We start from the raw sequence: 116,408 nt of genomic DNA, 5'->3' as shown, positions 1-116,408 counted from the left end.
AACCCTTATGACCTCCCTCTACTTGAAATATTTGTTCACCACAGCCTGTGCATCCTTTTCAAAAATCCAGTAATCATCTGTAGTGTGGGCATGTACATGTACCGTCTTATTAACACACTCTCTTCATTTGTTCACATTACCATCTCTATCCTGCACATCCTTTTCAGCTCTGCCTAGCTAACTTATAAGTCCTTTTAAGCTTGTCTCATATACAATTCACTATAATTTTTTTTTTTTTTTTGCTTTTGCCACCTCGCTTTGTTGTATGCCTACCCTCATAATACTCCCGTCTACTTTGTTCATCTCCTACTTTTTCTTTGCTAGCCTCTTGCTTTGAATACTTTCCTGTACCTCTTGATTCCATAATCAAATCTCATTATCTTCTTTCCTCTGTTCAGGGGATACACCACGCACTGAAACATGCTGAAGATATTTTTTTCAAAAGTTTTCAAAATCAAAAGCAATCAAATCAAAAGTTTTTGGATTTTTCATTTCCCCAAAAAATACATTCAAAAATAACACAATTCATTGTGCTACAAACTGAACTAAGAGGACAGAAACAAAGTATTAATTCTGTTGTGCTAGTATTGATGTAATATGAATATCAGGGTTGTTATCAATACTATTTATTTTGGATAGCTCTGCCCACCTCTAACTGCCATGTTAAAATGTTCAGTTCTACAGCATTAATGGTCTAGTACAGAAAATGGTTGTGGGATCTGTGGTTAGTTTTTGCCTTAGTAAAGGCTATATGTGGTATGAATTTTTTTTTAAACTCAGATTGGGTACTGTTAGTAAAGGGCTGTGGTGGTGGCGTGGTCCCTGGCTCAGGTGAAGTGGAGGGGTGGTGCAGTGAGCCCAAGGGGCAGTGCCAGGGAGGTTGGTGAACAGGGGCACAGAATCAACTTTTTGTCATGGTCCTGAGCCTGCCGACTCAGTGTTTTATGTTTCCTTATGCTTTTGTTCATTCCGAGTATGTATTCTGTTGTGATTTGCCATTTGTTAGGTTTCTGTTCTTTGCCTGCCTGCTCCCACTTTTCTGTGTTCCCTCCTTCTGTCCATGGTGTCACACTGTCTGCTTGTGAATCTGTCTGTTTAGTTCTGTCTTGTCTGGTTCTGTGTCTGTGAGTTTCCTGTTTTATTGTGAAGGTCTCCGTCTGATGTGAGTGTGAGTGTCAGTTTACTTTTCCCCTGTCCCGTCAGCTCTGATTTCTCCCAGCTGTGTTGCCCTCCTGTCTCTCATCCCGTGATTACTGGTGTGTGTATTTAAGCCCTGTGTGTTCTCCTGCCTGTTGCCGGTTTGCCTGTGTTATTCCGTGTCCCACGCATGGTGTCCTGTTCCTCATCTGCGTCTCTCTGCCTCTCATCCCTTTTGGTATCTTCTCAGGTTAGTTATTTCGTTTTCCCAGTTTAGGTTTCTTTAGTTTATTGTCCTCCCTCATTGCCTGTTTTGCCACCACTCCACTTTGTAAATAAACATCACTAGCATTATCATCCACTGCTTGCATTTTGGGTCCTTTCTCCCTCCAACACCACACGGCTCGCCTCGGCAGCCGTGACACTTTTGAGGTTTCTTGCTGATATATAGTGGAGCCGGCACCCAGAGAGGAGGAGGGTGTGCTGGAGACCAGCTGGAAAACTGGTGGATCGGGTGCCAATTATATAAACGTCACATGTGTGCTATTGTAATAAACACGCCTCAAAATGTGAACAACATACGTGTGTCAGGTCAATCTTTACAAGGGCATAACAGCCCTGAGACACATATGTGCAAACGTAGGCAGTTGTAGCAGATAGATTATGCTTCACTAAGTCAACTCACTGAACTGTTTATAGTGTTGGTGCTTTTTGAACTGTTTCTATACTGATTATCTGACCAATAATATAGCCTGCTGACTAAATGGGTCTGTGCATTACATCGATAAAGCTTATGAATGCAGTCTGGTAAGCTAATAACTTAACATATGGACAAATATACAACCTAGTTTCAACCTAAACAAAAACATTCTTTGCTACATCCATTATATTCATCCATTATAAGGGAAGAAGTCTGTAATACTCAATGAAGCTGGTTATAAACTAATTAAGTTAACCCAGGGTTTCCCCTGGGGGGCAACTGAACTAAAAATTGGGGGCAACTGCCCCTCCAGCTGCCCCCAATTATTATGTTCTTAAAATACTTGTAAAATCTAATTGTTTGTTTGTCCAAAAGCCTCTTATAACCTTCAAATTAAAATTTAATTCACCAAAATTATAATTATAATCTTAGGTCTCTGAAAAAATTTGTTACATGCCCATCCAGTCTGACTGAGTTGTGACATTCCTGTAATCTTTTAAGGAGCTTTCTGTTTAATATAAAATAAAAAATAAAAAAATCTCCCGCTCGCCCCTGTGGGCAGTCTATCCTTCAAGCTTGGGTCCTCTACCAGAGGTCTGGGAGCTTGAGGGCCCTGTGCAGTATCTTAACTGTTCCTAGGACTACGCTCTTCTGGACAGAGATCTCCGATGTTGTTCCCGGAATCTGCTGGAGCCACTTGCCTAGTTTGGGAGTCACCGCACCTAGTGCTCCGATTACCACTGGGACCACTGTTACCTTCACCCTCCACATCCTCTCGAGCTCTTCTCTGAGCCCTTGGTATTTCTCGAGCTTCTCGTGTTCCTTCTTTCTGATGTTGCTGTCATTGGGAACCGTGACATCTATCACTATGGCCGTCTTCTACTGTTTGTCTACCACCACTATGACGCACGCACACATCCTCCAACCACACACACCCATATTTTGCTCCATTGCGGTTTATGTCACACCTCAAACATTTAGTAAAACATTACGCAAATACAAGTTATCTGCAATAAATTACAGGTAGTAAGAAAATTAACTAATTTACGCTACGTCCACACCTACACGGGTATTTTTGAAAACGCAGCTGTTTCGTCCACACGTAAACGGCATTTCGAATCACCGAAAACTGAGATTTTTTTTAAAACTCCTTTTTTGCGTTTAGGTGTGGACGAGGAATACAGAGTTTGTCGCAATGTCAAAGGTATGTGCCTTATTTCACGTCACGCTGTTATTGTTTACATGAGATGAATTGCAGAATGGCAGATAGATACTGTTTATCTGACTATCTTCAGGTTTTACACGCTTACATAGACACACGCAGTTAATGTCCCTCCATTTACAAAGGCAGAGGCTTTGTAAATGGAGGTGATTATTTTACGTGTAGTTGTTTTTTTTCCTGTGTAATAATATTCAACATTGCTCATTCAAAAAATGCCTCTCTGTGCAAAATAGGTTTAAAAACATAAACATCTGTGGGATACTGTTTGTCCATGATTTGAACCAGGGGAACAAATCGTGGCAGGATCAGCCTGATATTATTTGTATCCTACTGTAACTTTACTGTATAAAGTATAGTATAGTATGTATATCTCCAAAATGTCAGGAATAGTTAGTCATTACAAGAAGTGTTTGTGAACTAAATCACGAATGTGGGATACTGTTTGTCCGTGATTTAAACAGCCCAGCGCTGCTCCCGACGAAGGGAAAAGCAATTCTGCAGGGGAGATCTACCTTGGCACTTGTGCAGGTGAAGCCAAAGGGAAGATGTGCTTCACCATATTTTCTAGTCTTTGGCTTAGAACAGGGGTGTCAAACTCAAATACACAGTGGGCCAAAATTCAAAACTGGAACAAAGTCGCGGGCTAATGTTAATATTTATTGAAATATATTTATTCCTCCAGATATAAGAATGAATCTTTTCTTATGGACTCAAACACGTTTTGCTGAAAAACTGAATATGGAACAAGCAAAGCTTAATACTAAACAATATAGGGGGCCCCACACTTTGGGAAGGTCTGCTGTATACTATGCCGGCCACTTGGTTATGGCGTTCTATGTATGCCTTGCCTGCTAGCATCTTACACCCTGCTGTTATGTGTTGGATTGTCTCAGGGGCATCTTTACACAGCCTGCACCTGGGTTCTTGCCTGGTGTGATAGACCCCACCCTCTATGGATCTTGTGCTCAGAGCTTGTTCCTGTGCTGCTATGATTAGTGCCTCTGTGCTGTCTTTCAGTCCAGCTTTGTCTAGCCACTGGTAGGATTTCTGGATATCAGCCACCTCCGCTATCTGCCGGTGGTACATACCGTGCAGGGGCCTGTCCTTCCATGGTGGTTCCTCGTCTCCCTCCTCTTTCTTGGGTTTCTGCTGCCTGAGGTATTCACTGAGCACGCTGTCAGTTGGGGCCATCTTTGTGATGTATTCGTGGATGTTCATTGTCTCATCCTGGACTGTGGTGCTGACACTCACCAGTCCCCGGCCTCCTTCCTTCCGCTTAGCGTACAGCCTCAGGGTGCCGGCCTTGGGGTGAAACCCTCCATGCATGGCCAGGAGATTTCTTGTCTTGATGTCAGAGGCTTCTATCTCCTCCTTTGGCCAGCTTATTATCCCAGCCGGGTACCTGATCACGGGCAGGGTGTAGGTGTTGATAGCCCGGATCTTGTTCTTACCGTTCAGCGAACTCCTCAGGACTTGCCTGACTCTCTGTAGGTACTTGGTGGTTGCAGCTTTTCTAGCGACCTCTTGATGATTCCCATTTGCCCCAGGTACTTGTAACTGTGCTCTATGTCTGCAATGTTGCCTTCTGGTAGTTCAATCCCCTCAGTTCTGACTACCTTCCCTCTCTTTGTTACCATCCGACTACACTTCTCCAGTCCGAATGACATTCCGATATCATTGCTGTATATACTGGTGGTGTGGATCAGTGAATTGATGTCTTGTTCACTCTTGGCATACAGCTTGATGTCCATGTACAGGAGGTGGCTGACAACTGCTCCATTCCGTAGTCGGTATCCATAGCCAGTCTTGTCAATTATCTCACTGAGGGGGTTAAGGCCTATGCAGAACAGCAGTAGGGACAGAGCATCTCCTTGGTAGATCCCACACTCGATGGCAACTTGTGCTATGGGCTTGAAGTTGGCCTCTAGTGTTGTACGCCACATCCCCATTAAGTTCCTGATGAAGGCTCTTAGGGTCCTGTTGATCTTGTATAGTTCTAGGCATTCCAGGATCTATGTGTGGGGCATTGAGTCATAGGCCTTTTGTAATTAATCCAGGCAGTGCACAGGTTGGTCAGTCTGGTCTTGCAGTCTCGGCTGATTGTTCGGTCTACCGGTAGCTGGTATTTTGCCCCTCTGGTATTCTTGCCCATCCCTTTCTGTGCCCCACTCATATATTGAGCCATGTGCCTGTACATCTTAGCCACTATGATGCCTGACAGGAGCTTCCATGTGGTGCTGAGGCAGGTTATTGGTCGGTAGTTGGAGGGGACTGGTCTCTTCTGGGGGTCCTTGAGGATCAGGATTGTCCGGCCTTCGGTTAGCCATTCTGGGTGTCTCTTGTCAACTAGCAGCTGGTTCATTTGTGCTGCCAGACACTCGTGGAGTGCAGTCAGCTTCTTTAGCCAGTAGGCATGAACCATGTCATGGCCTGGTGCTGTCCAACTCTTTCTTGGATGTCTGCCACTGTGATGGTTACTGGACCCTGTTCAGGGAGGTTGCTGTGGTCTGCCCCCAGATCCACTAGCCACTGAGCATTGTCGTTATGGGTTGCATCCTTCTCCCATATGCTCTTCCAGTATTGATCCATCTCCAGCCTTGGTGGTGCTGTTCTCATATTGTTCCCCTGCCACTGAGAGTACACCTTGGCGGGTTCTGTGGAGAACAGCTGGTTTATTCTTCTGCCTTCGATTTCTCTGGTGTACCTCTTCAAATGGCTGGCCAAGGCTGTGAGTCATTGCTTGGCAGTTTCCAAGGCCTCAGGCATGGACAGCTTGCTGTACTTCTTAGGCACCCTCTTCATCGCACCTTTCTGCAGCTCCGATAGTTGGCTAACCTCCCTCTGTGCCAACTTGATCGTACAGTGGGGCAAAAAAGTATTTAGTCAGCCACCGATTGTGCAAGTTCCCCCACCTAAAATGATGACAGAGGTCAGTAATTTGCACCAGAGGTACACTTCAACTGTGAGAGACAGAATGTGAAAAAAAAATCCATGAATCCACATGGTAGGATTTGTAAAGAATTTATTCGTAAATCAGGGTGGAAAATAAGTATTTGGTCAATAACAAAAATACAACTCAATACTTTGTAACATAACCTTTGTTGGCAATAACAGAGGTCAAACGTTTACTATAGGTCTTTACCAGGTTTGCACACACAGTAGCTGGTATTTTGGCCCATTCCTCCATGCAGATCTTCTCCAGAGCAGTGATGTTTTGGGGCTGTCGCCGAGCAACACGGACTTTCAACTCCCGCCACAGATTTTCTATGGGGTTGAGGTCTGGAGACTGGCTAGGCCACTCCAGGACTTTCAAATGCTTCTTATAGAGCCACTCCTTTGTTGCCCGGGCGGTGTGTTTTGGATCATTGTCATGTTGGAAGACCCAGCCTCGTTTCATCTTCAAAGTTCTCACTGATGGAAGGAGGTTTTGGCTCAAAATCTCACGATACATGGCCCCATTCATTCTGTCCTTAACACGGATCAGTCGTCCTGTCCCCTTGGCAGAAAAACAGCCCCATAGCATGATGTTTCCACCCCCATGCTTCACAGTAGGTATGGTGTTCTTGGGATGCAACTCAGTATTCTTCTTCCTCCAAACACGACGAGTTGAGTTTATACCAAAAAGTTCTACTTTGGTTTCATCTGACCACATGACATTCTCCCAATCCTCTGCTGTATCATCCATGTGCTCTCTGGCAAACTTCAGACGGGCCTGGACATGCACTGGCTTCAGCAGCGGAACACGTCTGGCACTGCGGGATTTGATTCCCTGCCGTTGTAGTGTGTTACTGATGGTGACCTTTGTTACTTTGGTCCCAGCTCTCTGCAGGTCATTCACCAGGTCCCCCCGTGTGGTTCTGGGATCTTTGCTCACCGTTCTCATGATCATTTTGACCCCACGGGATGAGATCTTGCGTGGAGCCCCAGATCGAGGGAGATTATCAGTGGTCTTGTATGTCTTCCATTTTCTGATGATTGCTCCCACAGTTGATTTTTTCACACCAAGCTGCTTGCCTATTGTAGATTCACTCTTCCCAGTCTGGTGCAGGTCTACAATACTTTTCCTGGTGTCCTTCGAAAGCTCTTTGGTCTTGGCCATGGCGGAGTTTGGAGTCTGACTGTTTGAGGCTGTGGACAGATGTCTTTTATACAGATGATGAGTTCAAACAGGTGCCATTCATACAGGTAACGAGTGGGGGACAGAAAAGCTTCTTACAGAAGACGTTACAGGTCTGTGAGAGCCAGAGATTTTCCTTGTTTGAGGTGACCAAATACTTATTTTCCACCCTAATTTATGAATAAATTCTTTACAAATCCTACCATGTGAATTCATGGATTTTTTTTTCACATTCTGTCTCTCACAGTTGAAGTGTACCTCTGGTGCAAATTACTGACCTCTGTCATCATTTTAAGTGGGGGAACTTGCACAATCGGTGGCTGACTAAATACTTTTTTGCCCCACTGTAGCCTCTAGCCTCCTTCTCCATGGCGGGTACTGTCCTTTGTGGCTGTTCAACTTGTGGCCAAGCATCTCACTGATCACTGCTGCCATATTGTAGATCATCTTGTTAGTCTCGGTAATGGTGGCTGTAGGTATCGTCCGTAGTGCTGCATTAGTGTAAAACAGAATAATCAGCAGATTAGAATAAAGTATAACATTTAGATATTTTCTAAATCACTAAATTAATACACTGACAGTGTGGCACAGTGTTTGTTTCCTTCAGTGGTTCAATAAGGTAAAATTTAACAAGCTGCACATAAAAAATAAATAAATAAATACAAATAAAATGTATTCCCCAGCAGATAATCTATAACTATATAAGTTAAATGTAAAAACAAAATTCAAACTTATACAAATTTGATATGAGGTCAGTAAGTGCAGTGTTGGTGTCCTGATTTAGGATACCTGATATTCATGCTTATAGAAGAATAAAACAGTTGTAAAATTGTTTGATGCTATGAAGAAATAATGTTGCATCGAACAGCGTTTTCACACCTATTGTTCGTTTGGTCCGAATCAGCTGATGAGTTTGTAAACTTGAAGCTTCTTCCTGTGGTTTGATTTGTTTTCACACTGAGAAAAATTCAAGTCAACTTTAAGTGAACCAAAATATGTCACTATAAATCACGTGACAATGTCCAATCCGCTCATTGGCCGGATATATCTGGGGCGGGAGCAAAAAAAGTAAATACAGGAAGAAGATGCTGTGTGAAACCTGTGAGGTTATTACAGGAAACACGGTCCGTTCTCTCTGTTTTACTTCATAAATTGATTTATTGTGAACGACACGAATGTTAACAGAGGGAGAATGTATGGTGTTATTTTTGTGCCACTATTCTGAGCGCACGTAAAAAAAATTGCAGGTGCAAGTGTTGCATTTTGAGGAGAAATTTATTTTGAGCGAAGAAAAGCTAAATTTGAGTGAACAAAATTCATTGCTGCGTGCAAAAAATGTATTTCAGTGTTTGCTATTATCCATACACACACACACAATAGACCCTGTGCACGAGAAAATGCTAACTTCCTAGTTTGAGACCAGATGTGGGGTTGTACATTTCCGGTAGCTTTACTTTGCGGTCAATCGCTACTGTGAAGATATACTCCAAAATCATGTCCAAAACTCGAAAACGGAAAGATCGAGTTAAGTTACGAAGAGGAGAAGGTGGGAACACTCACCACTGTTGTGTCATAAAAAATCGAATGATCAATTTTGACATTTAAAGAGTTTAAAGAGATCGATCAGTTGTTTACATCACTCAACACAAGCAGAACTGCATTACTGCATGCAGAAGACACATCGTCCACATTCAGAAGCACATCTCTGTATAGTGACAGTTATTATGATTTAAACAGGCAAATGTTCAGCATTCAAACTACAGGTGAAGAATAGTCAAACCAGATGTTTCCCCCGTTATGTCGATATCAGCTAGTCAAGTACACACCCACACAGCATGGTAAATGGACTGATTCTTATATAGCGATTTTCTACTCTCCCGGAGTACTCAAAGCGCTCTATACAACACGCCACATTCACCCAGTCACACCCATTCTCACAAGCACTACCTCTATACTGAGTGCTTTCTAACTACACTCACACACATTCATACTCCGATGAATGCATCGGAGAGCAACTTGGGGTTAATATCTTGCCCAAGGATATTTGGCATGCAGACTGGAGGAGCCTGGGATCGAACCTCCAACCTGTAGGTGACCTGCTCTACCTCCTGAGCTACAGCCACCCCTATGTTAACAAACCGTGAAAAAAAGCCACACAAAAAATGAACGATTGTTGGTAACGGTTTCTATACATTAGTATTTACGAAGGGTATGTTGTGACTTACCTTCAAAATTACAGTGGTCCCTCGCTATAACGCGGTTCACCTTTCACCTCGCTGTATCGCGGATTTTTGGCACCGTCAAAAAATAAAACTGGCTACTTGATTTCACCTATCGCTGGTTATTTTTAGAACATAACACCCGCGATAAACAAGGGACCGCTGTTTACAGATACTGAGAAATATAACATTTGAATCCCTTTTCTCTTTTGCTCTGAGGCACGGGGGAAAAAATATCGACAAGTCGATGAACATCATTTACAGATATATTGGGTAAATACCCAAGACATCTATAGAAATGTAAATCGCCGCTTGATTCATTCATTTCCTTAACTTGTTTTGCACCGTAAACAGGGCGCGAATAGAACACCGGAAACAAAGCTCCCCACAGGAGTTTCCGCACCGGAAGTAGCATATGCTAACGTGCACATAGTCTTTAGCAGCCCCTGTCGCTCAGTTTTTGCACTTGTGCTTGCTCGCAATGTGTTGCTTGTGCTCTCAACATTTCTGTCTGTGCCGCTCAACTCTTTCTGTACACCGTTATATTTGTGCGCTACAAAACCAGCCAATCACAGACTTGGATGCAAAAAAAATCTGATTGGCTGTTTTGGTCTCTATGCAGCTCGAAATGACGAAATGCAATATCTCAGAATCCATTTCGTCCAAAACTCAAACGAGGCAGTGGCGGAGGAACACAGAGTGGCAGCGTTTGAAATATCACTCTTTCTGGGTCACAAAATAAACTTTTAAGATATTTTCATGTGAGAATGGTGCTGTGTAAACTTCATATATTTGCTTGATTTATCAAGACATCACATATTTGCATAAGTGCTCTAACGTTTTCGGAGATGCCTGTTACCCACCAGCTGACCGCATAGCTGGACTGGCCGTTGGGCATTTGCCCGGTGGGCTGATGGTAATTTTTAATTTTTGTTTGTTTGTTTGTCTTTGTAACGGTATAAACAATGAAAGGTGGTGGATTAGCCAGTTGGTCATGATCAACTCTGGGCTGGACCAATTACAATACATCCGTATTGAGGGGAAAAGGAACGCGATTCGTCCCGGACTTCAGCTACAATGAGAAAGGCACAAAGCTGGAGTTATTCTGTCTTTGGTGCACAGCTGCTGCTTCTTCTCTCATTCTCTCCCCACTCTCTCCTGTTGCTACTTCAATCATGAAACTGATCAATGATCAGCTGATCGTCTCTTGTTTGTTTATCGCCCACTTTGCGCCAGAAAGAGGAAATCAGCGGATGTCACGCTAAACAACAGCAGCACGTTCAAGCTTGATAAGCTGTTGTTAGAATTTATTTAATATTACTTTCTAGTATCAGCTGATGTTTGCTGGAGCCACAGCTGTAAAAGCTGCTGGCCATGATATCGGTTTGGATATGTGGTGAGAGGGAAACATGAAGGTGATACAAATCATACATATATACCAACAAGACAGTGTACATCACTGTCACAACAGCGTTTGTTTTAGTTCAAAGGCTTTATGGTTTTTCCTATAATACCTGGTGGTGTAGTCAGTGATTTTTTTTTGTCAGTTCAGCCTTATATATTATGTTTAACCCGAGTGACCACCAGGTCAGCTGGTGGGTAACAGGCATCTCCGAAAACGTTAGAGCACTTATGCAAATATGTGATGTCTTGATAAATCAAGCAAATATATGAAGTTTACACAGCACAATTCTCACATGAAAATATCTTAAAAGTTTATTTTGTGACCCAGAAAGAGTGATATTTCAAACGCTGCCACTCTGTGTTCCTCCGCCACTGCCTCGTTTGAGTTTTGGACGAAATGGATTCTGAGATATTGCATTTCGTCATTTCGAGCTGCATAGAGACCAAAACAGCCAATCAGATTTTTTTTGCATCCAAGTCTGTGATTGGCTGGTTTTGTAGCGCACAAATATAACGGTGTACAGAAAGAGTTTTTTTTTTTTTTTTTTTCAAAATCTTTATTTAAACATCAGTACAATACAAAATGTAATTAAGCAGTATTACAATAATGGTGATGTACTTACAGAAGAATTGTATGCATAGATAAACAAATACAAGAACAGCATTCAAAAACAACAATAGAAACATGCTAGGGGGAAAGTAACTAATCAAGCCAAAGAATAAAGTGATTGAAAGATCTTGATTTTTTCACAAACACCAATAGTTTTTATAGCTTTTGGGTTAGTGGAGTTCTTAATAGAGTTAAGATACTGTACAAGTTCAAAGGAGAATACATAGAAAGAGGGATGTCTTCCTAAATATTTGGACTTGTGAATATGAAATTTAGCCATTAAAAGTAACAAGTTAATCATATATCTGTTATCAAAATTGAATTGTTTTTGATTTTTGTGCAGACCAAACAAAACATATTTCCAAAACAGTACAAATCCTTTAAATATATTTTCTGAAATAAAAACACATAAGCTCTGCCAAAAATCTTGTACAAGGTTACAAAACCAAAAAAGATGTGTAGTAGATTCCTTGGAAGTTTTACAAAAGCTACAGCTTGTATCAATGTCTAATTTGAATTTGCTTTGAAGATAATCTTTAGAAGGATAAATTCTGTGTATTAATTTATAAGAAATATCTTTAATTTTGTTGGTAATTAAAAACTGATTAGGGAGTTTCCAAACTTCGTTCCACATAATACCATCTGACAGCCGGTTCCAGAAAAAAATAACATATGGTAGCGTGGTTATGGTACTCTGAAATAAAGCTCTAATCGATTTATTGTTGTTTTTAGATTGCTTAGAAAAGCAAATCTTGCCAACAAAAGTTTGTATGGGAGATGTCAACGGCCTGTGGAATGAAGTGATATTAGGTTGATTCTTAAACAGCATACAAACCCCTGATGGTATTGAGCCAAATACTTTGGTATAATCATGACGATTTATAGCTAAATTGAAGTGTAAACAAAATTCTTCATAGGAGAAAAGCATACCATTTGAGTCAAATAATTGGTTGACTAAAACAATGTCATTCCTAAACCAACTATCTAAGAAGAGAGATTTTCTTTTAAATAAAACATCCTTATTATTCCAGATATAATAACTGTGTGGACTAAAGTTATGCTTGTAAATAAGGGTCCAAGCTAAAAAAGCTTGACGATGAAAAGCAGAGATCTTTAACGGGATTTTATCAATATCAAAATTACAAGTAAGGAAAAATTCAGTGCCACCTAACTTAGAAAACATGAACACAGGTATAGCATTCCAAATGGAAGTAGGATTAGTAATTAGATTCTTCAACCAATTTATTTTGAATGTGTTATTTAAAGTGTTAAAATCTAACACATTAAGTCCTCCGTTGACATAGGAGTTCATAAGAACTGTTTTTTTAATGTAGTGTGTCCTATTTTTCCAGATAAAGTTGAAAATTAACTTATCAACCTCTTTTATAAGCTTTTTATCAAGGTGCAATGCCAATGCAGCGTATGTAAGACGAGAGATGCCTTCTGCTTTAGTTATTAATACTCTGCCTTTTAACGACAAATCTCTTAAGAGCCACTGATTAAATCTGTGTTTGAGTTTCTCTAGAATAGGATAAAAATTTTGAGTTATTCTACTTTCCTGGTTCTTGGTTATTATGACACCTAAATAACGAACTTCTTGTTTAAGTGGAATGTTACACAAAGCTGTTTTCGAGCAGTCTTTTATCGCCATAAGTTCACATTTAGGAATATTCAAGTATAATCCAGAAGCTTTGGAAAATATAGAGATTGAGTCAATAGCAATAGAGATTTGATGTTCATCTTTTAGGAATAATGTAGTGTCATCCGCTAACTGTGTTATGAGTAAATCTTTGCCAATTAGCGATATACCTTTTACATTGCTTGATTTCATATGGTTAGACAATAGTTGGGCAATTAACAAAAACAGGTATGGAGAAATGGGACAGCCTTGTCTTATCCCTCTTTGTATGTTAAATCTGGGTGAAGTACCGTTTGTTAATTTAATACTGCTGTTACTGTTATGGTATAATGTTTTAATCGCTGTAGAGAAGTAAGAGCCAAAACCATACTTATCCAGAGCTTGAAATATAAATTCATGCTCCACCGTATCGAAGGCCTTGTAGAAGTCTAAAAATAATATGAAACCATTGCAATCTATGAGGTCAGAATAATCCAGAACATCTAAAACCAATCTGATATTGTTAGTTATGTGTCTTTTGGGCATAAAGCCAGATTGTGTTTCATCAATAACAGAGTCAAGAACCATCTTAAGTCTGTTAGCTATAATTAGAGCAAATACTTTATAGTCATTATTTAGCAAGCTAATCGGTCTCCAATTATCAATCATTAATAGGTCCTTATTAGGCTTCGGGATCAATGTAGTCAAACCTTGATTCATCGTAGTGGGAAGCTGTTGGTTTCCTATGCTTTCTGCAAATACCTCAAGAAGAAAGGGAGACAACTCTTCAGAGAAAGTTTTATATAATTCAGCAGTAAGACCATCCGTACCTGGAGATTTATTATTTTTCAATAGCCCAATTGCAACTTTGACTTCTTCTAATGAGATGGGTTGATCACATAATATAGATTCTTCTTGGCTGATAGATTTAACATTCAGCGATCCTAAGAGATGATTTGCATCTTCCTGAGAAAATGTAGAACTATAAAGTTCCTTATAGAAATGACTACAATATTTAGAGATTAATCTGTAATCCTCTGTTATAACTCCATTTATCATTAATTTGCTAATATTATTTATACTTGAGTGTTTCTTTTCTAAACTGAAGAAGTAATGGGAGTTACGCTCACCTTCTTCAAGCCATTTAGATCTTGATCTGATAAAAGCGCCTTTTGCTTTGTCTGTGTATAAACGATCTAATTTATCTTGTAATTTAGCAAGGTTCATTTTATCCTCTTCAGTTAAAGTGTCAATTCGTTTATTAGATAACTGTGTGATTTGAGAAATTATATTTTCTTCCTCCAATCTTTTGGATTTTGCATTAAGGCTGCCAATCTTTCTTAAATATTTGCCAATTTCAAATTTTAATAATTCCCAGTTATTACCATATTTTAAATCTTCTTGAGCTATAGACCAAAAGTTTGAGATCAGTTCTTTAAGATCCTTTTTCACATCGTCTTTTTGTAATAATGAGCTGTTGAGTTTCCGGTATGTAAATTTAACAACAGAAGAATTAGGTAGAGAAGTTAGATTTATTTTAATATATATGGCTTTATGATCTGTTGCTGGAGAAGGCCAAGCACCTACATCTATGCTATTGCTGTCAAAGCTCTCTGAGACTAACCAAAAGTCTATCCTTGAATGTCTCGAGTTAGAATTGTTGCACCAAGTAAACATTTTGGACTGAGGAAATTTGAATCTCCAAATGTCTGTAAGTTTCAGGCGTACCATAACAGCCTTCAATGTGGTATTAATTCTTTTCGAATGTCCTGGAGGAAATTTATCTAATTCAGCATCCATAATACAGTTAAAGTCTCCACCTAGTAATAATTTTGCATTTGGAAATTTATTTAACCAGCTAGATATTTTTTTTTCAATCGTCAAAAATAAATGATCATTTTCTAGCTTCGTGTTAAACCCATATATGTTAGTAACAATTAAGACTAAATCATTATATCTTATGACTTGACATATGTAATGACCTGCAGAATCACATTCTGTATGTAAAACATCCCCATTATATCTGTTTTTTAGGATTGATACCCCAGCTGATCGTTCAGTTCCATGAGATAACCAAATAGAATTTCCCCATTGAGATCGCCAAAAACTAACATCGTCGATAGTAGAGTGAGATTCTTGCAAAAACACAAAGTCAGATTTAAGTTGCTTTGCATAAAGAAAAGTGGCTTTACGTTTTAAGTTGTTACGAAGACCCCTAGCATTAATAGAAACAAAAAACAAAGAACACAAGTTGACAAAGAAAAGATATGTATTAAAAAGTAAATCGAAGATAAACTTTTTAACCTAACACTGAGATCAGCACTAGAATATGAGAATGTTCACAGTATAGAGTAAATATATATAAAAAAAAACTTTAGACGCCTAATAAAAGCATAACAAAAAAGGTTTTACCTATTTAACAGTAATTTGGCTTTTTGCTAACACCAAAGAGCAATTTAGACAGCCAACTATTAATATCTACAAATATCAGGCACATCAATATAAAGAACACCTTGTAAACAAACCTGAGAAGAACTAAGGGTCAGGGAATATTGACGAGTTTATGTGTGAACTTCAGCACCATTTACAAAGCCTCGACCTCCAATAAAGTAAGCAGACTTCCCTTCTTCACGTGCTTTCTTTATAATGGGCCACAGCTTCAGTCTGTTTTCTTTGTCCTCTCTCGTCAGGTCTTCAGTAAACCTCAGATGATTATTTTGAAGGAAAGTATTATTCTTGGCAGCTTTCCACACCGCATCACGAATTCTTCTTGAGATGAACCGGATGATGATCCCTCTGGGTCTCGGGTCATTTTGTTTTGGTTTCCCCACTCGATGAGCGATGTCTAAGACCTCTGAAAACTTTTCCTTCTCCGCAGGTAGAACCGTTTGGCATATCCCAATCGCCTTTGCGCGCACATCTTCCTTCTCCAACTCCGGTACCCCATACAGTCTCAGATTCCAACGGCGGTTGTAGCGTTCAACTTCAGAGATGCGTTCGTCACATTTCTGTGTAAGCGTTTCGTTTTTCTCAACCCTTTTCTCAATGACCATAATCTTATCACTTATGTCCTTTAAGTCCGTACGAACTGTTCCTACCATTTCTTCAATTGCGTCACTTCTGGTGTTGATCAGATTAATCAAAGTGTTGACCGCATCAGCTTTCAGGGAATCGTCATCAGAGTGACTGGTAGACAGTGTTGGTTTTTTAGCCACTGGAGGCTTGGAAGGCGTAACTGGTAGGGGTGGAAATTCTTCTTCAACCATCTGCTGACACTCCATTTCTCTTATGTAGCTATGGTCGCTAGCTAGCATGCTAGTTGCATGTGGTTTGCCCGAGTTACTCAGCCTTTTCTGAGCAGATTTCGACATGTTGTTGTTTCAGGTTTAGCAGGTTTAGTGTGTTGATCATCAAAAAAGTCTTGAAAGTTACAAAGACGTCAAATAAGCGTTGTAAAAATGCTTTATATCTTTCTAGTGCTGAGAGCTCGAAAAGACACTCCTCATCACGCCGCCATCTTGCTCGGCCCCTTGTACAGAAAGAGTTGAGGGGCACGGGCAAGCAACACATTGCTAGCAAGTGCAAAAGCTGAGCGACAGGGGCTGCTATTGTGTGTGTGTGTGTATGGATAATAGCAAACACTGAAATACATTTTTTGCACGCAGCAATGAATTTTGTTCACTCAAATTTAGCTTTTCTTCGCTCAAAATAAATTTCTCCTCAAAATGCAACACTTGCACCTGCAATTTATTTTTACATGCGCTCTGAATAGTGGCACAAAAATAACGCCATAAGAATGTTGCTGAGGCACACTGTTTATTACGATCACAGCCTGCTGTCTATAACAGCCTCACTATCTTTCTTGACTTGTTTGTGCGGGGATTCCTCCCACACGTGTGGGCACCACCATCAATACCAAGCTGGTATAAGACGTAGTTTTGTTTTGAATTGTGTCTTCTCTTTGTCATTGTTTCACAGAACATCATGCTGTGGCGATAGTCAAATTGGCCAGCAGATGTCACTGTGGAGATGGCTTTCACATTCTTTCAAAGCCCGACACGGATGTTCCGAGCGTTTCAGTGTTTCAGGAAGCGTCGCAAATGCAGATTGTGAGAGTTGAACAAAAAAACACAAGACAATCATTTTGGCTGAGATGAAAACTATAAACTTACTGAAACCGAAAACTTAGACAGCACACTAAGGCTCGGAAACACTGGCCCAGGGAGCCACTGGGGGGAAGGCAAGAGGAGACAGGGACTATGTAGACACAAAAGAGGGATAATCAGGGGAAGTGGAGACCGCTGGGAGAACAAGACAGGTGAGCAAAATCACAGGGGAAGTATTGGAGACAAGAGAGCATCTAAATAAAACAGACGCACACTCAAACAAATAGACTTAATACAAAAACAAAAGAAAAACAGAAACAAACTTGTTTTATTTATTGATTTGTTTGGCACTTAAAGCTACAACACTGTTTCTTTAGCATTAGATACACTGACCATTAGAGGTGGGAATCACCATACAGCCCACGATACGATATTATCACAATACTTAACGCACGATACGATATTATTGCAATTTTTTTTAAATATTTTGCAATATTCAGATTCTGTACATAAAGGTAAACTTTATCAATATTCATTTTTATCTAATAACAAAGTCTCACACTCAGTCTTTCTCTCATTTCAGTCAGTTTTATTGTTGACAAACTGAACGGTTTGTATTACAGTCTAGTCCAACTTAACTGAATGCAACCATCTGGTACAATTATAGCTATTCTGAACTATGCAATTTGTGAAAACTATGCAGCCCCTTCAGCAACAGAAGAATTTGAAAGTAAATTAAAACAAAATATAATTTTACATTAAATAAAAAAGTTTTAAACTTAATTAAAATAAAACGTCTTAAATTAAAATAAGTAAACTGTAATGTTTATTGCTGCCATAAAAAAAGTTAAACACATTTGGACAGTGTCAGGATTCTTGCTCAGAAAAAGGAGCTGATCAACATGCTCTGAAGTCAGAGCATGTTCCAGTCCACAAAAACTTTTTTTGTAACAAAATATCGATTTCTGCTGTCCCTGTATCAATACATTATTAGCAAACAAAATATCACGATACTACACAGTATCGAGTTTCCCCCCCACCCCTACTGACCATGAGATAATTTCCAAGAAAAAAAAGCAAATGTTAATTTTATTTACTCGTTACCTTGGGGTTTTTCTCTGTTAAATTTAAAGTTTACTCCTTTTGGATCACTTTTTTCTCACTAAAAAAACATGTCCTCCCAAGGAGTAGTCTGCGATTTAACACGCTTTGTATTTTTGTTTACTTATTTATTTGTAATTTTACTGTTTTATTTCTGTGTTCGTTAAAATAGAAATTTTAAAAAATGCCACCTGGACAGTCCTGTGACAAAACCATGACGTCAGCGTTGCCAGCGTGGAACGAAGGCACGTCGCACGTCAGGTCCAGGAAGTAAACTCTCCGGTTCAGTCTGCAGGAAACTAAAAGAAGTCGGAGCAGTAAATACGTGTCCAATTCAACATTTCAGCACGCAGCTCTCCAGACCGGACACTGCGGCGTGACATAGCTACAGATTTTCTGCATCCGTTTGTCCGGGGTGCACAGCCGGCCAGCCTGTCAGCTGAGTAGTGAAGGTAAGTGAAAGAGAGGAGAGAGAGCTCGGTCCGTGCTGTGTGTGACGGACCGAGCGGGGTGGGCGCGCTTGCTCGTGTGTGTCTGTGTCCTGCAAGCTCCGCGTGCCCGCGCGGACGCACTGCTCCTATGCGCTGTCCTCTCGCCGTCTTCTGGGTGGAACCTCTACCAAACCTGTATTTCTAAGGGGACCTATGGAGCAGCCCTCGCCATAATGTACACTAAGGTGGTATGGCAGCTGGTGACACTGCTTTGCTGTCAGGCCAGGAAGGGACAGCAGCCTGATGTGACATCTACGAAACTCCTCCCCCAACAGGACAGCAGCAGTGCGCCTGTCAGAGCATAGATTTGGAGCAGATGGTAAACTTTTTTCTATTTGAAGCTACACTATCTTCTAATACAGTAATAACACTGTAGCAGGCTAAAAGAGGCCATTGTATTATTATAAAATAAAACTGTTATACAAGTCAAAACTTAATTCAAACACAATGCAAAAGTGTGTACAGCAAATATGGATTTGATTTAGGGCTTTCTATGCTTCTATGTTTATTGATAATTAATCGTTTTTGTGATTATTTTTTCTTTTTAATTGAACACAATAATGTAATAATGCACAATATTCAAACATTATCTTGTTTTCGTATACTGTATGAAATCCCCTTTGTGGAGCATTTCCTCATAAACGCATGTGATTTCAGTAGCTGTGTTTACGTGGTACAATGCATCTGGCAGGGTCTCTCGTGAAAAATTGATTCGGGGTGAGTGGATGACGTGTGATTGTGCCTCTTTACCTTACTATCTTCACCTGTGGCCACTAGCCATGACCAAAAGAATGACATCATGGATAAAAGTGGTATAAATGAGCTTTCTCCAAAAGGGACTGTCTGGCTCTCTTCAGATAAGTGAAGAGAGATCAGAAAACCACCTGCTGCATCTTAACCACGGCTGAGGTAGTTTGGCCATCTGAATGTGATGCATCCTGGCTGACTGCTAAGTGAGGTGTTTCAGACGTGTCTGACTGGGAGGAGATGACTTAATAGATGGTATATTTCTCTTTGGTATTTAGGTCACAATTAGCAGTTTTATATATATACTGGTAATATATTTGAAAAATATGACATTAGTAACATATTAATGTTGGTGTTTGATGTGGGCACACCTCCATCTGTATCTCTGCAGTAATGTTTCAAACATTAGGCTCATAAAAGTGTGTTTTGTGCAGCAGCTGTGCAGAGTAAACACAGTGAAGTTCAGATAGTCCACACACATTTGAATGCTCTACTGTATTTTACCAATGAAATGTAAGCCTGTCAAGTACATAACCTCAGAGTTACAGTGAACAGCTGCCAAATATTCAGTAGCTGGATTAAACTCTCTGGTTAATCTGTCATGGAATAAAAGGGAATGGGCCTCACCTCGTCATTGATCTGTTTGTCAGTCAGTTGTGCAATGACTGACAATGTCCAATGAGAAACGGTGTATAAACGTGGCTGTAATTGCTAAACATTTAATGCAGTACTCTTTAAGAAAAACCTATTAAATGAAAGCTGAAAGTCTGTGCTTCAAACATATTTTCACTTTGCGAAAGTCTTTTTCTCAAATCTTAGTCCTCACTATACCCCTGTGGTTTTTATTGTGTTACAGAGACAAGATCAATTTGCATGTAATGATGTGTATACAGTACATTGGATTGTAACCCCCATATTATTCATTTATTATGTATGTACTCTATAACAATAGATATCTCTTATTTACAAGTGTTAGTGAAGTGGCTGCTGGTTTAATTAGAGAAGCTATCACAATGTGTTACTGTGAGCTATCGGGCAGCATTTTTCAGTGTTTCTTAATATTTAATAGAATTAAATAGTTCATCAAGAAGGTAATGACAAGATTAATTAAGAATCACAGTAGCTATTTGTTGCATTTGTAATCACTGTAATGCTGCACTTGTGGAATCTAAAGTATTTTATGTCTTCTGTCAGAGACATGAAAATGAGAATGAATCCCAGGAATACATGTGTAATTTCTGTCATTACAATCAGCTGTGAGATAGTATGTAAATAATATAAATGTGTTAGGATATTTTTGAACTTTATAAAAGCTTCCACTGTGGTTTACATTACACTACACTACTGGTAGTGCTATGACATGGCTGGAACAATCCCCATCCCAGTCTTTGCATGTTTCTTTTCAAACTTTTTAATTTGAACCCAATTTCTTTTAGTAGAATAGATCATTTATCCATTTCCCTATGGCATAAAGTAGTTCTTTATATTTTGCTTAGACGCAGCGATTTATTGAAGCGTGTAAACACAAAAGGACAGCATTTATTTGTTAACACACTGAGCAGGCAAACGCTCTTGTCCTTTGGTAATTTTCAGGAATCGTTTTCTTGGTTTCTTGATTCCAAAACTATACAAGTAATAGCTATAGAAGTGCCAGTCCATCTGTTTGACAACATTCATAACACCACTGGAACCTCCACCATGTTGTACAGTTTGCAGAAAATCAGTGTGCTTGAATGTACATGTGCACGTTCAGTGAATGAAATTTGTCACACAAGTGAAATTGAAACAGTAATGATGATTATAAAATGTCAGTGTTTTTAAATCTCTTCCAGCGAGCACTCGCATATTAAAGAATATGGTGGACTCCACGTTGGATCAAGTGGGAAAAAATCTGAGTGAAGCCATGAGGTTCCTGGGAGAGGAACAGAGGTAAGAGTTCATCACACTGCAGGTACAAAATAATATCAGCAAACTACCAAGCAATTATCTTGAGTTAGGGATTGTGACCTCACCAATGCAATGCATTATGGGACCGCAACATACAAGTCTGAGTTATTGGAATATAGAGAGGTAGATTCTTGTTTTGGGTTTGAAAGTTTAATTGTGGACATTGGAAACTCATCATAATGTTGAGCTGCTGGGCTGTAAAATGATAACTGCACTTACACAAACCTACTGCTGCACTAAAACGTGTTTGTATTGACATTTAATGCCATAATAAAAAGATATAAAACTACTTCATATCTGAATTACCTTTATTTTTAAGATACAGAGTACAGTCAACTGCAGGGCAGAATATTACAACACGGAAAGCGAAGTAACACTTTGCAAAATCTGTTTGTTTATTTAGAGAGCCGGAGGCAGCAACAGAGAGACAGCATTTCAGCAGAAGCTGCATCCCTGGACCCCTTCAGGGAGAGTAAGGCACACACACACACACGACAAAAACACATACACTCATATTCACACACAGGCAGTTCAGGTTGAAGATTGTTTTCTTGGCAGTTGTGATATACAGAAGTAAATTCTAATTGTCTTGTTAATGTGGGAGAAAGAACATGGAATCCTCTTTTTTCACAATACTGCGTTTGTTAAGAATTCACAGTGCTTCACTTGTTCCACATTTTATCGTGTTACCCTTATGAGATGTATGTATTAAAATGTAGTAATGTAAACCTCTATACATAATGACAATGTGAAAAAAAATTGCTTGAAATTGTTGCAAATTTCTTAAAAATAAAAAAACAACATAAATATTCACTGCCTTTGTCATTCGAGTCCACCTGTTATAAATTCAGTTAACTGGACATGATTTGGAAACGCTCACCCCTGTCAGTATAAGGTCCCATATCAGAGCACAAACTGAGCCATAAAGTCCAGTGTGTTGTGTGAGGACCTCTAAGACAGGATTGTATCAAAGCACAGATCTGGGAAAGGCTACAGAAAAGTTCTGCAGTATTAAAGGCCCTAATGAGCACAGTGGCCTCCATGATGAAGGAGTTTGGAGCCAGCAGGACTCTTCCTACAGCTGGACCTCTGACAGAGCTCCAGCATTGCTATGTAGAGAAATGAGAACCTTCCAGGAGGATAGCCATTTCTGTTGCCAGTCAGGTCTGTATGGTAGAGGGGGCAGATGGAACCCAAGCCTCAGTAAAATACACATGACAGCCTGACTGGAGGAAACCAGGCACTGCTCGACACTTTGCCAAAACCATCCCTGCAGTGAAGTATGGTGGTGGCAGCATCATGCTGTGGGGCAGCAGGAACGATGCAGGAATGTACAGAGACATCTTTTGTGTGCGGAAAACATGTAATCCATTTTAGAGAAAGGCTGTAGCATGGTTAAATGTGAAACAAATCAAGCACTGGGAATACTTTCCAGATGCACTCCATTTATCAGTGTTGAGTCTGTGTGGATCAGAGAAAAAAATACATTTAAACTTGTGCATCCTGATTTAAATTTTATTTTTTTTGAAGTCACTGAACTGATACCAGCAATACCAGTGAATCAGCACTGGAAACGAGAGACGGCAGAATATTTTCTGAATAGGCAAAGATAAGTCCTACTTCTCAACAAGTTTCAAAGTGAATATAAAGGGAGGGATAGAGAGAAGCTGACAGGGAACGCTTTGTTGTTGGACTTTTAGATTTTGCTCCACTCACTTCAGTACATTATAGTACATTTGATATGAACTGTGAGAACTGTTCCTCATGTCTCCTGTGCAGTGGTCAGGATGTTGCCACTGTACTGCGCCTGGTTCATAACCTTATTCATGAAGAGGAGGATGAAGAGGATAAACCCAGTCAGAAGTAAGTCAGTTTTATTTACATACCGCCATTTCACAATAATAGTCCGCACAAGGCTAATCAGAAAAGGCTCATCAGAAAGTGCTGTGTTCAACAGGATGCAGAATGTGGGTGAACACGGTCAGATGGCATTGCTGGGTCACAGCCTGGCAGCCTACATCTCAATGATGGACAAAGAACAACTGCGAAAGCTGACCACTCGGATCCAGTCTGACACCACCCTGTGGCTCTGCAGGCTCTTCAGGTATGACCCTGCAGCTGTGTGTCTGTGGAAATCACCATCATGCACATGCCATATGACATCTTGTCTTAATTATTAAAAGATTTCTGAAAATGAGGTCTACAAACATGCTGACTTGGTGACTTCTTCAGACTGATAATAACAGGACCAATTCCTTTTCGCTACAGACTTCATGAAATATTTACAGAAGAATAAGAAGTATTGTTTGAATTGATATTGTTTCTACAAAGCAAGTTTTGATTTTGCAAGGCCTGACGAGGAAGGCACCAGGGGCACCTCTACATTATGTTTTGGAGGCCACCTTTCCAGCTCCCCTCTTCATGCAAATGAGCTTGCTATTTTTTAAAATAAAATCTTAAAAATATGCCAATATAGAACAGAGTCCTAATATACTGCCGTTATATTTAGCATCTAATTTTTAACAGTTCTTCACTCGTCTCCATCGAGTCAACCCTCCCTGCACTCCCTGCTTCACCTCTCTTGTGCACTGTCTATTGCTTCGGTTGGTTATCCACGGGTATTTAAACTCATCCAGCTTCACTCTTATACCTGTCTCCCTCTCATTCACACGCATATATTTGTCTTGTTTCTATTGACTTTATCTCTACCATTCCACGCTCTCTTATACATCTGCGAACACCGCAGAGACTCCGGCCTGACCTCAAGTGTTAACCTATCCATCACCAGTGAAAGCAAGAAGGGGCTCAGAACTGATTGTTGATGTAATCCCACTCGCATCTTGAACCCATCTGTAACACTAGACATCTCAGCACTGTGTTGCTGTCCTCATTTCATGTCTCTGCCACTACTGACTTCCTCATGTACTGCCACAGTTGCTCTCTTGGCACCCTATCGTATGCTTTCTCTAGATCTACAACAGCACAGTGCAGCTCTTTATCGCCTTTTCTATATTTCTCAATGAACACTCTCAAAGTGTTCTCATCCTAACCTGGCTTTATCAAGTCTTTCTCATAGCGTCATAAATGGCCTGTATTTGTATAGCGCTTTACTTAGTCCCTAAGGAGCCCAAAGCACTTTACACTACATTCAGTCATCCACACATTCACACACTGGTGATGGCAAGCTACATTGTTGCCACAGCTGCCCTGGGGCGCATTGCTGAATCAAAACAACAGAAATATTTCTCATAATGAAATTTGCTTATTTGGACTATTACTTTAATCCTTTTGCACTGTCCAACCGTCCATGCTGCTCATCTGTTCCTCAGGTATGAGAATGGGTCTACCTGCTTTCATGAGGATGACAGGGATGGCCTTGTAAAAGTGTGCCGGCTCGTTATCAACGCTCGCTATGAAGAATATGCCACTGAGGGTTATGTGGTCCTAAACACCAGGCAGCCAGTCATCTATCAGAGTGCCTCCTGCAGGCCTGGTCTCGGACAGCATCTGTGCAGCCAGGTAGGATGGCTGGGACACACGAGCTTTAAAAAAGGCGTGTGTAAATACTTTATAGGAATACACCTAAAGTCACGGTAATGGCAGATCCAATCCTACACTACCAACTAATTTTAGAAGTAGAGCACTATTCCTTTAGTTTTGGGGTGATTAATCATACATTTTTTGTCAATGTATGTAACAATGTGTTTACCTAGCATGATTGCTTCGAGGGGAAAGGCACCAGAGATGACACTGCTTTTATCCTTTGATTCCACTTTTTTTTTTAATCAAACCTGAAATAATAATATTGTAACTTATACACTTCAGACTTTTTCCTTCATTTTTCCTTTGTTTTTTTTTTTGTTTTTTTTTTTGGGGGGGGGGGGGGGGGGGGGGTGGAAGGACAGTATTACCATTATATAGGATCTCTTGTACTTCATCCAGTTGAATACACAATAGATAGTGATTTTCATGCCAGTGTTTGTATCATTAGCTTGGCCTGCCTCTCTCCAGTTTGTGCACAGTGCCATGCAACACCCTCTTTGGATCCCAACACCAAATGGTAGGAGAACACAGATTAGAAAAACACATACACCTATCTGTCAGGTAGTTTAGATAAAAACTATTTTGGCTTGGATCCTTTTTGTCATCGTCAGGATGTTGCCCTGTTGGAAAAACTCATCAAAGAGGACATAAATGCAGGGAAGCTTCCTTTGTTGCTGATTGCCAATGCAGGTAAATGACAGTCACAGTTTATACATTGCACTTTATATATGTCTGTGCTTAAAGAGTTAAAGATGATACATTTGATGGTAAAACAGCAATTCAGAATGCAGAGAATACTCTGCATTTTGAATATGAACTTCAGTGACTTAATTATATGTTTTTGGTATATTTCCATTCATCCAACCATCCATTCTCTTCCACTTATCCATTATTTTAATTTTTCAGGTACCCCTGGAGCAGGGCACACAGACAAGTTAGGTCGACTGAAGGAACTGTGTGATCAGTACAACATGTGGCTTCATGTAGAGGGGTGGGTAGCTCCTGTCAACCTCTAAAATAGATGGATTGCAAAAACAAAACAATTTCAAATGGATGTTTAGACTGATTTTATATTCATGCAAAGTACATTTTCGATGACCCAGCTTCTGTGATATTATGGTGGCTCGAAAATGATACTTGGTTGCTGCCAAGCAGCTGAAAAAAAGAAGCCAATTTGTTTGGATCAATCCGAACACTATCTGTCAGGTTATGTGGGTTATTGTTGAGGCAGCAGTCTAAGCAGATATGCTCAGACCTGACTCTAGGCATAGACTACCATGACCTGGATGACTGTGAACCTTCACGGACATGTGTGAAACATTTGACATCAGTGAGCCGTCCCAGTCATACGTTCAAATCACCCCAACTGCTCCTTGCTCTCCACACTCTAAGCCCCTTCTCAATGGACGAGCTCTTTATCACTAGCCCTTTCTCCAAGGAAGAGCTCAACTACATTTCTGAGAAAACTAATTTCCACTTCTTGTATTTGCAATATCATCATTTCAGTCAATACCCAGAGCTCAAGGACATATCAAAGGGAAGAGAGTCGCTCAATCAGTGAATTGTCATCTTTACTTTCACATTCAGCTCACTCTTCACCATAGTCAATCAGTACAATTCTGCTATCTGTCTCTCACTCAACTCCCTCCTTACTCTTGAATAAAGCCCCAGAAACCTAGACAGGGTACTCCATCCTTTTCCAGCTGAGAACCATGGCCTAAGACTTGGAGGTTCTCCAGTCTTTGCCTAGTGAGGCTAACATAACCACGTCATCTGCAAAAAATAGACAGGTAAGTAGAGCAACACTTCCCCCTGATGGTTTGCCAGAATTGCTTTGAGGCAGACTGAAAGCCTATATTCGTGGCCTAACCAAACCAAACCACCCCTGCCTGCTGCCTCTCACCAAAGACAACTTCAAAAGAACAAAATTGAGCTCTTCTTCAGGAGACCGGTTCCAGAAATCTAGCTGTGTATTGACGTGATCCCAATTATGTCTAACTCTCTTGTCTTCATCCATTTTCTTACCTGTACAATTATAGCAAAAGCTTGGTTTGCACTGCTCTTTGCCACTAATTCTTGAAGAAAAAGTGGAGTTGTTTTTTTTTTAAATTTACATCGCTGCTGTAATGTTAGCTGATTATGTGTTTTCTTTTTCAGGGTTAATCTGGCAACCCTAGCACTGGGTCAGGTCACCTCTTCTATCATGGTAAACTTATATTAAAATCTATCCAATATGGGGTTATACTACAACTGTAAAAAAAGAAAGCACACTCCATTGAAATTCAAAGGTTTTACATATCAGGACTTAATAAAAAATTTTTTTTTACCGGATTCCCGTTCTTGTGTCCTATGGTAAATGCCAGTTAGGATCCATGTTGCCAGGCAGTGAGCACAGGGCAAACTAGAGGATATTGGGCACTTTACTGTTACCAGTACTACCTTCTATGACAATCTTTTGGCAATTGGAGGTGTTGGACTACCTGTGGGACCTCCATAGGATCCAGATACCATCTCATGCTGCCAGTAGTGACACTGACCCCAGTCAAATGTAAAACAGTCAGCTTTGGCGGTTGTCTCATTGTCGCCCCTCTAGTGCACTTGTGTTCATTAACACTAGAGCAGTTGAAACTGATGACCAACCCCTTTTACTACTTACCAGATATATCCCAAAAGTTTGAATGTCTTGATTCTTCACTGATTAAAAGTGTTCCTTTAATTTGTTTTGAAGATACAAGTGAAAGTTTAGAAACTCAACAGAAATAAGAGCACTTGATTCTCTCCTTCCCACAGCCTCCAATGTATGCGCCATTCTTGTAAGTGTTAATGTAAGTTCTGTGTATCGGTATTGGTCTTTCATGTCTCTGCAGGCAGCCACCAGAAGTGACAGTATGACACTGACACCAGGTCCGTGGCTAGGACTGCCGGCTGTGACTGCTGTCACCCTCTACAGACATGAAGACCCTGCACTGGTGGGCTGACATCATTTTCAGAGAAACTGAAAGAGTGCATATTGTGATCACTTTTGTGACATCTTTTGGTGATCCAGTGGGGTCTTGGGAATTATGTTTGTGCAACTCCCTCATTGCTCTGCGTCTCTGTACTGTGTCTCCCAGTCTCTGGCAGCAGGTTTAACTTCCAGCCACCCTGTGGAGAAGCTACGGGCACTGCCTCTCTGGCTGTCCCTACAGTACCTTGGTCACAATGGAATTGTTCAGAAGATAAAACACGCTACTACTCTGGTGAGGATTACTAATATAGGAAATATGTCTAGGATATGTACATAGCTACATTTCCTATATAAAATGTCAACGCGTCATCTTAAAGACTGCCTTATTGGTTTGTCAAAGCAGAAAACACAGTTACAACCAATGCCCTTTATTTTGCATAGCCATTGTACAGTTTCAGGACCATGGAGGAGCCTGTGATTCAGTATTGAGTCTTCTGTCAGTACAGAATGTTATATGTCACAAGATCGGTTCATTGGTTCAATAGACTAACATTAGTTTATGTTAGCTAACTAGTAAAAGAACCAATAATTCGTTTTCATTCCTCCCCATATCAACAACCTCCATGTGTAGAACACAAAGAAGCCATCATTTTGTGTGCATGATTACACACATGATTGCTTTGCAATGGCTTTGCAATGATGGCTTTGCAATCACAGTGATTTACTGTCTGCTCTTGAAACAACTGCTCGCTTGAATCAACTGTCTGTTTACAGGAAGAGGGTCCTAAGGCGATTGGTTAAAAGTTTACATTTATTTCAGGAATGAATGCATGACATGTTTGCACATTTGACTTCTTTTTGTCTCCCTCCTAGAGCCAGCTGTTCCTTCAGAAAGTACAATCTCTAACCTGTATCAAAACATTGGTAGGTGAATTTTTCATGTTCTGAAATTAATCATGATGTGTACCATACTAAAATGTGCAGACTTAGCTCAAAATGAAGGATGGCTTCTACGAGTAATGTTAATGAATATGAAGGAATTCGTTTTTAGCAACTGATTACAAAATATCCAGATGCACCTCAGTAAAAAACCCAACGCAACAAGCAAACAAAAAAAAAAAAAAAACGCCACAATTTTGCAGTGTGCAATGATGAAACTGAATATCATTTGCTGAAGTAATAGTTTGTTAAAGTATTTAAATTAGTGTGTGACAAAAATTGTCCAAGATGAGCCGTAAATATCAACAGGATTACAAAATACCTTTTAAGATGAAAGATGTGAAGATGGGTGTGTATTATGGTGTAGAGATGGCACGATACCACTTTTTTATGTCCGACACAATACCGATATCATAAATTTAGATATCTGCCGATACCGATATGAATCCGATAAAGTGTATTTTTTAATCAATAAAACTGTTTTTTTTTAATATCTTGCTGCATTTTGTATAAGTTCATACTCAAGTTTAATAAAAAAAACACTAAAGCTATTTAGTTATACCTGTATGCAAATAATACACTGCACCCAAAATATTTCATAGTTCAGCAATACTGATCAATCTAATAAACTTAAACCTGCACCATCCTCCCTATTCTGGTATTTTAAAGAGTACTTAGCAGAAAAATTTAGCAGCCTAACTAATAGGGCTGCCAACTCCCAGCAAAAGAAAAAAACATAGGGAGCCACACCCCACCCTCCACCTCATGATGCTTAATCAACGTAATCAACTTTATTTTGATGCAGTGTGAAAGAAATTGCACAGAAATCAATTATTTTCAAGAGTAATTAAATAGATTCAACATCTCTCTTCAACAGAATTGCAGACTGCACAGATGGTACCTTCTCAAAGGAAAAAGTACTATAGCTTACTAGGATATATTAGACTTTATAGTTACTATATACAGTAATGGACTTCTATATTCTTTTACATCAGATAAAAAACTTTGGGTGTAAGATTCAGATAATTATTTATTAAAAGCCAGACATTTTAAATGAGAATAAGAAAGAAAAGTATGTCTTTGTGCCCCCCTTTCCCTGTTAATGGCCTAACTGCCCCCCTGGCTAAACTTTGCTAGACCCGCCCCTGCACAGTTACCAGCCGTCAGCTACGTAGAAAAGGATCCTGGTGTGGAAAGTAATATTAAATAAAATCTAACAGCAGTTTATCAAGCTTAAACATGCTGCTGTTGTTTAGCCGCTGGTTTCCTCTTTCTGGTGCAAAGTGGGCCAAAAACAAACAAGAGAGAAAAGCCGATCAGCTGATCATTGATCAGTTTCATGATTGCAGTAGCAACAGGAGAGGGAGGGAGAGAGAAGAGGCAGTCGCTCCATATATCAGTTGTTAAGCTTAACGTGGGAATGCTTTACTAACATTCAGAGATGAACTTACACACTTTCTTTACTTCTCGCTGGGATAACTTTCTCGGAGATGAAATGCCGGTTTGGTAGCGAGGCTCCAAATGCTCAACCAGACTGCCGACAGGTCTCGCAGACCACAGCCGCTGAGTTACGCCGTGTCGCAAGCTTTGTGAGATGCTTTCCTGATATTTAATGGATCGGATTACATTTTTTTATTTCTCTCCGATATCCGATCCAGTAATTTAGGTCAGTATCAGACCGATACGTAATATCGGATCGGTCCATCCCTATTATGGTGTATTAGGGCCAGGTTTTTATGTATAATAATTATTTGTAAAATGTGTGATTTAAACAAAATATATATATCTTGGGATCTGCTGAAATCCTGAATGCTGAAATGCTGAAAATTGGAAGCAACCTTTGAATCTTATTAGCTCAGAACTGAATAAAATATATATATTTTTAAATGTGACATAAATTGCCAGTAACATTTGAATAAGACAAAAGTAAGGGATAAATTAAATATTAGGATGCACAGTAGGATTGTACACGACTAGTTGACTAGATATCTGATCGTTGCTATGGTCACACATACTAGTTGTTTAATCTCATTGTTAATTTTAACTGATGGTCAGTTTGGGTAAATAGCTGTGTCATAAATGTTATGCAGCTCTCTGCATTGTTGTTGAAAAGTCTGATCTTTTTGTTAACACTATTGTTGTTAGTTCTTTTAAAGACAACACAATGAGAATGTGGATAGAAGCCGATATGAGCTTTTTTAAAGGTGGATGGGCTCTCCCTTGGCAATAGTGTGAGGAGTTGAGTGATTCAGGAGGGGCCCCAAGTAGAGCTGCTACTCCACCACATCAAAAAAGCCAGCTGAGGCAGTCACATCCTAGGTAAGGTGTTCAGGCTGGCCATGTCCCACCGAGGGGATAGATACAGGACATGCTGGAGAGAAATTATGTCTCTCGGTTGGCCTGGGAACACCACATAAGGTGGAGAAGGTTGCTAGAGAGACGGAAGTCTTGTCGTGACACTTTCCATTCGCAAGTTATTAGTTGTTTGGATATGAATTTGTCATATTTCAACTTTTTTGTAACATATTAAACACTGATTTGTTTTAATGTTCTTCTTCTTTGTTTGTTTGGAATATAATGTGGAATATTCATAATGCACAATGCGAGGTGCCACACAGGTAAGTGGCATGAGTCATTATTGAAGGATGTGATTAGTGACCCCCAACATGAAGATGGTTTTGTGTATTCCACGGGCTAGTTGTCAGGCGGCTTTTGCCTCCTGGTAGGGTCTTCCTTGGCAAATTGGTCCTGGGTGAGGGGCCAGACAAAGAGCATTACAGAAGACCCGTATGAGTGTAAGATCAAGGGAACCGTTCACCCTTCCCAGGATGGAGTTACTGGACCCCCAACCTGAAGCCAAGCCCGTGCAGGGGAGCTGAGGGAGAGCGCCTGGGGGCCAGGCCTCAACCCATGGGGCCTGGCTGGGTGCAGCCTGAAGAAGGGACATGGGTCCACACTCCTGTATGCTTACCACCTGCAGGATGCTCTTTCCCCACCTCTCTGGTGGGGAAAGAGCCTGAGCTAGTGTGTGAGGTTGAGAGATAATGACTAGATATAGTTGGACTCACCTCAACACAGGATTTAGGCTCTGGAACCAGTCTCCTGAAGAGGGCTGGACTATGTCCCAGTCTGGAGTTGCCCTTTGTGAGAGGCAGTGGGCTCGGGTGGGTATCTTGGTATCCCCTCACCTTGCTGCCTGTATATTGGAGGTTTTTCCAGTGGACGAGGGGGGTTAGCTCATTTATGCACCAAATGATAGTTCACAGTACCCGGCCTTGAAAACCCTTGGTGGGGTGCTTGAGAGTGCTTCACCTGGGGACTCAGTGAGACCTGAGGAAGGGGCGTGACTAAGAGGAATGGCCTGCCTAATCTGAACCTGAGTGATGTTCTGTTACTGGACTCTTGTGCAAACCACACTTTGTCCATAACAAATACCGTGTTAGAACCTAAAGGTGTCCATGAGTACATGTGGCACCAGGACACTCTTGGACACTTGGGTGTCCAAGAGAGGGGCTGAGCTGAGCTGTCAACTGATCAGCATTCTCCCCCACCACCTAATCCAACTCAACATCAGTGGTGGGGGAGGATGCTGGACAGACCTGGCACACCTAAACATATAGTGAGGGTGGTCTGGGAATGCCGAGCAGAGGCCCTGGTCCCGAGATCTTCAATTTGCACCTTAGGCAGAGCTTCTAAAGGGAGAGGTGGCATTCCAAGGGAGACTAGGGACATTGAGTTCAAATGAATCATGTGCAGCACCTCTGTTGCTGAGGCTGCTGCACTGGGCTGCAGCCACAAACCACCTGTCATGGTGGTAACCGGATGGTGGACACCGGACCACACTGTGTATAGTGCAGAAGTTCACATAGCTCCCATGACAGGGTGGAGTGCTCCTGACTTCAAATAAGTATATTGTTAGACAGTAAACGGAATACTTTTTACGGACCTTCTTAATCCCAGTGATATATAATAGAGGAAGTAGAGGAGGAGGATGAGGAAGGTGACTCATCCATCACTGAGGCAGCTCCTTGGTGGCAGAACACCTATCACATTAAAAAATTCTACTTCACCAGCAAACAAAAATCCAGATGAATTCATGGTGTCTCACTTTTTACTTGTATAACCACAACAGAGGCAGTGCAGACTGTCAAATAAAGGCAAATACAGCAAGACAGCTCCTTACACAACACACCAGCTTTATCCCTGATCAGATTTGCACACTGTTAGCCCTCTGCCTTACTGCCACATATTTTAAGTACGAGGATTTCTATAGACAAAAGCATGAATGTGCCATGGGCTCCCCAGTATGACCCACTATATCGAACCTTTACATTAGAGGAAGCTCTTGGCTCTTTCAAAGTGATAACATCTAGCGACTGATACAGATAGTTGGATGATATTTGGGTCAAAACCTGTGCTGTTCACATCAACTCAGTGGAAATAAAAAGTTCATCTTGAAAGATACAAAAGATAATCGTTTTCTGTTTCTGGCCTGTGCTGTTGGATTTGAGGAGGATGGAAGGCTCAACACAAGTACTCGACGAAACTCCCTAAAAAAAAAAAAAAGCTAAGGGAAATAGTTATATACTGTGCAATGCAGCAAGGAGTGCACAGACCTCAACACTGGAGAAACAACAGCAGCCAGATAGCAAAACATAGAAGAGCTACCTTGACAGGACAAGGCTCAGCTCTACACCTAGACTCAAAGGATAAAGGTCACTCACTTGAGGACACCACTGTTCATGTTTTGTAAGACAGATGGTTTGAACGAGAAGTTCACATAGTTCGCATGACAGGGTGTTCTCACCTGAAACTTTTGGTGGCAATAAACCACACCTTTTTTCACACTTTGGCTCATGTGATGACACACTTGATTAATAGTGGGTCCATGACTTCATTCTAGTCTTTTTCGTAAATTGTGGTTATTTGTGGCAACTTGATCAAATGGTCAATAAGATTTAAAACACGTGGAACAGAGGCTGATTACTTTCATAAGGCTGGAAAGAAAATGACTCTGAGAGAGTGATGTTGACAGAATTGAGTTTGACAGCGTGGGAAAGTAAAAGCAATATGAAGCATAAAATCACAGTCTATACAGATGCAGTGAACATTTAGTGTTCTGCTAATGAGCTCTATGGGCATATGTGTGTGTGTGAGAGAGAGAGAGAGAGAGAGAGAGAGAGACTTCCTTTTTGTATGTTTGTATAACTGTAGTTATAGTCAGTGTGGGTTACTTTGGTTCCAGGGTGTGGTGTCGCCGATTCCACCCATCTCCAGGGCTTCTCTGCAGGATGTTCTGGGTTCTCTCATGCTGTCTATTGTACGTGGGGCCAAGCCTCTGCCCATCTTCCTCTCTACTCTTTCCCCAGTCCCCTCTGTCCTCCCTTTTCTTGTTTTGATTTTCTTCTTACTATTAATCACCATTTCCCTTCACCTACATCAGCTCAACAGTCTTCATTGGCTAATGGATGGACCACTTCTTCTTAATTGTTTATGTTATTCATAACTCAGGCATGTTCTTTGAGGTACTTCAGAGAATGCCTCTCTACACTCAAGTTGTTGCATTTGAAAAAAATAATTGAGTCATGCACCCGTGCCTTTACTTGGCACTTAAATACATGTCGATGTAAGAGTATTGATGTTACTAGAACTAAAACTTTTTTCAGTCCACTAAGCTTGCAGAAATAAGTAGTAAATAAGGTATTTCTTCAGCTGTTAAACATGATGCATAATCCTCAGTTATGGGGTTGTTGTCAGGAGTTTACATATAAATTTGGGCTTTTAATTATTTCTTTGAACTGTTCTTTTTTCATGATGGGAGATTATGCAGCATACAACTTTAATAACTTGGGTTTTAATTGGATATTTCCTCTAATCAAACGTGCACATAAGGGCTCAGATATATGCATACACATAAATATGTCATTTTAATGGCTTGGTTTTCTGGCAAAGACACAGCTTTTAAGTATAATGGACAAATCTGAGGTCAGGGCATTAGAAAGGCCAGAAGCTTAATATTAGCCTGCTTTGGTTATTCCAAAAACAGTTTTGATATGAGTTTGGGATCACTATCCTGTTGGAACACCCTAGTGTGTAAGTTTCAATTGTCTAGCTGTTGATTGGAGTCAAGTTGAAGATTTTCAAGGTAGGCCCCCTTTCTTCATTATTCAGCTGACTTTGTACAATGTATCAGTACCACTAGCAGCAGAATAGCCCCAGACCGTCATACTGCTTGAGAGTTGGTTCAATGTTTTTAGTTTTGAAAGCCTTACCTTTGTCCTTCTAAACCTTGGGGTTGCTGTAGAGCAAGTAAGGTGTGTGAATATTAGGTAAAAGGCACTTAGGTGTAGAAAAAAGTTCCTTTATGAATAGGTCTGAATGAGGCATGTTGTATAAAGGACTGAGATGAATTCTACTACTTACTAACATTCTCAGAGCTTTCCTTGAGGCATCCTTGGTTTTGCAATATGATAGCTATTATTGTTTAAAAGAAGATACAAGCTGAGAACAAAACCCTATCTACTTACTGCCCCTAGTTTGGAGGTGTGAAAAACTTGGATAATATAAAAATGAATGGCCAGTTCTGCCAGATTGAAGGGGTTCACCCATGCCTTGAAATTTCACTTGGATAAAAGAACAATGTGTCTTTAACAACCCAAGCATATTTGAACTAATTATGACCCTTACATCAAAAGCAGAAACAGTAACCTTCATTTCAGTTCAGTTCCCAGGCATGATGCTTGCCTTAACCTATCAACTGAATGTCACTGTCTTTGTGTTTTAGCAAAAGATGACTTGTACCACGTGCTGATTCGCTGAGATCAACTGTCTGTTTAATTGAACTCTGGCTAGTCCACTAAGCTTGTCTCTAACATTAAACACGCATGTAGTGTTATATTCTCAGAACTGCTTTGTCCAGCTGTGCAGTTCAGACTTTTAAAAAACGGTTTTACAGTGATATTGGAGCAATGCTGCTCGGAGTTCTATAATGATCATTTGATGGCAACCATGGACCACTGGTTCTACTTGACCTGCAGGGAACTGATTAAGTTCTCATTAGAACTAGTTGCCCTGAAGCAGTGGTTCCCAACCCCCAGGCCACGGACCGGTACCGGTCCATGAGTTGTTTGATACCGGGCCGCAAGAATTGAGGCTTGGGTGTTCATTAACTCGGTTTCCCTGGGTCTTTTCCCGTGTTGTCGTTGTGTGTCTTATTTTGAAAGAAATATTTGTGCGTTACCATAGCAACCAGAGAGCATTAAGGGGCAGAGAGGAGGATGTTACTCTCAATGTTGTTGGTGCATTTTTAGGAGGACGCTGCTAATAAAGTTACACAATTACACAGTGAATTGACGTTTATTATTATATTTACAAAATACCACAGTTTTCGTCTTGGTCCTATCATTTTATTTTGTTGTACTTATCCATGGCACCGTAAAGGCTGGTCCGTGAAAATATTGTCTGACATTAAATCGGTCCGTGGTGCAAAAAAGGTTGGGGACCACTGATCTAAAGGGAGCCAATGCATTTATATGCAAAATATCTCCTCAGGATGTTTTGCATATAAACTGCTTTTTTGGACCAAGCCGTCAGCAAACACTAAAAGCTGAGTGTTTCAGTCCATCTTATATTTTTTTTATTCATTTGTTTAGTATACATCCATTCATGATGGCATCATGTTTCCAGTTAAAACTAGCTGGCATCAAGTTAAACCAACATTTAACCAGTTCTTTATTGGTCAAAGTGTTCGTTTAGTGGCCAGTTTATTTGACCAGCTAAATCCTCTAAGCTGGAGCTTTGATTTGGCTGCTTCATACTGTGAGACAAGGACTCACTTTACCACCACCATACAGATATTACTTGATAAGTAATACAGAACCTCTATGTCCATCCATTACCACAGACATAATACATTCAGAAACCATGGACACCAAGCGTTGATGCTTAAATATGTGTTTACACTGCACCCTTTCATTTTATGTTAACTGTTTCTCCATGTTAAAAAGTTACGATGTGAGTAAGGATGCCTGACCTGTATCTTTGTTTGTCCTACAGGTTGAGGATGAATCAGACTCTCCTGTGGTGCTATTCAAATTTAACCAAGAAGAAAGTACTGGTAAGACTTTCATGCTCTCAAAATGCAAAAATAAATCAGAAGTTCTATTAAAGACTAAGGATAAGATAAGACAGTATTTAAGACAGATGAATAATTATGAAACTTGAGCACAGCAAGGCAAATATTGCCAGCTAATGACTTGAGCAGCCAGTGTTTGAAAGCTACAGTCTATCAATCAACAGGTCATCTATGGAGGATGTGAATGTGCGATGTGGTATGGAAATTGTGATTTAAAAAAAATTTGAGTTCACCTCCCATTAGCAATGATATTAAGGTGTTGAAAAGTTTGAGGATGATGAATGGACTGTCATTTCTTGGGAATGGGACATTTCGTCATCATTTCTTCTACTTGCTGGTGTAGACCTGCTGCATCAATCTTCCTCTGTCCTCCAAAATGTTGCCCTCTGTTTTAATAAACTACAACGCTATGTAACTCTTGAATCAGAATCAGAATACTTTATTGATCCCTGGGGGAAATTTTTTTTTTGTTACAGTGCTCCATTATAAACCAACATAAACCAACATTAACAAGACAGACAATACGCTAACTAAGAATAGTACAATATATACATATATATACATAAGTCACTCATTAATAAATAGCTGGAAAAGAAACATGTGTAGTTGTAGCAACTGAACTGAATTGAACTTGCGATACTGTAAAATGTCTTGACCCACCTCTTCTTATTTCTTTATATTTTGATAGCCAATTAGGAAGTAGTTGGAGCAATTTATTATAACAGTTCAAAATATAGAAAAACATTGAAATACACTAAATAAGGCAAAACAGAACTCTCTATAACTCTCTTGCTATTTTATAATGTCTTTAATTAATCTTCAGGAATAGTTGCCTGACTTTTTGAAGTCTGGTATTCAAAGGTGTTTTTTGCCTTTATTCTGTGTGAATTAGATATAACAAGGTGCTGATGGGCAAAGGAAAACTGTGAAAGCCTGCTCAACACCACTTAAAAAAATAGAACAAAGTTTCCCTCCTTCAAAGCATACAGTCTTTACATGCATTGTTGCTCTTGCGAAGAATCAACTATCAAAATGAAAATGACTGAGATGTGACATCCAAACAATAAGATCACCATACACAGATATCGATCTCGCTTCCTTCTGTATTGTGTGTTTAGCATCCAGTGAGAGTTTCTGTGCTGGAGAAAAAGAGGTCCTTGATGCCTTCAACAGATGGGTGAGTGTTCTTCTTTTTTTAACATGTACTGTAGCTTGCACATTTGCGTCTATGCTAGTCAAAGCTGCTCCAATCTACTATCCCATGTAAGTGTCTAAAACATCAGTTAAAACAGAAAATGTGAACGGTGACATGGAAGTGTTGTGTCCATCATGCACTCACTGAGCACTTTGCTATTACTGGGTTGGACCCCTGTTTCCTTAAATCTTCGTGAATGAAATTGAACAAGATGCTGAAAAACATTCCTCAGAGTTCTTGACATCACACAGTTGTTGCAGCCTTTTCTGATGGACATCTATGATGACACATCCCAGATGTGTTCTATTTATGGAGGTCATCTCAGTACAGTGGACTCATTGATATATTTGAAACCAATTTCAGATGATTTGAGCTTTGACACAACCCATTAGACACTGTGGTCATCAACAGATGGACAAATGGTAAAGAGCAAATGGACTGGTTCTTACATAGGACTTTTCTACTCTACCCGAGCACTGAAGCGCTCAAATTTGGCAATACCCATATTGACTACAACTGTGCATTTAAACAATGCTCAGTTGTCTTACCTACAAGTCACATTTTAACCACATATTCATATAGTGCTACACACTTTGAGCACTGTATCTGCTTCACATCCACAGTCAATTTACAATTTCCAGTTAACATTCCAGAACAAAAGTGAAAGGCAGAGGTGGCAACAGTAAGGACATTCTGTACTTAAGTAGAAGTACAAATACCGCTGTTAAAAACTACTCCAGTAAAAGCTGAATTAGTGATTGAACTTCTTTACTTAAGTAAAAGTAAAAAAGTACTGGGTGTGAAATATACTCAAAGTCAGAAAGTAGCTCTTTGGGGGAGGTTTCTATTCGTGCAAAGCTAACTGAACCTTGTCCTATATTAACTTCAAAAATATATTATTTTCTGTTGCTACACTGTAGAGGGTCACTTTGCCTTTACAGAGTCAGGGGTTAAAGTGGATTCAGGAACTGGGGGAACCCTAAAACTGGTTGTAATGGCTCAGTGTGGGGAAAAGAATCATCACTAACAATCATTTCTATTGTGAGCTCCAGTAGATTAGTCTGTGCTCTTTGCGGATGTTCACGACTTAATTCAACAACATATCAGCAGATGTTTCATGAGTTGTCCTGGCAGATCCATTACACTGACACTACACTGTTTATGATGGCTTTTTTCTAGATAGTATGAAGTTGGTATCAAGGTGGAATTCAGTCAGTGGATCTAAGGATCATCAGCTAAAATTCATATTAATCTGCTACATTTGATGTAAACTAACTCTGACCATGAATCCACAGTCACTGTGCACCAGTCACACACTGGGTTTCTTTGCGGGGGGGTTTTGCATCACAGTACAACAAACTAAACTGTTTATCCTGCACTAAACTATTATTAAGCAAGTATTTTCATGCAACCTTAAATAGCACAGTTAGTATAGCTTACTTTGTTTTGCAGGATGTTTCACAATATGAAAATGTCACATGTGCAAACCCAGTATCTGATTTTAAAACATGAGGACTTGCATGTTGTAATGTTTGCATGCCTCAAGCATTAATGATGACACCTTCAGTATTTCTCAGTTCCATTCTTTAATTCTCAGGCTTGCAGCGGCAATACAGTCTGCAGCGCTAACTTGTTCCTATAACATTTTTTCGTTCTTTCTTCTACTAATTTCCTTCCGCCTTACATTCGACCTTTTCAAAATAAAATATCTGTAAACATCACACATGTAAGCTTTAAAAGTGTTGTTTATCAAATCCCACTGAGCAGGCCTTACCTTTAAATCTAAGCTCTCTCCTGTCCCGTCTTTCTTATCTGAGAGAAGTTGACTCTTTCTTTTTCTCTCCCTGTGAAATATAGCAGCTGGACCTTTAGCTAGCAACACAGACAAACTGCACACAAACAGTTTGTGCGTTTGCTGATGTTTGTTGAGCTGTAGAGAAATTGCATTTGAAATGATCTGACACTTAAAGAAAAGTCATTACCTTTATGCTCATTCCTCTTCAGTAGGACTCGCTAGATGCCAAAGTACCACAACCTCAATGTATGGACACCCGAGGTCGTTCCGGTGTGTGGCAACAAAAACTAACTCCCCTAAAATGTGTCAAACCAAAAGTAGCGAGTCTGTTTTACGGAGTAGAAAGTACTGATATTTGTTTAAAAATGTAGGGAGCAAAAGTAAAATGTGGTCAGAAAAAAACTACTCATGTAAGTACAGATACTTGAAAATTTTACTTAAGTACAGTAACAAAGTATTTGTACTTTGTTAATTCCCACCTCTGGTGGACGGAAGCCAAAGGAACCTGTGGAGGCACAGAGGAAACGCACGACTCCACACAGAAAGGTCACTGAAAGATTTGAGGACACGGCACAACTGTGCCTCATATTAGTAATCAAAGCATGCCAAAAAATGCCTGACACACTATTATAATGTATTTATACCATCAGTGATGCCAAGGATCAAGTTACTCACGATCATTTGTGATTTTTACAGTTAAAACTGATCAGACCAGGCAACAGTCGCCTGAAGGTGCCTTATATTGCAATGTAAAGACCTTACAATAGTACAGAGAAAACCCCAAAAGTGAGAAGAGCCCCTATTGGCAAACACTTGTTGACACTAGGAATGAAAAAAATGGATTTTAACAGTATGAAATCCCAAGCAGAGCCAGGCTCAGGGAGGGACAGCCATCTGCTGCGACACAGGAAGTCCCCAGCAGCCTAAGTCTGTTGGAGCATAAATAAGTGAGGATACATGGCCACCTGATCCAGCACTAACTATAAGCTTTATCAAGAACAAACAGTTTAAGCCTAATCTTAAAAGTAAACATGGTCTCCTAAATCCAAACTGGGAGCTGGTTCCACAGAAGAGGGTCCTGAAAAAACCCAATCTACTTTTATATACCCCAAGAACCACCTTCACTTTCAGCCAGCAGCCAAAATGGGTGAAATCTGCTCTCTGTTTCTAGTCCCTGACAGTACAGCAGCATTTTGAAGGCTTTTCAGGGGTTTGGCTTAGGACAGTCCAGTAATAATGAATTACAGTAGTCCAGCCTAGAAGTAATAAATGTATGAACTAGTTTTTCAGCATCACTCTGAGACAGGATGTTTCTAAATTTAGAGCTGCAGCCATTTTTTGTTTTATATGCAATATTGTCTAGCAACATTTTTTTAAAAGAAAAAGATTTTTTAATTTCTACATTTGATATTTTGTCTTTGTACCAGTTTACATTGTTTAAATTGTGAGCTTGTCTAAACTGAACCTTTTCCTATAGGTCCCTTGTCCTTCTTGTTTCTTCAGCAAACTGAATTATATATATGTATTTTGTTTCTATTTTTTTTTCTGTTGGGGTAGCTGGGTGAAGAGCTGGCTGAACTTGTTCCCACCAGTGGAATAGATGTGGTGGAGCTTGAAGACGAGGCCACCTGCGTACGCTTCAGTCCCCTCCTGACAGCTGCAGGTAACATGAACTTGTGTTCACGTTACAACATTCTGCTCTTACTTATATACAATATACACTTCAATAAGGAAAGGGGGGAGGGGGAAGAACAATTAGAGAGCACATCAGATCTCAGTGGGGGGAAAATGCAGGCTGGGTACCAAGGATGCCACATCATTTGACGAAAAGGACATAGTAATAGTTGGTGTTCAGGCTGCTGTTGCTATCCAGTAGAAGTCTGTGCCTCCCCAGATCATCACCGACCCACCACCAAACCGGTCATGATGAATGATGTCACATGCAGCATAACATGTGACACACAATACATATTTATGCAATGCTTTTATCTATGCCTAAACACTTTTTATCGGGTAGGGCTCGATTCACTGACTGTTCGATCAGCAGATAACTACCACCTGAGTAGTTAGGAGACATGCAACTCTCACTTCTCATTCCCTTCTAGTTCTGGGGACCCGGGAAGAGGATGTTGAGTCCATTGTGGAGAAAATGACAGAGCTGGTATTTGTAATGAGCTCCACAATGTCCCTCAGAGAAGACTTCAGAGAGGAAACACACAAACGTTCACCCTCACTCAGATACATAAACGAGTTCGCCTGGCCTGGACTGGGAGTTGTCCGGTAAGGGTGCATGCAGCTTACATGAAGTTCTTTACTAAATATGTTATTTGCATATTTATTAATCAGTAGTAGTAGTAAGATCAAAACAAAGACGTAAAATGATTTATACAGTGCTATATAAAAAGCACTTAAATATAATATATTTAAATGATTATATTAGAGAAAGATAACCTGAGTAAATACAAAATATCGTTTTTAAATGATGATTTCCTTTATTGGCCCTTGCCCTGTGTAAAAAGACTAAAATCTCAAAATAACAACACATCGTGCGAATCATCCCACGAGCGCATCGACGACTTATCCAGGATGTCAAAAGCCTGACAACCAGTTATCAGGTTCAGGAGGCAGTTATTTTTTCACAGAAGGCCAAGTAGATTTGGATTCTGTTGTTTAATAATTGAAACCATTATTTAAAAACTGCATTTTGTATTAACTCAAGTTATCATTGTTTGATATGAACATCTTTTTATTGATCTGAAACATGTAAGTATGACAAATACACAAAAAATGAGAAATCTGGAAAAACTTTTTCACAGCCTGTATATCTTAGTTGTATCAAGACAGTGCATATGTTTGTTATTTTATACATGGCTCAGTTTCCATTGACTAGTAAGTGACAAGGTGAGATGATTTGTTAGTCCTTGTAGGAACTTGACTGAAGTCCACAACCGTAATTTAATGACTTGTAGAGACTGGCTGATACAGCATTTGTAAGACCCATTCCAATACAATACTGATGTTTGGTGATATATTGTCTTTTTTTGCTTTCAGACACACAAAGTAAATACATTTGTTGTGTGTAGTTATTTATTTTTTACACTCCCCACAACTCTGCTCAGATTGGTTGTAGTGTTTGTGCCAATCCAAAAAAGAACTGTTCTGCCAACAGTGAAGTTGGAGAGTACCCTCGATGGGAAAACCATGCAATATCAACACTCATGACATGGATAAGGGGTGTTCTTCCATTTCCACTTTATTTTCAAATTTTCCTTAATCAGCTGTTACAAATCTCGATACTGATAAAGAAGCAAATGGCTAATGTCAAAATCAATTAAAGTCAGTGATATTAGTCTGCCAAAGTTGGTCACACTCTGACTGGACATGGTAAAGAAAGGGACACATGTATGCAGTTAAGGTCTATTGCCATCAAGGCAGAAAGCCGAGCATCGAGTCCAAGGAACTCTGTGGTGGGGCATTTCTTTGCACTGGTCAATGGATATTGATGGATGAAGCCAGACAACCATATTTATTAAAATTCCTTCATCTTATCATGTCCTAATTTGCTGTTGTTCCATAGCACTAGCATAGCAGACATGAGAAGAAAGGAAGCTCAGTGTCACATAACTAAAGCCTTTATCTGTTTAATTAGTTAAATTATCATCACTCTAAGAGAAACTATCAATGTTGCATATTTAATTTCTGTCTTTTGGTCTTTAGCAGTATTCTCAAATTGCTTGTGACAATTTGAGAATACTGCTAAAGACAAAAAGACAGAAATCTGTTTGTTTTCAGTAGTTTTCACACTTGTGGATGTGATTGATGCTGTGATGTTCAGGTATGAGATGCAGGCTAATGGAATGGATGAGGACAGGAAGAAGCAGGAGCAGGAGAAAATTAACACTGAGCTACTCAAGAAACTGCAAGACCTTGACACTGACATCCTGTTTTCCACTGGTGGGTACCTCTACTTATCTGAGAGGCTTTTGGAAAAAGAAACAAAACACTGTTTTAACCATTTCTGTTGTTCTTTCCTCTGTTTCTGTTTGTTTCATTTCTCAGGCCCTGAGTTCGTGACAGAGCAGGGCTGCATTTTTGTGGGAATGGTGACAGATGATGTTGATGTTTCAGACCTGGTGGATACAATAGCTGCCCTGGGCAGGGACATAGAGGAGAGCGGGAAGGTAAGTCCTGCTTTCAGTTTGCAGAATATTTGAAAATCTTTAGATGGCGTTTGCAGTTAATAACTTGTTCCCAGTTCTGATTCAGTTGTTGCTGTATTGTTGGCAAAGCTGCCAATCTGTTTACATTAGCTTAACCATAGATCTGCAGCTAGCTATAAGGTAGCACACTATTGTTTGTCAACTAACACAAACTGACTAACCATCTAAACATCTCTGATATTTCTGCCTTATTTTATATCTGAAGTTATAGCAGTGTTATATCTTTTTATTTGCATTACTTTTTGTTCACTGATTTTAATAGATTTGAAAAAATCTGAACCATTTTTATCTCTGTTGTAACTCTCTACTTGTTTGCTTTTGGGAACTGAAGGAGCATTTGGCTAATGATACTTGACTTAATGAAGTGACAAATCTAAAAAGTGACAAATTCACTGAAATAAAGTGATCTCTTGCTTTTGATCTGAGAAAGCGGTTTCACGAAACCCTCGCCCGTTTGCATCCATCCTTTACATTACTGCCATCTTCTTGGCTGTTGTCACTGAAAGCTGCACTTCTTTTGTCTGTCTCCTGTTAACAATGATTTCAGCCGGGCAAGCTGAGAAGCCAGCAGCTTTTTTCTGGGGCTTTGCACATGCATGTGTGAATAGACCTCTGGTCTTTGAGGGTAAACTAGCTTGTGTGCTCTTACCATCTGCACAGATTAGCATATATGAGAAATCACTTAACTGAGTGAATTTAATAAACTTAACCAGTGTTCTGACAACACTCCATCTCTATTCTTCATCAGTATTTTTCATCTCCCTTTATCGATATTAATAGTGCATATAATGCAGCAGGTGCAGGCTTTTTTCGTTGTCAAATTTTATATCCAACTGTACCAAAGTGGCACACGCCTTACATCCTTGGGTTTACCTCTTTCATCTGGTTTAAAGCCAAGGAAATCCCAAATTGGTGCTTTGTATTTTTTGGCAGCTAGTTTCTCTATGTTTGGACTTGTTCTGTGTTCTAAACACGCAAATCAGTCTGTGCATGATTACATTGCTCCGCCCATCAGAAAGTCACCTGCATGACCCTATCATTTATTGGACTGATGAATGTCAGTTGGAAAAATTGTACATATCGCTCAACCTTATCCTAGACAGTTTAGGCTGATGTGATATTAGAGCTGTGCGATATGACCAAAATCTCATATCCCGATATAAAACATCTATCGTCCCGATAACAATATAAATCACAAAAAATGTAATATTTTCTGTAAATTCTGTGAATCTAAGGTAGGTGAAGTGTTTCCAGCTGGGCATCGTGTACTTGTAACGGCCGCTTATTACACTTAGTATTTATTACACAGCCTGTTCTAACGTTTGAGTCTAAGGTTTATTTTTTAGCACCTCACGACTCTTTTTTTTTTTTTCTTTTTTTTTTTGCTTCTCATCCGTCAATACTCTGCATACGTTTTCACGTGATTCCGTTTATTTTGAAAATTCTCAACAGGATCTTGAGCTTTATTCTGAAAGGTTTATGTGGAAAATAAACAAGCGGACATGCGGTGGTGTTAACGTCGTTGTTGCTAACGACAACCCATAAAAACAAGCTCTTGTCCGTCTGTAGTGTGGTTATATTAAATATAAGAGAAAGAGAGAACTTTAAGAAATTAATATAGCCACTACAGTGACCATCAAAACGATGAAAAAAAATATTGCCGTAAACAGTTTATTTTGCGACACCACGAAACAAACAATAGCGTAAAATGAAACGATAGACGTTTTTATATCGTCATCCGATATATATCGTTACATCGAACAGCCCTAGGTGATATAAATATCCAAGAATTCAAAAAGTAATTTACTTAAGTTATAGCTACATTCAAAGTTAATAAGATTGTTGCCTAGGGAAACTGTCATCTGGAATTTATGAATGGTTATTTATTGCTAATACTTTTATAAAAACATGTCAAAATGTCTGGTACGAGTTGAACTCCAGGTTTGGCTTATTCTTCATTAATGACATTTACGTTTATAAAGCAGTGATTCTTTTCTGCTTAGTTGCTGCAGAACATGACAGAGGTGGTGAGGAAAGGCATCCTGGAGGCAGAGCTGCAGCTGCAAAAGGCTAATGAGGAGAAACTCGTGGAGGAGGTGGGTGTGTGCGTGTGTGCGCGTGCATGTTTGTAGTGGAGTAGGTAACTTAAGATCATAGGTTAAATCATTCACAAGTGGATACAAGTACCAAAACTGGTGAGCCCAGCGTAAGCTGACTTTCAGGGTCTGAAATGAATGATAAGCTTCAAACATAGAGATGTTTTTTGTCTCCTCCTGTTCTCGGTCTGTGTTAGTGTAACTGCTTACATTAATCTGAAAACAGGGGTATAGTGAAGTCATTGTAGAAGCAGTGCCTTTTGTTTCAACCAAGATGGGTGTAGGGCATGTTACTACTCTAGGCATTTCCCATGAATGTCCACATCACCAAGGGGGTAAAAGGGTAATCCATCAACTGTGATAACACCTATATATCAAAATGTAAATTCCACTTTCCTCCAAACTGCAAAGATGGGAACAAATAGTGTTTGTTCAGTTGTTCCAATAAGGCAAAAAGATCTCAATTTTAAGTTTGTCAGGAACCTCAGAATAATCAGTACAATTTATTTCACTGGGAAACCAATTTAAAATAAAACCACAAGTTTCTATGTGATGGATTCCTTTACACTGTGTGGCCGATATCAAGTCTCCGCTGAGATTTGGAAAGATGCATCAACTTGCAGGTACACAGAGACAAAGCCCAATCACTATTCCTATTAAACTCATGGGAATGGACGCAGTTAAAGAAATGTGAAAGCAATGTTGAATTTTCCATTTGCATTTGTTTCACAAGTCAAGTTCAATCCTTGTTGCCCATACATAACTTAATGGTCACTAAAATTTGTACCTGTGATGTTGAGAAGTTTTTTTTTGCAGTTTTACTATTTAAAACAAAAAAAGTATTACTTAAAAACTTCTCAAGAGCCTCCCAAAGGAAAAAAAAAAAACAGAAATCAAGACAATCAGCTCTGAACTCCATTCAGTCTCTATCCAACGGTTGGAATTAAATGTTCTCTGTGTTGGAAGTAGCAACTTTCTTTTTGTCTTCAGATTAATAGCTTCAGAGAGAAAAGCACAAGTTCTGGTGCTTGTATACACTTTTGAAAGATTTGCTCGCTGCTTCACTGTGTGTTCCAGTACAGATGAATAAATGGGAGTGTGCCTAGACTGAGTTGTGTGTTGAAATGATGAATTGTAACTCCTGCTGTGTATTCTAGGGAATGCTGAGACAGCTTCCTGTGGTTGGCTCTGTGTTAAACTGGTTCTCTCCGATCCAAAGCTCCATAAAGGGACGGACATTCAGTCTTGCAGCAGGTAGTCCATTTCTCTGTTAGGACAGACTCATTCTGTGTAACCCACAAAGCTATTCTTGTTTCAACCACATGTTTATGTAGGTAAAGTGGAATACTTTGTTCTCAGGTTCTTCATTGAATGTTTCTTAGTTTCAGACTGAATTTAGAAGAAGAGCTTTTGAGAGAGTTACATTTTCTCTTTTAAAAACTTTACAGCTTGAATTTAATTTGCTAACACCCACCACATTTCTTTGACTTGCTGTTTTAGTCGACGTATTCTGTCAACAGTTATTCCTGTTCCAGGTCCTTCAAGTATTTGAGTCACTGATTACATATAAAAACTAATTGAGTTTAAATATAGCAAATCTACAGTATGTGTAACATACAGAGCATGAGTTGGTTAATGACTTGGGTGTTTTTAGGTTCTCTGGATTCCACAGAAGTGACTTACTCCACCAAAGCCCAAGCTGACAGGCCATCCCTGCAGGACACTCCCATTTCTTCATCAAAGAAACTGCCAGGTAAGATAGTTCCTGCCTTTCACTCACACTCGCTCTGGTAATAGCAGATCGCCAATAAAAGCACTTTGTGCAATATGTCTACACTAACCACCACATAATAATTAACTTATCATTTCCTGTTGTCAGCTTTCTTGCTCAAGTTTAAGGTAACCTGTTCTGCTTGTCCTTATTTGACTATGCATAAATTGTCACTGTGTGACTAAAGTTCAGCTTCAGACTGCTCTAGGCGCCAAGTTTATTTATGTTTTTTCCACTCTCAAAGCTAGCGGAGTCAAAAAGAGAGGGACCTTTATTTGGCCGTTTCAGATCCAGGAGCCTCACCCCTGTGATGTTCGAGTCTGCTTGCAGAGGCAGTAATTTAGAAGAAAGTTCACTTAAACGAAGAAGGTGCTAAAACCAGGCCTTGCTTTGTCCTCTGTGTGGAGCTAGCAAGGCAAGGCAAGGCAAGGCAAGTTTATTTGTATAGCACAATTCAACAACAAGGTGATTCAAAGTGCTTTACAGAGACATTAGAAACAAGAACAAATAAAAAGCATGAGAACAAATAAAAAGCATGAGAACAAATAAAAAGCATGTAGTGTAAAATAAAAATGATTCTTTTCAATCATACAAAGCTACTTTACAGATTCAGTATGTTATTGGTCTTCTTGCCAATACAAGGTGTAACAAAGTTTAGAGACATTGCCTATTAAAACTTAAATATGGACCGTCTCTATTTCAAGGTTGTGTGCATATGCATCTGGATTACTTCCAGGTCAGGTGCAATTTTCAGATTCCTGGAAACCCGTTTCTGACCACTTGCATAGAGAGTAAACATACAGAGCTGGGTTTCAGTCTGCACTTACAGCATGTCTTTTATCCTGTCTTCCTTCTCTCACCCCAACCGGTCGCAGCAGATGGCCGCCCCTCCCTGAGCCTGGTTCTGACTGAGGTTTCTTCCTGTTAAAAGGGAGTTTTTCCTTCCCACTGTCGTCAAAGTGCTTGCTCATAGGGGGTCATATGATAGTTGGGTTTTTCTCTGTATCTATGAAGCACCTTGAGGTGACTTTTGTTGTGATTTGGCGCTATATAAGTAAAATTGAATTGAATTGAATTGAACTGTCAGGACAAGGAGAAAACCTTTTTTTTTAGTTATATGTGACATTCACAGGGTTGTTTTCCCATGAAATCATCTCAGTGTCAGACTGTAAATAGAGAGGTCTATAAACATGCTGGTCTGTCTGAGGGAGAACACTTTACATACTTTCAAGCGGCAAAAAGAAGAGGATGTTTTACCCTCTTCATGGCATTGTACACCAGCTTAGTGCATTAAACAGCCATACCATCACAAGCTTTGTCCAACATGATATACAAATTCATGTCTCCTATGTCACCATTTGGACACAGTGGAGAACATCCAGAAAGCATAGCAGAGGCACAAGTACAAGAGCCGGAAAAAGGACTTTGAGGAAGCAATCGAAATCTAGCAGAGGCGCTGAAAGCTTCACAGCACCGTCTGGATAAAAATAGATACAAGATGACTTTTTCATTCTGAGAGCATTTTGATGAGCAAACCCACAAGTTTGCATGTCATGGTAATCTTTGTTGTTTCTATTATTTTGGTTTATATTTTTGTCACTGAATGCTTTCAGTAGTTTTTGAAAGTTTCACCTCGAAAAGTAAATCCACATGACCATGATTTCATGGAGCCCATTAGTACTTTGCATTTGGTCTCAGCATATTTAGTCCATTTCTCTCTTAAAGAATAGTTTCTTCTCTTTGAAAGATCTACTTTTCATCGTTAGAGAGCTTACAGGTTTATATCTTGACCAGTTTAGTGTTTTCATGAAATCAGCAGGTACTGATTTGTGTTGTACATCACACTTGCCTTGTGCCACAGGTCAGAAGTTATTTCGACGTGCAGGCGCGAGCACAGATTCGACTGAAACCAGCTGCACACAGGCTGAGGCAACATTCCAGGAGGAAAATCCTACTGGGATCGGCAGCAGCATCAACCCTCCGATCTCTCCACCTACACCAGAGATGCCACATCACACCTCAGGCGATTTGGTACCAGAGAAAAACCTGAAGTCGTCTTCTGAGATCGATGACTTGGAAGCCTCAGAAGAGATGCACCCTGAAGGCCAAGAGGCAGAAGGGAGCACAAGATAGGATGACTGTTTCTGCAGGTTTTCTAACCATCTTAGAGCAACCAGCCTAAAAGATGCTTTAAAAAAAGTTACTGTGTAAAATGTAAATAAAAACAGAATGCAATGATTTGCAAATCTCAAACTCAGAACACAGAAAACATGTCAAATGTTTGAACTGAGAATATATCATTTCAAGAAAAATGCTAGCTCATTTTAAATGTAATGGCAGCAACGTGTCTCAAGCTGAGATAGGGCAACAAAAGTCTGGAAAAGTGACACAAAGCAGGATAACTTGCAACTGCAGTAATTAACTGACAACAATTCAGTAGCATGACTGGGTATGAAAAGAGCTTCTTAGATTGACAAAGTTTCTCTGAAGTAAACATGGACAGAGGTTCACCAATCTGCAAAAAACAGCTTTACTCTAAAATTATGGAGCAATTTGAGAATATCTCTGTGGCTAGCATTCCAAACAGTTCAGAACAAACAGAAAATACAGCAAAGACAACCCCAGGACTGTTGAGCAGATACTCTTCTTTCAGACAAGAATAGGGCAGCTCTCGTCTCCCAAAGGTCAAGCCTCCTCGTTTCCCAGACATTTACAGATTTTGTTAAAAGAAGCTGGGATGCTACTCAGTATGAACCTGTGCCAAATTCCAAGTTATGTTGCTGTCATCAAATTCAAAATGACTGTTGAGTGTTTTCCATCAGATGTAGGTGCATTGAATTATGATCAGCTGAGGCAGTCATCGGTGCTACCTGTCAGTTGATTATAACGTTTTAGTGTAGATTTTTCTATCAAACGGGGGACGGGCTGGAGTTTCTGTCAGCTGATTCATCTGGTGTTTAATTACAGAGCAGAGGAGCAGCCATATTATAGATTTCGTTTCAGATTTTAAACAAAATATTTCTTAGAACTCTGGAAATCAAGCAGCTTAAAGTTAGTTTTGACCCCCTTACTGTGAATGGTTGAAGCAAATGATATGCATGATATGCATATGTAAAATACCAACTGATATATTGCCTTCAAACATTCATGTGCGCATTAACATACAGTAAGAGTCAAGTTGAATTTTACAACAGTAAACAATCTTTTCTATAGAAACATTTACCCTATTAACAAACATAGTGTACATTAGCCAGAGCTGTGTGAAGCAGAATCTGATTATGGGACATGTGAGATGTTCCCGTTTTTATTCACAAAATGTACTTTTGACTCATCTCTTACCACAAGGGGTTGCTACAGAGCGATGTATGCCAGATGCCTTTCCTGACTCAGTCTCAAAGGGTATATGTGTGTCCAGCTGGAATTGAACCAGCAAACTTTCACTTGCCAAGCAAAAGTGTAAACACTACACTAGAAAACTACTTTTTACACAATAATGGAACCTGAGCAAAAAGTGGGCTTCTGCCACAGAGAAGCTTTGCCTCAGGTATTCACTGTATGAGGGAGAATACTCTTCTCTCCAAAATATTATCCTTAAAATGTAAGTACTATATCAGAGGGACAATCGGGGTTAGGGTGCTTTGTTTTTTCAGTTTCACTGGTTGCCTGTATCTTATGTCTTACTCTTACTTACGGGCTACTTGAACATACTGTATGCATTTTCTACTACTTACAAAATGGATTGTTTTCCTTGACTCTAAAGTAGCGCATCAAATAATAATTTATGAAGAGGTTTTGTGTTTTATTATTTTATTATTAAAATTAGGTGACAGGAGAGGAAATGGTTATTTTTCCAGCTATTACTTTGGGGACACATTTTTAAATGAATTGTACAAAAATAATTTACTAAGGTTTATGGTAGATGCACTATTGATGCTTTATTGAAACAGAAATTTAGCTAATGTCACAACACTTATCTTCAACCCTACCAATATAAAACGACATAAATCACTGGCAAACATGACATGGTGGTTTTGCCTCTGCAAGAACAAAAGTCAAACCCCTAAATTTAGCTGGATGTTTTCTTAGTTGCTTTGAGCCCGGTGCTGGTGGAAGGTTTACTGTAAAGAGTAAAGAATGGTTGGAATGAAGATTAAAAACTAATTGCACTTATACTTTAGATAATTATTGTTCTGCTGCTTTGCATTTAAATGAAATGAAGATTAATTTTATTGTTTTTGTTTTGGGTTTTTTGTTACAATTCTAATGCAAAAATAAGTTTCTATATTGAAAAAAGTCTTGAAAACTTGATGTGATTACATCACCGTCTAGATGTTTGATGTGTTTGGAATCTTTTTCGTTTGTTCTTGTTGGTGTTTTTGAGCACAGAAATTCTTTCGTTGTAACTTCTGTCACCACATGTCCAGGGTTCGGGTAATTTCTGATTAACTGTGTCTGATTTTTAGTCTTTCTTTGTTCAGTTGGGAGTTGATCATTAAACGCAGTAGTCATGTTAATGATTCTTGATCATTTGTAATTCAACCCGAGTCTTAACTGTGTCACAGACAGAGTAATAAGTTAAAGTCAATGAAAAGAAGAAAGAGAATGAAATTAATAAGAGGTAAAGTAAAACATCTATGGCTCGCTGGAGCTCTACAAGAGTCCTTCTAGAGCTAACTGTACTACTCCACACCCATCTTCAAATTCTTTTTTTTTTCTTTTCCATCTTCAAATTCTTTGTAAGTGATCGCTCAGAAATACTTTGGACTGATTTATCATCGCTCCAAGTGATGAGACAAGGGTACAAAAGTCTGGAAAAGCAAATAAAAACTGGGATTATATGTTCTGCACCAGAAAATCCGCTCAGGTCTGGGTGACATAAATTATCAGTGAGTGTGAGGGTCTGTGAAGATTTGTGTAGCTCTTTTTTTTTTTTTAAATCACCCAGCGTACTCTGCTGGGTGAAAAGAACTTACATTGCAATGTGACAGCTACGCACCTCAGACTGCAGATTTCAAATAATAACAGGAATGGCTACTTGATTTTACAGCCAGTTGTATACAGCCTAGTCTAGGCCTAAGTGATGCTAAAAACAGTTGGAGGATAATTTTGGAACTAATTCAGGTAACTGGCAGCATGTCAGTAACATGACTGGGTATTATGGAAAAAAATCTTTGAGAGGCCGAGTTTCTCAGACATAAAGATGGGCAGACGTTCTTTCAGGTGCTACCTTTAGAGGTTGCCAAAGCAGATCATCTGCCTCCATCTTCCTACTCTGTTACAACAACAATCTACATGTCATCCTTCATTACATCCATGAATGTTCTCTGTGGTCTGCTGCCTGGCAGCTTTTTTCCTGTGATTTGGTTTCTTTTCGGACAGAGAATCCAGGTGAACTGTAAGCCAACCACAATGTGTCACTACTAACCACATGAGAATGTTCAGTCCACTCATTGGGCAAAAGTGCATTGGGCCAGGGGCAACAATACATCAAACCAAGTCTCACTAACAATTTGTAAACCTACTCTTTCGCTTTTGCTTCTGTCAGGAATACGGTTCTGTGTTCTGGATTACTGGAGAACATGGAGAATTTCCATTCATTTTACGGCTAAGTGCTAGCCCATACAGACCTTTTCATATCTATAGTACATTGCCACAAGTTTTTTTTTTTTTTGTTAGCTCAGACTTGCAATGTTGGTTGGTTCAAACTGAAGTCAGATCACATTCACCCCATAAACAGACTGCTCCTGAGTTAAACTGGAACCACACCGAGATGAGCTCCTCCAAAGGGTCAGCTTTTAAAAAAAAAGTTTTCTGTTTTTATATACCACTCTGAATTGAATAATTGGTTATTATTAATGTCTTCCAAATTGTTTCTTTTTCTCCCATCTCCCTCTCCTCACCCCCAGCAGACAGCTGCCCCTCCCTGAGCCTGGTTCTGCTGAAGATTTCTTCCTGTAGTTTTTCCTTCCCACTGTCACCAAGTGCTTGCTCATTTGGGGCCATCTGATTATTGGGGTTTCCTTGGTATAACTGTAAGGTCTTTACCACACAATATAAAGTGCGTGGAGGACTGTTGTTGTTGTTCTCTGTCAGAACTGATACTCTGACAGGGGACAAAAAGAGACAGCGACTATATATACACCGGTACACAAAAGGGTGATTAGGGAAGTGGAGACAGCTAGGAAAAGCAAAACACGGCTGAACAAAATCACAACAGAAGTGACAAAACTCAAAAGGAAGGAAGACTTTTTAAAGAAACTTGTCAAAACTCAGCTCTTCAAAAAACGTCAAGCTTTTTTGCTCAATTATATACTTTTATTTACACTATTTATTTATGCTGCAGTACGCCAGAAGAAGCACTCAAAGCGCTTTAGGCTACATACTTCATTCTCCTAGTCACACAACACCCAATTGTTGCCGTAACAAGACAATAAAAAGACACAGTGATGATTAATAAATTAATGCCAGTGTCCTTCCGTTTCCACGCCTTTTTCCACTCTCGTGCCAGCAGAGACTCTTTTGATTGGCTGTTAAATAGCAGCCAATCTCATCGATCTCAGAAAGCTTTTTTTTTTTTTCTCACTGAAAACAATAATTAATTATCCTGTTGGGATTTTTCATTTCAACGAAATGTATAATCGTCTTGTAACACACACCTCAGCGTACCTTTAGATTGAAAAAACAAGGTCTCTCTCTCTCTCGGACTGACAATAAGCCCCTCCTCTTGTACGGAGCAGCCCTCGCTCCTGGTGGATGATGTTGTCAGGGTGGGCGGAGTCTCTGGCTTTGCAGAAATCGAGGAGACTGCTTCTTTGCAACAGCAGTGGTGCCGGCAGTTTTGCGTGTGGATCTTGCTGTTGTCACTGGATCATCAGTAAGTGTTCTCAAAGCCTTTATCATTTTCACATGGGTAGCTTAGATGAGATCACAATCGCTGTGGAACTGGCACATCGTGATTCTGTCAGGTCTGTTAAACGTCAGTGCACTGGGATCTGCAGCAGCCCGCAGCAGCCTCGACTGGATAGCTTTTAATGAAACGTCTGTCTCATTTTAACATATTACTAGTTTGGATTGGCCAGCCTATTACGATTCATGAACCTCTAATCTCTGTGTGAACCAGCCAGAACCAGTGGGATCCAGATTTTTCAGAAGAGCGGAATGCCAATAGCACACACATACTGTCTTTATTGTCCTGGTTTATGGCAACTCCAGTCTGCAGCAAAGGGCGGCCGTGTAATCAATACCTTGTTTACATGTATTCAAATCAGGACTCTTCACAGCGACTCCTAAAAGCATCAAACATGTACTGCGACATGAACGAATTTAAAGGTTATCAGAATAACGATATATAAAATAAGGTGTTACTCGCTATCATTACCGACACGAGACACTATATTAACAAATTTATTTTGTTCTGGTTGTTCTTAGATAAATACTTGCTGTATAACTGAAGTAAGGAGTTTAAATGTTTTATTTTATAGATTATTGGCCCAGGTTTGTATCACAATGATAAACAGAGAAAACATAATCGCGTTATGTCTGTGTAACATTTTATGTACGAACGAGTAGCTGAAAAAAAAAAGTTCCTCTGATGTTTTTCCTTAATAATTTCTTTAAATTGGGATTGCTCAAAAATCTGATGTGCATTCTGTCAATAAAATAAAAGCAGGTAAATCACTTTTATGAATCGGGACATATTAAAATGTAATCTGGTCTTAAATTTGGGTATATAGAAACAGTAAACCTGAACGATATACATATATTGGTTGTATCATTGTTTTTTTATATATATATATATGAATAACAAAACATAAATCAAAATCCCATTACTTATTTAGGAAACGTAATCAATGCTGAAGTGGTGTGTTAAAAACTAAGTTCATCCTTACTTCCATAGGAATAAGAAGTATCTGCTGCTCCTCTGTTCCATTCTAAGAAAGCACAAAATTGCTTTCCGGTGTTATGCAGATGATACTTAGTATCGTCTGTTGCATGTTGTGGTTAGTCACTTCTTTCTGTTTCGTCTTCAGCTTTTGCAAAATGCTGCTGCACAGGTTTTAACTGGAACATGGATGCGAGAGCACTGCCTGCCTGTTTGAGGGTCCATTTTAACATTTTACTTTATTTGTTTGTTTGTTTGAAATTCTTTATTTAAGAACAGCGTCAGTCAGAAATGGTACAAAAAGTTTCCACCACACATTATTATACAAAGTTCTACCACAATGTGTTTATGTGTTTCCAGTTTCCAGGTTGTTTCTAGCTCAGAGGGTGACACTGCAGGGACAAAGATCACTGTCAAAGACATGATACTGTTATCTGTTGGATTGGCAAATACGACCAAGAAAAGTCATTATTTTATATGTGAAGTCACAGTTTCAGATTTGACACTTGAAGTGTCTGAATCTGACATAACCCAGAAAGGTTTTCCACCTGTGAATGAGTAAAAAGACAACTTATCTTCCAGCCTTATAAAAACTGCAGTGTCTCCGACATTGAACATTTGGGTTCTTATATTTGTCTTGATGTAGGGTTTTGAAATGTGTCATCACGGTCTTCCAACAATGCTCTCTCCAAGTCAGCTGTTAGTTGAAGACCATTGGCATTTGCCAATACTACCCCAGGCTTGCTCTGATCGTCTAACCCCCACCTCAGACTCCCATTTCTCTTTGACAAATGAAGTATTGTCATTGTTAGCAAAGGAGAGCGTATTGTATAGTTTACATATCCCTTTAGTTAAAGTTTTATTCAAAGCAAGGTTTTTTAATTTTTTGGAACTCTCATTCTGATGTTGTTAAATTTACAGGAGTATGATTCTGGACGTAATAGTTCTGCAATTAAAGATATTTTAAAAAATAGTTTTGCTCCAAACTGCATCCTGTAAAAAGAAAAGGCTATGAAATTTACCCTTTTGTGTGAATGAAATACAGGTCCTAAGTAAGGATTCAAGTTTCAGTTAGTAGTTTCCTTCCATTAAACTTTGTAGTCTTTATTGCACTGTTAAGGTTCAAATATTGAGGAAGGAGAGTACAAACAACCATGGTCCAGAACTTGGTCAAACAATTGATTTTAATGAAATACACGCGTGGGGGGGACCAGCTCCGTTTGCAGACAGCGCTGATCTCCGACTAATCAAAGCATAAGCATTTGATTAGTATACCATCAGGGCTTGAATTTAATGACGCCCCCTCATGCGTCATCAGATACGATATATGCATACGTCAATTCAAAACCACAATGACTTTTAACACAGTTTGAAAAGGAACATTGTCTCTATCTTCATGGCAGATGTTTCCTGTCAACCTTTTGACTACCGCTTCTCCAACCCGCAGTTACAAGTCAACATGATTAACCTCTCAAAACCACAATAACAATGACCTATAAATGATTCTCTCTAACTGAGTGTGTGTGTGTGTGTGTGTCGTCCTTAAATGCTCTGTCATCTCACCCGTTGCACTTCTGTAAAAGCACGCTCTGCAAACCTGCAATTTCCTGTCAGCCTGACTTTTGCACAGAGTGTAGTCAGAATCAACAAAATCAGCACATACACACTTAAGATTATAACAAGCATTCAAAAGCATTTAAGCTTATAGATTCAACTCAACAGTTTAAAGTGGTTATAACTGCACCTGTAATAAAGGCTAATTGGGTGCCAATATGTTTAAACTAGAGATGGACCAATCCGATATTACGTATCGGTATCGGTCCGATACTGACCTAAATTACTGGATCGGATATCGGAGAAAAATTAAAAAATGTAATCCGATCCATTAAATATCACGAAAGCACCTCACAAAACTTGCAACACGCCCTAACTCACCTCAGAACATTAGCACGTCGGAGCAGTATGCATCACGTGATAGAGCGGCTGTGGCATGCAGGACCTGTCGGTGGTCTGGATAGCATTTGGAGCTTCGCTAGCAACCCGGCATTTCATCTCCGACAAAGTTATCCCGAGAGAAGTAAAGCAAGTGTGTCAGTCCATCTCTGAATGTTTGTAAAGCATTCCTGCGTTAAGCTTAACAAAGGATATATGGAGCGACTGCCTCTTCTCTCCCCCTCCCTCTCTTGCTGCTACTTCAATCATGAAACTGCTTAATGATCAGCTGATCGGCTTTTCTGTCGTGAGTCCGTCTCTCTTGTTTGCTTTTGGCCCACTTTGCACCAGAAAGAGGAAACCAGCGGATAAACAACAGCAGCACGTTTAAGCTTGATAAGCTGTTGTTAGAATTTATTTAATATTACTTTCTACACCAGGATCTTTTTTTACGTAGCTGACATTGGTAACTGTGCAGGGGCGGATCTAGCAAAGTTTAGCCAGGGGGGCCGATAGGGCATTAACAGGGAAAAGGGGATCACAAAGACATACTTTTCTTTCTTATTCTCATTTAAAATGTCTAGCTTTTAATAAATAATTATCTGACACCCAAAGTTTTAATTTAATGCAAAATGAATAGAAGTCCATTACTGTATATAGTAACTATTAAGTCTAATATATATACCCTAGTAAGCTATAGTACTTTTTCCTTTGGGAAGGTACCATCTGTGCAGTCTGCAATTTTGTTGAAGAAAGATGTTGAATCTATTTAATATTTTAATATATTGAAAAATAATTTATTTCTGTGCATTTTTTTTTTCACACTGCATCAAATTAAGGTTGATTACGTCGATTAAGCATCATGAGGTGGAGCGTGAGGGGTGGTTCCCTATTTTTTATTTATTTATTTTTGGGTTTTTTTTGCATACAGGTATAACAGAATAGCTTTAGTGTAGTTGTTGTTTTAAACTTGAGTATGAACTTATACAAAATGCAGCAAGATATTAAAAAAAAACAGTTTTGTTGATTAAAACACACTATATCGGATTCATATCGGTATCGGCAGATATCCAAATTTATGATATCGGTATCGGACATAAAAAAGTGGTATCGTGCCATCTCTAGTTTAAACATCTGAATGCAATATCAACACTGTAGATTATATTATTAGTGCAATCGTAATGATGATGATGATTATTAACAATAGCAGTAAAATAATTTCCCTGATCTCCACAGCACCAATGAAGTAGAGGAATTGATTGTGCTGCAAGGTAGTAGCTTCTTCAGCATGGTAGAGCCATCCCTTCTTTCTTTTCCCAGCTGCAACACGCTGAAACTGATTCTAGGTTTCTTTCCCTGCCAGATAATCCATTTGTCCCAATTGCTAAACTGATTATCGCTTACTGTATGTCTACCGATAGGATTCAAGGATGTATGAAAGGCAGGGGAGGATATTCATGTTGACAGCGATAATCTTTGTGTTTAGATTTAAAAATGGTATAAGGTTCCATCTTTGCAAGTTTGATTTTATTTAATAGGATAAGGGATTGTGATTGGCTTGTGAAAGTTTTGTTGGGTAGTTAAGCAATTCAGCATCCCAACAGAGATTGAAGCTGTAGCTGTTCTTTGAGTCAATACATTTTAATGTCAAAGCCTGTGTTTTTCATATATTGATTTTGTAACCTGACAGTTTTCCAAAGAAAGCCATAACTCTGTAAAAACTCTGTTTCTGGCTCCATCAGGAAAACAACAACTTTGTTACCTTACTAATTGTCTCAGGGGCTCAATGAACAACACAAAGAGGAGAGGGTGATGGTGATGATCACTTTCATTTCAGCCTAAAGTGTTACTGCATTAGGTGCTCGCTGCCTCTCAAATGAGATCACAAAATAGATTGCAATGCGTGTAATAATGCATGTGCGTGATTGCATTATGGCTTGTTTCTGCAGTCATATATAGTCTGGTTTTATGGTTGCTGGTTTATCAATCAGCTGTGAGTGTACGACATAATTGTAATGATTTTGTAATGGTTTATAAAGTCAGCAGGTCAACATCATTTCTTCCTCTGAATGAGCCACTGTGTAGTCTGTAATTTAAAAAAAAAAAAAAAAATATATATATATATATATATATATATATATATATATATATATATATATATATATATATATATATATATATATATATATATATATATATATATATATATAAAGCAATAGACCTTTCAGCCCAGTTCTATTTCTTATGCATAATCCATCATATAAAATTGGCTCAAATGAAAAAGTCTCTTTTAAAAAATTGTTTTATGAGTTTTAATCTTTTAACTTTATGCACTTTGCATTAAGCAAATATGAAATTATATGCAGCAGTCTTTCACTTAAGACATTAGTTTAATATTTAAACCTATTTTCTGCATATTCCAGCATATAAAATAAGTAAAACTCAGCAAACAATAAATAGAATCAAAGATTCAGCAGCACCGAGTCCTGTCGCTCTTAAATCTGTTGTCAACTGTTTAGCAGGAGTGGGGCGGGTGGAGGTTTTCCCGGTGCAACAGCGGTCATGTCAGTGGGGGGATCCCAATTTAAGGCCTTTTTTCTTTAAGAGTCTTTGAGATATTTGTGTTCAAACAGCTTGCAGAGGTCTGAAAGTCGACTAACACACCAGAAGGTTGAGCAGAAGACTTGGATGATTTGACATGGAATGACTTGGAACCCCCAAACATTAATGCCCTCTGATTTCTTAAGTACTTAACACAGTTGGTTTGCCTGGCCTTTTTTTACATAACATAGTGTCGAGCTGTTCTCTCAATGGGTTAACATTTTGAACTTTGAAGATCTTGATTTACAAATAGAATACTAGCATAGTGAAACTATAGACAGTGCACAAGTGAGATGAAGAGGAGATTTCAGGCACGATGGAGTGGGCGGAGACAAGTGTAAGGGATGATTTGTGACAGAGGGATTCCAGCAAGATTTAAAGGGAAAGTTTACAAGATGGGAGTGAGATATGCTATGATATATGGTTTAAAGACTGTGGTAACAAAATAACAGGAGGCAGAACTGGGGGTAGCAGATTTGAAGATGCTAAGAATTTCCCTGAGAATGACCAAGATTAGAAATGGGTATATCAGAAGGACAACTCAGGTCAAGCATTTTGGAGAGAAAGCTAGTGAGGCTAGGTAGAGATGGTTTGTGGTGCAGAGGAGGGAATAAGGTGTCAGCAGAGAATCTGCAGAGAATGTTAAGTTAAGTTTCTTGGGACTCTAGCCCATAGCTATAATCTATATTGTATACATTGCTGTGCAAAAGTCTTAAGCCCGCTAGACTAGACTCCATCGATTGCATTTTCATCCAAGTATTAAAACAATCCTTTGTACACCACCACCGTGGCGGCATGCAGAGATTAAAATACAAATTTACATGATATTTGGAGGCGGTGCAGTTAACAGTAACATTTACTTTGTTGTTGATGCTAACATGGATGTGACAGTTGGTATTTACCTTAATCAGAGGATGTATCTTTTTGTGAGTAGGTGTATACTGACTTCAGAATTCATAGAGGTCCTTGTTCTGTTTCAGAATTCATACCACAGCCTTATGTAGTATTTTAGGTGCTCAGAACAAAAACATTTCATATATTTACAGTTTCATTAGATACATTCAGTGTTAGTAGCTGTGCTTTGGATTTCTTAGCTGCTGTATTCAATAGTACCACCGCACACACAACAGATTTGTTGTCAAAGTAAGTTCAGTTTGTTTAAGGACAGGGCAGAAATGCTGCAGGTTTAGGCAAAACAAACAAACAATCACACAAAAACTGTAAATATAATTCAGATGTTCTGGAGAACAGTTTGGTTTTGTTTTTTGGTGGGTTTTCTTACGCTTCACAGGTGGACATTCTGGTGACCTTTGGATCATTGTCTGCATAACCCTTCAGGGTTTAAGCTGATGACTGAACTGTTTCTTATTGTTAAATTATGACCCAACTGAGACGTCTAGTTCTTTAGATGTTTCTCTGGGTTCTTTTGTTACCTCCTGGATGAGTCATTGGTGTAGTCTTGAAATAATTTTGGCAGAGTTCATTTTTAACATAGCTGGTTCCTGCTAGTCACAACGGATAGCTGGTTCTGCTGGAGTTCTCTTCTTGGTAACCATTAACAGCAGTCTCACTTGATGTCATGCCTACTTATTTCAAACAACTCCAGCAGTATATTCTCTGATTTAAAAACCTATTTTGAAGCTCCCTTTTCTTTCAAATATTTAAGAGAAAACTGTACTCTTAAACATTAGATTGTGTTTCTGGATGTTTCCCAAACTGGTTTTAAAGTCGTCTTAAGCACAAAATCTGTATTTTTATTAATTCTTAATGATCTTTTACTACTTTTTAAGTGACTTTGACTTTCTTGTGCTCTGCTGCTTTAGACACAATGGACCACACTCATGGTTCATTAAAACACTATGTGGGCCTTAAAGGTATAGCCTTAGAGTGGTTTAGGTTCTTTTAACACATAGAACCTTCTTACCATCTTGGTGATCTATGTCATATGGAGTCCCACAAAGATCAGTTCTCTGGCTAATCCTTTTTTCCCTTTACCTTCAGTGCCTGGCATTGATTTTTTTTTTTTTTTTAAATTTTAAAAGATGGCCTTCCACATTTCTATGTGCCTGGCACGCATGCCTATAAAAAGAAATGTCTCCCTTAAACACTCCAGTAATGGTTTAGGGGAGATGGATGAAAACATGGAAAGCTTTATGATGTCATTATGTTCTGACCCAGCAGTGCCTGTGCTGCTCCTCTCTTGGACTTGGTCCTCTGCAGCTAAACTCACAGTAACAAACCTTGGTGTGAAACAAGACTGTAATTTTAAACTAGATAAGATAGATTCTTTCATTAAAGCATTTATCACTTTAGTCCAATATCCAGAACCAAATCCACATTATTATTTTAAGTTTTTGAGCATCTCCTTCATGCTCTGATAACAATGCAATTGGACTATTATAATGCACTTTATGTTGCAATGTTTTCTTTGGTCAATCCAAAATGCTGCAGTTTTTCTCTTAACTGGTACTCACAAGCATAAACACATCCCATTGTCCCTCCACTGGCTTCCTGTTCATTTTTGAATATTTGATCAGTTTTAAGACCTTTAATGCATCAGCACCACTGACTCCATCTGTAGGAGTCCTTAAAACCTGGATGAACAAGTTTTTTCAGGTATTATCCCGAATTTGTGGAATGAGCTCATTGCCCATGTTAGGATGGCCCAATTACTGCCTGTTTTAAAACTCTTTTTTTAAATTTTATTCCTCTGCGTTTGACTCTGAATAACTCAGCGTTTAACTTTTTTCATTGCCTTTTATAAAATAATTTTATTGATTTGTTGTGCAGTGTTTTGGTACTTTGTTTGGATTTTACTGCACATTTTATTGCACACATATTACTCCTTCCTATAGGTTTATTGTAGAACAATTAAGGTCTTCACCTTACAATATTAAGCACCTCGAGGCGACTGTTGTTGTTATTATAAATAAAATAAAATTGAATTGAACTTTAATTTTACTACTGAGTGGGACCAAAAATATCTCATATAGAATCACCACTCCCATTCTTTAAAAAAAAATGCATAAACAAAAAGGTTTGCTCACACTTCCATTACCTGATATTACTGCGGCATTAACAGGATTAACACTGGTTTCTGCCACCAAAGCTCTGAACAACATTAGTGCTAATTTACATTTTGGATACAGAAAGGGAAAAATAGATTGACCTATATAGAAAAATGAATGGATATTCACAGAGTTGAAATCATCCAACAGTACATAGTGTATATGTTTCCCAGTTTGCTTGTGCAGGTTTTTAAAATAATGACCAGGGCAAATATCTTCACTCTACTGATCACTGGTCACTGGTTTAAAACCCTATCGTTGACACACACACACACACACACACACACACACACACACACACACACGCACACGCACAGACACAGACACAGACATGCATACACAGAAGGCAGACATCACAGTTGGAAGCATGTCAAACACCAGCTACTCTTGTTCTATGATTAAATTTTTCTGACAAAATCATTTGTTCCCCAGAATAAAGTAGAACACCCTTATGGCTTTTTATGTTTTTATGTTTGTTAAAAATTCTTCCATGAATTTTTAACAAATGATTGTTTCATAGAGTTCATTGGATCTGGGATTCTTCATATGTAAGGAGGCTTTATAAATAAAATCAATCTGATCAATGTGGTTTTCATGTTCAACAAATGCTAATTAAACTTAAAGTGATTGTTGCATAGCATAAATTTGTCAAAATTTGTCAATTATGAGGAGAAATATTATATGCCCCACTTCTGTAATCTTACTCAGTGGAAACAAGAAACATACAAATGTGTCTTTATATTCATTTAGCGCCTGGGCTGTTGCCATAGTGACAGGGTGGTAATGTCAGTTGCATTTTAACTTGGTTCTTGTCACTGGGAAATAGCAATGACTGAACAACATGAACCTGTGATAGTCATGTATTTTACTTTTATGTGAACAACACCTGCACAGCGCTTGACTAGGAAAGTAAATGAACAGTTACAGTGTTTAAAGAGCATCTGAACCACTTGTTAACAGCCTCGATTGCATCAAGTGCTCAAAGGAGATATTTCTGAACAACTTTAAACATGTTTGTTTGTCTCAGTAACCCAGGAAAGTATTATTATGAATGGGGCCTCAACATAAATTAATAATCCACAACTAAAGTCCATATGATTTTAACTATTTCATTTGACAGTAGTGCTGCTGAATTCCTGTTGAGTTCAGATTTCAGCTTATTACAGTGCAAACTGTGAACTTCTTCTCCCCCTTGGCATATGAAGATGCAGTCTTGTGTAACTTTCACAATCAAAACCAGTTTTTTCCAGTTCATGAGGCGTTGCCAAGAAACCGTCTGTCTGTGCATGCATGTCTTTGTATGTTGTGCTTGCAGTGTGCAAGCGCCAAGGTTTCCTAGCCTGTGAAAGCAGATAACTGGATTTTTCCTGTTCCTGCAGACAGTGTTACATAACACATGATGAATGAGGAGAAAGTGCATACAGCCATCCCTGCCTTTGCCTCACTCTACCCTTAGTTCTTTTTATCATAGAATACTATTGTCATAGTAGTTAAAGTGCTACTCTCTACCTTAAAAAATAACAAATATTTTAACAAAAAGTTCTTCTGGTAGTGGGCTTGCCCAAATTTTAACATCATCAAACTCTCAAACACCCTTGAATAATACTATATGAATATAATATAGTGTTCCCAGTAAATCACCACTGTCTAATAGTAGGTCTGGGTAGCCATAGCCCCCAGGACATTAAGCAGGCATGGAAGAGATCCAGGCCACAGACATCTAGTGGACCATGAGAGCCCTAGAAGGACCTCCGCAGGGGCAGGTGTAAATAAAAATTTCCAGTTCACTCTGTCAAACGCTTTTTCTGCATCTAGAGACAATATTGTGGTTTCAATGTTTTTACTGCACGAATAGTCTATTAAATTAAGTGATCTACATGTATCTGTTGATGACTTTTATGAAACCAGTTTGGTCAGGATATATTATGAGGGAGGTTTTCTTCTCTAATTTCTTTGAGAGAGCTTTGCAGATTATTTTCATGTCAACCTTGATAAGGGATATTGGACAATAGCTGGTGGGAAGAACAGGGTCTTTGCCTGGTTTTAGCAGGAGACGTTGGCAGAATTCATATTTGTTGGTAGTCTGCCATTTTCTTATATTTCCTGTAACATTGTGTGGAACACTGCTGCCAGAATTCTTTGCTGGAAATCCATCTGGACCTGCAGCCTTATTATTGAGCATACTTTCCAGGGCTTACTGGAGTTCACCTGATGTCAGCGGTGAATCCAGTGCTGTCGCTTGACTTAAAAATAACATTTATATTTGATTTTCTTTTTTCCATCCAGTAGTGTGCAAACAACTCAAGAGCTCATATTCACATAATTGTAACTGTAATGTAATTACTAAATTTAATACGTAATATGTTACTACTTTACTGAAGAATGTAATGTGTTTACAGTAACACATTGCTTTGGAATGTGTTACACTGTAGACAGGTCAAGCAGAGTGTGGCACTGGAAGTAACGACACAAACACTTGTGTGTGGGAGGGGTTTGGTAAGGAGAAGGAAAAAATACTTTTATATGTGTACAGCGAGGCTGGGGTCCTACAGAATTCAGTTAAATATGGTCGGGTGTGGAAAGAATGCTTCACAGGTTTCCACAGAAGAAGCATAGTTTAGGGATAAAGGGGAATACTCACCCATCACTGGATGTGAAGTCACTGAAAAACCTCATTTTGGTTCAAAATCACAAACTATTTGAAGCCATTTGCAATTATTTTGATTGGTCATTCTCTACCCCGTGTTTGTTTTTATGTTCTGGTGATTATTAAATTAAAGAGTTTTGGCTCTCTCTCCATTCTTTTAGATAGTGGCTTCAAGATACCCCAGGATTTAATCCAAGATTGCATAGATATGAGACTTGCTGCTAGAATGACTTTGTAAAAAACCTACACTTTTGACTCCTCTGCTGTGACAGATGCCACATTCTTGTTTATTTAATAAAGTTAATGTGCTTTTTTTTGTTTGCTTTTTTGCACCTCTCTGCTCTCTCTGATCCCCCCTTCCCCCTTCTTCCCCTTTCCCTCTTTCTTTCCTTTGTTTTTATAGGTGACTTGGAGACGTTAGAAGCTGAGCACACTTTTTGCCTGTCTCTCACACTTTTTGACTGTGGCTTTTTGCCATGGCAACCTCCTTGATCAGTCGTCAGCTGGCGTTCTCTCTGCAGAAAAACGTGTGGCTCAGTGCTTCAGGTAAATCTAGCACTACACCAGATCCTTGTTTTCTAGTCAGGATATAACATTCAGTAGGTAAAGATGTGTTACCAGTGTTGGAGAGTGTCTTAAAACTGTTTGGACCATTGTGTAAATTAATCTTATTCTTCCAGCCATATTAGTGCCACAGCTAATAGGCTAAGCTTTTCCACATGTGAGGAATGTATTGCTTATTTCAAAGTGACTTTAAGAATTTTCAGATGATTTTTTTTAGTTGAAATGTCTCATCTGAAAATACAATTTTAATACCTCTCATGGGTAAAGCAGTGAAAGCAGAATAGCATTGTGTAATCAGTGTAAATGTTTAAACCGAAGGAGGATGTGCTTATCAATACACATGTTTGTGCTTTTCCAAGATGAGTGACTGAGTGGTGTGTCAAAGGTCTTCTGTCCATAACCACGAAGCCAGACATACTACTGTAAATCTGAGTAACAAGTAAATTATTCACTACACATGGGACACTATTGCGTTGGCAAAATCTGTCTACAGACAGCTGCCGTTATCCGATAAACTGGATTTGTGACAGGCGTCTCCATAAAGGCTGTTTTATATAGTAAAACAATGTGAAAGAGGAAGCTGTCTAGACTGTATAATATGCTATAAATAATTAATGCATTACAACAACTGTGGATTTAAAGTTGAAGCTCTGCCCTTCAAGATGTGATTGAAGTACAGACTTATTTTGTTCATTTTAATTCCAGTCTGGTTGTGTGCAGAAGCAAAATCACAAAAAAGTGTTGCTGTTCCCAAGCGTGTGGACTAACTATATATAAATGTGTGTTTTGGAGCAACTAAATTTATCTCAAGAAAGTGTTCACCTGCAACTGCTTCATAAACGGTTGGTATAAATGTCCAGCGGAGCACTGATATGAGCTTTAAACCTTATCTTTGCTTGTTTGATAGTAGATCAACTAACAGCCTAGTCATCCATGAGATGAGCTATTTCAGTTCACAGAACTTGTTGCTGTAACCGCTAGCTCAGTAAAGATGACCCCAAATTGTCCAGAACCAGTAAGAACTAGTTTCTGGGCTTATCTTGTTTTTCAACTGTGAGTCAGAGTTACCGGGATAGAGGACACTGTAACGGTCGGGGCAGATACTATGGATTTTGTTGTATAGTTGTTTGAGATATAACTATGGAAAAATATAAATTTCCTTATTTGCTCCCAAGCTGCCCTGAGCTTATCCAGGACAGAGGACATAGTTAGGGACAGTATTAGAGTATATTTGCCTTTAAAAAATCATAACAAAGAAGCAAAAGTTGCCAGCACTTTATTTGTTTCTATCATGGCTGGCACCACATGTAAAACACCAGGACATGACCACAAAATAAGTACCAAATATTACACCCCTCACACCCACACATTTATGAACTTTTTTGTGGTTTCTCCACAAGGTTGCAGATATGTCAGCAAAGCAGCAGCAAAGACACAGGTGGAGTTTGACTACGATGGACCCTCCATGACAACTACAGTCCCTGGTCCACGATCACAAGTAATGGTGTACACACACACCACACCACACACACACACACACACACACACACACACACACACACACACACACACACACACACACACACACACACACACACACAGACACATTTATTGCAATCAAAATCTTTTCTCTCTCTTTCTATTTCTAGGAGCTGATGAAACAACTGGGACAAATACAGGTGAGATGTGTGTGTTAGTATTTGTGGTTTCTGCTACTTACAGTTGAGCATGATTGTCTACAACAGCATAAATACAACAAGAGTACTTCTCCATCCTTTTATATATGAGTTTATTTATTTGTTTTTACTGAATGCCTTGTTTCGGTTGATACTGGTTCTGGATACTGATCTCCTACAACCGCTGGCAAAAATTATGCAGTCATCACATTTGCAAGATGTTCAGCAACTTTGTAATCTAAAAGAAATACCTGAACAAATTTCAATATTTTTAATCATGTTCAGGCTATAACAAGCTGGCTGCTTTTGGTGGATATGCAGAAAATATTTATTGAACAAAAGTTGGCATTGGAAACTGGTGAACTGGTCTTTTTTTTTTGTGTGTGTGTTTTTCAGGGGTTGCATATTTTTTTTGGAAATTATTTCACTGATTATGTTTGTACATTAATAACTGAACATTTTTTAGTATATTGCATTTTAATAACATGATACAGTGGGGCAAAAAAGTATTTAGTCAGCCACCGATTGTGCAAGTTCCCCCACCTAACATGATGACAGAGGTCAGTAATTTGCACCAGAGGTACACTTCAACTGTGAGAGACAGAATGTGAAAAAAAAATCCATGAATCCACATGGTAGGATTTGTAAAGAATTTATTCGTAAATCAGGGTGGAAAATAAGTATTTGGTCAATAACAAAAATACAACTCAATACTTTGTAACATAACCTTTGTTGGCAATAACAGAGGTCAAACGTTTACTATAGGTCTTTACCAGGTTTGCACACACAGTAGCTGGTATTTTGGCCCATTCCTCCATGCAGATCTTCTCCAGAGCAGTGATGTTTTGGGGCTGTCGCCGAGCAACACGGACTTTCAACTCCCGCCACAGATTTTCTATGGGGTTGAGGTCTGGAGACTGGCTAGGCCACTCCAGGACTTTCAAATGCTTCTTATAGAGCCACTCCTTTGTTGCCCGGGCGGTGTGTTTTGGATCATTGTCATGTTGGAAGACCCAGCCTCGTTTCATCTTCAAAGTTCTCACTGATGGAAGGAGGTTTTGGCTCAAAATCTCACGATACATGGCCCCATTCATTCTGTCCTTAACACGGATCAGTCGTCCTGTCCCCTTGGCAGAAAAACAGCCCCATAGCATGATGTTTCCACCCCCATGCTTCACAGTAGGTATGGTGTTCTTGGGATGCAACTCAGTATTCTTCTTCCTCCAAACACGACGAGTTGAGTTTATACCAAAAAGTTCTACTTTGGTTTCATCTGACCACATGACATTCTCCCAATCCTCTGCTGTATCATCCATGTGCTCTCTGGCAAACTTCAGACGGGCCTGGACATGCACTGGCTTCAGCAGCGGAACACGTCTGGCACTGCGGGATTTGATTCCCTGCCGTTGTAGTGTGTTACTGATGGTGACCTTTGTTACTTTGGTCCCAGCTCTCTGCAGGTCATTCACCAGGTCCCCCCGTGTAGTTCTGGGATCTTTGCTCACCGTTCTCATGATCATTTTGACCCCACGGGATGAGATCTTGCGTGGAGCCCCAGATCGAGGGAGATTATCAGTGGTCTTGTATGTCTTCCATTTTCTGATGATTGCTCCCACAGTTGATTTTTTCACACCAAGCTGCTTGCCTATTGTAGATTCACTCTTCCCAGTCTGGTGCAGGTCTACAATACTTTTCCTGGTGTCCTTCGAAAGCTCTTTGGTCTTGGCCATGGCGGAGTTTGGAGTCTGACTGTTTGAGGCTGTGGACAGGTGTCTTTTATACAGATGATGAGTTCAAACAGGTGCCATTCATACAGGTAACGAGTGGGGGACAGAAAAGCTTCTTACAGAAGACGTTACAGGTCTGTGAGAGCCAGAGATTTTCCTTGTTTGAGGTGACCAAATACTTATTTTCCACCCTAATTTATGAATAAATTCTTTACAAATCCTACCATGTGAATTCATGGATTTTTTTTTCACATTCTGTCTCTCACAGTTGAAGTGTACCTCTGGTGCAAATTACTGACCTCTGTCATCATTTTAAGTGGGGGAACTTGCACAATCGGTGGCTGACTAAATACTTTTTTGCCCCACTGTATATCATTTTTAAAAGTCACTTTATCTTCCGTAGTAGGTCTCTACTGTAGTTAGTAGGTATGTAGTGACACTGAGGCAACAACTACACTCATCATTGTATGAAACTTTTCAGCATTACAAACAAAAATGTGGAACACACACACAAACCTAGACATGTTTTAGAAAGGCAGGCAGACAAACGGTGACCTCAAATGTTCAAATGGCTCATTGTATTCAGGCCAAAATAAGCAAAAACCGCATCTAAGTATGACATACAGATAGGATGTCCTACGAGAGCTCTGTCAGCTTATTCTAACATGTTTGCCTTTAAATATTAATTGATAGTAATACATATTCTCTTGAAATTGTAATACTTTTTCTCTAGCTACAATGACTATGCCATGCTTCTGTGTGTGTGTGTTGGTAGATTGGGTCTGTAAGTATGTTAAGTCAGTGAACTACATAAATAATTCCTGGAGCACAATATGCTGTTCCCTCTTTTTTTAGCACCATCCACTCTTAAGGTTATATGGTGCTTCTGTCGTATCTGAAGCTCAGTGATACCAGAGATGGCATTATGCAAGTGATGTCTTCATATTGTGCAGGTGTTTGTGTGTGGATTTTGATATAATTTTATTCTAATTGTTTGTATTGTAGTAACAATAAAGTTATTAATAATTTTCAAGGAAACTTTGAAGCATGCTAGAAAGACTGTTAAAAGGTTACAAATGCAGAATGAATTGAAGGCGTTATGTTTACCTTCAACATAAGATTCTTCAAGAACCATAATAGGCTGAATTTATTTTCTAAACATATGCTAAACTGTGCTGTTTTGTTAAACTGCACTGTTTTTTATAGCAAATAACTTGCTGCTTTTGTCTTTACAGACTTTTTGTTATCATATTCCAGACTCGAGAATAATTTATGAATATCTTTATACTCTTAATCGTAAGTACCATGTGAGGTTTTTAATACATAACATGTTTTTCCCCAGAATACTGGTGCCATCAACTTTTTCTGTAACTATGAGGAGAGCAAAGGGAACTACCTAGTGGATGTGGATGGGAACCGCATGCTGGATATCTACACTCAGATTTCTTCCATCCCAATTGGTTAGTACAGATATTTATGTAATAACTTCAGTTTAGATTGTTGAATTGTGAGACAGGGATGAAATCTATAATCATAACAAATGTTATTTTATATTGCATAGCTGTCATTGAAAAAGGGCAGACACTATGGTTGGATAATAAATGGTTTCACCCAGCCATGAGCCATGAGTGAAAGACGTTTTTGAATTTTAATTTATATTGTCTGAAAAATGGCCAAAAAAATCACAAATTCTGCCAGGCTATGTTAACTCAGTGTAAAGTGCAATGGTTTTGTACTTAAGACAAGTTAGTATGAAAAACATAATTTGCATATAAGCCCTCAGTTTGTACTCTTTCTGTGTGTGTGTGTGTGTGTGTGTGTGTGTGTGTGTGTGTGTGTGTGTGTGTGTGTGTGTGTGTGTGTGTGTGTGTAAAGGAGTCTACCTTAACATCCATCAGAAAAAACTATATGTAGCTGGCTGTGTAGATCAGCGGCCCCCAACCTTTTTTGCGCCACGGACCGGTTTATGCCCGACAATATTTTCATGGACCGGCCTTTAAGGTGTTGCGGATAAATACAACAAAATAAAACTAGTACCGGTACCGAAAAAAAGAAAATTTATTCATAACACACATGAAAAGACCAAGGAAAACCGAGTAAATGATAAAAACGATAACAAAATAACGCTGAAAACCGATTAAAAACCCTGAAAACTATACATTTCAGCCCTGAGCCTCAACTCTCGCGGTCCAGTACCAAACGAGTCACGGACCGGTCCGAGGCCCGGGGGTTGGGGACCGCTGGTGTAGATGAATGGCTGCATGCTTAAAATGTATTATCATTATTAATTTTTCTAATGTTATGAAAGTTTTTTGTGTCATAATTTATGATTTCAAATGTTTTTCCATTTCATCTAGTTAACTCAAGTCTAAAAAGCAATGGGGACTACTGTGTCTCATCTGTAATCTATATCTGTTTTTCAATTGAAAACTGGTTTTAAAGGCAGTATTACATATATGGCAAGCGTCTTGTTGGTGCAAACGAGGAGCTTAACAGACAAATACTGATTAACTATCATGATGTTGCTTTTTTATTTTTTAAAGCAGGGCAAATCATAGATAACTATGGTGTTTACTGGTTCTTTTGATACAATTGGATCAATTATATATGTGGTCACTTTGCTGCCATTAGACTTGTTGTACTGTATTACTGTCGGAGTCAATTTTGATACACTGAGCTACTTTGCATTTCCACTGTGGTTTGTCCAACGGAACAGGGATATACGTAGTTTACTTGTATACTTTCCAATAAAACTAATAATACTTATTTTAATAGCATACTTGAAGGAAATGGTGTATGCGATGCACCTTCCTTTGTAAAACCACTCCTGTTGTGTGCTCCTATAGGCTACAACCACCCTGCTCTCCTCAAAGTGATGACCAATCCAAACAATTTGGTAAGTTCGTTTCTTTTATCAGGGAAAATAAAGATATGGAGCAGATGGCATTGCAGTGAATGATTAAGTATACAGTAGTCAAAGGAATTGCATTCTGTGTTTTATACAGACAATTGTGATTTCCATTAGAGCATTTTAGGGTAAATTATGCTAAGCTACCACAGTTCTGACATCATACAGCAGTTACAATCTTTCCTCACAATGCCACTGTGTGTAAGCAAGCTGGACAATGATCATATGATGATTTTTTGGTGTAGAATCATCATCCATGATCTCAAGACACAGTTACCTCCATAGAACTCATAGATCACAATTTTAGCTAAGCATATGGTTATATAGATAGAATAACCTGTGTTGGGATTAAATAATTTGCAGTGCCTCAATAATGCTATGCTTTTTTTTATTAATAAGTGTTAGAAAGTTATATAGTGTAGTATTAAGTGGACACAGCACTGAAAAATAAAGGCATTAGACAACAATTCAACTCAGGGCTAAAGGACCATGACTCAAATCTCATTCTGTTTTTTGTTTTATTATAAATATTCTGACTGGAACATGAAAGTGGCACCTCCAACATATGTGTCCACTGAGTGTTTTCATCATTCATATGTCTAATGTTGAGCTTCCTGTATGTTCTCAGAGGAGAGGTGAGGTGTAAAACAACAAATGGTTTTTAAAGTGAATGTAAATCCTAATATTTGTTTTGGTTTGGGATTTAACAAGTAGGACATATATGTAAGTACATGTAACATCCTTTTGAAAAAGTCTGAACAAGACTCTGCGTATTTGCATGTACTAGATATTTTTGTCTTTCTTCAGAGTACATTTGTGAATCGGCCAGCCTTGGGAATCCTGCCACCTGAGAACTTTCCAGACAAAATCACCGAAAGTCTTCTCTCAGTGAGAAACACACAAAAACTGAGTTTATCTTTTTATACCCAAATTTGAGCTATCACACTAATATTTTTTCTGCTTTTTTTTGTAAAACAGTACATTTTAAAATTCATGGATAACAACTATCTAACACACATTTAGAATTTAAATTTGTGTACAGGTTGTTCTTACATTCTAGTTTTCATGTAACTCCATAATGTATTATTTGCCTTTATTGCTATTTCTGCAGATAATGCTAGCTGTGCAATGATAATAATGATAATCCTTGTTACTCCTACTTTGCTTTCTGTCAGGTGGCACCTAGTGGAATGACTCGTGTTCAGACAATGTCCTGTGGTGCTTGCTCCAATGAAAATGCTTACAAAGCTATTTTTATCTGGTATAGGGTAAGTGAGTACAAATTTGATTTAATTTGTTAACACCATGTTAAATTATATCTGGTGACCACATGGTATGGGGGGTGTTAGTGCTCATAGCATGGGTAACATCTGTGAAGGCACAATTAATGCTGAAAGGTACAACATATGCTGCCATCCAAGCCAGACAATCCCTGCTTATTTCAGCAGAACAATGCACAGCCACATTCTGCATGTGTTACAACTGCGTGGCTTTGTAGTAAAAGAGTCAGGTACTAGAGTGGCCTGCCTACAGTCCAGACCCGTCTCCCATTGAACATGTGTGGCGCATTATGAAGTGCAAAATATGACGATGGAGACCCCGGACTGTTGAGCAACTGAAGTTGTACATGAACCAAGAATGGGAAAGAATTCCACCTACACAGCTTTAACAATTAGTGTCCTCAGTTCTTATTGACGCTTATTGAGTGTTGTTAAAAGAAAAGGTGATATAACCCAGTGGTAAACATGTCCAAGCTTTATTGGAACATGTTGCAGGTATCAAATTCAAAATGAGTGAAGATTTGCACGACAACAACACAAACAAGTTTATTAGTTTGAACATTGGATATCTTTTCTTTGTAGTGTATTCAATTGAATATCGGTAAAAAAGGATTTGCAAATCATTTTATTCTGTTTTTATTTACATGTTACACAACATCCCAACTTCATTGGAATTGGGTTTGTAGTAATGTTCTGTGATGTTCTATTATCAGTAATATTATTTGATCGTAACACTATAACAGACAACTGAATCCAAATCTCGGACAAAAACACAAAACCTAAAGCAAACAAAAGGTCACCACAGGAGATAGCTGTCCTTAAAAAGACGGTAGTGTAGAAAATGTCTTGTATTGAGTAGGAAAAAAAATGTAAACCAACAAGTTGGAATTAAAATGAATTTAATCTCTGTGGGGGTTTTTTTTTACTTAGAACAAAGAACGAGGCCCAAACACACCAACTAATGAAGAACTGAACACCTCCATGATCAACCAGGTCTCACTATTCATTAAGTTATTCACCACTTTCCTGCCATATTGGACTCAATATTTGCTTCTTATTTCTTGATGTTTGTCTTTTCTCTTGCTTAGTGTCATTGAATCCTTATGTCTTTTGATCTCAGGCACCAGGTTGTCCAGAACTCAGTATTTTATCTTTCATGGGAGGTTTCCATGGAAGAACATTAGGTATGTTAAATACTGTATACATTTTTGCTACTGTTAAAACAACAGCACCTGTCATAAAACAATTACAGTGGTATTTATTGAACAAATAACAAACTGAATTCATGTTTTTATACCCAAATTTGAGCTGGTACACTACAACTGTTTTATTGTAAAACAGTTCATGCATAATAATACACTGGCACATTATAAATACTTTTTCATCTGAGGGATTGGAAACGGTCCAGGCAGATTGCTCAGTGATGCAAAACAACCCAGCTGTTATCATACAAAAGCCTGTGCTATAAAAATAGAAGTTTGATTAATAACACCTCAAACATGTAAAAATTGAAAGCTCAAGGGTCCACATGTAGCATTTTTATAGCTTTTCACAGATACACAAGCATTGTATGTATTTAATCCTGTATGATGTCAGTTTGAAACTTTAGACTCAAGTCAGTGTGCTCTTTGTACAACTGGGGAAATCATTATTTGATTTTTGCCTGAATTTGTAAGTTTGCTCATTTAAAAAGAAATTAATCTCTAATTGTATGGTAGTTTCATTTTAATGAAGAGAGACAGATTATCAACCAGAAATCCAGAAAAATGAATTACATAAAAGTTGTAAACTTATTTGCATGTCATTAAGTAAGTAATGATACATAAAAATACAGGTCGCTACACAAAACACAACGTATTACTTGGTGGAGAAACCTTTTTTGGTTAGTACTTTACTTCTTGTAGTTCACTGGATTTGCACACATTTCAGAAAGAATTTTTGCACTCCTCTTTGGCTGCTGCTTAGCAAATTGAAGCTTCAGCTTCCCCCAGAGATTTTCTACTGAGGTCTGGAGACTAGCTAGGCCACTCTTTGACCTTTACCTGCTTCTTCCTTAGTCCCTTCTATGTTCCATTGGTGCTATGCTTTAGGACATTGTCTCGCTGGAAGATCTACGAGCCCTCTTCAGTGTTCTGGCTTAGAGAAGGAGCTTCTCTTCCAAGATTTTTTGGGACATGATAACGTTCATTGTCCTCTCAAAGCAGTGAAGTGTCCTTAGCAGACAAACAGCCCTGACACATAGTATTTCCACCATAATGTTCTTTGGGTAATCCTCAGCATTCTTCTTTCTCCTTATTCCAGTTTGAATGTGGCTTCGTCTGACAAAAGCACACAAGCCTTCTCTGAATCATTTAGATTTTCGCTGTAGACAGGCCAGTTGCTAAAGCAGGGAAACTTTACAAGCACCACATGATTTTAATCCTTTATAGCTTACTGTGTTACACCTTTACCATGATCATGCTCTCCCCGTGAGGTGCATGCAAGATCTAATGTGGAGCTTCAGACTGAGGGCGACTATTTTCTATTTCTTCTGTTTTGGAATAATTGCACCAACAGTTGTCACCTTCTCACTAAGCTTCTTGTTGATGGTCTTGTAACCCATTCCAGCCTTGGGGAAGTCTACAATCCTTCCCCACCGGAGGAGGTTTGAATGGAACAAACTGAGTCTATAGACCGGTGAACACATAGCAAGTGAATATTAGGAGTATGTATAATTGATTGATTAATTGTCTGCCAGATTTCAGTCAGTCTCTGGGAACCAGAATTCTGGCTGCGTTGTAGGAGATCAAATACTTTCAGTCAATGACGTGCAAATTTATTCATTTTATTTAATGTGTTTTTCTGGATTTTTGGTTGCTATTCTTTGTCTATTAAAATGATACTGTTAGAGATTGTTAATTTTTTCGTAAGTGAGCAAACTTGCAAATTTCCCAGTGGATGATGGCAATCATTAGACTTTTTGGAAAGATAAAACCAAAAGGCATATTCTAACTTTGTGGATTTGTTACTAATTCATTGCTGTTGCCTTGTTAAGGTTGTTTGGCAACAACACACTCCAAAGCGATCCACAAACTGGACATTCCATCATTTGATTGGCCTGTTGCCCCATTCCCCAGACTACAGTACCCACTGGATGAGTTTACCAGAGAGAATGCTGAGGAAGAGGCTCGTTGTTTGGAGGAGGTAGGCTGTATGTATACACAGAAAAGATACTATATGAGTATATGTGAACAACCATAAGGTACAGACCAAAATGTCATCACAGGAAGCAAAATGTTTTTTTTTTTAATATATAACAGTTTTGATTTGAGTTGAAGGTTTTTAACCTATCAGCAGAACTAGTATCTGCTCCTTTGTGCAAGGTGGAATGGTAAATGGCCTGTATTTATATAGCGCTTTACTAGTCCCTAAGCACCCCAAAGCGCTTTACACACGAAGTTACCACCCATTCACGCACACATTCACACACTGGTGATGGCAAGCTACATTGTAGCTACATTGTAGCTCTGACAGAGGCAAGGCTGCCGGACACTAGCACCACCGGGCCCTCTGACCACCACCAGTAGGCAATGGGTGAAGTGTCTCACCCAAGGACACAACGACCGAGACTGTACAAGCCGGGGCTCGAACCAGCAACCTTCCGATTACAAGGCGAACTCCCAACTCTTGAGCCACGATCACCCCTAGGTGGAACAGGACAAGCACTGCCAGAGCCCTAGGTATACTTGGTGCAGAGTCCTAGGTTTCTTCTGGTACATAACAATGTCCGGCCTCATGTGGCAAGAGTATGCAGGCAACTGCTGGAGAATGAAGGAGTTGATACCAGTGAATGCCCCCCATGCTATGTTTCAGTCCATTCGACACCACCAGGTTGCATCTCAGACTTGCCCAAATCCAAATCTGGAAGAAGGTCCTCCAGGACGCCATGCATCATCTCATTGGGGGCCATAAAAATACAGAGTGTCATTTTGATACTGCAATAACACATTAGCTAGTCCATGAAATTATTAATTTTGAGGATGATTTTTATTTTAGATGTGATGAGATCTCATCTGTTTTTTAATTTGTTCTTTTCATTTTTTAATTTTTTGAGATTGTATTTTTGAAGTTTAATTGTTGTTTTTTCATGACATTACACATATTGCAGTTTACATTACAGTAAAACTGAAAATAAAATTGATCACATTATATTAGCACCTGTCAAAACATGGGGTATAATGAGAAAAAAGACTGTCTTTTGGGTATGCAGTGGTTAGTACCTACTACAAATGGTCCAACAAAAGGCAACTGGTCAGCCGGTGCTAGGGCCATACAGTATTTGTCGCATGCTCAATTATGCGGGTAGAAAGCATTAGAAAACAGTGTAAGCTCCTGCATATGGCTCTACATAGAAGCACACTGTTCTGAGTTTCAGTGAAGATGCTGTACACTGTATGCTGAAAAACTAGTACGATCAACCAATTCCCAACTTCAGGTGTGATACCTGATATCACAGGACAAATTGACATCTGGCTTATCGGAGAATTAAGAAAGCGGATCCAGCTGTTCTCCTATAGCCCAGCATGAGTAGAGAACTCTTTTTTTTCCTCTTGTACTTTCCCATTGTAGTGTACATTTCAGTGGTTTTTCTGTAATGCAACCGTTCTCTGACTTGTATCCCCATGTGATGTCTGTGTTGTGTGTGTAAGGTCGGGGGGCGGGTTCATTCCACTGCAGGGCAACCTGCCACTGCATGTGGCGAATAAAATTTGAACTTGAACTTTAATGTTGCTTTAATGTTATGAATGACTGATTTAAGTTATATCACTTTGACAAAAAAGTGCCATGTTGTGTGTGATGTTGGAATTCTTGTGTGCAACTCAAGGTGGAAGATTTGATTGTGAAGTGGAGACAGAAGGGAAAACCTGTAGCGGGAATTGTAATTGAACCGATTCAGGCCGAAGGCGGCGATAACCACGCCTCGCCAGACTTCTTCCGAAGACTGCGCAATATTGCACGCAAGGTAAGACACTAGCTTTAAAGACAGACTGGTTTGTATGTGGGAGTTAATCATAATAAAAAAAAATTGGGGGCTTTTTTTCTAGACTTACAGTGTTTTAATGTTGCTAAAATATTTTTAAAGATATGTATAGATATGTCCATGGGAATCATAAAGGGGTGCAGGAAGAGCAGGAACTGAAAATGGTCTCAAAAATATGTATACAGTTTCTTTGATAATGTTGTGGAAAGGGCCCACATGAGAAACTGGGACCATTTTGGAGGGCTGCACCAATAAGCTGAATTTAATATTCTGCTCAATATTAATGTGATATATTTATACACTGCTACTGGGAAGAGGAGATGATACAATTAAAAATGCAATGTTGGTGTTGTGTAATAACAACACCAAGATTTGATTCCATTTTAACTAACATTCCCCAAAACAATTGTGAATAAAGGTGATCCTCACCAAGGGAGGATCTGTATCTGGATTTGTTCAACTTCATTACCCACAGTGTTTGTTTTGTTTTGGAGTTTAGTTTGTACATTTGTTCCAGTCACATCAACAGCAATAGCTGCAGTATCTGCCTTCCATTCTGTATCTGAAGTCACTGGAATGTCCTTGCCTTTCTTTTCACAATTTCTGCTCTCAGGTCCTACACTGTAGCCTCTGTCATAGCAGTCAGTAAGTTGCAAAGTGCGACAAACTGTGTGACTGAGTGCTCATGCCCTTATGAAATTATCCATTTTACTTATAATACCAAAAACATGGTTAATTTTCAGCACTGACCAACACAACACATCCTTATGCACAATACAATGCAAAATAACAATTTAGGTTCAGGGTTTATTTTAGTCACTTTATCTTGGATCTGCTTTAAAGGTCCAACATTTTTCCCTGTTGTGTCAGCGTGTCCTATTTCACCCTGTCCAAGCATGCAGTTACCTCTGTGATTGAAGCATTCCCTGTCATGGTCTTTTTCATTGAACCCTTGTTAATCCACGTACAGAGAGTGGTAACTGAGCTGTGTCTCGGACATCACAGCTCTCATCCAGAACCAAGGAGAAAAAGTCAAGATTGTCTGCTTTGGAGTTCAGAGATTCAAAATTTCTGGCAGAGGTATACTGAGTATATTTGCTTCCCCCCTCAGCATGGCTGTGCTTTTCATGTGGATGAGGTCCAGACTGGTGGCGGAGGCACAGGAAAGTTTTGGGCCCATGAGCACTGGGGTATGGACGACCCTGCTGACGTTGTCTCTTTCAGCAAGAAGCTTCTGAGTGGGGGTTACTACCACAAGGATGAATTACAGGCAGACAAGGTTTGACATTTTTATGTCTGTTTTTCTACAATAATTTTAAATTTTAAATTCCAACTTATTTGTTTTTTGTAAGTTCTACATTACATTAGTTTTGTAATGGGCTCAGGAGGAATAGCAGGTCATCTACTAATCGAAAGGTTGGTGGTTCAATCCCCGGATGCTCCTGTCTGCATGCCAAATACCCTTGGGCATTAATTCCAACCTCAAGTTGCTCTCCTGGACTATACATGTGAATTTTAGATAGAAAGAACTTGCATAGAAAAAGCATAGAAATAAGTGCCTATGTGATTAGATGAATGAGGCTTTTAGTGCTCAGGCAGAGGAGAAAAGCACCACATAAGATTTAGAATCAGCTAACCAATAAAAGTTAGCTTAGTTTTAAAGGAAATGAGTTTAAACATTTTAGTGTGGGAGTGGCTTCCTGCAGAGGTGGAAATAGAAGAGGCACCACATCCAGCAATATTACATGTCACAGTTAAAAGATTCTGTCTCACAAAAAAGCAGTTGTGAAAGTCTGTTGTTGTTATTCTTCATAATATTAATAGTTTTTATAACTTTAATAATAGGAATATCATTTCAATTTTACAAATTGAATGTTTATCTGAATGATTTGGCAGTCAGTTTTGGTGTGTTGTGACACAATTCTTTTCTGGTAGTTTTCATCTTTGTTGCCATGATGCAGACACATAAATGTTTCTACACTGATATACAGCCTGTCGAGAGTGCTGGTGCATCACAGGGGTTCCTGCCCAGTGTCAGCTGAAACAGGAATCAGCCCCCTTCCCTACCCATTTTGATAAGTTTTAGCTGTTCTTTTTATTTTAGGTTTTTACTACCCAGTATCCAGTGTTTTGTTCTTGTGCTTTCCGCAGCCCTACCGCATCTTTAACACATGGATGGGTGACCCGTCAAAGAACTTGTTCCTTTCTGAGGTTCTCAATGTGATTCGGAGAGAAAATCTTCTGGAGGAAGTGACCCGCTCTGGCAAAGCTTTGCTGAATGGCCTCTATGAGCTACAGGTACTGTTTTTTTTTTTTTTTGTTTTTTTTAATTAACTTAGTCCAAACTCGTGGCCGTTCATGTTTGAAAACCTGCCTTAACTAAAACTGTCCGTGGAGCAGAAGTGAGTCCACCTCACCTGCGCGGCATCGCAATCATACCTGCAATCATACCTTGCTAGTCTCAAAATCTGTACCGGGTCCTGTATTTGTGGTTCTTGTCGTTTGTGTGTGCCTGCGAGCTGCCAAGCTGCGGCCGATTGTGTACGGCAACCGGAGTAATAATAAAATGCTGAAAAACGTGGTTGCGCTGTGCCTCTTATCTGCCACAAACTGTATTTTGTATTTACTCATGTTGTCTTTTTCTAATACAAAAATTTGTTTGATCTGAAACATGTAAGTGTGAGAGACAGAGAATGGAGGCAGTAGCATTTAAAAAAAATATTATTGGCTTTTAAGTTTCAAGTTAGTACATCACTTCAAAATTCTTTGGTTGTTAATCATTGACCTGAATATTTTTGCTGGTTTTTAAGCTTACTAACTGAGCGTAATGCTGCATTTGAATGCTTTGAATGGTCGTGATCATAAATTACGTGGCTTTTTTCCGCAGGCTCAGTACCCCAGCATACTGAGTCGAGCCCGAGGACAGGGGACGTTCTGTGCCATTGATGCCTGTGATGATGCCACACGTGACAGGATCATGCTCAAGGCCAGAGACAAAGGTATAAAGCATATCAATATGTGGTGTTTTTCTTTTTTATGATGGCTCCTTTGGTTCAGTTTTGCACTCATGGAGATCATGGAAGGCAAGTTTATGATATTTGCAAAACTAGACAATAATGAGGATAATCCTTTGGCTTAGCAAAGCCAAAGGAGTAAAGAAATTTACGATGTTGTCATTTCTGTTAGCAGTAACCTTAACTTATCTTTAATATAGCTGAAACTAATCAGCGAAGTCATCAAAGGAATCATATTTGAAAGTGCTAGATATCTGTCTGATATCTCTGTAAAAAACAATTATTGTTGTTCCATTTTGTTTCGTTGGCAGGCGTCCTCCTCGGGGGCTGTGGGGATCGCACAATCAGATTCCGCCCAGCTCTGGTTTTCAAGGAGTATCATGTGAACCTCTTCCTCAATATTTTTAATGATGTGTTGGCGCAGCACAAATAGATCCTTTCCAAAATCCTTCTAAAAATATACAATCCTGAGTTAAATCAGAATGAGGGAAAACGTAACTCTGGACAGTTTAAGAAAAGAGAAGCACAATCTAAACAAAATAAAATTCAACTAGCCCTGAGCTACAGCTAAAAGAAGGCTAGTTGTAGTAAATGCAAATTTTGTAGAATGTTCATGTTTCTGAAAATTAAATCTGTTAAAATAAGCCTAGAATCTTTTTAAATAAAGATTCATTTCTGTTCATGTACATGTATTCAAGTCTGGTTGAAGTTACTTTTTCCTGGAAAACAACTACTTAAAGAAAACAGTTAAACAATTTGTCTTTGTACAGAAATGTTGGCCAGTCTGCTCTGGAGATGATGAGACATCACACAGCTGTATTTTCCAAAATCTCGCCATTATAACTTATACTGAAGTATTTCATTTCACATTCACATAAAAAAGTGTTGGTTTTTACGTCAAATTAAAGTGCTCTCTAAAGCTACGTTAGTTGTTTTTTGTGGCACTGTTCTGCTTAATTTCTGGAATCGGGAAACATAAAGTTTGCTTTATTCTTTATCTGGCCTAAAAACACTCTTGTTTTGAATATTACCAGGGAAAATATCCCTAATATGTAAAACATTAAACCTTTTTACATTTATGAATTGAGATATATGAGATTCATAAGTACGACTTCACATGTGGTTGTAATTCTGTAACAATTACTATAGCAATAAACACAATAAATGTCTTAACTCCTAATGAACTTTAGTTGTTGACTCATAGTGTTGCATAAAGCTGCTTTTAGTGCTCAAATGCAAGAGTCGCCTCACTGCATACATTCATCCTGCCACGCACCTATCCTGGATACGGAGTACAGTGTCAGTGCTGACTCTCTGTATGAACACAATCAATCTAAACTGTCCGTTAAAACTGTCCATAATGTTATGACTATTGTGTTGCTCTTAATAGTAATAAACTTGAAATGATGTAGCCAAGAAAATGTGACTCTTAAATAGACCATGAAAATTTCATAGATAATTTAGTGCCTGCATGTTATTTCAGTGTAACATTTTTTATGCCCTCTGCTCAAATGAGAGCCTTGGTAACACCATTTACTTTACTCTTAAAGAAAAAGAGCTTCATTGTTGCTGCTTGACATTTTATGGAAATATGGTTACATTTTGTTTTCAAGACTCTTGTTTTTGATTTCATTTAATACTTTTTATTTGTGACATTAGGGTGTACTTTGCTTTACTCTGTGTCACCTGGGATAGGCTCGAGACCGATGTCATCCTATTTGGGTTTTAAGTACATTACACTTTGCATAAAACCATTTCTGAGTCTGACACATGACAAACAAGGTAATGTGCTCACAGTCATTGATTCAAAATAACATATTAAAAAGTTAAAGCATAAACACTTTAGCAAATACTAAACCCGTACAATCATTATGCTACTATCTACACTGTTTACACATAGAACGAAACAGACCCAAGTAAAAGTTTACTGTAGCTAGATAAGCTATTTTGTTAAGGGGGAGTTGAACTTAACGCACAGGTCTATTACAGAGGGTGGTCAAAAGCACACATTAGTTTCAATGTGAAGCTGAAATAAATTACCAAATAACTTTAAAGCTGAAATTCTTTTGACATATTTGGCATTTTAATTTTTTAAAGTCTGCTTCTGTAGAACGTCCTCAGTAGTAGCAAATGTTCCATGCAGTTTTTAGGCAAGTGTTAGGAATGTGATTCATGTCTTTTCTAATTATGTCTTTATTGTTTACCTATTAGAACGAAATACAAATAAACAATATTTCTTCTCCTTTTTTACATTTACGTTGCATAAATTTTACCCCTCTTAATGTAGTGAATTAAAAAACAGTTCACAGGGTCAGATCATCATCCTACACTTAATACTGAACATACATGAAGGTTGGGTTGTAGGGTGTCTCCTAATATGATGGTGATTTAGACAATGGTGCCTGTCTTCTTGTTGTCAGGCATTATATGGAGGATCTGTGATAATCTTAAAAAAAAAAAACCATTTACACTAAATACTTGCACTTGTGATTTAATATTGATGGTCATTGATGTAATTATTATAGATTGTTGTCTATAAAATATTCTGTCCATGTACTGTGATTAATAAAGTTTTGAGAAACTTGAGTTTTTGTTTCTGTTGAAAGGTTTTTGACCTAATAAAAATCATAGAACTGTAAATGGACTGATAGGTTATGGTATTCAGCTAGGTTTCATTCAAATCTGAAAAAACAAAGAAAGAAAAAACAAAAAACGTGCCCCTCAGAATTATTTTTCATTTTAAATGTGCAAAAACTTTTAAAAGGGAACTCACAGCTTAAAATATGCCACCAGCTCCAAAAATAATAATAATTTAAGGTTGAATTATACTAAATACTTAAAGTTTTATTTAACTGTGTTATATACGCTATGACACTAATCCTATATTACACTGAATTTCTGTACTCAATATATACTAACAAAGTGCTATCATTTAAAGTGTCATATTTTATTTTCTACAGGTGAAACTCGAAAAAATTACAATATCATGCAAACGTTCATTTATTTCAGTAATTCGACTTAAAAGGTGAAAGTATTATAATTGTTATAGTCTTGATGGTTATGGCTTACAGCTTATGAAATCCCCAAATTCAAAAGCTCAGAAAATTACATGAAATCAATAAAACAAGAATTTTAAATACAGAAATGTCGGACCTCTGAAAAGTATAATCATGCATATGTTTGGGTCCCTTTTGCATGAATTACTGCCTCAGTGCGGCGTGGCGTGGACACTCTCAGCCCGTGGCACTGCTGACGTGTTATGTGAGCAGCCTTCAGCTCTTCTGCATTGTTCGGTCTCATGTCTCTCATCGTTCTCTTGGCAATCCGCCATAAATTCTCTGTGGGGTTCAGATTAGACGAGTTTGCTGGCCAATAAGCATCGTAATCCCATGGTCATTGAACCAGGTTTTGGTACTTCTGGTAGTGTGGGCAGGTGCCAAGTCTTGCTGGGAAATGAAGTCAGCATCTCCATAAAGCTCGTCTGCAGAAGGAAGCATGAAGTGCTCCAAAATGTCCGGGTAGATGGCTGCGTTTACTCTGGACTTAAAAGCACACTATCACTCACTATGTGTTAATAGACCTCTCTGCATTGAATCATACTTGTTATTAATTTCTGGCTCTCTTCCGTAGCATGTCTTCTATCCTGTCACCCCAACCGGTCGCAGCAGATGGAGTTTTTCCTTCCCACTGTCCACAAAGTGCTTGCTCATAGAGGGTCATATGATTGTTGGGTTTTTCTCTGTATGTATTATTGTAGGGTCTTTCTTACAATATAAAGCGCCTTGAGGCGACTGTTGTGATTTGGCACTATATAAATAAAACTCAATTGAATTGAATTGGATCAGCACCAGCAGATGACATGACTTCCCAAATCAGCACAGACTGTGGAAACTTCACGCTGGACTTCAAGCATCTTGGACCTTTCCATTCTTTCTCCAGACTCTGGAATCTTGGTTTCCAAATCAGGTGCAAAATTTGCTCTCATCAGAAAAGAGGACTGAGCAACAGACCAGTTCTTTTTTCTTTAAGACGTTTCTGACATTGTTTGCTGTTCAGGAGTTGCTTGACAAGAGGAATATGACATTTGAAGCCCATGTCCAGGATCTGTCTGTGTGTGGCTGCTCTTGATGCACTGATGTCCAACTTCTTTTGCAATTACCGTTTGAGGTTTCCTCCTTATGGAGGCTGTCAGTGATGGTTTTCTGGTACAACTGTCATGTCAGCAGCCTTCCCCATGATTGTGACTCCTACTGGACCAGACTGAGAGACCATTTAAAGGCTCGTGAATCATTTGCACCATTTGCAGGTTATTAGATTAATTAGCTGATTAGAGAGTGACACTTTGAGCCTAAAATATTGAACCTTTACACAATATTCACATTTTCTGACCTTTTGAATTTGGGGTTTTCATAAGCTGTAAATCATAACCCTCAAAATTATAACAAATAAAGGCTTGAAATATCTCGCTATGCATGTAATGCATCTATATGATATATTAGTTTCACCTCTTAAGTTGAATTACTGAAATCAATGATTTTTGCATGGTATTGTAATTTTTTCGAGTTTCACCTGTAGCAGCCTAAGTTTGTCTAACATGATCGTTTTCTTTTTTGTTTGTTTGTTTTTGTTTTTTTCGTGCACGCGCGCACTACGCGTACTGTCATATGTCTCCCTAACCACTTCCGGGAAATAGGGCGTATGTGAACCACATGACGATCCCTCGCCTCGATTCCTCGACGGGAGCGAATGATGGTTATTACGTGGACCGTTTGCATGACAACGTGGCGGTAAGAAGCCAATAAGAACTTGCCTTGAAACGTTTCCCTCCCGCCCCGCCTCCATACTTATTATTGGTTAGAGTTTTCTTTAAGGCACTGATGATTGGATAGCTGTGTATCTAAACCCGCCCAATTGCCATTGTTATTTAAAGTTAGCGTTTGCCAACGCGGACTGTTTCTGGAGTGACCCTCTACCTGTATATTGTAAAAAGTGGCGCAACAAAGCTGGTGAGTTCATCTTTTTCTTGCATGTAAAAAGTGATGTGTGGTGTATGACAGAGCTTTTGTGTATTTATTCTATCAGAACTTTAAAAATGAATTTCAATGTTAAGAGAGCGAGAAAGTGATTATGGATGCTTTTACCTCATGATGACATGAATCGTTTACTGTGATTTGACGCTGCGGATACCAGATTTTTCTTTTTTCATCAGTGTCAATAATGCATTGTTGCTCCTGAACTATTGAGCTTGCAGACGACTTTTAAAGCAAAGAAATAAACAAGAATGACCAGCTCAGAAAAAATGCTGGGAAAAGACTGAAGAACTCAAATTGTATGTCAGTAAAATGAGTTGTACTTATTTTGTTGAATGAAGTACAGTCTTCAAATGTTGTTGGTTCTTCGTTGTCTCCTATTCATTTATATCCCTGTGCATTTATAAATATCATATATATATATATATATATATATATATATATATATATATATATATATATATATATATATATATATATATATATATATATATTTCGGGTCCTCTGGTAGAGGACCCGAGCTTGAAGGATAAACCGCCCGCAGGGGCGTGCTGGGTGTTTAAAAGTTTTATATATATATATATGTATATATATATATATATGTATATATATATATATATGTATATATATATATATATATATATATATATATATATATATGTATATATATATATATATATATATATATATATATATATATATATATATATATATATATATATATATATATATATATATATATATATATATATATATATATATATATATATATATATATGTATATATATATATATATATATATATATATGTATTGCAACTTTCAGCTATTGTGTTTTATTCCTTGAGTAGTGTACGTGTGTTTTGTAATAGTGTATTGTGTGTTATACTTTGTGCTGTGTTCTCTCATATGGTCTGTGCTCTCCATGTGAATTTGACTTTTTGTCTTCTCTTCACCCCCTGAAGTCAGTTATGATGCTGCTGAATTCATTAGCATCGCTCTACTTCCTGGCCGCTGTTGCCTTTGCTGTGCCTGCTCAGGAGAAGCGCATCCATCACCAGCCTGATCTGAGTGACCACGCCCATGATGATGCTCACAGTTTCCAGTATGACCATGAGGCCTTCCTGGGTAAAGAAGAGGCCAAGACCTTTGACCAGCTGACTCCTGAGGAGAGCAAAGATAGATTAGCGTAAGTTGGACATACTATCACAGATTTTCTAAACTATCCAGTTCTGCCTCAGGGGCGGCTCTAGAGAAATCTTATTCTGATTTCCATGGTGTGGCGAAAAATAAAAGCCATTTCTTCACACATATGCATGTGTTAAATTCCCTAATATGTATTACATATATTACATGGTAAAATACATCAAATGCAGTAAGTATGCACATGTTTTGTATAAAACGTGTATACTTACTTAGTCTGTAACTTTCTTAATGGTTTTAAACCAAATAATGAAACATTTCAGTTACATGAAAAAATATAATTTTGACTTTATTTACTGTATAAATAAAAATCCGTACGTATAAAATTCAGAAAGATACACAATATGAGGTGGATACAAGTCTAACTTAAGTTTTACACTCACATTCACCTAAATATACACAAAATGTCAGAAATCTGCACTGTCATGAACAAATGGATGATTTTTCACCAGATATTTAAACCTAATTTTTCATAATTTATTGACTTTAAATTTATATTCAATGTAAATTGTAGCTAGGCTCTAAGGCATAAAACTAGGCTGATACTAATGTGTTAATCTAACTGGAGCTTTCGATTCTGTGTAATAATGAATGAATGACAAACTTATAGCTGTTCTGTCTAAGTATGCTCCATTTCAGAATTTTTACCATTCGATGAAAGTACCCTGAGACGATTAAAGAATGTGCCTCTAGTCAAAATGTAATTCCCATTTCAAAAAACAGTTACAGAATCTCTAATACTGTATCTAATATCTAATATGTTACAGTCCATGACAAAGTGGCTACAATAATTTGGTTGAATCTAATAAAGAAGCATGAAGCTTGCATGTTTTCTTTATGCCTCCATGGGTACTCCAGCTTCCTCTCACAGTCGAAAGACGTCAGTGTTTATAATCCAGTGTTATTTGAATTTTGTCATGGGTGTAACATACTGTATTGGTGAATGTAGCCTGTGGTCTAAAGCATTTCAGCACTTAGTAAGACTCATTACCCAGTTCAGACTAGAATTTCACATACTCCACATTGACTAGAGCCCAAATAGGACAGTTGGATATAAAAATTAGCATTTGATACAATAGTCTGGACACTAGACATAATCATGACTTGAAACTTCTCCATCTCCCTTCACAGGAAGATAGTGGACCGTATCGACACTGACAAGGATGGCTACGTCAGCCACGGAGAGCTGCATTATTGGATCAAACACCGACAGAGGAGGTACATCGAGGAAAATGTTAACAAACACTGGAAGGACTACGACAAGAACCAAGATGACAAGATAAGCTGGGAGGAGTATAAAAACACCACCTATGGCTACTATCTGGGTGTGTGTGAAACCTTAATAGTTCGATTTTTATTCTTTTCCTTTTTTCCCTATTTGATCAAATTTCCATAATCTCCTTTTCTGCCTGTTCCGCTTTTTGCTTTTAGTATCACCATAATAGTGGAAAATAAATGTTTTAATTACAGTAGAGACTAACATTGATTTCTGTAAACGGCACAGTGGATGAAGGGCGCAGTGTTATTTAGCAAGTGGAAATGCAAATGATTCAAATTTCTAGAGTTAGGATTATTCCAACGCAAGTTCCATCCAAAGCCCAATCACTCGATCACTGATTGTTTTCTCTCAAAGTGAAGATTTACTTGTGTTTCCTAAAGTTTCTTAAAGTAGAGGCAGAGCCTTCAGCTATGAGACCTCTCTACTATACAACTAGCTCTAAGTATTTAGAAATATGCTGGGAAACATGTCACCCCTTTTCACTTCCTTTGTGTTTATACACCACTACTGCTTGTCATTAAATTTGGCCTTTTCTTTCCCATAGTTTGAGTTTTGTGTGCTTTACTACTTTTCTGTTTCTCGTCAACCAAGTGCCAGTGGATTGTCCACACCCAAAAGACAATGATGTGCTGAAAATGAATCTTTTCTTTTCTTAGGAGAGGAGTTTGATGATATTGATGACAAGGAGACTTATAAGTCCATGCTCAAAAGAGATGAAAGGCGCTTTAAGACGGCTGACCGAGACAGTGACGGCATTGCCACACATGAGGAGTTCACTGCCTTCCTTCACCCTGAGGAGTTTGATTACATGAAAGATTTGGTAATTCAGGTAAAGCCTACTACTGATTACCGGGATGTAAATGTAAATGGGGCAAATTGTGTCTATCACTGGATTTTTAATTGTGAAAACTGAATGATATTCTTATGCAGGAAACTGTGGAGGACATTGATAAGAATGGGGACGGGAAGATCAACTTGGAAGAATACATCGGTAGGTTACTTACTTGACCATTTGAGCAGCTACTCTCTGCACTGGAGGCTGTCAGTCCTAAATGTGTGTATTATTCTTGTTTCACAGGTGATATGTACACAGCCGAGGATGGGGAAAGTGAGCCTGACTGGGTCCAGACAGAGAAGAAACATTTCTCGGAGATCAGGGATACCAATAAGGTAAAAGATCCTTAGTTCTTCAAAATGAAACAGATTTTTTTCATTAAGAAAAATAATACCTATAAACACAGTTATGGTACCAATTTGACATAAACCCATAAAAGTAAAAGGATTCGTTTCAGCCTCAAAAAAAATGGTCACATTGCTTACATTGAGATAATTGTTGATGTGAATTGGTACTATATAGATAAAATGGAACAGGCAATGGCTACATTGCTATAACCACTAGCATTTTCCAAGGTTTTTGGGTTGGTCCAACTTTAAGAAGCTGCTACTCCTGGTAGCAGATTCTCAGTGCCACTTAGGAGGTTTTAGACTGTTACGGTTACTTTTAAATGTTCTCTCTGTGTTTAGGATGGGTACCTGGATGCTGACGAAGTAGGACAGTGGGTTTTGCCTGGAGAGGTTGACCATGCTGACAATGAAGCCAAACATTTGATCCACGAGACAGACACTGACAAGGTAGACTAATCGTTGTTTAAATTCTAAATTCTTTTAATTCTGGTAGCTTTTTTTCTGGCTTTATTTTGACATTAAAAACCAGAGCAATTACGTTTATTTACCAGTTCATTTTTCCAACAATGTAGGTGTAGCCGACGAAAATACAGCACTTTATTTGGTCCGTCATGAAAAATAGTGGCAGCTGCCAAACATATTTCCATGTAAACAATAGCATTGTGCAAAATTCTTGAGCCCCTTCTTATATCCGTGTATTTTGTTTCCAAGACTTTCTTGTACATGTTAAAGGTGGTGTTGAACAATACTTCTTCAGGCTTCCTGAAGGTCTTTCAAAGTTTGTCTTTGAAAATGATCAGGTACAAAGACTGGGTTTAAAATGATTGAAAAAGTGGAAAGGTGATTGTCAAAAGCTGTCCTTAAGGAAGAGAAACAGGGGAAACCAAAGTAGTATAATTAAAAGCTAGTGGCAATTCAATTTATTTATACAGAGCCAAATCACAACAACAGTCGCCTCAAGTCACTATATAATCAACAACCAACCCCCTATGAGCAAGCACTTTGGCGACAGTGGGAAGGAAAAACTCCCTTTTAACAGATAGAAACCTCCGGCAGAACCAGGCTCAGTGAGGGGCGGGGCCATCTGCTGCGACCGGTTGGGGAGAGAGAAAGAAGACAGGATAAAAGACATACTGCGGAAGAGAGCCAACAACAGGTCTGAATGATGAACCCAAATTTGAAATGATTGATTCAAGGTGTTGTCAGTATGTGTGGAGGAGATCAAGAGAGAGGTAAAACAGTGAATAGCCATCTGTAAAACACAGCTGATAGTCTGTTATGGTTTCAGAATGAATATGAGCCAGTGGTGTTAACAATCTTGTCAAACTTGGTGAAATAATGAACAGTCAAGTTTTGATCTGCCATGCATTTTGGAAAGTGTGATGGCAACAGCTTCATTTTCCAGCATGACAGCGATCACAAACACACTGCATACCTGAATAGAAAAAAAACACACAATGGAGGCCTATCAGTAGCAGTGGACTGGCCTCCCCAGAGCCCAGACATTAACATTAAAGAAGCAGTGTAGGATTGTCTTGATAGAGAACACAACATCAAAAGAAGAAGTTTGGAATCTCCTTCAGGAAGCCTGGAGAATCGCTGCTTAAAGAAATGACAAGAAAACTTGCTTGAGAGTGTTAAGTTTCTTTTGAAGAATAAATGACTTGCAGACTAGAACTGTACAGTCTGTTTTTACCTGTATATGCTGTACAGAGTGATTTTTGTATGCTCCCCTAACCCCTAACCCTTGTACAGGGTGTATCGAAAAGCTATAGACCAAAGTAATGGATTTAGAAGCTTGAACTAAATTTTAAAATTCATAGTTACACATGATGTTTTAGATACAAATCAGTTTTATTTATAAGGCACCAAATGACAACAAGAGTTGGAATTTATTTTAAACAGTAAAGACCCTACAATAATACAATGCAAAAGTTACAATGTTCACAAGTACTCAGTGCGTCCCCATTAGTGTCCCCTTGGGAAGACCATATGATAGTCTTACTCGTGTCATACTTTTGCAGGCATGTCTGGAGTCATTGTTACTCCTATGCTACCTACTGACAACCATGTGATACCCTCAAACCCCCTCTTTCTAACAGTACATATTACAATCATTACTGGTGAACGTTTGTGCAATTCAAGCACTTTGAAGTTGGTTTAATTCTTTTTGATCATTTCCATGTATTTTGAATTTTTAAATAAATTGCTGCACCTGTTTCCCTTTACTTTTTCCAGCAAAATATAAAGAATGAGCGGTGGCTCAAGACCTTTGTACAGTACTGTAATAAGTATAAGAGTTCCAGCATTTTGGAGAGTTTGGTCAACACAGCGCTAACTTAAAATCACTTGTCTTTGAAATAATTGTGTTAATTTTGGATTAATTATTAACAAGCTTCTTTCTGTCTCTTGCTTTCTTCATTACTCCTTCTTTTCCTTCTCTCACTCAAACTACTAAATCAATGAAACCAATGGATGGAATCTGGTGACCAAACAACAGGATGAGAGAATAACCAAGAAGGAGATTCTAGCCAACTGGAACATGTTTGTGGGCAGTCAGGCTACCAATTATGGTGAAGACTTAACGAAGAAGCACGATGAACTTTGATGAAAATGTAGCTATGGGGATATCAGAGTAGGCGTGGGACTTGGGTCTGGATTATGCTGTTTTAGTTGTGTAATCAATAATGTTCTTATAACAAGCAGCATGTCAAAATTTGCTATCAAATGTTTGTCTGAGTGTGTGGATGGGAGGGTGTGGGAGAGATTAAAGTCTTCTTTTTCTACAATTGTACTTATTATTCTTTAGTCACATTATGATTTAAATTATTACAAATATAATTGTCAGAGTTGTTCTCGAATTGTGTAAGATATGTTGCTGGTTTCTGCCTTTTTCGTGATTAAGTTTAGAGTTGCAGTGTGTAAAGGTAGAGTGTTCGCCCCATGTTTGGGGGTTGGGGGTTCAAATCCACCGAATGGCTACCCTGAAGTACCCCTGAGCAAGGTACCGTCCCTACACACTGCTCCCCGGGGGCTGGATTGGTGGCTGCCTACTGCTTCACTGAGTGAATGGGTTAAATGCAGAGAGTAATTTCCCTACAGGGGATTTATAAAGTATACAAAAAACATATTACTGCTAGATGACAGTAAGTTGCAGATTGTAGTCAACTGAATTATTTGTGTATAATCCTAGCTACGGTGGCTGCTGCAGGACAAATATGTTTTAGCCAATTAGCCAAAAATAACATTTAGACTGTACACCATAATGGCTGTGGCCGGCCACTTTCCTTTTTCTCAATCGCAGCCAGTCAGCACGTTTGTACACACTACAAGGTCAAAACTTAGGAATGGATGAGAACTAAAACATGGTGGCTTCCACAAATCGCTCTAATTTATTTTTAATGGATTAATTATGAATTTCTAGGAAAGCATCAGTTTGCTGGAAGACATAATTACACAATAATCAATGTACATTTGAGTACAACATTCTTTTTCTCTTACAGTTCTCAATCGCTCTGGTGCAATGTTAATTTCATTGGGCATTTTATCATGGACCTTCGAAGACCTTTTTTTCCTGATGAAACAAGACGATAACTAAATAAAAACAAATGCACATGAATAAATAAAATATTAGCAGCTTTTGGCAGATATATGACATCAATTTCGAAATAATACAGCAGCTTGTTCTTGAGTTATTGCATTCAGAAGATACTTTGAGATCAAGATCACTGGGATTCAACCCGTCCAGTGTTTGTATTAGATGCACCTCTGGTATCAATTTGAAACGCTTGTGTTTCCTTGTTCTTGAGTTATCGCATTCACAAGCTTGGGTGTCCATGTCGCCTGCCCAACAGGATGACTACTCAGACTACTTAGCTTAAACCTTGGGGAGGGGACACGCATTTAGGCAGACTGATGATCAAATACGTATCCTCTCCAAAGTCACTGCGGGGGGAAAAAAAAGGTAATTTATAGAGGACAGACAGTGTGCATTAAGTGTAGGGGACAAACCAGTAACAAAATGTGTGTTTATCATTAGTGTTATCATTTTTGTCTATCACCCACCATTTCAGACAGAGATTCAGTTCAATCTTATTTACAGCAAAAGTCGCCTCAAGGTGCTTTATATTGTAAGGTAGAGCCTACAATAATCAGAATGAGAAGATCTGAATTATCTGGGTAGCAGACCATCATTTGCATTAGTAAATTTTAATAAAAGATTATTTCCATCGTTCACATCCATTACAAACAGATGCATGCCTCTGGAGAGGGACATGCTGAAATTATGACTTATAATTTTACAGTATTATGGTATCAAACTGTTTTCTGTAGTGTACAGTTTAAGCTAAGTAGTCTTCAACACGGCAGATGACTATGTCATGAACATTAAAGTGCACTGGCTTATTTCAATAAATGCCATTCAGTAATAAGCAGCTTAGAAAAAAGTGTCAAAGTGTTTAATGTATTTCTTTGCAAAAGACAATACAGTGAAGTGAGGAAGCATGGCAACTAGCTCCACCAAGGGTTAAATACTTTGGCACAAAAACCAGTATTGCTCTTTCTTATTGTTTCTACACATACTTCCCTACTAAAGACTATTTGCTACTGTATTGATGTACAGTAATAACCCCCCCACCCCCAACTATCTATGAAAGAGCAAGACCGATTCACTGTCAGTAGTAACAGTGAAATTGCCTGTCAGTTAAAAGCAAATATAAACATGTTCTCAAAAGAGATTTAGTTGAAAGAAATAGAATGCATACATACTCTAAATCTTGTGTCATATTTGCACGTCATGAAGATTGAGATTTTGCTCCAGATCGACTTCACAGCATCACACAGCTGGCGCAGATTTGTCAGCTGTACATCCAAATTTCCCCTTCTACCAAATACCAAAGGTGTTCTGCTCTAAGTGAGATCTGAGGACTGGAGTATACTGGAGTATATTGGAGTACAGCATTTATCCAGGTCCATTTGTAGCCTCAGTTTCCTGTTCTTAGCTGGTTGATCTGCTTTAAGGTGCAGTTGAGTGAGCGGTGAGAACTGACGTTCGCTGGATATTTCCTCTTTTTTAGACCATTCTTCATAAACCTGAGAGTTGGGAGAGCACCCTGTCTGGCATCAACAATCGCCAGATTCAAAATGACATAAATCATATTCTACCCCATTGTGATTCTTAGGCTGACTTGGCCATGTCCACCTGCCTAAATGCTTTGTGTTGCTGACATGAGATTGGCCAACTGGTTATTTGCTTTAACAAACAGTTGAACAGGCATTACCAAATAAAGTGGCTGTTGAATGTATGTCATGTGACAGCAATATACATATACACTTGGACAATCGAGTAGTTGTGCTATATTCTCAGATTGTATACAGTTTTTTTCTCATGCATATAGTTTCAAACGTATCATTTTGCTTTTCTCAATTTCAGCAATTTTGTGAATTTTAAATAGATCTTTGAGATTTCATAATGTCCCGACCAATTCTACACAGCAGTGAAAAGAAAAATCAAGTCCAAACAAAAACACTGAAAGGAAGCCTTTTGGAATAACGTGCAGGATATGCTTTGCTAAAACTAAAATGTATTATTTGGGAACAGATGAGGTGATGCTTGTTTTGCATTAGTTTTTAATGTGTGTTGATTTGCAACATGAATTCGCATCCTTTGCCTTAATACTGAAAAAAACAAAACACAGAAACAGAGCGCTGCACAGTGAAGTTTCAAACTGAGCCTCCGCGGATATCTGGAAATGCTAATGTATCTCTCTGTACTGTAACATAATTATAACAATGTTCAAACAATCATATCTAATGAAGCGCTTGGTCAGTACACATTGTAAAAATGATTAGCCTACAAACATAATTTGTTCTAAAGTAAAGATTTTACTGTTAGACTCCATAAGAATATAAAGTATTCAGTTCAATTCAAATTGCGTCAAGCATCCCTCTACTTTGCTCATCAGGATGGCCGTCTGAGTCTACCTGAGATACTTGACAAGATGGACTTCATCAAGACCAGTACAATGACCGACTATGGAGGGATGAGGGTGGATGGCCGTGATGAACTGTGACTTCAGTTTGGTCCCATATACAAATGTTTTACACAAAAATCTATGACTTGTGAATATTTTCTTATCTGAATTGATTCATCCTATACAAATTTAAAACACTTAAGGCCACACTTATCTTACAAAACTGACTCATCTTTAAACTGGGGTACATGTTTATTAGTAATACATTTTTATTCATAATTCAATTCTTTAAATTTTGTATACATTTTCTGAGCTACAGTGAGTGTTACAAGAAACTACTGTTTGAGTTTCTACAGAGTTTCATCTACTTTTTAGCCTTAGCAGGGCATACTCTCTTACTGCTTTCTCCACTTCACCCGAGGAAAGCGTGGGAAGTGGGGGTGTGGTACTGTGGTACTATGGAGACTGCAGGTTTGGACACAGCCCAGTTGACTGATTCACTAACATACACACAGTGACAAAAATGTCAAGAAAGCATGTTTCAAAGTAAGAACATTACTGTGCATATCTAAGTGAATGAGGCCCGATGTGAAGATCTCCATCATGAACAGTGAAGCAGCTCAAATTTAAACAACAACAGATCTGCTTAGAACAGGACTTCATGCATGTTTAGAGCACCCACTCAAGTTTGTCAGACAATGCATTGGATTGTAAATTTCATCTATGATATGAACACAATAAAAACATTGAGACTAAACTTACCTGTAGTCCATAAAAGCTGAAAAAATGTAAATACACTGGTACTTGTACATTTCTGCTCTGACTACTCAAAGCACTTTTCCTACAACACACACACTTTCATACAGTATATTTATGCACATCCTTACACAAGCATCAGGAGCAATTTGGAGATCAAAGACACTAAAGTGTGTGGACCACTAACCTTCTGATTAGTTCACAACCTGCGGTGCCTCCTGAGCACAAAATAAATCAAACCAAATAATAATAGTATGGATTTAAGCCTTAAATGCTGATTTATTTAAAGGAAATTGTTGACATTAATCTGTAAGAAACATTTGGATGGCAGTTTCAGCAAATCTGTGTTGTACAGTCAGCGGAAGCATTTTCCAGCAAAATAAAAATACATTCAGGAGGAAATACTGTCAAGCAAAAAGTCATAAGACATTATAAAGTAAGTTAGAAAGTTACAGAATGAGCACCACTGTGGAGTCTTCGGTCGCCTCACGCTTGCATCACTGGACGAGCCTCTTTGGCCGTGAGGTCAATCCCAGAACCTGCAAAGCCGGTTCCACCCTTTCAAAACACAAAGGACCACAGTACAGTTAAAGAGAGAAAAAGTCTCTGCTCCTCAAAAATCAGCTTTCAAACAGCGAACCACGTTTTCTGTGTCTGCCAGGTTGCAGCATGACACCTCTGATTTCTGAGTGACAGCAACAGAATTCATAACATTGGGATGAGTGTTCAAAAATAAACATTTGAAATCCTTTTTAAAAAAAAAACTGTTAGAATTATTTTTCACATACCCTCTGCAGTGGAATAATGTCTTTTTCAGAAAGTTTGTCTCCCGTCAGAGGATCAGTCATGTCCTTTCTGATCAACTTCTCCACACACTCCTGCGTCACCACAGCGCCCCTGAACACAGGACACATGTCACATAGGGCTGTGCGATATGACCAAAATCTCATATCCCGATATAAGACATCTATCATCCCGATAACGATATAAATCACAAACATTTTACATTTTCTGAAAGTTCTGCGAATCTCGGGCAGCTCGACTTGCGTGAAGTGTTTCCAGCTGGGTGTCGTGTAGCTGGAGTCGAGTGTTTTAACCGATGCATGAAACTATACATTTTTAGACATAAGTTGTAACGGCCGCTTATTACACTTAGTATTTATTACACGGCGTGCTGCGGGGAAAAGCCTGTTCTAACGTTTGAGTCTAAGGTTTATTTTTTAGCACCTGACGGCTCTTTTTTGCTTCTCATCTGTAAATACTCTGCATACTCTTTCACGTGATTCAATTTATTTTGAAAAGTCTCAACAGGATCTTGAGCTTTATTCTGAAAGGTTTATGTGGAAAATAAACAAGCGGACACGTAATGGTTTTACCGTCGTTGTTGCTAACGACAACACATAAAAACAGGTGCTTGTCCGTCCTTAGCGTGGTTATATTATAAGAGAAAGAGAGAACTTTAAGAAATGAATATAGCCACTACAGTGACCATCAAAACGATGAAAAGAGTTTATTTTGCGACACCACGAAACAAACGATAGTGTAAAATGAAACGATAGATGTTTTTATATCGTCGTCCGATATATATGGTTATATCGAACAGCCCTAATGTTACATATCCCCTCACACTCCAGAGAACATTGGACCCCATTTACTAACATTAGGGTGGAAATGATTTTATCCTGTGCAAAACATACATTTGTGTTCAAAATTTCTGTCTGATTTATGAAAGACGCGTAGCAGCTGATTCTGTTGTAACTCGGAATCGTTCGTAACCAGCAGCCATGTGAAAACTCCACACAATTTGCACACTGCCCTGCCCACATTTCTCGATATAAAGAAACACGTTGACAATGTTGTAGGAGAGAAGCCTGACTGTAGAAAATGGAATAACAGGAACCCGAGGTTTAAGGAGAAAGAAGTACAAACGCACGGTCTGTCATGGTCAAGAGAGAGCTGAGTGTTAAAACCAAAGTGTTCAATGATCCCCCAGACAAGCAGATTTATGAAAAACCCTTATAGACGAGGGACGGAGGTTGCTGAGGACAGGTGGGACTGGGCTTACTGGTATTAATTTGTACTAGTAAAAGTAATTTTAAAGACTTGTGCTCTAATTCTCAAGACAGCCAGGCTGTCATTTGTTGGTACGCATGGTCAGAGGGACTTCTAAATTTGTTCATAAACAAATACAGGTGGCACTCACGATGGTCGAAGAACAGCACAGGGAACACTGTTGCCCAAGACGTCTTTGGTCACTGTACATATGTACCTGTCCTGGAAAGAAATGACAAAATTATACAGCCTCAAGACAAAGTGAAGTTACCAGACTGATTACTCACAGAATTTTCATCTAAGACACAAAACAACTTGACTTAACCAATAACACACACAGCTGTTAAAAGGAGCTGCCATAGAGAAAGCTAACATCTTCCTGTGTGAATCTTCTAATTCAAATTCTGACTACACCTGCTTTGTTTATTCTTCAATTTAAATAACTTGTATTCACAGCTACAAAGAAGCGTGTAATGTAATGTTTTAGAAAAACATGCTAACAGCTACCAAGTCTGAGGGCTTGCATATATGAGATAAAATTTCTGATGCTCTAAGCCTGACAATCTATTTCTGTGTGCTGAGTAAACTGACCTGGCGGGTGAGCAGGGCAACTCGATCCAGACTTGGGTCCAAGGGGGTGAAACGCACTGTGATAAGCTCATTCATCTTAATGGGTTTTCCAGACATTGGACATAACACAGTCTTGCTCTGACAGATGTTAGAGATGGACAGAAAAGTGCAGCCATTACAAAATTATGCCATTACATTTTTAATAACTACTTCCCATAAATACTCAAATTTAGCAGTAAATATATTTGAGTAAGCGTAGTCACTAAGCTGTAGGAACTCTGTGACACCCTAAGATGTTTCCACATGATCATGATGTCAGGTCAACCTGACATTGGCCTCTGAAAGAGGGTCAACATCAAAAAGAGGAACGCAGAGTAAACATTCATACACTAAAACACTGACTAATAAAGTAAACAGGTAAACCTGGCAAACACACACAAATCTGGCCCACTTGTGCTCCAAGGTCTATTACACCAGCATTTTTAAGTAATTTCATGGCGGGTAGTTAACAAAGAGGTGTTCCTGTTTCTCTTTCACCGGTCTGTTTAAAAAAACAACAACAAAAAAACCCAGTGTAGCTCAACTCCTTCCTCGGCATGAGAAACATCATCAGTCACTCACTGGTTTCTTGAGAGCAGTGGGCTTGGCCTCTGGTGTCAGTGAGGGAATCCAAAAACTGGGCAGGCTCTGGCTGGAACTTGCAGCTGTGGCAGCACTGGATAATTCTCCAGGGCTGCTCTGTGTCCCGTCCTTCTCACTTCCAATGTTCTTACCTGAAAAAAAGAAAAAAGCAGTTTTGACAGAATTGTATTCATTATAAAAAATGTCTTAAAAAGAGTTTGGGTGCATTAAAACAACACAAGTGACGACAGCAGCAGCCATAGCGCAGAGTCTGTGGGGTAGAGTCTGAGCTTTGGTTCCCTCTTGTGGCCAACATCGTAAGGTATATTTTGACAGTCATGCACGCACCAGATGTGAAGGGGTTGATAGGTTTAGATACAATGCTGTTCTCCTTTGTTTTAAACCTCTCCACTCTCTCTCGCTCTTCTGACTTGGACTCAAGTTGGTTGCTGCTCCTCTGCGCCTGCTTCTGTTTCTCGTACGCCTGAAGAAATCAAGGAAGAAAATAAAGCCAAGCACTCACAGTTCTAGACAAGAGGCCATTATTTCTTAGAGAAAGCTCTTTCATATGTGTTGGCTGCAGTGTAGATTTTATGTTGTTTGTTTCATTGTTTACAGGAGTGACTATGAAGCAAGTTCAACATATCCAAGCTCTGTTTGGATTAGCTGGCTTAGCAAAGCCTAAAAAAACCCAGTCGCAATGGCGCTCATCAACCTTCTTTTTTAAGTGCGCTCTTTCAGGGTCTGTGTGCACTTGTATAAAAAGTCATTTAACTTTTGTCCTGCACAAAATGCATCAACAGTTAATATTTTAAATAGAGTTTTTTTTATGCTATATGCTGTGTAACATGTACAGCTGAACATTAGAGCTCTGAAACTTTAAACTTTAAAATTTACTCATTGTCTTCTGGTCTGATGTGGAAATCACCTTATTGCCAAAGTCAAATTCAACTTTCTACTCAGTATTTTTGGTATTAAATATCAAACAAGCTCTGTTAATTCTGTCTAATCAAAAATATCAAACATTTTCTACATCACCAAATGAATACATGTAGATTCCAGTGACAAATAGCACACAGCTCGGTCTGCATGGCTTTCTTCTTCAGTGTTAGTTACCCCGATGATTAAGCCTTGATTCATAAAACAACCCCATGGTGTTTAGCTGTGGACGTGACTGTCCAAGCACCTGTGAGGAGTTAAGAACAGTTAAGTGAGTTACTTACTTTCATCTTTTTGGCAATCTGTGTCTTTTGGTGAAGAATATATTCAAGAATGGCCTGTTTTTCATAGAGGTATCCATCTGGACTGGTCACACAAACAGAAACATGACAGTGTTACACATATGCTAACATTAGATCGTATGCTTTAATGTGTGTGTGTTTATTAGAGCTTATTATAATTACTCATAGTTCAATTAAATATGATTAATAACTAATTAAAAATATATAAAGCTTGGGAGCTCAGGTCTATTTGTCAGAAACTGTAGAATGCTGTGGCACAGAACTTGACCACTAGGTGAAGTCTCCTGACCTGTAATAAGATGGAGTTGGTGTGTGTTTGCTGATCACTTGCAAGACTGCACGACTGCCAAACAAGCATGATGCCAGATCTGTTTGACCTGGCTAACTGTGGTAACTGGTTGATACCAAGGCTCCCTGGATTAGACGGACTAATTTCGTTTAAATTACAAAGGAAAAATCTTACAGTCTGATGTCTACAGTGAAAGAATCTGGTTGTTTTTTTGTGCTGTGGAGTCATTCTGCTGACAATGGTTTGGATTCATTTGTCCTATTATAAGAATAGGTCACTTGCAGTAAAGCCTTATTCACAAAAATACTACGCAGATCTGGTGCACAAACCCACCATTTCAAATGCTTTTGTTACTAGTTTTTGACATTGTTGACATGTTTTAAACCTGCCACTACTGTGTTGCTTTTTGAGAACTTTTAGCCAAATTCACTTTGTTCTATTTATTTAAGTTCATTTTAACTGACTTCCTGTTTTAAAAGGTCTGGCAGTAATCAGGACTGGTGTCACTAGGAGGGGAAATTACTTTTCCACGTAAGGCCAGGCTGGCTCGGAGAGACCCCCCCCTCCATGATGAATGAAATCATTTAAAAGTTGAATATGTTAATATCAACTCTGGAGCTCCACAGGATTGCAAACACAGTTGTATTAAAGAATGACGGCTCCCCCTACAGACCTGTCACAGCAGCTCCTCCTGTTCTATTGCAAGTAGTTCACAATTTGCTCTGTAGCTAATAAAAAAAGCCGTGCAGAGTGTTGTCGTTAAATCAGTTCAGAACATTATACACATCCTGTACTATGTCACTGACACAGCCTCTTGCCTGTAGCTATCCATAAATATAATTTAGAATTCGTCTCCACCAAGAAACCACCTGATCACTCTGCTCCTCTCTGTCAGATGCTAGAGGTCTATAAAAACCAAACACCTAAAGACTACAGAACCACGTGACGTAAAAGAACTGAATTCATTAAAGAAACTGCGTAGTATGATCTAAGGTTCATTATAAATAAATTCATGAATGTATTCATTTATTAAGGCTGTTGAGAGTTTATATAAAATGAAAATTCCTTCCACATTTTTATATATAAAGGATAAAGGAATACCACTCTATTCAAAATTCTACTGTAATTATTCAGTTAGTGATGAACTGATCCCCTGTGTGCAGGTGTTTGTGTGTTGGAGTAAAAAACATACGTGACAACAGGATCCCGACAGGGCTGCAGGGACAGGCAGCAGCAGTCAAAGTCTTTGACTGCATCTCTGCCAAGTCGAACACTTTGCGTCCCGTAACCAGAGGCCGCTGAGCAGGATCAGAGTTACATAATGACATGACTAGAGATTATACAGAAAATCATGTCCTCTTTCTGACCGGACTAATCTGAGAGAACAAAGACAAGAACTCGCAGCACTGAGGATGTCTCACCTGTATCCTTCTTCTTCTCGTGGTATGTGTAGACAGCTCCAGCTGTGCAGTTCTTTCCATGGCGAGTCATTGTCCTTCGGGTTTTTTCTAATTTAAATGACAAAATTCATAATTTTTCTCATATTTGGGAAACTATTTTGTTACAGCTGATGATATAAGCAGAGATATCTAACATTAGCTGTTATGCTAACATTAGCTGTTATTTCAAACTTCGAAAACACACTGCCAAACCAAACGATTGAAAAGAGGGCAACAGATAAAAAGAAACAAAAAGGCCAGTTGGGACTAAAAAAGTTTTACAAGCAAATTATTATTACCAGATCCGCTTAACAATCTTTTCTTAACGCAGACTACAGCCACACGCACTTCTTCCTCGTTGTATTTTCTTTTGTTCTTCTTCTCCGCGTTACTCGAACACTGGTGAGTGACCAGAAAACCACCCAAAAATGACACTAGCGCCGCCATGTGGAATGGAGTGGAATAGAATTTCTCAAGAAACAAAAATAACACACACAGACAGACACACTAAGGAAACCCCTCCTATGCTCTCAATCAAATTTGTCTGTCTTAGAATTTTGTTAATGTTCTTTTGTACTACAGCAAGTTAAAAAAAAAAAGAACAAATTTAACTTCAATTTAAGTAGGCTCTTGATCCTCTGCTATCTTTCTCATATATCTGTGTAAGCTCTCAGTCATCCAGGTTTAAGGAGTCTGATATTGAACAATCTTGGTGTTTTTCTTTACTTGTTTTTATGGAGATTTCCCCCAAAACAATGATTAATCACTAATCACTTAATAACTATTGATAGACTGGTCTAATAAGTGGCCTTATTGAGAACTATGCATAGCTTGTCCTTATTTCACCAAACACGGTTACCAAGATGTGGCGATAGATAATTTTTTTTTTTTAAAAGCCACTAGGTGTCGCTATGGATGAGGGTGTCAGACTGTTTCAAAACCTCAATCCAAGTCCTGCACAGCTGCATAGAAAAGCCTCGCTTTGCCCATCCCTACTCGTGTGTTACTTCCATCATTAAGGATTTTTTTAAAAAATTTCCATTAATTAGTGTCCATTACTCAGTTTTTGCCATTATAAACTTCAAGCACTCCACTGTAACATTATCAGATGATCCTCTCTACTGGTCCTCTTGAATTTCCCCCATCCTTTATCAACATCATATTTTATATCTATATATATCCATGCAACAAAAAAAACAAACAACTTCTCTGTTACCTTTACACAGTTCTTTTTTCTTTTTTCTTTTTTGTGTTTAATTTAATATGTACAGTTGATTAAATATGTAGTGAAAAAATAATGTTATCCATTTATGGACTTTTCTCTACATGATGTAGAGTTGTTGTTAATATTATAATGCTGTGCTGCCCACCACAGTTAAAACGTGTATTCTCCCCACATGGGCCATATCTATGTCCCTTCTCATAGTTAGGGCACTTACATTTTTTTTAGTTTTAAGTTTTCTTCTGCACACTAAAGCTACACATCCATAATTTTAGCACTGAAAAGAAGGAGCCTATCTGCAAAGCTCAAAAATCTTATTTTAACTTTGTCTGGAATGCAGACTTTGAAAGTCCAAAAGGACAGACAAACTATTAAGTCAGTTTTCAAGTAAGCAAAAAGTTCTAAACAAGAAAACACACTCTGGAAACTATCTGAAATAAAACTGAATAAATAAGGTACCTGATGTAATATCACACTCACCTTGAACCCATCCGTCACACCTTACCACTGTGTTGTTGTCCTCAAAAGTGACCTACACTGGCCTCACATCTTCAAATATTTCTCAGTTACTCCTGACTTCTGTATGCACACAGTTTCTCTCTTGGTACCTGACCATCTGCTTTCTCTAGATCTACAAGGACACAGTGCAACTACTCCTGACCTTCTCTACACTTCTTCAACACTCAAAGCAAATATTGCATCTGTAGAGTTCTTTCTCTCTATGAACTGCTGCTCACTTGTCATCAGCTCCATTCGTAATCAAGCTTCAACTTTAACTTTTTTTAAATTTGGGGTAGCTGTAGCTCGGGTGTAGAGCAGGTCACCTATGAATCAGAAGTTTGGTGTGATCCCAGTCTGCTCCAGCATGCGTGCCAAAAAAGTTGCTCTCTGATGCAGCCACCAGAGTATGAATGTGTGTGAATGTGAATGAGGAAAGTTGTGTAAAGTGCTTTGAGTGCTCAAATAGAGTAGAAAAGTGCTATATGTGAACCAGTCCATTTACCATCTAACATGCTATTAGTAAACTTCCATCTCACAGAATTTTAGCTAGTTGTACATTGGACTTAAATGATAAGAGTCCAACATATCTCTATATCTATCTTGTGAATTCCTTTTTTGCAATGTTTTTGTAGTATATTGTTTTGTCTGTGCTGTTCTCTTCTGGGCTTCATTTACTACTATGAGTCTGAAAAAAATCTGATCATTTTCTTCTCTTTACTTGGTCTCCTCCAGTGTGACCATCCTGGTTTCTTTATATTAGAGGTCGTCACTCTCCTCTTCACTCTGTTTAGCCAAATGCTATGCAAGGTGAACAAAATGACACCACTATGAAAATAAAAGCAATCAGGTCTGATTGAGATCATTTTGATTTTTTTGGTGTTGTTATTGGTTATACAAGTCACAACACCAAAAGATTAAAACCTGTAAAATCACACTTCAAAATTTGCTATCGCACTGCACTAAGCCCAGCCACAGTCTTTCCTATGAATTTCTCCTTTAGTCATATTTTTGAAATTAAACCCATGCAGCTATGATTAAAACAATAGCACTTGATGATGGGATGAATCCCCACTTGACTCTATGGCCTCCAGATCTTCTGACAACCTGTGACCACAGGGGTGCTTCTTCATATATAAAATCACTTAAAAGAGAACACACACACACACACACACACACACACACACACACACACACACACACACACACACACACACACACACACACACACACACACACACACACATTTATATATACAACCATGAGGTCCATTTTCTGGTGACTGCAGGTGAGGATTATCTGTTCTAACTTTTATTGCTATTAAAGAACACTCCTTTTAATTAGACTAATAGACTCTAATTATTAAATTGAGGTTACTGATGCATCACACAGATGAAATTAGAACTTGATTTTTAGCCCATAGTTTCTGTGTTTTGTTGCCTGGATATCACCAACACTGTATAATATAATAACTTAAATGAAAAACTACATATGTGTTTTCGCAACACGTTCTCACTCCCAACTCGTCAAACGTGTGACGCATGGTCAGGCTCCCTCTGCTTCACTTATGGACGCGCAGGGTACCCCCCTCGCGTCGGGAATTGACGTGAAGGGTCCTCCGATTGAAGAGATTGCCGCGGAAGTGCCTGTTGTCGGTATATTTAGACATTTTCCAAATCACATTGTAGTGACGTATACAGAACACAATAAATTATATTATGTAAACAACTACCTGAGAAACAGCAGATACAGCAGAGGAATTAATTATAGGCTATTATTTTGTATCGTTTATTGCATTTACGGAGGGAGTGATGTATGCTGGGTAATGGCACAGCTAGCTACTGGGTGACTTTATTCACCCGCTTCGGCTGTTATCAGTCCATACAATGGGCGTTATTAGCACAAATCAGTCCCATAGATATGGGCCATCTCCTGCTAGATTGTTCAGAAGGTTGTTCTCATCCATCCAGATGGAGGATCAATAACGGGAGCGTGGAAGACTCCAGAATCCACTCTGGCTGGAATCCGGTGGATACAGCAGTGTGTACAGTAGGGGTGCAACGATACTCGTATCGATATTGAACCGTTCGATACAGTGCTTTCGGTTCGGTACGCATATGTAATTTATTTTATCAACTTTCCTTCTGACGATGCTGTCTGTGTTGAGCGCTCAGTGAATCTGCGTTTGACTACTCCGCCTAGGCTGCACTGTCGAGCGCAGATCCACTGAGCGCTCAACACAGACAGCATCGTCAGAAGGAAGAGCGCAGGGCAAGCTAGCGAGACAGAAGTTAAGCTCTCCTTGCAACATGGCAAATTGAACCTCCCCCACCCTCATTCAGGGGCCCGTTCTTCGTATGTCGCTCACTACATCCAACATCAAATGACACATCCAAGACCAAACCATCGCGCTAACCGTGAGCTCGCTAATCCGGTTCTCCGAACACACCTGCTGTTGACGATTAGTACAGCTGGACGCAGTAATGTGACATCACTGGGTGTCGTAAAAGGGGCTATGCATCGATAGTAGAAACATTGATCGGCAACCCTCTGATTGGTCGGCGAAAATGTCGACGGAGCGCGCTCGGCTCGGTATTTTTCGGCAGCAGAGCAAGAACTCGTGAGTGAGGGATTTCAGGAATTTCAGAGTTTAATCAGAACGCAAGGGAACACTGCAAAGGCTGCAAAAGCAAGGAGAGAGGGCTGGCAGAAAGTTGCTGACAAATTAAACTCGTAAGTAATTTAATAATAACAATAATAATGGAGTGGATTTATACAGCGCTTTTCAAGGCACCCAAAGCGCTTTACAATGCCACTATTCAGTCACTCTCACATTCACACACTGGTGGAAGCAGCTACGGTTGTAGCCACAGCTGCCCTGGGGCAGACTGACAGAAGCCAGGCTGCCATATCGCGCCATCGGCCCCTCTGGCCAACACCAGTAGGCGGTAGGGTAGATTTATTATATCACTATATTATCCAATATTATATTACATTATATTATATTATGTTATATTATATCCCCTTACACATTAGAGCCACAACAGGACCCACTAGAACATGGGAACAAGTAAAAGTGAAATATAAGAATATTCTACAGACTGGTAATATTTATCACTTATATTGCTTTTAGTCTCTTGGAAAGAGACCCTGGAATAATCTGTTTGTTTATAACAGCAACCAAGAAAAGGGCAGAGCAAAAAAAAGACAGGTGGTGGTCCTGCACCCCCTCGTCAACAAGTTGGTTAAGTAAATAATACCCTCACGGGAAAATCGATATCTCTCAATGAGCACACTGTCGCGCTGAGCTAAAGGATCCTGTCTATCCCGCAATATACGCTGAATTCTGAGGACTCTCCTTATCAATCTTGCACCTTCCGCAATGGATTGCTCGCGTAAACGGACAGGATATGACTGCGACAGGCTTCCCAAATCCACCTTCGCTTTTATAGCCGTGGTCTCTCATCTTGATTACACAAAGTAATTTGCAATTGCTTCTCTGAAATATGAATTACATCTGTAATAATCACATACATGTAATAGAATGTTAATAGTACATTTCCCTTTTTTAGGAAATGACCTGTATGTATCTGTGTGAAATCAATAAATGGATCAAGTGCTGCATTATCTTTAGTTACATTGATAATATTTATTTATGGTGAAACAGTGGTGGAATATCGCTGTTGCTTTCGTATAAATGAAGCGGACATACCTGCGTGGCCGCGATCTAATCCTGTTTACATAAAGTACACCTGCTCCCGAGCAGGTTTACGCTTACGGCTCTGTTGCTATGACAGCAAGTCCCGGATGAGCTTCGGGGAACCGAACGATCCAAGATCAGGCGAAATCGTCAACAATCAAATCCAGCTAACTTACTTAGCGAGGTACGAAGAACGGGCCCCAGATCTGGCGTTTGGAATTATTTTGGTTTTCATGTGAGGTATGACCCTGAAGGTAAGTGCGTCATGGACTAAAGTAAAACAGTATGTTGGATGTGCCACGCAATGCTCAATTACATGGGTGGGAACTAGTGTGTTAGCGCAGTTAGCTCGTTAACGTGTTGGCCGTCTAGCCCCACGCAGGGGTAGCTCGTTAATGGAGATTTGCCGTGTTGTGGCGTTAACGTCATTTCAACGAGATTAACGCTGACAGCACTAGTGGGAACACAACGAATATGACTGCACATTTACGCCGACATCATCCTAGTGCAAAGACAAGTGGAAGCAGACAAAAACAACAAGCATGCATGCTACAAACTTTACCCGAGTCATTTAGACAGCCGTTAGCACATGATTCTCCTTATGGGGACCTGATATGTTTAATATTGTGGCTAGCTCAGACAACGAGGAGACGGAGGTATCGTTTGGTCTTGCTTCCCGTGAGCTAGCCAGGGAGCACAGCCGTTTATTGACATCTGCAGAAGAACACTGCCGCTAGCTAACTGCTCAGCGCGGAAACCGCATAGCAACAACAACAACAACAACAACACCACACAGGGCGCCCTCTGACCCCGGAAGGACACACCGTCGCAGCGAGAGGGCGTCACCCGTCACTATGGCAACATAAACAAAACATAACTGTACAAACAGAACCCCGAACAGCCCTGACCCGCTACAATATGCTGCTGAGAGCCCAGAAGAAGCGTATAGTATAGCTTTTATTTTGGAAAGAGCCATTTCTCTGTAATAAACTCTCTTTTCCAAAGATGAGTGATTCCTCAATCAGATACAGGTGTTACCGCGCCAGATCCGCAGCCCCGAACTGTAGTAAGGAAACCTCTGGCAGTTACTTGAAGGTTCCGTAACTGACTCGTAGCCGGCAACAGCTTACTATACAGGTCAACTCCGCTAGCAAAAAGATCGAAGGAGGCGTAGGAAACTGCTTCACCGAACTTTATTTCTTCTCTAAGGCACGAACACCGCGTACAGTGGGCTGAAACAGTTTACTCACAGCAAGCATCGCCGACACAACTCTGGCTGTCGAGGGAGTTATTATATTCCTTTTATTTATTTTCTTTTCGTCTCTTCTGTAGCTAACCGTTACATTTTCCCCTTCTCCGCTCTCTCTCTTCACACACACACCAGGCAGTCCCGCTACACACATCCCGAATACATTTCCCATCAGGCTTCATCCTTAAAGGGCCATGCCTGTAACACAGGGCTTGCAAAATCGCTAGCCCGACGTCCCGGGGCTAGCGATTTTTCCAGTCGGGCTACCAAAATCTATCTCTGCCCTGCCCGTCGGGCTATTGTAGGAAGGAAAAATATATGTCAATGCTTTTGCATTCTTTCGGAAATGTAGCTGGGTAATTATGTCATTGGCATCGGTGAGCCACTGTCAATATGTGACATATTGAAATCGCGTTTGAATTTGCGGGAAAGTCACTCGGGTCAGAGCATGGGGTGCCACCATCATCCCACTTCTGACACCAATGTGGCGAGCTCAGACAAGGAGGAGACGGAGGTATCGTTTGGTCTTGCTTCCCATGAGCTAGCCAGGGAGCACAGCCGTTGACATCTGCAGAAGAACACTGACTGTTTATACCGGGGCTGTGTTCGTTGAGTCAGCTGCTCAGCCGGTAGCTCGGTTAGCTTCCCAGCAGTCGCTAACTCAGTCAGCCACTCACTCATCACCTCCATCACAGTCACAGTCAGACCCAGTAGACACCATGTTACAGTCCATAGCCCAGTCAATAGCTCAGTTGGCAAGAGAGTCATCAGCCTTATCAGTTCAGCCAGCCACTCCACCACCTGTTACTACTTTGCTACCTGTAGCTCAGTTGCCACCAGTTCAGCAGCCTGTCCACTCATTTACCCAGCCTTTATCCTCACAGCCTCATTACAAGCAGGGAACACACTCCACACAAACTTTTGCTGGTTCATTTAAGCTGGCCATCTCAGAGACAGTTGCTCCCTCTAGGGCCTCCCCAGAGGCTGGGTGTCAGTCACCAGCCAACTCTGGACCCCTAGAGGTCAAGACACCAGCACCAGCAGCCTCACTGGAGAACTCACCTGAACAGTCTCGGCTCTCAGCACCCCCTGAGAGCTCAAGTGAGTTCACCCGTCCGCCTCAGTCCTCTGCTGAGTGTATTGGGGAACACTTCCAGCCCTCTGAGGACTGTATCCCACTGTTGCTGCCTGAGTCTAGCCACGGTGCTGCTCAGTCCCAGCCAGTGTCCACACTGGCAGAGGTCTCCGTACCTGCTGCTTCAGAGACTGCTTTCCCTGGAGGGCCTGAGGAGCCCGTCCAGTCTCAAGTCATGTTAGCTGGGGGTTCAGGTGAACCCAGCCAGCGTCCTGCCTCGTCGGCTGGAGGGCCTGAGGAGCCCGGCCAGCCTCAAGTGTCGTCTGCTGGGGGTTTAGGAGAACCCAGCCAGCCTCAAGTGTCGTCTGCTGGGGGTTTAGGAGAACCCAGCCAGCCTCAAGCGTCGTCTGCTGGGGGTTTAGGAGAACCCAGCCAGCCTCAAGCCTCGTCTGCTGGAGGGCCCGTGGAGCCCACCCAGCACATCCTCACATCTGCTGGTGGTCCTGGAGGACCCAGCCAGCACATCTCCACATCACCTTCTGCAGCATCACCGCCGTCAGGTTCCGCAGCCGTCCCGCTGCCGTCAGGTTCCGCAGCCGTCCCGCTGCCGTCTTCATCATCTTCGCCTGGTCCAGCCTCCGTGTCTTCATCATCTTCGCCTGGTCCAGCCTCCGTGTCTTCATCATCTTCGCCTGGTCCAGCCACTGCTTCGTCCTCGTCTGGTCCAGCCTCTGCTTCGTCCTCGCCTGGTCCAGCCACTGCTTCGTCCTCGTCTGGTCCAGCCACTGCTTCGTCCTCGTCTGGTCCAGCCTCTGCTTCGTCCTCGTCTGGTCCTGCCTCTGCTTCGTCCTCGTCTGGTCCTGCCTCGTCTGGTCCTGCCTCGTCTGGTCCTGTGGTTGCCACGCCGCCGTCGGTGCCAGCTCGACCCGTTCCGCCTCGCCTCTGCCGGCCGTTTTCAGGGCCTCTAAGATGGCGTCATGGCCTTCGGGGACTGCCTCCGGAAGGTGTTCATCGCCGCCGCTGGCATCGCGGCCGTCCTCCGGACCTGCTCGGTGGCCGCCACTGCCTTCCACGTGGTCGGCCTCCGGAACTGTTTGCCCGCCGTTGCCGTGTGCACGGTCGGCCTCCAGAACTGCATTCGCGCCGCCGTTGCCGTCCGCACGGTCGGCCCCCGGACCTGCTTCCTCGCCGCCGTTGCTGCACGCACGGTCGGCCTCCGGAACTGTTTGCCCGTCGCCACCGTTGCCGTGTGCACGGTCGGCCTCCTGAACTGTTTGCCCGTCGCCACCGTTGCCGTGTGCACGGTCGGCCTCCTGAACTGTTTGCCTGTCGCCGCCGTTGCTGTGTGCAGGGTCGGCCCCCTGAACTGTTTCGGCTCTTGTGTTGTCGGCCCCCGGACTTTACTGTGGACTCGTGAATGGTCTTGTTTTGTGTTGGCCTGTTTTTGGTTTATTCTGGTCTCTTGTGCTCCTTGTTTTTTTGTTTCGGACCCTCCTTCCTGGACCCCCTCCGCCCGCCCTGGCTTGGTGCTTTGTGCTTTTTTGTTTGGGGCTGTCGGGAGCCAGCCCTTAGAGGGGGGGTACTGTCACGGTTCTGGGTCCGTCGGACCCAGTAGTTTGAGTTTTATTATGTTTTGGTTTTAGTTTGCATCAGGGGTTGTTTTCTTGTTCTCTGGTAGTGTTGATTATGATGATGTTTATTATTTGAGTTTCATGTTTCTGTGGTGTTTAGGATTTGTTCTTCAGTTGTGTCTGCTTAGTATTTGTCTAGCTCCATGTGCCATTTTCTGTCTGTCTCTCTATGTCGAGTTTGTGTCTTAGTGTGATGGTTGCTTGTTCCTGTTTTATTGTGATGGTCTGCGTCTCATGTGAGTGTGTTCAGTTTTACCTTTGTCTCGTCTTGTTGATTATTCCCAGCTGTGTCCACCACCTGTGTGTAATTCCCCTGTGATTCTCTGTGTATTTAAGTCATGTCTGCCATCATTGTAGTTGCTGGTCCGTCTGTGTATTCCACCCTGCGTCATCTGTGTGTTTCCCTGCTGTCAACCGCCAAGTGTTTCTGCTCATGTTCAGGTTCGTGTTCTGTAGTTAGTTTGTTCCCAGTCTAGTTAGTCATAGCTCCCTTTGCCGTTTGTATTTACTTTCATGCTCAATAAACCACCTTCACACCTTCACGACTGCCTGCGTTTGGATCCTCCTTCATTGCCTCCACACGGCTCACCTCACTCGCCGTGACATTCATAGAAATTTCTGTTCAATTAAAACCATGTATTTGAGTTGATGATTGTAATTTTTATACAATGTTGTAATTTGTTTTTCAACAATTTTTTGATTAATGTTTTGTTTCCTTTACAATATTATACTTTAATGTATAATATTGTAAAGGAAACAAAACAGGAAACAAAACATCAATCAAAAAATTGCTCTCTTTTTTATTCGGGCTACTTACATTTATTTTGGGCTACCAAAAACTGAAGAGTCCCTGCCTGAAGGGCTACCAGGGATTTTGAAATTTTGCGAGCCCTGAGATATATTTATTTTTTTAATTACTTTTGTTTCAGCAACATTAAATTTAAAAACTGTACTTTTGAGTTAAAATATATATTTATAATTTTAATAAATGACAAATTAAAAAGGCATGAACATTTTTTTGTATCGAAAAAATATCGAACCGTGACACCAAAGTATCGAACCGAACTGAACCGTGAATTTTGTGTATCGTTGCACCCCTAGTGTACAGGTAAGACCGTTTAAACGATTCTGTGGACAAGGCAGCAGCTTCCTAACACCACCTTCAGTCAGTGTATTTAGTGCAAGTGAATCTTCAAAATGTAAAAAATATTTTGGCCTTTTTTCGTTTCCTTCAGATTGCTTTTCATTTTGGAAAAATCTTCACCTGTAAACTGTAAATTGCGAATTCTAGAGCCTATTAAAAGTCAGCGAGTGTCAATAATATTAATGTGGTTATGTTAGTAATACACAGAGTGCTAATATAACAGCTTTAAGATGCATTTGTAGATATTATTACGTGTTTTACCGTCTTTATGGTGCTAGCTTAAAGTTACGGTGTAAACGTTAGCTTATATTGGAGTAAAGCTGTTACTGTTTAAACGGTGTTAGCACAGAAATATTAGCTTCTGTCATGACTGATGAAGTTACTAGTTAATAAAGTTTCCAGTAAAGTGTTTAATCGCAGCCACAGATTGACAGCAAATATCTCGATTAGCTTCAGTGCATCTATAATAAATATGTGCAAGTTTCAGTGCTTCGTTTAAACTGTATGATACTTATACTGACCCAGGGTCCGTGTAAAATACAATCCTAGCTGTGTGAACAAAGCCTGGCTTCTTTAGTCCTGCATGACAAACCTCAGGATGCAGGCTATTATTACTCTTTCCTGCTGGCACACCTGTCACACCTGAGAGTCAGCTAGAAACGTACAGTGACGTGGACATCATGCAAAGACTGCCAGACTCTGTAATACTGCAAATGATCAGTGACTCAAGTTAACACTAAACTTTAAACGGCACCTCTGTGTCTCTGTGTGCTGAACATCTAGGATTGAGTCAGGCTGCATCAGCTGAAGCTGTTATTTGTATATATCAGTATTTTTTTATTCAGGTGTGGGGAAAATACGTAAGACTGCAGTGAAGCGATGCACCAGATTAATCCCTGGCCAAAGGTATCGTACTCAAATCAGACTACTGATCCAGCCACATCAGCCTTTTGTGAGGTCTGTTTAAAGTAGACTTAAAGTGAACTGCAGGTTCCTGAGAGGTGGACTGTGAGCACAGAAACACATGTTCATACATACAGCTGCAGCAAACTTACATTAATTTTAAATAGATTTGTTACTCTGGTGTCTGTCTCTGTGTTAGTCCTCTGACAGACTGGTGACCTGTCCAGGTGTGCTCTACCTATGACTACTGGGACAGGCTCTAGCTCCTGTAATAGAAATTTTCTGTTATTCTCATTTAAAGTATTTAAGTGCTTATGCATATGCTTAGTTGTGACACTGTTACTGTTCGGTGAAAGTTTCTAAAACTAGATGAACTTACTTCAGCGTCAGGAGTTTGAGAAAACAACTCCCTTTACAGGTGCTGATAAGGCCACAAAACAGCATAACCATTGATCCGTTGAAGTGTGGTAGGATCCGTTTGTAACTTCCTCCCTCTTCCTTGGAATGCATAAAGGAGTAGGAGCACCACTTCTGTGGCAGCGCTGACATGACTGAACTGTGATGTTTGATGTGTGTTGGCGCAGTAATAAATAGCTTGATCACAGCTCTTTCTGTGTTGCAGACTTTATTTAAAAAAATTCCACGACACCTCCCACCCTCCCACTGTGAACCTGAATTGAATATTCAGAAGACATTTGTTTAAATAGTTCTACAAATCTGAGCTGTTGGTGTGTCCTTGGATTGTGTGGTAATAATATTAGAGCCTGCAATCTTTCTTACTGAATCTCTACTATGAGTCATGTTACCTGTCATGTTATTCTATGTTTACCTGTCAGCCTGGACAAATGTGATGTGTGAAGGAAATTAAATTAAATCAGATCTGAACTGCTGCTACTTTTTGTTATTTTAATTCTCTTCTCTGTTTTCCAGAACAGTTCTCCACAGTCGCTGTCCACATGGGTCAGTGGGACCA

At 39.4% G+C, this 116,408-nt stretch overlaps 4 protein-coding genes across 4 annotated transcripts; 3 read left to right on the top strand and 1 right to left on the bottom strand.

Annotated features, from left to right (window-relative positions):
- The first annotated feature begins 18,456 nt into the window (after positions 1 to 18,456).
- Positions 18,457 to 52,573, top strand: pdxdc1 (pyridoxal-dependent decarboxylase domain containing 1). The gene is made up of 23 exons (XM_080904518.1): positions 18,457 to 18,686; positions 21,305 to 21,401; positions 21,823 to 21,891; positions 23,199 to 23,282; positions 23,377 to 23,523; positions 24,749 to 24,938; positions 25,411 to 25,479; positions 25,574 to 25,652; positions 25,869 to 25,953; positions 27,120 to 27,168; positions 27,830 to 27,931; positions 28,076 to 28,201; positions 28,783 to 28,833; positions 36,904 to 36,964; positions 38,101 to 38,159; positions 41,530 to 41,635; positions 42,078 to 42,252; positions 43,808 to 43,926; positions 44,032 to 44,153; positions 46,196 to 46,288; positions 47,446 to 47,542; positions 47,943 to 48,041; positions 49,921 to 52,573. The coding sequence occupies exons 2-23, from the start codon at positions 21,328 to 21,330 to the stop codon at positions 50,190 to 50,192; spliced, it is 2,328 nt and encodes a 775-aa protein (XP_080760644.1). The 5' UTR covers positions 18,457 to 18,686; positions 21,305 to 21,327; the 3' UTR covers positions 50,193 to 52,573.
- A 2,237-nt stretch (positions 52,574 to 54,810) lies between these two features.
- On the top strand, positions 54,811 to 83,301 carry abat (4-aminobutyrate aminotransferase). Its single transcript, XM_080905185.1, has 16 exons — positions 54,811 to 54,933; positions 66,593 to 66,735; positions 68,154 to 68,251; positions 68,403 to 68,432; positions 71,499 to 71,616; positions 73,003 to 73,052; positions 73,872 to 73,952; positions 74,240 to 74,332; positions 75,275 to 75,337; positions 75,465 to 75,528; positions 77,379 to 77,527; positions 79,209 to 79,346; positions 80,476 to 80,643; positions 81,516 to 81,662; positions 82,252 to 82,363; positions 82,690 to 83,301. The coding sequence occupies exons 2-16, from the start codon at positions 66,666 to 66,668 to the stop codon at positions 82,809 to 82,811; spliced, it is 1,503 nt and encodes a 500-aa protein (XP_080761311.1). The 5' UTR covers positions 54,811 to 54,933; positions 66,593 to 66,665; the 3' UTR covers positions 82,812 to 83,301.
- A 3,945-nt stretch (positions 83,302 to 87,246) lies between these two features.
- Positions 87,247 to 93,862, top strand: rcn3 (reticulocalbin 3, EF-hand calcium binding domain). Its single transcript, XM_080905776.1, has 8 exons — positions 87,247 to 87,384; positions 88,372 to 88,595; positions 89,741 to 89,934; positions 90,545 to 90,717; positions 90,819 to 90,879; positions 90,967 to 91,058; positions 91,413 to 91,520; positions 93,574 to 93,862. Exons 2-8 carry the CDS (start codon positions 88,378 to 88,380, stop codon positions 93,679 to 93,681), a joined length of 954 nt encoding a protein of 317 aa, XP_080761902.1. The 5' UTR covers positions 87,247 to 87,384; positions 88,372 to 88,377; the 3' UTR covers positions 93,682 to 93,862.
- Positions 93,863 to 97,278: 3,416 nt separating this feature from the next.
- Positions 97,279 to 104,407, bottom strand: nosip (nitric oxide synthase interacting protein). Its single transcript, XM_080905777.1, has 10 exons — positions 104,313 to 104,407; positions 103,996 to 104,082; positions 103,767 to 103,872; positions 102,268 to 102,349; positions 101,393 to 101,528; positions 101,045 to 101,196; positions 100,445 to 100,561; positions 100,005 to 100,075; positions 98,590 to 98,698; positions 97,279 to 98,359 (listed from the first exon to the last, which is right to left on the bottom strand). Exons 2-10 carry the CDS (start codon positions 104,063 to 104,065, stop codon positions 98,288 to 98,290), a joined length of 915 nt encoding a protein of 304 aa, XP_080761903.1. The 5' UTR covers positions 104,066 to 104,082; positions 104,313 to 104,407; the 3' UTR covers positions 97,279 to 98,287.
- Positions 104,408 to 116,408: the final 12,001 nt, after the last annotated feature.

This window comes from Rhamphochromis sp. 'chilingali' (assembly GCF_963969265.1).
Source record: "Rhamphochromis sp. 'chilingali' genome assembly, chromosome: 15".
Lineage (NCBI taxonomy): Eukaryota > Metazoa > Chordata > Actinopteri > Cichliformes > Cichlidae > Rhamphochromis > Rhamphochromis sp. 'chilingali'.
This window is presented reverse-complemented; position numbering and strand designations above follow the sequence as displayed.

Bases quoted from the DNA above. Each gene is read 5' to 3' on its own strand.
- pdxdc1 (XM_080904518.1), top strand. From the start codon at position 21,328: ATGGTGGACTCCACGTTGGATCAAGTGGGAAAAAATCTGAGTGAAGCC. The intron at 25,480-25,573 runs GTAGGAGAACAC...TGTCATCGTCAG, and splicing joins TTGGATCCCAACACCAAATG to GATGTTGCCCTGTTGGAAAA. The intron at 36,965-38,100 runs GTAAGACTTTCA...TTGTGTGTTTAG, and splicing joins TAACCAAGAAGAAAGTACTG to CATCCAGTGAGAGTTTCTGT.
- abat (XM_080905185.1), top strand. From the start codon at position 66,666: ATGGCAACCTCCTTGATCAGTCGTCAGCTGGCGTTCTCTCTGCAGAAA. The intron at 75,338-75,464 runs GTCTCACTATTC...TTTTGATCTCAG, and splicing joins ACACCTCCATGATCAACCAG to GCACCAGGTTGTCCAGAACT. The intron at 77,528-79,208 runs GTAGGCTGTATG...GTGCAACTCAAG, and splicing joins AGGCTCGTTGTTTGGAGGAG to GTGGAAGATTTGATTGTGAA.
- rcn3 (XM_080905776.1), top strand. From the start codon at position 88,378: ATGATGCTGCTGAATTCATTAGCATCGCTCTACTTCCTGGCCGCTGTT. The intron at 88,596-89,740 runs GTAAGTTGGACA...CTCCCTTCACAG, and splicing joins GAGAGCAAAGATAGATTAGC to GAAGATAGTGGACCGTATCG. The intron at 91,521-93,573 runs GTAGACTAATCG...ACCAAACAACAG, and splicing joins ACGAGACAGACACTGACAAG to GATGAGAGAATAACCAAGAA.
- nosip (XM_080905777.1), bottom strand. From the start codon at position 104,065: ATGACTCGCCATGGAAAGAACTGCACAGCTGGAGCTGTCTACACATAC. The intron at 103,873-103,995 runs GTGAGACATCCT...GATCCTGCTCAG, and splicing joins CGAGAAGAAGAAGGATACAG to CGGCCTCTGGTTACGGGACG. The intron at 101,529-102,267 runs GTAAGTAACTCA...TGATTTCTTCAG, and splicing joins AGATTGCCAAAAAGATGAAA to GCGTACGAGAAACAGAAGCA.